General features: G+C 34.8%; 2 protein-coding genes across 2 annotated transcripts; one reads left to right on the top strand and one right to left on the bottom strand.

Moving 5' to 3' along the window:
* Positions 1-1,109: 1,109 nt before the first annotated feature.
* On the top strand, positions 1,110-2,968 carry LOC150109829 (coiled-coil domain-containing protein 63-like). Its single transcript, XM_090396291.1, has 2 exons — positions 1,110-2,442; positions 2,943-2,968. Exons 1-2 carry the CDS (start codon positions 1,110-1,112, stop codon positions 2,966-2,968), a joined length of 1,359 nt encoding a protein of 452 aa, XP_090252417.1.
* Positions 2,969-10,741: 7,773 nt separating this feature from the next.
* On the bottom strand, positions 10,742-79,270 carry Sps1 (inactive selenide, water dikinase). Its single transcript, XM_090396880.1, has 7 exons — positions 78,912-79,270; positions 69,635-69,738; positions 44,351-44,500; positions 41,281-41,393; positions 28,739-28,929; positions 28,404-28,616; positions 10,742-11,355 (listed from the first exon to the last, which is right to left on the bottom strand). Exons 1-7 carry the CDS (start codon positions 79,171-79,173, stop codon positions 11,171-11,173), a joined length of 1,218 nt encoding a protein of 405 aa, XP_090253006.1. The 5' UTR covers positions 79,174-79,270; the 3' UTR covers positions 10,742-11,170.
* Positions 79,271-121,896: the final 42,626 nt, after the last annotated feature.

Raw genomic sequence — 121,896 nt, 5'->3', positions numbered from 1 at the left:
GAGTCCACTACCAGTAATTGCACGCATCATTAAAAGTCTAAGAAACTGCATTCTAACATCGAGCAAGAAGGCAAAGCTAACAACGACAGTCATGAATACAAGTCAATTCTAAACTTTAGAGCAGCAAGTTTGGAGAGTGAGGAAAAAAAAATCCCAATCATCAATACACCGTTTTATTGCTTATAATTTTTACATATTTTCATTAATTTAGATACTAAAAAATAATAGTTGTACGCCCAAAAGACACCTAACATAAAAATAAAATAAATAATTGCAACCCTTTAAATAAACGAAACAATTCTGAATTATTAAAAAGTGAGGGCAATAACAAAATATGATCGATGTTTTGATTTAGGTCTGGCAGCAAATAAAAATGTAATACAGCTGCATGTAATTTCTTTTAGGTGATTTGGAATTACATTGAAACATGTTTACGTGGTGCATCCTGGGTAATGTTAAATGAGATAGAGCGATTGCTAGCAGCCAGACCTATCTTAACGATCTCCTGACTATAGACACATGAAATCACAAGCTATACAATCACCAAACGGTTCTTTTCAGGACCACAAGACAAGAACGTCTTGTCCTGAAAAGATCTTTGCTGATATCAGATTAAAACAAGACAAGATCAAATTAATGAAACTTCCACACTAATAATAATAACAATGATGACAACAATGTATTAGCATGTTGATATAATTTTGGATTGTTACACCTTGTTCTCATTACTTTAGTTCAGGGTAACATAAGCTATTGTCATCTGGCAGTTGTTCTTCATACTGTGGTTGAAGTGGCGCTAAAATATGTGGTGAATGGTAACTGTTACCAGGGTTTAGCTTAAACTTTGTTTACAGCATGTTATTACAGTCTGACCGCCTTTAATCCAATCAATCAGCATTGTGTTAGAGACACGGGATTCTTTCAAACCTAGTGAAAAATATTTGGAGATTAAAAAGAAAGAATTAGCAAACTTGGAATATGTGCTAAAGAATAGTGTTCGAAATCGTGAGCTATTTTGTACGAATACAAAAGAAATTTTGTGGAGGCAGTGGCAAATATTGGACAGCCTGGAGAAGGAAAAAGCAGCAATCTCCCCGACTTTGAGATTAATGAATAACAGGTATGGAAATCAATTTTTAGGGCTTTCAGATACTCGAGAACGTCTTGAAAAAGAAATTGGAGAGGCAGAACAGAAACTTAGACTTCAATATGAACAGATTCGTCAAGCTAGTAAATTGCATCAATCACAAAACAGACAAATGGTTGCAGTTTACCAACATCTGGATAAAAGTTTGAGAAATGAGAATAAAATTAAACTTCTCGAGAGCCGTCGGGATTATGTAACGAAGGAATACAATGACATTTTAACATCAAATGCCAAACTACGGGATGAAATTAACAACTTGTTAAGGATCCGATCCGGATTTAATCGTGTGTATGTCCGAATTAGAAAAACGATTCAGAGTGAGAAGAAAACAGCTGCCGAAACTATCCAGGGAGCCACTATATCACACCGTGAAAGAAATGAGGCACAAGGCAGAATGCGAATATCAAAAGAACGATTTGCTTCCGAGGTGAAGACCGATCTGGAACAGGTGGCCAATCAGCTAAAAGATCTCCATATGTTGGTAGAACGTGACGAGAAATTAATGGAATGTATGGCAAAGAAAGTAAACGAGAGGGAGGAAAGAGGGAAAGTTAGTTTAATTGTTGAAGGCAATGATGAACAAGACCTAGAAGAGAAGACAAGCTTTTGTAGAAATTTATATGCCAAGATCAAAATAGCTGCATCAGCCAAAGATATCAGAAATGTTGTGAAAAACTTTAAAGAAAACGAAAACAAAAATCGTATCCTTTTCAATTGCATTACTAAGATGGCCGACGAAGAAGAAGAATTAAAAAAGTCCATTCAGTCACACCAGAAAGAAATTAGTGTTTTACGCAATGAGCGAAAGGAACAATTTTTTAAAGATTCAGAAACACTAAAGGAATTACAGAATAAATACGATGAAGCTTGGAAGGAAGCATATGACCTTGAAAGGGAATCAGATGACTGTAGCGAGACCTTAGAAAAGTTGAAGAAAGACATTGGCAAACAACTTTGGCTAGATGGAAGTGATTTTCAAGCAGGAAATACTGATGCAAATGTTCGTTATTTAAGAGATCTGGAAGTCAGAATCCTTGAACTTTTGCAGTTGAATTCATTGTCATCGAAATATGAGTCAGAGAGTCAGTTATCTGGTTCTGCATCATTTGTCCAGGCTGTTTCTTCACTCAATATCAGGAATATGATTTTCCCACCTCCAGACAGGAGGGAAGAAAGCAGTGATCATGCAGATTCTTCGTTGTCTGCAGGAAAGAAGCTGCGATCAATGGATTCGAGTTCACTGGAGAAGAATGACAGAATTCATGGTGCTTCCAAGTCAAGATCTCAAGATCATAGTAAAGGGAGTGGTTCGCTTAAGCTTCCACAAAAAATGATTATTTCAATGTTTTGCTTTACGAAAATTGTATTTCAAAGACGACAATGTGCTAATTTTTTCATCTCTGTCCTTTTTTTTAAATCCATAATTATTAAGTTTAAAATGAACAGATCATTGAAATGTGTAATCTGCATCTTTATATATGAAGTCAATAAAAATTATATTTTTGAAAACAATTCGTTTCATATTTGAGGGAAGCAAATAAAAACACGATTAAGGTTCTGTTTATTTTTTACCATTGTCTGAATATTATTTTAAAATTGATTACAAAGAGAGGGTAAGGATGGTTTAAAATAATCCTGCTTCACGTGAAGTGTATTTTAATTATTCAGATTAACTTTTTGTTCATGTAAAAAAAAAGTTGTAGGTACTACTATTTATATCATATTAAACTTTCATAATTTATTCTAATCAAGTAGCTGTTATTTTATGTTTTAAATTTTAAATGCATTGTCGTAGGTTCATATTTTAAAACAACAAGTTGAATGAGTAGACATTTTGCTGCTACTAATGCTTTAAGCTTAGCATCTGCTTATCAGATAGTAATAAATAAATAACGGCCTGGTTATTATGAATTTATAATAATAAATTCATAATAAAATTTAAAAAATAATAAAATTAACAAATGAAAGAAAATATAAACTGAACTGTGCCACACATTTTAAACCCACATTAAAGGCAAATGTGGGTTTAAAATGCATATTTAACAAGCATATTTCTGTATAATAATATATCGTGGGAATTAAAGATTCTACTATATCTTGTCATTTTTTTTTAAATCACCCATAACAATATTTATATAAAATTTTGTGGTTAGTAGATTTAAGTTGTATTTCTGGAGCCCTGCTTAGATATTTTTCTTTTTGCATGTTCTTTGATTCCAATTTAGTCCATCTCCAAAACTTCATTTCTCATTCTTCTGAAGGCATCAGATACTCAATGTCCTTCTGTATCCACATTATTTTCCTGATACCTATCCCATAGTCACAAGACTCATCACTGGAGGTGACCACAAAGGCTGTCACACCATATCTTAAAATCATCCATAGGCTACACGTTTACCTCCCTTTCAGGCAATGCATTTCATGCTACTGCCATTCTTCATGCAAAAAATTACTTCTTTTCCATTTACATCTTCCAGGGATGGCTTCTTGTCCTTGTTTCTTTCCCTTGTTATACCATACGAAAAACTGTGTTAATATCTCTTCAACAGATTAAATGTCTTGCTCATCCCCCCCCCCCCAACCATTTCCTTCTATCCACCAAACTCTGCAGTCTGCATGCCCTCAGTCTATCCTCATAATCACATCATTTTTTGGTCTCTACACCCTCTCCAAGTTACATCATTACCTTCAAATTCTGGTGATCAGATCTAAGGACAGAAATCAAGATGTGGCCTGATCAAAGCTTTATATACAATGGGACCTTTCATGGTCAGTTTCTCCTCAACATTGCTACAATTCTCTGAGATGTCTTCACAACTTTATAATATGCTCCAGAACTTTAAATCTCTATCAACAATCACCTCAAGATTCCTTACTTCCTCCACTATAACTCCAACAAGTCAGTATGAAGCATCCATTCTATGGATCCCAAATTTAAAAACCTTACATTTAGTTGCATTAAACTGACATCACCATATCTTTGCCCACTCTTCCAGCTTATTCAAATCCTCTTGAAGAGCCAAAACATCAGTATGTTACTAATAACCCTCCCTAACTTCACATCATATGCTAACAATTCAACATCTCCCTATAGTCCTGTGACAATCCCATTCACAGAGATCGAAAAGCAATGGTGCTAGGACTGAACCCAGAACTCCACTTGAGTCCTATACTCTTATCTATCTAGAGCCAATCCAACATCTACACCCATATAAAGCAAATTAAAAATCAACTTGTCATGTGGTACCTTGTCAAATGCTTTGGAAAAATTAAAAAACGAGTGTCATCTTGCCATCATCCAATGCTCTCTTGTTACTCTATTGTAAAAATGTAACCAGATTACTAAAACAATACCCTTTAACAAATCCATGCTGACCTGCATAAATAATATTAACCTCATCTGCCCACTTCTGTGAGTTCTTACCAATTTCTTAACTACAACAGTATCAAACAGGTCTATAGTTTCCATTCTACCACCACCCTTATGTACCTTCCACTCTCCAGGCACCTACCCCATTGCAAGTTTTATTAAAACAGCCAAGTTAACAGCACAGTCAGTTCCAATAGTAGTCCCTTAAAACTAGTGGCGAAATTCCATCTAGCTCCCCCCACCCCTTTCCTTATTACAATAGTGTACTCACTATTCAGAATACATCCTCTTTATTCACTAGTAACACTTCGCCATTCATTATCCTTTTGGGAATGAAGCCTGTAGTAAGAGGATAGAACACTAATAAAGTAACCATTAAATAGCTCAACTATGTCATCAGCTTTGGTCACCTGATTCCTATGTCCTGCAAGAAAATCAGTCCACTGTCACTTTTTCTCCTATTCGCCATATAGCAAAAAAAAAAAAAACTTTTATTGCAGTGACTCTCATATTTTAATTTTTCTTTCTTTACATCACTTTTCTAGCCTAAGCCTTATGCTCGCCTATAGCTCCTCATGCAATTTCTCTCCATCCCTCTATTTATATGCCTTCCAAAACCTCTTTTTTTTCTTTCCCCTTTTATTCCTTGTCATCCATTTGACTCAATTGCTTCATTTCTTCACTCAAGGTATCAATCTATCATTGCTCTCAACATTTTTTCCTTCAGTGTCCCATGCACTAACCTCACTTCCTTTAAATTGTTTCATCCATTGCACTGCTGCAAGCTGGTTACCAAGTCTATAATGGTCACCTGCTTTAAATTCCACATAACTTCCTCCTATTTTGATACTTCCCTATATCTATTCATCCTTCAAGCCAGGACTACATGGTCAGTCTCGCCATGGGACAAGTATGTCATTTCAGTTAACAATTAAATCCTTTGATGCCATGACTAAATCTAGAACTAGTGCTTCCGCCACTACTGCTGCCTAAGACAGCCGTTGTTGTCCTCAAGAAATCCAAAAATTCAGTTCCCTTATTACTGCATGGTCTCCTTCCCAGTTTATATATCACTATGATTGAAGTTCCCCAAAATGATCAAAAGCTTTGCACTTGCCAAACTAATTTGCCTAAACATTTCCTGCTCATCATCTATATTAACTGGTTTACAGTTAAGCCACATTTGATACCTTCCATGAACTAAAATTGTAAATAGTACCTTCTAAATGGAATGTAGGTTATTGTAAATCATGTTTCATAGCACAAACAAACAAACAAACAAAAAAAAAAAAAAAAAAAAAAAAAAAAAAAAAAAAATCAGACCCCTTACTATTCTTAGACACTTCAGGAAAATCTTATCAGAATATCCTTGATAAGGATCACTTGTTGAGCCAAGCATAACTATGGATTCAACTGTTATGAGAAACCTTCCTGTTGACAAATCTCGATGTGATTTAATTGGATTTTAGCAGATTGATGGCATTGCTAAGAATGTGCTGACCAAATAGGTATTAATAATTATCCCTTCACAGGGAAGAATTAACAGTTGTTTAGACTGAACTAACTTCTTGGCTCATGGAAGTTGCTTCAACACTTATGCTTGGGTATAGAATTAAAACAAAAATATAATGTCACGTATAGCATATTGTAACAAGCAGAAAAACTTTCCACAATTACCTTTCATTCAGATATTTAATAAAGTGATGCGCCTTTTTGTACTTTAAAGCAGAAAATGATTACATTGATTTAATCTTGGATTTAGAAAGTGATGTAGTGACCCATCATAGCAGATTTAGCATCTGCCATAATATTCTTTAGATATTATGATAAGATTTTCCACAGGAGTCTAAGAATACTAAGGGGTCTGTAAAGTAGTGCTGAGGTCAACCATCTGATTTTATGGTTCAATGTCACTTCCCCCCCCCCCCCATATGATCTGTGTAGATTGATATTTCAACTTGTGCAAAAAGAACTTCCACATTTCAACAAAATTCTGATTTTTGTTATTCTTGAGAAAAATAATTGCAAATTTATTCTTTTGTCATCAAGTTTTGAGTGCTTTGTTTCCTTGCACGAGAATTTTTCTAGTTCTTAAAATCTAACTATTTATCTGCTTCTGAACATACTTAGGATGAATAGGGTTCTATAGAATTATTTAGCACTAGGTGAAAAACAGCTAATCAAATTAATGAGAAAATTTTTGCCAAAATATAGAAAATAAAGAACAAGAGGACAAATGTTCTAGAGACTGTTGAAAAGCTCAAAAATCAAGTAACAATTATTGTAAAAGGAATCGGATGATAAAGGTCAAGTGAAAACTCAAGATAGTAACAGAATGGTAGAATCAAGAGAAATGCAGTTGGAGTACATATCAATACTCAATGTAGAAAAGCCATCAAAAAAACTGAAATATGGAAAACACCAGCTGGAGTAGATGACAGAAATCCTCAGCGAGATCTATCATACAGTTACTGTACACAATTACATGGCGTACAGTAGCTAAAATAAAATTCCAAAGAACAAAGTGGGTGATTTCAGTAGTTCTCATGATGCCCATCTTAAAGAAATACAACTGATAATTAGAGGAATTTCATTTGTAATTATCCCAGATAAGGTTTATGGAAACATTCTTGAAGAGGCAAAGAAAAATTGAAGGGAAATTAAGAGAACAAACTAAGAGCTCGACGGGGGTGGCAATTGCCTTCCACAGTGAAAATTGCCTGAAGAGATAGCGTCGTAAGTTTGATTCTAATCACCGACAAGAGGAACTTTTACTAAGTCTTTTTTCGGCCAGTTCCCAAGTTAGTCGATCTCTGGCATGGAAAGCAGGTTTAATCTCAGGAAAAACTGTTTTTTCCCGTTGCAAACTCAAGAAAATCGACCATAGAACCCATGCTATTTTCGGATAGTAAACATAGATTAGGGACCATGAGATGGCGGCACTTAGTCAAACTCTTCACAGACACCATGTAAATTGGTCTTGAGCACTATCTCTGATTGGCTACTGGTGGAGATTGAACTCAGTCTCCAAAAGTTAAACAGGGCTCAAACGGCCTCACCTAATCTGTACGAGAATAAAAGGCGTTGGCTGAAAGCTAAGTTCAGGCCAGATATAAGAATATGTACTTAAAGTTTGTAAATCTGAAAAATGCATACCCAATGCCAAAAGAAAAGATTTTCAAACTGCTATGTAAAACAAGAACATAGATATGAAATAGCTGAACAATGATAGATGAGTTTCGAGAGAAAAATGGGGGAGGGGTCTTATCTTTTAATCGGGTTAACAGTACCTTCTCCATTCGAAGGTAGAGCTGCAAGTTTCCACAGGATGAATACTAGGCAGTATACAGAAAGAACCCAATGGTAACTCTTCAGGAGGCTTTCTGATCAACTAGCGAATAAACCTGCTGGTGCTTACTCTGCCAGGCTGTTCTTGAGTCTGAATAAGCAGCTTTCGGGGAGCACTGCACAAGATCACACTTGGTCTTGTTACTGTTGCCGCATGCTTTTGACTTGGATTTTCCCATTCTTTGATTCTTTTGTTTTCATTCAAAGATCAGGCTTAAGAGCATATACCATTCACCAAACTCATGATTTAAATGACCTGTTTGACTGAAAGTTGATCAGATACAATCTAACTGCTCCAACAGCAAGATTCTGCAATTTCAACTGTCTTCTCATCTCCCACTTCGCAGTCCATGCTGTTAAAGCAGTCTAATATCAGCAATGTTCTAATTTCGACCAGAAATGCTCTTGCACTGCATATTTCAGAAGACCTGGACAGAGGGACAATTCCAGATGATTATAGTAAAATTCATATAGTATCGATATATAAAATAGGAAAAGGTAAATAAAACTGAATGTGAGAAATACAGAGGTATTTCCTTACTGAGTGTTCCTAATAAGATTTATGCCATTATAGAAACGGTTGAAAACAATGGGGGATGGGAAGCTTGATGAAGAACAAGCTGGATGCAGGCCAAATAGAGGCTGTTGGGATCAGTTTTTCACTTTATGACAAATAGGTGAAAAATCATAGGAATATAACAAAGATCTGTATTTAAGTTTTGTAGACCTGCAAAAGGCATATGACAAAGTGGGGGGGGGGAAGCTATTCAAAATGCTAGTAGTATGGTATAAATGAGGCATTATATCAAGTAACAGTCTTTATTTCAATTGTAAGTTAGCAGTTAGAGCTGAATTCCAGGAAGATCGGCTATGCATCATTAACACATGAAATCATTATATTTCTCAACAAATAGCGCAATTAGAGACAACTGGGATAAAAACAGCAGCAACTAATGAATCACATCTCCCCTCCAACAGAAACTGCTGTATATAGATGCAAGTAAAACCATACGTTGCACTAGCAACATATGGTTTTGCTTGACACCACCCCGCCGTGAACGTGTTAAAACTAAGAAATATATAGTGAATGTGTTTCAGATATTATGGAATTTGATTGAAGAGAATTAGCATTTCAACTCAACTGTTGAAATGCTAATTTGTCTTTGGTTCGCATGATCTTTTGTTAATACCGCACCAATCATATGCACTTCTTCATAGCTGCTCTATGTATCTCAATTCTTGTAAATTACTGGTAATTTTTACTTGAAATAATGGGAAGAAGCTATTTGGATAGACGACTTTGATGATGCACACAAGGAAACTGTTCTCGATGCCTAAAGTAGCGATAGCGAGTAGGAGCTTCTCGGTAAGTCACACCATTTGCAGTTTTTTTTCCTACAAACTTTAGTTTCTGAAAATCCTCGCACCATGATTTTTTAGCTTTAATTTTGGAAGTACGAGTTATATTCGAGTAGATCATTGGTTAAAGATTGGATTTATAAACCACAAAAGAGAGCAATATAGCAAATACAAGTAGGTGTATCTGGATCAAATGAAATTGATAATGTGTCGCCTGACATCTGTAGAGAACCAACTAGGAAGATGAAAATCTTCCTAAGTATGATATGAATTACTTGAAATGTGGGATTTTTCATGGATGGGAAATAAAGAGGAAACTATTCCAAATTTTGTTCTATTAAAAATAAATAATTTTTTGTTTACATGAATATATAAATTCAAATAAAATAGATATTTACAATGACACATACTTTATTTATTATTTGATAAGGGGATACTTGGTAATAATGAAAATTTAAGAAGGAGTATGCAGATATCTGAAGTTTGAGAAACACTGATCTATATGGATCAGATTATGAAGGAAAGCAGTATTAAGCCTGATATGAAATTTGGAGATGTTAATCTCAGCTCTTTACTTTATGCCTTTAAATAAATCCAGTACAAGATTCCATGACTAAATTGAATAACAGATGTAATAAATTTAGTATGAAATCAGCAATAACAAGACAAAGAAAATATCAACTGCATTGTGAATAAACATTTCAGCTACTCAGGCACGATTTTTAGTGAAAATGGTAAATTAAATATGGAAATAGGCACAGAATGAATAAAGTTGGTATGGTAGCTGGTAAGTCAAATGAATAAATATATATGGAATGAGAGAGAAATTAGTGAAAATACTAAATTAGCTGTATACAAGACGGTGTTCAAACCAATTTTAACTTATGGATCTGAGAGCTGGGTTAGAAATAAAACACTTGACCAAGGACTAATGACCGCAGATATGAAAGTTCTGAGAAAGATTAGAGGTGAAAACAGATGGTATCAGTGGCAATGCCATATTAAAAATGAGGCTATTAGGAAAGAACCTAACATTGTTATTATTTCAAGTGTTCTTTCCCAGATTAGCTGGAAAAGGACACCCAGGGGAAACCAAGATATAGGTGGATTGATACAGTAAAAAGTGCCTTAGAATATAGAAATATAAGATCTGATAATGTTGGAGTCTTGACAGGTAACAGATTGATTTGGAGGAAAATTGTAGATAGGAAGTTAGTAATGATGTAAGTTTTTCATGTAGTAATATCATATTTCTAGCTTTATAGTAACCACCGGGGCATAGGGATGACCACCTTATCCTGTGAACGGTTTGAGGTCCGATTATTAACTAACCCTCAACACCGCAAGGTAAAAGAGGGTAAAAGGAAGATGATGATAGTAACCACTTTTTTAGATACTCAAAATACATGGTCAATGGATTTTATCTAATTTTACAGGTTTCTAGTGTAATACTGCTTGTAACATATTAAATTAATTGTGATAATTGATATGCTGAAGTTACACAATCCACACAAACATTTAGTGAACATTACTTTTTATTTTTATCCAACACCAAATGGCAAGAGAAGAAATAAATACCAATTTGATGTACATCATCTTTCTCGAATCTTTGAGAGTTGTTTCAAGAAAGAGTCATGATTCAAAGTTGACTTGATCTCTTCTAACTTGCCTTCATTCTCTATTTCAAATTCCAGAAATGTATGACAAACCCAGTGCTCAAGTAGGCTTGACAGCATGATACTGAAAAATGAAATGTCATTCAATTCCTAAACGCTATGTATGAAAAGCAGATGCTCCAAGACATTGCCAAGTGTAAAACCAACAACAAAATGAATATGCACATATCAGAAGTGGTGTGTGATAATGCCTGGAGTAGATTACATCAGCTTTCTTTTGGAATGGATTCATGGATTCCCTCTATCTGGAATGAGATGCCTTGTGAGTGATTACCATAGCTCGCCATCTTTGTCCTTAGATGGAACCTCAATAACCCTTGGCTTGTCAATAATTCGTGCTGTGCGATTGCCCTTTTCAACAATTCCAATGATCCAAGCTTGATAGCCTTCTTGTTTTTCAATGTCTTTACAGTATGCAGCAGCCTGTTCTCGAGGCAAGCAAATCAATAAACCACCTGGGGGAGAGATGGAAAAGTTATAAACTAACAATTATATTAATATATACATATGTATATATTATATTAATACTAACAATACATCTAAGTTCAAAACCTGGCAATGGAAATTATTGGGTAACTACATTTCTAACAGAATGAAATATATTTAATGTATCAGTAAGGTACAGTATGACAATAATTCTTTATGAAAACTAAATTTCACTTCATTTAAATGAAAGCTCATATTTTATACAGCAGTCTGCTCACTCAAGAGAGGCTAGTTAAAGCAGATGTAAAATCATGGACGTTCATTATTTCCTTTCAGGTCAGCCACCAAAGATAACTAGAGCATTTTTGCTAGCTGTGATAGTCTCTTTGCTAATTGTCCCTTCTGAATTTTTTAAAAGCTTCAAACCCCAATATAGTATCCATTCATTGCTATTTAGGTGATTTCCAAAATGCCACACATTTTCTCATTTTCCATCATTCTTGTGATAATGAATATGATAATAAATCATATTAGCACAAGAACCCAACTACTTTAAAATTTTAGTTGAAAACTATCAAGTATTCTTCAAGTCACCATTTGAGATTTCTTTACCATCAAACTTGTTCAACAGAATTTTATGGGACAACTAGCAGCAGAAACCTTATTAACAAAAGATTTTGAAAATTTAGAGGTAATTATTAAAACAGTATGTAAAAATTTAAAAAAAAAAATGGAACTAGAATAGATGGAAGATGAGAAAGTATGTGCCAGTTTGAAAATCAACTAAATAGTAATGCAAATTCATTCATCAGTAATAAAAATAATATGCACAGAAGATATTTACAGCAAATAGTCAATGGATAAAATTGACAGACCAATTTTTATTCATTCAACATAAGTGAATACTTAGTGATGGGAGTGTACCATGAGGTAGGAATGGAAATCTCTTTATATATATATAGAGAGAGAGAGAGCCTTGAAGCTTATGCATTAATGCTTTAAATCAAAATGTAAGGATTAATCAATTCAGAGATCCAATAAATAATATACCAACTTAGAGGAAAGCTAGTTGCTAAACATTATTGTAGGCTATCACAATATCTGTATAGCAATATTCAGTGTACAACTTTGGGGTATATATACGGTGATAATACCCCCTTTATTTCACTGCTCTGTCCTTTAGCTCCCTCCCTGCCTAAAATGGCCATTTTGTCCTTTATTTTTGTGAATTGAAATAGTAATTTGAATATTGGTGCACAGCACACAGCCCATAGAAACATCAAACTGTCAGTTCACTGGCACTTGCTAGCAGTGCAGGATATATGGCTGAGTTGTTGATGTGCGTGTGGCATGTATTTTATTTAGTGTAGAAGAAATGGTAGGAGCGAGTGGACGTCTTGAAGTTGTGTTGTCAGTGATGTACTAAAAGTGTATTAAATTATGCCACTAGTGAAAGAGTGAAGAATGGCAACAAAATGGCAAGTCCTGCCAACGTAGATGGATTGAAAATTTAAAATATTTCACAGATAAGCACGTATCTTTTAAAAACATTTTAAAAATCGGTGAAATTTGCTTATGTCTCTCTGGATCTAATGCCCCCACTGAACGAGTATTTTCATTAGTGAACAATAAGTGGACTAGTGAAAAACCCAATTAAAAATTAAAACACCGAAAGCATAGATTTAAATTAAATTTTTAAGTAATAATATGATTGTTTAAAATGTTATATATATGCTTATATTTTATAATAAATATCATCAAACTTTTTAATTTTAGTGAAACAAACGCAACCTGCTTTTTTTTTTTTTTTTTTTTAATAAAAAAAAAAAAATTTCTGATGTGTCCTTTATTTTCTTCAAAAAAATACGGTCACTGTAGGTATATACCAAAGTAGTAGCTCACTGAACTGATTAAGAAGAGCATCCAGAAACTAGCCTGATTGTATATATCAACAGTGCATGTAACAAGGATCAAGCGCAAGATGGACATATTGTTAGTTCTTAGTCTGTGTTTACCATCATGTTGTAAAATGAGTAAGAATATCAAATATTCAATCTGTGATATTTTCAAATACCAGAAATATTCACCCAGGAGAAATTTGCTGGTGAGTTGGTGAATTAAATAGCTACCCAATGACCAAGCGAATGAGAATATTCAAAGAAACATTCACCATTTCAGAGTTGAGTACATATACTATAACAAGGTAACAAATACCTTGGACAGGATAATGCTTACACAGTGGTATACTTGGATTTTGCAAAAGGTTTTAATAGACTGCCACACAAGTTGCTAAATAAACTGAAACAGATGGGATTGAATAACAGACTTCTGAGATGGATCAGTGACTGGATATATGATAGGTATCAAAGTTGTATGGTGGGGGGGGGGGGTACAATGAAAGAGCAATGTAGAGTCAAGAATATGTAATGGCATTACAGGAGGACTTTAGATTGCATGAATGGGCAGGTAAGTGGGACTATCAGTTCAATGTTGCAAAGTGTAAGGTTTTAAAATTTGTGAAGATGTCACATTGGATAATGGCAACGATGTGTATGACCATGAAATGCAGAAATAGAGGTTAATGTGCTAATGTTTAAGGCATTCATCAGGCCTCATATGGATTATTGTGCAATTTAGTTAAATCCAATACACATGTATAGGATTTCTTTAAGAGTATATCATCATCTGCAGATTTGGTCACCGGGTTTTCATGGTGATGAGGATATTAGAAAAGGTCCAGAGGAAATTCACAAATGTGGTCAGTGGTCTTTGGAATGTGGAGTTGGGCAGATTGAGAGAACGTAAATTTCAAAGCCTCATGAATAGCAGGAGGAGGGGGGGGATATGACGGACATAAGCAATTTGGAGATTGTTATGTTAACATGAAGAGACTTTTCATAGAATGTGCGAGGGGTAGAACAAGAGGCAGTCACTGAAAACTGTACAAGGAGGATCTGAGCAAAGGAGCAAGTTGCAGGTTCTTTGCATGGAGAGTGGAATACATTGGAGGAGTGTGTTGTGAATGTCCACACATTACTTCAAACATCCAATCAGCAGAGTTGGATGAGCATTGTCTGTACCTCTCATGAGTCTGACTCCATGGAGGTCAGATGTTAATAATATTAATGGTTGCAGCACTGATTTTTTTTTTTTTTTTTTTTTAGATGACAGTGAAGATGGTGAATTTTTGAACAATACTGTGACAGAAGATGAAAACTGGATTTCTCAACTGGCAGAGAATAAGCCATGATTTCATGGCTTATGCTCTTAAAGTTCTTTCCTAATATCCTTGTTATTAATATGATATTGCCATCTGTTCACGCCTAATCTTTCTCAGGATTCCCATATCTGCAGTCTAGTCTTTGGTCAAGTGTTTTATTTCTAACCCAGCTCTCAGATAGGGCTTGAATACTGTCTTATAAACAGATAATTTAGTGTTTTGACTAATTTCTCTCTTATTCCATATAAATTTATTCAGTTGACTTTCTGCCATACCAGCTTTGTTGATTCTGTTGTCTATTTCCATATTTAATTTACAACCTTCACTAAAAATTGTGCCTAACTAGCTGAAATGTTTTACTTGTTCTATAGGTTCTCCATTCACAATGCAGTTGATATTTTCAATGCTTCTGCCTATTTTCATTGTCCTTTGTCTTGTTATTGCTGACCTTCATACCGTATCTATTACAACAGTTATTCAATTTAGTCAGGAAATCTTACTTGTAGTGGATCTATTTAGAAGTACAACATCGTCCGCATAAAGCAAAGAGCTGACATTAACATTTCCAATTTTGATATCATGTTTAATACCACTTTCCTTCATAATGTGATCCATATAGATAATGAATAACAGAGGGGATAATATGCATCCTTGTCTGACACCAAATTTAACAGTAAAACATCTCATGTACTTCCTTCAATTCTAACTGCTGACTTACAACTCAAATAAAGACTAAGTATTGCTCGATATAATGCCCTATTGACACCATACAACTGTAGCATTTTGAATAGCTTCTCTCTTGGCACCTTGTCATATGCCTTTTCCAGATCGACAAAACTTAAATACAGATCTTTGTTATATTCCCATGATTTCTCAACTATTTGTCGCAAAGTGAAGATCTGATCCTGACAGCCTCTATTTGGTCTGAATTCAGCTTGTTCTTCACCAGGCTTCTCTTCCACAATCCTTCTCAACCATTTCTCAAGTATACTGGCATAAATCTTACCAAGGACTTTCAGTAGAGAAATACCACTGCAATTCTCACATTCAGTTTTATTTCCTTTTTATGTGTGGTATTATGAGAGCTCTACTCCAATCACCTGAAATTTATCCCTCTGAATTATACAGCCGTAAGACTTTTATACCACCATAATTGAGCATTTCTGGTTGAATATCATCTACTCCAGCTGCCTTTCCATGTTTCAGGCTTTTGATGGCTTTTTCTACTTCAAGTATGGATGTGTATTCCTGATTGCATGCCTGGTCAGTGCTTTTTATCACTGCTAGTTTCATTTAGCAATTACTCCATATTTCAAGGCTATCTTCTCCAGTTTTCATATCACCTTTATCATCTCTAATTCATTTTATAGCACTCTTTCCTCCATTTGAACTTCTTCAACAACCTCCAGAATATCTGCCACCTTCTTGATATTTATTTTATGTTCTTACCAAAGTCTTCCCATTATTTTTGTTTGGCTAGTTTTACACAGTGCTTAGCTTTCTTACATTTGTCTCTGTATTCTCTAAGAGCACAAGCTGACTTATTTGCCAGGGATTTTTGATATGCTTTCTTAATCTGTTTCAAAAAAATACATGGCCTGGAAACGCTGCACTAAAGACCAAACATGGAACTTTTTCAAGTCACTTCAGGCATCCAATAAGCAGGGCAATGAAATTCATCTCCCAGTAAAAGCAATCACAAACATCCATGTCCACCAGAGCAGGATTCAAACCTGTGACCTGTTGGTTGGAGAGTGTATACGTTAACCACTCAGCCAACTGTGTTTAGGATGAAGAGATTATTGTCGAGCATATGCTCAACAACTCTTCTTGATGTTTCTTCAAGTGCTACCATACAGTTTTGTGTCCATTTAAATCTTCTTTAAAAAATAAATTACAAAAAAAATGTGTGGGGGGTTTTAACTGCAATATGACATCAATGTCAACTCAAGCAATATGGCTGCAACTGTTTTCTACATTTGTATTGAGTGAGACTTTCTGGAAAGAGGATGGTTTCCCACAAGGATGGCAAACCCTCCATTAATTGGTCCATCCTGTCCTGTACTGACAAATGATAATATTTTGTAATGTCAAGTCACCTCAACTTTAGATGTGTTTCCTGCAGGCAGGAGCACATTGCTTTATATTTTTGCAAGAAGACCTTGATGTCACTAATATTTTGATGGAATTCACAATTATATTGTATGAATGTATTCAATATTTCTTTTTAGTGGTATCATCTGGCTTCGTACGTTAAGTAGTTTTGCTTTTTAGCCTTGTTTTTTTTCTTTTTAAAGAATCAAGGACAGCTAGCAACCATAATTTTCTCTTAATCAGGAAAAATGTCCAAGACATCATACTGTACTACTAGTGCACTAAAAGTACATTTATTATTTCATCATCTTCACAGAGAACAGAGCTATCCATGCCACAAAGATAATGGACCGAGGCACGTTCCGTTATTGTTATCGTGTCCTCAGGAGCAAGTCCATACCAAATAGTCCCTGTCATTCACCCCAAGGGATGTTGTAAGTATGAGGAGGCAGGATGGACATACAGGTTATGTTGGTAAAGTCTCTTATACCCAACTACCTTCTGGGCATAAGATACTATCAGATGTCACTTTTATGCATGTTGCCTCTTTTCATCCTGATTAATAATACATTGCTATGTTTTTATATTTTATATCCCTTTCTCATCCTTTCACCTTTGGAAGGTCTCTGAAGTATGCTTGGGGGGGGGGGGGATCTCGTAGAAAGTATTTTGGTTTTGCTCTTACATGCGTTATTCGTATGATTTTTAGTGCCATATTGGACACAGATCAAAAGGCATGACAGGCAGTCTGAGAATGACCAAAATTCCTGCATTTAATGTAAGGGATTTGAGATAGTCTTACTGGACAGTTGAGATAACAGATGGTTTTGGTGGGAACCAGATGCCTATTCCTACATATCGGAACTCTACTTACAGCTATCACTCCTTGGTCCTTGAGTTCAGAGCATATTTTTTCATCAGAAAAACAAGGTCTCAGTCTGATATTACACCTCTTGAAAAATTATCATAACTTTTAGTATTTAGTAATCAGTATTCCTCTGATAGATGATGCATGGAGTTTTGATTCTCCATGAAATTTGAACACAAGTTTCTTTACAGATTTTGGAGATTCTGCCAACCCTTCTGAATGAAGAAAGGCGACACCTTACTAAATGGACATTCAGATTTAAAGTGTAAAATTAAGAAAAGAGTGTATTGTAGCTTCTGATGTTTTGTTTCTTACTTTGGTTTCTGTACCTAGATGGGACTTGAGAGAAAAATTTAGTTCAGTCTCAGAGCTATACACTGACTATGGAGCCACAAGTGGATGCTTTGTTCTGGAAGCAGTAAGTGCACTCAGGAGTGAAATTAGCATTCCAAGAGAGATTTATGCAAACATACTCAGAAAGAAAAAACTTGAGAAGAAATAGCTGAAGGGAAAATTGAGAACATGGCAGAATAAGCCTACAAAGGCCTATATCCACCTAATCAGGGTTACGAAGATTGGTTACTTATTTTAAGACAAACCAAGAAATAATGAAGACATCTATTGCAGTTTTGTAGCTTTCAAGAAGCAGATTAAGATGACCGATATCATTTGTATAACTTAAGTTCAGCAACTAGAACTGAAGATCGTAGAGACAGCTGTATGCTATCTCTACCAATATGTTATCATTTTGGTAGAGATAGCATATTCATATGATCTTCATAGCAGATTCGATAGCCTGCTTTATAGCAGATTCGTATGTCTTGCCATAAATACTGTTACAACTTCTGCACCAATATGTTATCATTTTTGTGGACTGCAACATTAAAGAAAGGTGGATTAAACCTAATCAAATGAATGTGATTGAGCAATTTTGCAGGTGTTAAACATAATTAAAGTACAAAGAAATGTTACATGATGCACTGTAATGGTACAACGTTTATAAGTGAAACAATTACCAATTGTGTAAAACCATGCTACTTGAGTATAAAGCCACTGATTAAGACATAAGGGAAAGATGAGACATATTTTATAACAATTCAAAATAGCTACCATGCTCAGCAGCTGCTGTTCTTGAAGCTGGAATTTCTGCTCTCCCTCCCAGTTAAGTGTACAGTCTTGCCATAAATACTGTTAGAACTAATGCACCCCACCCCCCCATGCTGCCCACAGAATTGTACAAGCCTGGTTCCATTGGTGGCACTATGTGTAGCCAACATTCACATGTTCGTCAGGAAAGAGAGAGAGAGAGTACCATCTAGTTGTATAGGTTAGCATGCAGTGGAGAGATTATGAGAATCATGTAGCTATAATAGCACTTTGCAAGGTTGGAATGCAGCCACCTGTTATTTTCAACATGCTAAAACACTCTGAATCAGTAGGATGTTTATGTATCACAGTATTAACCATTATAACAATACAAAAGACATATCTGACTACCAAAGAGCAGGTTGGCAATACTGTGTTAGGACAACAGCTTGTGAGGGCTGTATAGGTATGCCTCTGCTGTAATTCTGTGAGAACGCAGAAAATGATATCACGAGAGATGAACATTTCACAAACACAATGTCACATGTGTCCAAAGTGATGACCAGGGAGTGAGATTATATCATGGTTCTACTAGACACTTCCTAACATCACAACTAATGCTGCAGATGGTGATAAAATCGAAGACAGTTCTCTGGCAGTAAGCAAAACAGACAGAGATATCCTCTTCACAGGTGAGAAGATTTTGACCACTGAAGGATCAAGTATATGAGCCGTGTATTAAAAAAAAAAAAATTGCTATAAAGACTTTATTACTCATTTTGCAGGCATTTTAAGTACTGCCGCCTTCAAAATAGTCCCCACTACTGGCAATACTCCATTCCAAATATTTTTTCAATTCTTGGAACGTACTTCTGTGATGGCACATGGTTCTCTTATTTGATTTTCCTGAATCTCCTCTATGGTTTGAAAACAATGTCCTTTCAAATTGCTTTTTTTAAGTTTGGGAAAAAGGAAATGTCAGGGCTAAGTCCAGAGAACAGGGTTGATGGGTCATAATGGATGTCTCTCTCTCACACACACACACACACACACACACACACACACACACACACACACACACACACTTCAAGTTCTTTCATTTTCACTAATCCGACAAACAGCTTGTGCACTTTCTCACTTCAGTGGATGTAACTAGACAACTAATGCTCATAGCAGAACTGTGAGAAAGGGGTCATCATCAAATTCCTGACATGTACCCTCAACGGGTGTACAGGATATGATAGTACTACGTGAAAACCTACGTCACCACTAACTTCCTAGCTACAATTTTCCTCAAAATCAATCTGTTACCTGTCAAGACTAACATTATTAGATCTTATATTTCTGTCTTCTAAGGCACTTTGAACTGTACCTGCCAACCTGGTAAAGAACACTTATTTTGCTAATCTTTTCTTTCCCACTCTGTTTAAGTGACAATACCACCTGAGATTAGCTCTGCTGACACATTCCTGAATGCTAACAATTCTCTCCTAATATCCTCGTTTTAAAATGATATTGCCACTGATGCCATCTGTTCATTCCCCTAATCTTTCTCAGAACTCTCATATCTGCAGTGGAAATATGAGATATTCAGTCTTTGGTCAAGGGTTTTACTTCTGACCCAGTTCTCAGATACATAAGTTAAAATTGGTTTGCACACTGTCTTGTATATAGTTAATTCAATGTCTTGACTAATTTCTTTCTTATTCCATATATTTATTCAGTTGAATTGCTACCATACCAGCTTTATTGATCCAGTTGTCTATTTCCATATTTAATTTATAATTTTCAGTAAAAATGATGCCTAAGTAGCTGAAATATTTTACTTTTTCTATAGCAGGGGTCGGAGAACCGAGGTAAATTACCCCAAGTGGTGTAAAAATGAAATTCTTGGGGGGGTAATGATGACTCAATAGACATAAATAAAATTATATACAAAGGGCGTTCCTTGTTACGACAGAAATTTTTTTCCTGGCAACACTGCATCTGGCCAATGTAATATACGTGTTTAGGAGACGTCACGCCATGTTGAACTCCAAACAAAATATCTGTTTAGCCACTTGACAATGCTAAGGCATTGTCAAGTGGCTAAACAGATATTATTTGCCAGTTGTCTATTACCCACCTTAACTTTATTTTCTGACACGTTTTTGCTTTGTTTCAGTCAATTTAAGTAGTTATTTAATTTCAATACTTCCATTTTAAGTGTAAGATTTTCATTTATTAACTATATTTTAGTTTTATGTTGGGTCGATAATTTCATTAATATATATTTTCTCCTTGCTCGATAAATTTTCGATTGTCAATAAAATAATTAAATACTGTCTTCATCTAGAGGACATGTTTTAGTGCCACGTTTACCAATTAAATTATTCATCATCATCAAATTCTTGCCATGTACCCTCGAGGGGGGGGGGGGTGTACAGGATATGACAGTACTACATGAGAAATTTACAACATTACTAACTTCCTATCTACAATTTTCCTCTAACTCAATCTGTTACTTGTCAAGACTCCAACATTACCAGATCTTATATTTCTATCGTCTAAGGCACATTGTACCGTATAAATCCACCCATATCTTGGTCTTCCTCTGGGCTGTTTTCCTGCCAACCTGGCAGAGAAACTTGTTTAGCTAATCTTTCCTCGCCCATTCTGTTTAAGCGACCACCTGACATTAGCTCTGCTAACGCATTCCTGGATGCTGACAATATCAAGTTCTTTCCTAATATCCTCATTTTAATATGATATTGCCATTGATGCCATCTGTTCACACCTATAATCTTTCTCAGGACTCTCATATCCGCAGTCTCTAGTCTTTGGTCAAGTGTTTTACTTCTGACCCAGCTCTCAGATCCATAAGTTAAAATTGGTTTAAACACAGTCTTGAATACAGCTAATTTAGTGTTCTGAATAATTTCTCTCTTATTCCATATGAATTTATTCAATTGACTTCCCACCATACCAACTTTGCTGATTCTGTTGTCTATTTCTATATTTAATTTACCATCTTCAGTAAAAATCGTGCCTAAATAATTGAAATGTTTTACTTGTTCCACAGGTTCTCCATTCACAACACAGTTGACATTTTCAATGATTCTGCCTATTTTCATTGTCTTTGTCTTTTTATTGCTGACCTTCATACCATATCTATTACAACAGTTATTCAATTTAGTCAGGGAATCACTTGTAGCAGATTTATTTAGAAGTATAACATCTTCCACATAAAGCAAAGAGCTGACATTAACATCTCCAATTTTGATATCAGGTTTAATACCACTTTCCTTCACAATGTGATCCATATAGATAATGAATAACAGAGGGGATAATGTACATCCTTGTCTCACACCAGATTTAACATTAAACCATCTTCCTGTACTTTCTTCAATTCTAACTGCTGACTTACAACTCAAATAAAGACTAAGTATTGCTTGATATAATGCCCCATCGACACCATACAACTGTAGCATTTTGAATAGCTTCTCTCTTGGCACCTTGTCACATGCCTTTTCCAGATCAACAAAACTTAAATACAGATCTTTGTTATATTCCCATGATTTCTCCACTATTTGTCTTAAAGCGAAGATCTGATCCTGATAGCCTCTATTTGGTCAGAATCCAGCTTGTTCTTCACCAAGCTTTTTTTCCACAATTCTCCTCAACCGTTTCTCAAGTATACTGGCATAAGTCTCCAGGAACACTCAGTAGGGAAATACCTCTGTAATTCTCATGTTCAGTTTTATTTCCGTGTTTATATATGGGTACTATGAGAGCTCTACTCCAATCATTGGGAATTTGTCCAGGCCTTCTGAATTATGTAGTGCAGTCACTGTAGGACTTTTATACCACCATACTTCATTTCTGGTCAAATATCATCTACTCCTGCTGCCTTTCCACATTTCAAGCCTTTGATGGCTTCTTCTACTTCAAGTATGGATATGTATTCCTGACTGTAGGCCTGTTGAGTGTTTTTATCACTGTATTATCACTGCTTGTTTCATTTAGCAATTTTTCAAAGTAATTACTCCATACTTCAAGGATATCTTTTTCTCCTGTTTTCATATCACCTTTATCATCTCTAACTCCTTTTACAGCACTCTTTCCTCCATTTCTAAGCTTCTTCAACAACCTCCTGAATATTTTGCCACCTTCTTGATATTTATTTTCTATGTTCTTGCAAAGTCCTCCCATCACTTTTGTTTAGCTTTCCTACATTTGTCTCTGTATTCTCTAAGAATACAAGCTGATTTTTTTGCCAGGAACATTTGATATGCTTTCTTCTTTTCCTTCACTGATTCTTTAACTTCCTGTGTCCAACATGGAGTTCTGATTTTTCTATTCTTGCAGACAACCTCACCACATGCCTCGCTGCTGAATCAACCAGGGTTTTCTTCAAGGGTTGCCACTGAATCTTTAAGGTTTGGTTCCTGTTCTCACTCTTTCATTTTTTCTTCAATCATGTTTGTCTATTTTAGTCTGCAGTTCACATTTGAGAGCTGCTCAACTTTTATTCACTTTAAAACTTTCTTACGTGTCATTCTTTTCAATATGAAATTCAATTTTATCCTCCTCAAGACAACCATGTCAGGAATAATTACTTTAATGTAATTGTGATACTTTCGACCCTTGTAAAGCATAATATACACTGTAGCACAAGGGTAAGTTTCTATAAATCTCTCTATACATAATATTTAACAGTAAGGCGAGACATCATTTTACAACCTGTATATATAAAATATGACGGCATCACTTCCAATTTCAAATCCTCTGTACACTCTGGCGTTCTGCACCAGGGAGTAAACATCACTATCAACAATAACACACTCAATGAGACTTTTCTTATTCCTTGCCTCTTCTCCCCATGTGAATTTGTGTGCATTTTTATGTTGGAACATGGTTTTAGTAATAACCAGTCCGTGTCCTGAGCAGAAATCCAACAGATATTTGCCATTATTCTTAGCTTTGCTCTTTTCTTCAAATATTTTTGTATGTCTGACAATCATTTCCTACTCTGCTGTTTAGATCCCCAATAAGGACCAACTTTTCCTTTTTCATTGTTTGAGTTGCTTTCTCTAAGGACTCTCACACCTCTTATGTTGATCTGGAACTTATCTAATTCCCCAGCTACTCCATTTCTTTGCCATTCAGGCATCTTATGTTGATAGTACCGATCTTTAACTCTGGTGATGTTGAGTTGGGGTGTGTTTTCAGATTTGTTCCAGTAGCTGACTTTTCGCTGTTCGCTCTAGTTCCCTGGTGAAAACAACCGGGGCCTTGTTTAATCGGGCGACAGCCCAGCGGGCATGAAATTTTGTCATGTTGTACCATCATTTTGTATTTTGGTTTAAGCCAATAAGAATAGTCTCATCAAGCTGAATAGCAAAGCATTTACTCTTTTATTGAAGAAATAACTTGTTCCCTCATATTTTCTGCTAAAATAGAAATTCTTTCTTTCACAACTTTTGCAGACAAGGGCAATAAATTTAGTTTCATGGCTTCTTTTTGATCACACATAATCTTCGCCAATTTCAAAGCTGCTGGTTTAACCTATTCCTCTCCAATAATATATGGTTTCTTGTTTTGGGCAATCAAAGCTAGCCTTTGATGCTGAATGTTGATCGAATGTACCTCTTAAGTTGCTATCCAGTCTTTGTCTTTTGACAGACATGGGCAGAATTTTTTTGAAAGATTCTGCAGTCAGTACTTTCAAACAGACAACACACTGTGGTTTCATTATTCCTTTGTCTTCTATTTGTGTAAACCCATAATTGAGGAACTCTTCCTGGTATATTCTTTTTCTAGTTGATGTCATCTGAAGGGTAAAAAAAACAGTGATTGAACTTAAGTTTTTTTAAAGTTCATTTAAATTTACAATAACTGTTGGTGTATGTTCGCTACAAAGATTTATATGCAATTGAAGAGGAATTGTTTTGTTCTCCTCAAGTTGCGATCTCATGGAATTGATGCCTTCAATGAAGTTAATGAATACTTTAAGTTATTAAAGTATTAAATTAAAGTGGGAAGACTGCATTGCTGTGTCTGTTGATGTTATCAAGGTTGTCAAAGACATGCACTAAACATGCGACTATTTTGTGAATTATGTAAAGATGGTGAGGCTGAATATACAAGTAGCCACCTACTTTATCATATAGAAGTGAGGTGGCTCTCAAGTGGAAATGTTCAGAACCGAGTGTGGGCTCTCAAAACCAAACTTGGAATTTTTATGGTTGATCAAAAGCATGTTCTCGCAGATAAATTTACAAACTCCTCGTGGGTTGCACATCTCGCATATTTAGCTATATTTTTGAGTATGTGAATGCATTGAACAAAGAATTGCAGGGAAAAACCATCAATATAATTTTAGCCAGAGAAAATATTTCAGCATTTGGATCAGCTTTTATATTGGAGACAGAAAACAGAACAAAACAAGATAGCTGCCTTTTCAAAGTTAGCTTTGTTTTTGGAAGAATATTTGGAAAATATTACTTTTGATTACATCAAGGATACAGTTATAAGGGATCTTACCAAACTCAAAGAGCAGTTCTCCGATTACTTTCCAGATCTTGATTCACACACTGTCAGTTGGGTTGTAGATCCCTTTAAATGTGAAATTGCTGATGTACCAGAAGAGCCTTAAGGGCTGGCAGAGGCACTTCTTGAACTTCAATCCAATAAAGCATGTATTGAATTTGAAAACAAAGCAGATCTGTCATATTTCTGGATGTCAATAGCTGCAAAGGCTTTTAAAATTGCACATGAGGAGGCAGTCAAAAAGTTGCTGCCTTTTGCAACAACCTACCTTTGCGAACAAGGATTTTCCACTCTAATGAACATGAAAACAGAGAATCGATTGGACCCCAGAGACAGTATCCAAATTGCTCTGACATCAAAATGCCCCAATTTTGATGTTATTGTATTATAAATGAAACAACATCATTTCTCCAAAACCTGCAGTGCAAAAGTTTTCAAAGAAATTCTTTTGTTTATAATGAGGATATTAATTTATTTTATACTTTTTATATTTATAATTGTATTCTCTGTATAACTAGATTCAATAAACCTTTTGAATTTAAATAATCTATGATTTTCTCCCTTTCAAATCAAGGGGGTAACATCGGCGTAAATAAATATATTTTGGGGTAATAGGTAAAAAAGTTCCCCAACCCCTATTCTATAGGTCATCCATTCACAATACACTTGATATTTTAAATACTTTTGCCTATTTTCATTGTTTTTGTCTTGTTATTGCTGACCCTCATACCATATCTATTACAACAGTTATTCATTTTAGTCAGGGAATCTTGCAAACATGTACTGGATTTATTTAGAAGTAAAACATCATATGCATAGCGTAAAGAGCTGAGATTAACATCCTCAATTTTGATATCAGGTTTACTACCACTTTCCTTCATGATGTGATCCATATAGATAATAAATAACAGAGGGGATAACGTCATCCTTGTCTGACACCAGATTTAACATAAAATTATCTTCCTGTGCTTCCTTTAATTCTACCCGCTGACTTACAACTCGAGGACTAAGTATTGCTTGTTATAATGCTCCATTAACACCATACAACTGTAGAGTTTTGAATAGCTTGGCACCTCGTCATATGCCTTTTCCAGATCCACAAAACTTAAATACAGATCTTTGTTATATTCCAATGATTTCTCAGCTATTTATCGTAAAGTGAAAATATGATCCTTACAACCTCTGTTTGGCATGAATCCAGCTTGCTCTTCACCAAGCTTCCCTTCTACAATCCTTCAAGTATACTTACATAAATTTTACCAGGAACACTCAGTAGGAAAATATGTCAGTAATCCTCACATTCAGTTTTATTTCCCTTTTATATATGGGTACTATGAGAGCTCTACTCCAATCATCTAGAATTTGTCCTTCTGAACTATGCAGTGCAGCCTTTTATGGAGTATGGAGGTATAAAAGTCTTATACCTATGGAGGTATAAGACTTTTATACCTCCATACTTGAGCATTTCTGGTTGAATATCATCTACTCCAGCTGCCTTTCCACATTTCAGTGGCTTTTTCTACTTCAGGTATTTTTGAATGTATTCCTGATTGCATGCCTGTTGCAGGTTTTTTACCACTGCTTGCTTCATTTAGCAATTTTTCAAAGTAATTACTCCACACTTCAAGAATATCTTTTAGTCTACAGTTCACATCTGAGAGCTGCTCAACTTTTATTTGCTTTAAAACTTTCTTGTATGTTCTTTTCAATATGAAATTCAATTTTAACCTGCTTAAGACTAAATAGTGATCACTTTCAATTTCAAATCCTCTGTACACTCTAGTGACCTACACCAGTAAGAAAACATCACTATCAACAATAACATAGCCAACGAAACTTTTCTTATTCCTTGCCTCTTCTCTCCATGAGAATTTGTGCACCTTTTATGTTGGAACGTTATGTTAGTAAGAGAAAGAGGTCAAAACCTTCAAAGTATCAAGATAATGTGCTAGATACCCATGGTATATAACCCTGAACTACTTGTTTCATGATAGGCACTGAACCTTCCAACAAGACTCAAGAGAACCAGACTACAGTGGTTGGAAGCAAAAGTGTCCGACCACATATCATCATCTGATTGGTCGCCTGGAAGTCCCAATCTGAATCTGTTGGAGCTTGAGAAAGAGCTGCCTGCAAACAACCAAGCATCGCCAACCTGAAGGTGGATTTGGAGCAAGCAATGGAAGTTTTTATTGAGCATGCAGCCATTGATATGACTCACCGACTTCAAGTGTGAGTGAAGGCAAAACAGGAGACATTTCGAACATTAATTGCTGATTAAATGCATTTTCAGCCATTTCTCTCACATTGATGCACCTAGTGCTTCACAGTAGGTGCATCAATATGAGAGAAATGGCTGATACATGTACATCATACATGTGGTTTACCACGTGTAGAAAGCTGTGAATAATTTACTGATAGATTTTATGCACTGTTCAGGATGTAATGGCATTTATGGCTACACTAAATAATGAATTTTTTTTTACTTTAAATTTGGTGTTAAAGTAAAGAGTCCAGTTACACTTAATATTGCTACAGAAAAGAAACAAAGTGTATTTTTATTAAAAAGAATGACTGCTTACAGGTTATCTTTAGAAGTTTGCTTATAACAGCAGGGACATCAATATGAGAGAAATGGCTGATATATCAATTATCAATATTGGGAATTTATGGTAAACAATCTTTGCTCATCTATCATTAAAGCTAATTATACATATTGCTACCTTGAATGTATTTCAGCTGGATGTGAATAGCTAGTTTCAGCTCTAATTATATCATTTATCAATGGAATCTAAATAAAATCTTTACTAAGTCTGTGAGCAGATGTATCCAGTGTAATGTAGTGTAAGCCATTTTATGGAAAATTCATGAAATTAGAGCAAAGAAACATCAAAACATAAAATAACTTTGAATAAACATTTTTAACCTTTTGGATAGAAAAATCTTAGCTAATATAAATATAAATTTCACTAGATCATGTCAACCATGTAGTGACAAGTTCTAAAATCCTAATCATTCCGTACTTATCTCAACTAAATAAGCCACTGTTACTTGGTAGCTAAGGTTGTAGTTCCACCAAAAAAACAACACATTAGTCCCATAATGCAGAGTTCGAATGTGTTCCAAATAACCAAGCACCATTCAGCTTGCAATGCTTCTGAAGTACCTATCCAGTGTAATCCCTTTAAATGCCTGCTATTTCAGAATAAAGGACTCTTCTAATAATTTTATGAACACTATAACACATGCTATATTTAACATTAAATAATACTACAAACCTGATGTTTCAGCAGAATGCCCTTGAAGAAGTTGGAACATAGAACCACATGCTTTTGCTACTGCTGCCATTTTAGCAATGATGGGGAGATTATGAATAACAAAGGATACTTCATTCTTTTGTATGTTTGCAAGATTCTGGGCATGGCCCAGTAGCCCAAATCCAGTAATATCAGTAGCTCCATGGGCATTGTATTTGTGCATTAGCTGAGCAGCTAAAAAAAATAAATAAATAAAAAATTCAATTCGAGCCCATTAGCAACATTATTTGCATTATAGTACACACAAAATAAAGTTCAGATGTAAAAAAAAAAAAAAAAAAAAAAAGATAGTTCACCTGTCCTATTTAATCTTCCCATACTATCCATGGCTCGGTGATAAGCCTTACAAATATCTTCTTCGGTTACAACTAGCTTGATCCTGTTCCACCTGTCTGGCTGGTCCAGCCACTGATGAGCATTGACAGCCACCTGCGTGCCAAGTGGTTTAGTTAAGACAAGGACATCACCAACTACTGCATTGTCAGGCCTAAAAAATAAGATTCAAATTATGCTTACAACCTGAACAAGATGGTTTTAAAATGCATTTCATCTTCCATTATCAAAGTATGTTATGATAAAATAATTTATTATATTCTGTATAATCAGGGCTTCTAAATCTAGAGAAAAAAAAATCAGATATTTAATAAATACTGATGAAATTCAGTAAGGAATGAAAAATTACTAGAATTATTTACACAATCACAAGGTTTGACCACACATCCATTTCTAAACCGTTCCCCTCTTGATGGCTTATTAGCAGGTCATTAGAGTATTTGGTATTGGAATACCCAATTCACTTGATAACAAACAGTTCAAGGCTTAAAACTGAAAACATTAAATTAAACATAAAAGCATATACTACAGTATTCTTACAACTTATTATTCACCACTTGCTAGTATGTGTGCATACCAGTGCCCTTTTATCTAAAAAAAAAAAACTGAATGAGAGAGAGAGAAAACTGGTGTACTTTAGGTTACTTGGGGAGGGGAGCAAGTTCATTAGGCTAAAGGTGTGAGGATTAAGACCAGTCTGGAAAAAACATCTCATGAATTTGGTGGGTACCAAATTTGGTGACTAAGTGGCTATGAGGACAGATACTCTATTTTGTCTTTTAGTATGTCTCCTCAAACTAACTTCTGTGAATTCACTTCTATAATAAATTTCCTTTGGCATATCTGAAACTTTAGTATTGACTATTATTCTGAATCAAAATAACAGGATCAGAGTTGAAATATTAGCATAAATTACAGGCCAAAAGATATGAGCCATGGATGTTTACGATTGTGAAAATACTAGCGGTTGTGGTGGGCAGTAGATAGCATGAAATTCTGTCATGTTGTACTATCATTTAATATTGTGGTTTAAGCTAATTAATACAATTTGGTCAGCTAAATCCCAAATTGCCAGCCCATCCTTGTTCGTTCAGTATCCAGGTAGATACCGAACAGGGTGCACCACGAGAAGGTGAGGATTAGACATTAGGTCAGAAGCTCCAGTCAGTTCTCCGCATTCCTTTAAAGGCTATGTGGAGGTCTTCTTTCAGTTATACAGATTTGACCCTTAAGCGCACCCCCCCCTTTTCATTAGTACAACTTGGCAAAATGCTGGAATTCTCAGAGAAAGATATAAGGATAGAGTATTTTCAAGAAAGGATATAGTAGGTATATTGCGATTCGTTTGTGATTATGCTACCAACAATTGGAAGAAAGACGAAGAATTAGTGCGCAACTGAGGTTATCTTGTGAAGCAAACACGACAAGATATATACTCAGTTGCTGCTGTAGGAAATGGGATGAAAAGGAAGTTTGTGGACATTGCACCGACAAAAACATGAATGCAAGGTGTATGGGGGGAATGGATGGGTAGAAGGTCACATGGATGGGAAAAATTAATTTACACAGTTACTGAAACTTAGAGTGGATGTGTTCTGAGTGGTAGGCTGGTAAGTAACAGAAGATATGTACAAAGCAAAGTAGTTGTACTGATGCAATCCTGTAATCTTCACATGGATGGTTGTAAATGCGAAATTTTCAGTAAAGAGTGGCTCACAGTTGGTAAAACGTTTTTGATCATAAAGGATAAGGGAAAAGGTCCAAAGCCAGAAAACTTGTGACCAATAACCTGCCTACCAACAACTTTTAAGTCACAGGCATACTAGCTGACAAAATATACAGCTATCTTAAATTAAATTATTTTTTTTCAATTGAACAAAAATTCAAGAGGCACAAAAGATCAATTGCTGAATGACAAAATGATTTTGAAAAATTGCAAATGTAGAAAACCCAGCCTTTGTATGGTTTGGATAAATTATAAAAAAGCATTTGATTCAGTGCCTTATTTAGATTTTGAAATGCACAGAACTATTCAGTATTAGCAAAAACGGTACACAAATTCTTGCAAACCAGCATGAAACATTGTAAAACAATGTTGGTTCTGAATAGAGAAGAAATTGCAGAGGTAAACATAAAAAGGAATAATTTTCAAGGAGACTCATTATCTGTATTGTTTATCTTGTCAGTGATCCCCTTAACTATAATTTTATATAAAACTGCTCATGGTTACCAAACTGCACAAAAAAAAGTGCAAAGATATCTTACCTTTTATATGTGGGCGATCTGAAGCAGCTGTATGCAAAATCAGAGAATGAACATTGTTTAATACTGTACACATATTCAATCAAGATATATCAACAGATTTTGGCTTAGCCAAATGCGCAATTGTTGGAATAACAAGAGGAAAGTTTGCTGAACGAAATCAAGCTGCTCGATGGCAAAAAAATCTAGGCAATGAAATTCAAAGATAGCTGCAAATATTTGAGAATTTTAGAAGTATCAGAAATTCTGCACAATAAGATCAAAGAAAAAACTAGAATAGAATACATAAGGTGGTTAAGAAACCTCCTTAAGTCGGTGCTTAACACTGGAAATTTGATAAAAGTAATTAACACCTGTTCTGAGATATTCAGCAGGCATTATTGAATGGACCCAGCTAGTTGGAGAATATAGACCAAAACATCCAAAAATAAATCACAATGCAGCATGCCCTCTATCCTCGCAGTGACATTGATAGGCTCTACCAATCACAAAAAAAGAAGGCAGACGATTACTACAACTAAAGCAAGTTGTGGATTTAAAGTATCTAAAGACTATTGCAAGCATAAAGTTGACCAAAAGTTGATTGAGAATGAAAAAGCTAAAATACTCTGGGATTTTAAAATCCAGATTAACAAAAGCTTGGAATGTAATACACTCGATATAATAGTGGTTGAAAAAAGTGAAAACAAGGGTGTTCACAGTTTATCAAAATATTGGTGCCAGGAGATAGCCGAATCGACGAAAAAGAAATTGAAAAAATTACAAAGTATCGCAAGTTGAAGTTGAACAAATTTGGCAAAAGAAAACGAAAGTTGTTTCCATAATAATAGGTGCTTTAGGCACCATCCCCAAAACACTGAAAAAAAAAAAAAAAAAAAAAAAAAAAAAAAATTTAGAAGCACTCAAGTTAGAAGGATTAAAAACCAGGAAGTTGCAAAAGGCTGCTTTGTATGGCACAGCCTTCATATGCCCTTGGAATTAGTGGAATATAACCAGCTTTTACTTAAGGCTGAAGCATCAAATCAAGCTTGGATGAATATTATATATGTTCCACCATAAATCTTTCTGCTCTTAGAATGAGACCAGAGTGTGCATTATGAAAATTTATAACAGAAATAAAATGAGCGGGAATTATGGAGGAATTTCTCTATTATGTCCATACTCACTTTTAAAAAAGTTCAGGTAATGAATTGTCAGAAAATCAGATCCTAAGAACCAAACAACTGTTTAAGTTTCACATATCTTGAAAAGATCTGCCAAACTTGGATTGCTGGTATATACTGATAACTGGAATATTGTAATACAGGTATCCCTTGCTTAATGTGGATTTGATTATCACGGCAATCCCTTGATATACGTGGCAAGAATTTTGATTAACATGCCTTTAAATTTACCTTGCAAAATCATGCTCATGCCACGAGGCTGCTAGCCTCGTGGTCATCCAAATTCTCTTAATGATCTGTGTGAGAATGTGAAAGTTTTATTTTTCCCACCAAATACAACAACATTGTTACACCTATGGACATGGGAGTTATTGCAACTTTCAAAACCCATTTTCTTAAAAAGACATTCTCAAAGGCAGTTGAAGCAACAACGGGTGAAAATCATGCCACGAGGCTGAGTGCCAGAGTTACTTCGCTGCTAGCATTAAGAGTGGGTGCATTACAAGCTCCAGTTGTTCTGGTGTATGTATTTACAAATTATGTTCTTCGTAAATTTTACATCTTATTCTTAGACATTGATCATGTCTAAGAATAAGAGCAATCCCACAACCGGGTCATTAAGTGAAAAAAAGAAGAGGAAGGTACCTTAGATACAAAACTTGATATAATTAAAAGATTTAAACGTGTTGAAAGTAAAATTAAGATCGGATGCAAATTTGGTTTTAATGAGTCTACAATACGGACTATTTTATCCAAAGCTGATGAGCATTGCGAACAAGGTAAAGTGGCATCTTCATCTGCAAGTATGCAATGCACATGTAACTGGAGTGCTATAATGGTTGAAATGGAAGATCTGTTGATTATTTGGCTGGAAGACTGCAATCAAAAGAGAATTCCAATTAGTTCCTATAATATCACGGCCAAAGCTCTAAGCCTGTTTTCACGACTTAAAGAGACTAAATACAAAGAAGACAATCCAAAATTCATAGCTAGCAAAGGCTGGCTTGAAAATTTTAAATCTAGAGCTGGACTAAAGACCGATGAAGATGCTGCATCCACATTTCCCGCTGAGCTACAGAAAATTATCGAAGAAAATGATTACAATTACCGCCAAATTTTCAACGTAGATGAAACTGGACTCCATTGGAAAAAAATGCCATCTAGAACTTTTATATCAAAAAAAGGAGCAGCACAGCCTGGCTATAAAGTATCAAAAGATCGCTTAACTTATGCTTGGAGGGAATGCTAATGAAGATTTTAAATTGAAGCTGCTGCTTGTCTATTGAACTCAAAACCCAAGGGCTTTAAAAGGATGTAACAAGAACTCTTTACCTGTAATTTGGCGGCACATCAGAAGGCTTGGGTTAACCAAAGTCTATTCGAAGATTGGTTTAAGTCTTATTTTTGCCCAACAATTGAAAATTATTGCAAGAGAAATAGCTTTCAAAGCTCTTTTGCTTTTAGACAACGCACATGGTCATCCAAATTCTCTTAATGATCTGTGTGAGAATGTGAAAGTTTTATTTTTCCCACCAAATACGACATCATTGCAACTTTCAAAACTTATTTTCTTAAAAAGACATTCTCAAAAGGCAGTAGAAACAACAACAGGAGAAAATGCGATTACACTCCACGAATTTTGGAAAAAGTTTAACATTAAACACGCAATGGAGAACATTCGTGACTCGTGGGAGCAAGTGTCTTCTAATTGCATGAAAGCTGTTTGGAAAAACCTGCCAGAATGCGCTAATGACTTAGGTTGTTTTCAAAATCCTGTGAACGTGGTCAAAGAAATTGTTGCAATTGGTGAAGACCTCGGTTTTGATAGTGTTGATGCAGAAGATGTTAAAGAATTATTGGATTCAAATTAAAAGATTTCAGTGACAACAATCTTCTTGAAATTGAACATGCACATATGAACACAACGAACAAATGGAACGTGAAGATGAGGTTCCAAAGGAAATAACAGTCAAAGAACTGGATGGAATATTTCGCAGTTTAGAATCGCTTAAGCAGCAAGTAATGGATATGGATTCAGATGTTAATCGAAGAATGTTTGTTTGCAGAGGTCTGGAGAGTCATTTTGCTTGTTATCATAGAATTTATGCTGATAAGAAAAAAACTAAAACCGTTCAAACGACTCTGTAGAACTTCTTTTGATTAAAAAATATTGCAGTAACTAATGTAGGTACTGCAATTTTTAATCTTTACTTTTTAATTACCATATAAAACGAACTATTAGTACAGTAATCGATCAGGGAGGAATTGTACTTTTTACCATTGATTATTAGATTTAATTACCATGATTTTGATATATGCGGTGACATCGAGGGATTAATTAACCGTGTTATTGTGATTAAATAATTAAGTCAGGTATCCGAGGAATACCTATCTACCTGACTGAATTATTTAATCATACGTTGGAATATGAAATTAGACGATTTTTTACGTTGTAAATTTTTACTAAGACTCTGCATGTTTATGTTCATGCAATTAATGTCACAATCATGTTTCTTTCAACTCGACAATAAATTGCATTTGGAGTTATTCCCACTGCCGTATTTAATAACAAATTATTACAATCGCTTCGAGGTTTTGTTAGCGCTGGTGTTGCTGCGGGAAATTCAAAGTTACATCTCCGTGAAAACTTTATGTCTACGAACGAGAACCAATCGTATTACATAAAGTTGGCCATGCCTTGACTGGCTTTGTGATAATGACTTCATGTCTACGAACGAAAACGAATCATATTACACAAAGTTGGCTGTGCGTTGACTGGCTTTGGCCATTCATCATTAGTTCTTTGTAATTGATATTGTCAATCTCGCCACTGAGCTTAAGTAAAAAGTGTAAAATAGATTCGGAACATTGAGCATTTAACCATGAGTGGACAAAGAAATATTTTTTTACGTTGTTTAAGGACAAAATAGTGTGCATTGCTTGCCAGGAATCTATCGTTGTGCTGAAGGATTACAATCTGAGACGTCATTTTGAATCCAAGCATTTTATTTGCTTTTCACTTGGATGCAAGTGAAAAGCAAATAAAAACAGCAAAGTTATTAAAAGTCCTTAGCAGTGGGCAATAAAACCTTTAAAAAAGTGTCATCTGCAAATGAAAGCTTAAAAATATCACAAGAAATAGTTTGTGCTGGCAAATCATTTACTGAGGGAGAGTTGATAAAAAAAAGTGCCTGAAAATGATTCAAGGTCCGAAGTGTCTAACCTCCGGTGGTCCAAGTTGAGTTTGGCCCTCAAAAGACAATCAAGTTGTGCAGGCATGCTGTAATGGATAGTTTGCCATAGTGAATTTACTTTGGAATAGCAGTTGCTGATGATGCTTAGGTTGGGACTTCAGTAAATTAAGGAAGTTTACCACAATGGTATTTACTAGTGAATTGACTATATATGGAACACCTGTTCATTATATTATTTTTCAGAAATCTAATTTCCAGTCATTGATCAAGTGTTTTATTTCTAACCAAACTCTGATCCATAACTGAAATTAGGTTAGTGTTTGACTAATTTCTTATTCTATATAAATTTAGTTAGCTGACTTTCCACCATACCAAGTTTATAATTTTTTTTTTTTTTTGTTGAGTTCCATATTTAATCTGCCATCTTCACTAAAAATTGTGTCTAAACAGCTGAAAGTTCTCTTCAGAATGCAGTTGATCTTTTAAATGTTTCTACCTATTTTCATATTCTATTTGTCTTTTTACTGCTGCATTTCATACCAATTATTACAGCAGTCATTCAGTTTAGTCAAGGCACCTCCAGACCTATAATGTATTTATTTAGAAATATAACAAATCCAGTTTTGATATATGGGGCAGTCTGATGCACCCAAATTTGTTAAAGTTTTTAGAAGTTTTTCAGAGCTCAGGCTTAACACTACTTTTCTTTATAATGTGATCTATATATCATCTCAGTAGAGACAATGGGCACCTTTGTCTTGCACCTGATTTTACATCATAAACCATCTTATATATTTTTCACTTTAACTGCTGAGTTACAACTCAAATGAAGGCTATGTATTTCTTGTAGATAAGCTTATACGTTGGTTGCACGTAGCTTTTAATTTTTCAGGAAATGACAACTATACTAGAATATTAATTATAAAAAAACTTTAATTAATACCTTCCTATGTTTTGGCAATGTTACATTACCATCATCAGGGATCACAGAAAACAATATGCATGTAGGCACTAACACTGAGCATATGAGGCTGAATGAAGGTAACAGAAGTCGGGCCCAGAGTCCTAAACAGTAACCCCTAGTGAGCTAAATTTGGTTGTCTTGGCCATTGAGCTGATGATTTTAATGTATGTTTCTCAAATTTGGGGCAGTCTCATGCACCCAAATTTGTTGATGTTTGGAAGTTTTTCAGAGCTGAGGCAGATTCGAAGAATAGTCTTTCATAGTTGCATTTGTTGTGATGTAATAGAGTGACCTTCTTCAAGCACATCCTGTGGTGGGTGTCCAAAGCATTGTCAGCAAATCCTGAGTGGCTGTATTGGTGGAACTGGATATAATCCTTGTGTTCAGATATTGGCTGTAGTAGGACAGTTTGTACCTACAAGGCACCTGGTATATTCCTGGCAGGAATAAGGCAGGCCTGCACAACATACGGCATGCAATACTATTTATTTTGGCCCATCTGCCTGATTGAAATTAATTAATCATATGGAAGAATATGAAATTAGACGATTTGAATTAAATTTTTACTAAGACTGCATGTTTACGTTCATGTGATTAATGTCACAATCATGTTTCTTTCAACTCGACAATAAATTGCATTTAAAGTTATCCCACTGCCGTATTTAATAACAAATTATTACAATCGCTTCAAGGTTTTGTTAGCACTAGTGTCGCTGTGGGGAAATTCAAAGTCACATCTCTGTGATAATGACTTTATGTCTACGAATGAGAACGAATCGTATAACACAAAGTTGGCCATGCCTTGACTGTCTTTGGCAGCGTAGTGGATGATTGTAGCTGGAGCAATACATTACATGACTGTCATCATAACCTGCATTATTAAAGGGATAAAACTAGCCGTTTGGCTTTTCATTTTAGTTACAAAACTTGCATTATTGTAAGTTTTTCATCATTAGTTTTTTGTAATTAATATTGTCAATCTCGACACAATGAGCTTAAGTAAAAAGCGTAAAATAGATTCAGAACAGAGCATTTTACCCTGAGCAGACAAACAAATTTTTTTAATGCTGAAGGACAAAATAGTGTGCATTGTTTGCCGGGAATCTATTGCTATGCTGAAAGAGTACAATCTGAGACGTCATTTTGAATCAAAACATCCTAACCTTGGCAAGTTGGATGCAAGTGAAGAGCAAATAAAAGCAGTAAAGTTATTGAAAGTCCTCAGCAGTGAACAACAATCCTTTAAAAAAGTGGCATCTGCAAATGAAGTTGCCAGAAAGGTAAGCTTAAAAAAAATCACAAGAAATAGTTTGTGCTGGCAAATCATTTACTGAGGGAGAGTTGATACAAAAAGTGTCTGATGATTGCCGTTTCCGAATTGTGTCCTGATAAGAAAAATAATTTTGAAAATATCAGCTTGTCCCATATGACTGTTCAGCACTGGGTGGCTGCTATTGCAGAGGATCTTAAAGATAACCTGCAAAAATCAGCTAGTGAATTTGTCTATTATTCACTTGCTATGGATGAAAGTACTGAAGTGAAAGATACTCCACAGCTTTTAATATATATAAGAGGTGGCGTTAATAAGAATTTTGAGGTGACAGAGGAGCTTGCTCTTTTGTGTTCAATGAAAGAAAGAACAACAGGAAAGGAGATCGCAGAAAATGTAAAGATGTGTGTAACCGAAAAACTATCCTTAAATTTCAAGAATTTAGCAGCAGTTTGCACTGATGGTGCCCCATCTATGCATGGAAAAAATGTTGGTGCTGTAACATTTATTGAACAGCATGCAGGTAAACCATTGACAAAATTTCACTACCTAATTCATCAGCAGGTTATGTTATGTTCAAAGGTTTTGCAGTTTGAGTGGTCAACTATATTCGAGCTCAGGGTTTAAAACGCAGAATGTTTCGGGCATTTCTAAAAGAAAATGATGCCGGGTACGGGGATCTACCATACCACACTGATGTACATTGGTTGAGACACGGCAAAGTTTTGTCACGCTTTGTCGCTCTAAAAAATGAACTAGTTGAAATTTTGAATCTCAAGAAGATATGGAAAAATTCCCAGAAATAATGGACGAAGAATGGAATTAAGATTTATTTTTCTTGTGTGACATTTTGGTCACTTGAATGACCTTAACTTACAGCTTCAAGGGAAAAAAATAAATTTGTTTTTCAGTTAATGTCTCTTATAAAAGCATTCAAAAATGAAAATAAGTTTGTTTGAAAATCAACTTGCTAAGGAGGATATGTCATATTTCTTAACTTGTCGACAGAATATTAGATCAGAATATCATTCAATTGTGGGTGTAAAATATAAGAAGCACATATCACTTCTAAGTGAGGAGTTTCAGAAAAGAATGCAATTGAGTAATGAAGACTAAGTCCACATAAAAGTAACTGAGGATCCACTTTCTGTCGAAGCAGGAAATCTACCTATTGAACTCCAGTGTTCTGAAACTATCGGGTCAAGCATAGGGAGAGTACTTTATGAGAGTTTTATTCTATTCTGGATCAGGATAAATTTAAAAGTTTGTTTGCCTACCAGGTATTTTGTATGTTTGGGAGCACATATACTTGTGAACAAACATTTTTGGCCATGAACTTGAACAAAACCAAACAGCGTTCATCTTTAAGTGATATCAATTTAGAGGCCATATTAAGAACGACAACTTCAAACATGACACAAACTTTGATAAAATAGTGGCAACAAAGAAATGCAATGTGTTACATTGCGACATTCTGAATGTCATAATGTGACATTCAGTCACTGATATTTCTCTGAGAATAAGTGCGATATTCTTGAAATTATTAGTAAACTTTATGTTTATGTAGTTTTGAAAAATTTTGCAGCTATATCTGTTTGTAAATAATTTTAATTGTAACTCTCTAAAAAATTTAAATATGCATATTAATTAGTATTTACTGTAGATCTACTAACTTAAGTTTAGCTGCAGTGGACTAGTCGAGAGTCTAGGCCCGAAATGATCTGGCCCTTGGTCAGATGGTCCAAGTTGGGTTTGGCCATCAAAGACAATAAAGTTGTGCAGGTCTGGTCTTTGGTGGAACAGATAAGATATGCCAATTTCTTACATAGTCTGTAACTGGTTGCAAGGTCATATTTCCTGAAGATTTTTGTTAATTTTTCAGATTTGACCTGGATATATGGTATGGTGATAGATTTTGAGTGATCTCTGCTTTGAAAGGGGAGAAGTGTGTTGCAGTCATGTGTTTAATATTTTGGAGGGTTGTAGCCATTGGCTAGGAAAGTGTTAAGGATATAGTCAAGTTTAGTAATTAGGGTACTGTTATTATCTGAATTAATTAATTTTTCCCTATTATATAGGGTTTTTATAATCCCATATTGTTGGGTGTGGGTGACTGTACCTACATGTATGTGTAGGTTTTCTGTAAATAGAGAATGACAGGGATCCATCAGTCTGTCTGGCATGTAATCAAAGTACCAAGGAATGGAAGACTTGTGTTCCTTTTCCAAGGTGAACTGAATCCTGGGTGTTCATTCTTTAGGTGTGTGTGTAAAGAAATTGTGGAAGTATCCAGGCCATGCGGCCAAATGGAGAACACATCCACATAGCATAGCCAAACAGTGGGTTTATGTACGGCAGAGTTTAAGGCTTTTTCTTCAAAGGTCTCCATAAAGATGTTGCCCAGAGGCAGTGCCATGACAGTCCCCTCTATCTGTTTGTAGAATTTTCCTTGCCAAATTTTGGAGATTCAGTGGCAAGCCCTGAAGAAAACATTGATTGATTCAGCCAGAGAGGCATGTGTTAAAGTTGTCTGCAAGGACAGAAAAATCAGAACTCCACAGTGGACACAGGAAGTTAAAGAGGTAGTGAATGTAAAGAAGAAAGCATATCGAAAGTTCCTGGCAAATAAGTCAGCTTGTGCTCTTAGAGAATACAGAGACAAACGTAAGAAAGCTAAACACTAAGACTAGCTCAACAAAAGTCATAGGAAGATTTTGGCAAGAACATAGAAAATAAATATTAGGAAGGTTGCAAAATATTCTAGAGACTGTCGGAAAACCTCAGAAATGGTGGAAAGAAATGCTGTAAAAGGAAACAGAGGTGATAAAGGTGACATGCAAACCGGATAAAAAAAAAAAAAAAAAAAGATATCCAAGTAATTACTTCGAAAATTGCTAAATGAAACGAGCAGTAGCAGCACAGTGGTAAAATACATTAAACAGGCATACATGCAATCAGGAACACATAAATATACCTGAAGTAGAAAAAGCCATCAAAAGCCTGAAATGTAGAAAGGCAGCAGATGTAGATGATGTTTGACCAAAAATGCTAAATATGGAGGTATAAGTCTTGTAGTGGCTGCACTACATAGTTCAGAACTGAACTATGCAGTGCAGCCACTAAGTAATACTAACATTCCTTAATGTTAGCATTAAGGAATGTGTTAGCAGAGCTAATCTCAGGTGGTATGGTCACTTAAACAGAATGGGAAATGAAAGATTAGCAAACCAAGTGTTCTTTGCCAGGAAAAGATCCAGACGAAGACCAAGGTATAGGTGGATTAATACAGTACAAAGTACCTTAGAAAACAGATATAAGATCTGATAATGTTGGAGTCTTGATGATAACAAGATGATTTGGATGAAAATTGTTGATAGGAAGTTAGTAATGATGTAAATTTTTCATGTAGTACTATTATAATACCCTCATCATCGTCAGGAATTTATTGATGATGAATGTTATTTTGTTATGTGGCAAGTAAGAGTGAATATCAATCCAGAGTTGATTAGATAGTCTAGTCATAGATGGAAGAAAACAATTAACAGGAAACCTGTTATACTTCTATATTGTCTGGAAGACCTATTACATAAAAGCACTTACAGAACCCTTCCACATAGATATTTGAAGTGGCATAATTTACCAGGACACTTACACAATAAATTCATTGGGTTGACACACACTTGTTGCTACTCCACCAATAGTCATCCAAGGATTCAATATAGTCTGACCTCCAGTAACTTGAGTTCCAGCTTCATAAGCACAGTCCTAATGGAAGCAAGAATTTTTCCAGTCAAATTAATAATTTGCATATAAATATCTGAATAAAGTTTTTTCAATTTTATTCCTTCCAACTTTATAAGAAACATTTTAACAAGTATATGTATATATAAAATACATCAGTGTCTTCTATAATTGCATGATAGTTGTCATTGTTACCTCTGTTAGTCCTTACTGTTGTCTAATGGTTTATGTGTTTATACCTGAAGAAATCCTTTGTAATTAGGATGAAATGTATTGTCAATTAAAATAAATGTTAACATCTTATCCTGGTGTTCTGCATTAGAAATTCTTAGTCTTTCTCTCTCTCTCTCTCTCACACACACACACATTTAGAAGGTTATATGTTCATACAAAAGGGTAGCATAAAAATAACTCAATCAGGAATCCTCACCTTGTGCCACATCAACCTGGTGTTTTCTGATATTACTTAACAGGAACTTGGCCTTTGCTCCTTCAATACTAACAGTGCTCGTTTGAGCTAACGAATCTTCTGTGAATGCTGCAGTACATCTTATTCTGCTAAACACAGTTTGCATGATAGTAATTTATGATAAATTAGTACTTTTCATGAATGGGATTCACCTGAAATACATTTCCAGATTAACTGTAACTTGTCTCACTCGTAATTGTTATTTGGTTTCTTTACATACATGCATGCATGTTCACTTGATCCTTTATATAATCCCATGTGCATGGAGACTACTGGCATAAAGCAAAGACTACAGAATTAGAATTTTCCATTGTATTCATATTAACCGATGTTTATCCATGCATGTATTTAGTCGAATTGTTTAAAGTCTTGTTGCATATCAATGATATGCAATCATAAGTTATATTGATAATCATAAATATCACCAATTTAAATTAAAAGCCATAAAAACCTAACAAATTGCTGACATCTTAACACCTTACCATTTGAATGGGATGAAGATGATTCCTCTGATAGAAATATAGTAAATTTTATTTCCATCAGGTGCAAATAATGCCTGACTTAAAGTTTCAAGGATAAGTTGCTTTAGTCCAAAAGTACTAATGATGGATTAAAGCAACTTGCTTTGGTGTGTGTGGGGGGGGCTGTTATCAGCTTCACTCTGAAATGAAAATACAAAAATGAAATGAAAAATGCACTTTCAGACATAGGATCCCAACATTTTGGTATAAGGTTTATCAGTTTTCTAATGAAACCCAACCAAACCACTAATGAGATAAAATTTATCCAATAGCTCATATGATGTAAAATACCAAAGTAAACCTTACCTGTTGATTAGGTGAGGTTTGCTTAGTTTTAAATAAAAATACTCTGCTATAAAAGATATATATATATATATTGGACAATTCTTGAATAACTTTTGGCACCACAAGAAGTCTTTTGAGCTTTATTTATATTATTCTTTATATTATACACACACAAGTAACAGGCACTCATCCATGTGTACTGGTTTGCTTGGTGGGCAACAGCTAAGAAGCATCCAGATAAATTAATGCTAGGATTCACATAAACACACACAAGATCTAACAGCATTTCCAATATTCCATGATCCCACCCACACAGTACTGCAGTATGATTTGATTCCACAAATTTACTGAGGAGTCATGTAGAGCAACTGAAGTACATGTGACAATTGCTTCGCATGTTATTCTATCTACAACATGCTGCTCTATGCACTGTTCAACAGATTTCAGATTCTGTCCATAGTATATATCCTGCAGCCACTCCACTATGGAATCAACTGGTTATTTTAGGAGACTGTGTTCGAATTAGGTACTAGTTTAATTCTACTGTTTTGATTTTATATTTTTTTAAGGATTTTTAGTCATGGAAGTAGAACTAATATAGGAAAGCATAATAAAACCTTTGACTTTTATATGAATGGAGATGCATTTCATGTGATAGTAAGTATTGATATGTACTTCATATTCCTCTTGAATAATTTCTACCACTTTTATTATCACTGCTTGTTTCACTTAACAACCTTTCAAATAATCTTTCCTGAATATCATTCTCAAAAAACTTCATTCTCAGTTAAGTTAAGTAATGCGACAGTACTGAAACTAACAGGTTCTTGCTCCCTAGGAATGGGAGTAGAACTAAAATTGTAAAATTTAATTGTAAAAAACTAAAGTGTAAAATTAATGCTCAATTTTGAGATCTATAATGGCAAGAAGAGGCATGTAGATAAGTCGATGTAGGTTGATTTTCTAAAAATAGATGTTTAATTTCAGATTTTTTTTTCTTTTTTTAGTTGTATTTAAATCCAAAAAAGTGGAAACCATTGGACCAATTCATAAGGAAATTTTATGTCGGGTGCTGGTTGTTAGGAAATATCGATGATGGCTGTCTGTAGCTCTTAAAAAAATATTGACATCTCAGCCACTGCACAAATGTTTGATAGTTCGTGAAATGATGATTAAGCCCTCCTCAATGAGTCTAAGGACTCCTTGGAGCTGCACATAATAATAACAACAATAACTGTATTACAAATACATATTTAGTATGAAGAGAGAAATAAAGATACAGGTGGACACTGATGCAATCAGATAAATAACAGATGAAGCAGGAAGTAAGCAACTGACAATAAAAGTCAAATATTATGTTGGACTATCACAATAGTCAGTTGTCCTCTCACTATATCAAATTATTGAAAGTCCTTACTAAATACCTATGGCAAAATATGCTCTTCTAAAGCAAATTACTATAGCTATTTTTCTTATCCTTTTGGTTTAAGTTCAAGATAACTTAAACTTTGAAATGCAAGTCATAAAATAAATTATAAATGTTGTTGCAAAAAGTAAATGTTGCATTTAAAGATTAGCATATGGTATTTTTAGAAAAGTGAGGAAGCCAAAAAAATTCTAGCCTTGAGAATAAGTTCTCTTCTAAAAAAAAGTTACTGTTTATTTGGTTTTAACTGTTTTTAAATGTGAATACTTAAAACACTCACCTTGTAACCAGATATTATAAGAGGTACCACAACATCCCTTTCCTTATCAGATAACTTGTTGCTAATGCCTAGTAACATCAGCATATTGTCACACTCTGTAACTCCCATGGCATAAAGGTCACTCAGTACATTTGCACAAGTAATCCTTCCCTGAAATTATAAAAATATTTGCTGTATGTATGTGTATATGCAAATATTATGTTCAAAATATTTGAACATAATATTAATGTTAAAACATATAACTATAAAAAAAATATGAGGGGTGTTTGAAAAGTGTGGTAAATTTCCAATAGATGGCGACACCATTCATTCATACCAGTGTCAGCATGCATCATCATTTTCATGACCCTGGCAAAATTTTAGCTACGTGCAACGCATAGTTCTCATTTAGCAAACATTTAAAATGATAGTGTTCGCATTTTTCATAAAAATGGAAAAAAGGTTTTGTGAAGTAATAAAACACTTTTATTTTAAGAATTGGACAGCCACGCAGATCAAAGCCGAGTTAGATGAAGTTCATGGGGACTCTGCACCAGCACGAGACTATTTTTGGATAAATAATTTTAAACGAGGTTGTAAATCCATCAAAGATGAAGCGAGCTCTGGACAAACGACTGAGGTCATTACGAAGGAAATTGACAAAACCCATGGTATCATTATGGAAGACCACTGAGTGAAAGTGTGTGAGATTGCAGGCATCTCAACTGAACAGGTGTATAATATCCTGCAAGAAAAATTGCACATGAAAAAGCTGTGTGCACAACAGGTGCTGTGATTGTTGACTGTCGATCAAGAATGCATGCGAAAAGACATTTCAACGCAGTGTTTGGTGATGTTTATTCACAATTTGCAGGATTTTTTGCATTGATTCATGACTGTTGGTGAAACATGGACCCACCACCACTACTACACACCTGAGTCCAAGCAGCAGTCAAAATAGCGCGCAATGCCTAGTGAAAGAGCACCGAAAAAAATGAAGACCATTTTGTCAGCTGGGAAGGCAATGGTCACCATTTTTTTTTTTTTTTTTGGGATTCCCGAGGAATTATCATGATAGATTATGTGGAAAAGGGCAAGACAATAACAGGAGTCCATTATGTGTCATTATAGGGACGTTTAAACGAACTGATGAAAAAACGACCAAGATTGGCACACAAAAAAGTGCTCTTTTATCAAGACAATGAACCGTCCCATACATCGATCATTGTAATGGCAAAATTGCACGAACTGAGGTTCGAATTGATTCTACATCCACCATATTTCTCTGGATTTGGCCCCATGTGACTTCTTGTTCCTCCACTTAAAAATTTTCTTCAAAACGAGGATGTCATGGCTGTAAATGACTATTTTGCACATTTCAACAAATCCTTCATGTTTTCCTCTCATGGAAGAAGCATCATCTGTGTATATACTTAATCTTCCTCTGCGTGTTTTTCCTGCTTCCATCACAGGGTCCACGTGTTACGTAGATTCGACTTTTGTTTACAGCCCCCCCAGCCGGCCTGCCGCTGAGGGAGAAAATGTATTTTTGACTGTAGCAGCATTGCTCACGGGGAAGTTTGTCTGCTTGCAGGATGAAAAACCCCAGATAAACTGGGGGAAAATACCATGATGTCCATGCCCAAGACTGGCTAACTTGGCTATGGCTGAGAAAGATCCTTAAGCTCCTCACGTCGTTGACAGGGAATCGAACCTTGGACACTCCTTCTCCAGGCATGTGGTTGCGAAGCGCATAGCCACTAGGCTAACTGCACATGCATATACTTAATAAATTACACAAATTAAGCTTTACTTCCTGACATACATTTATCCAATGTGTTAAGAACAGCAATTCTGCATGTTTTCCGTTGAGAGTAGCCAAAGTTAGTAGCACCTCATAATATTGAAAATCTGCAGTTACAAAAAGAACCCTAGAAAACATCTCTGGGATAAAATACAGAATTAAGACAACCACAAGATGATTTTCTTTTATTGGCCCACTAAAAACGACCTCCAACTCTTTAAGAATACTTATATGCACTTATGCCAAGTCAGTTAACATCAATGGACTCACCTAGGTGAAAAAAAATAAGTACCTTCATTTTAGTACATTTTTGAAGCTTCAATAACACTGATAGCTAATTTATGTTGTCATTCAGTTATAATTCTTTGTAAGAAAGGAATTGTATTTATTAACTTTATCTGAATCCAGACATGTTACAACTTCAATGCACTGCTTTATGATTTCCACATCACTATATGGCTTACCTCGAATATATATATTTTTTTTAAAAATAGATATTTAATATTTTATCTTGGTTTAAAATCATTAAGTTTTAATGAACATGATACAACTAGTTTCAGCTTTCATCAGGTATCCACTAAAGGTAGAACACAATAATAAAATAGCATACATATATATATGCATATACACATTCTGTCATCACTTGAAATAATTATTGTTGGGTTTTTTTCTAAACTTCACATTTATAAATATAGATTTGAAAAAAAAAAAACCACTTGATTCTTCCAATTTTGCATATTTGTGGTCCTTAACCAAACACAATGTGGATGAGCACTATCTTTTGACTATTAAAAATCGACATATGCCAAAATAAACACACCGTTTTATCTTTGATTGTGAGCATGTAGTACTGCTGTTCCTATTCTTCATTAAAAACTCTATTCTTCTATTTAATTGTTCTTTTCTTCATATTTGGGATATCAAATAAAATTTTAAAAAATAAAGGAATTAAACTTCTACTCACTCAGCTTGTTATAAAAATTAACGACAATGATTGATTACGAAAAATATACTATTTGAAGATCAATGTGAGAGCCAGGATGACCCAAAAAAATTAGCTAAAATACAGGAGAGTTGCTCACTCTAGACAATACTGAAGATCTAAAAAAAAGCTAATTAAGAGAACAAAACACATGGCCCAGGTTTAGTTACAAATGCAATGCTAAAAAATTTAGGACATATTATCCAGTTAATAGAAATGTTTATTTCTATTTCATATCTCCAAGTTTGACCAGGTCTGGCACAAGGACTTACTAATCAAACTACCAATGTTTAGTTTGTTTCAGGACTTCTGTAGTTGGAATGCCAGCTTTCTGTCTGGATGCACACTATGTGTGATGGTAGATGGTTCCCTACAATCAACTAATGCTGGAGTTCCACGAGGTTCTGTACTTCAGCTGATCTTTGACCCGATACAGTTTTGTAGGTGACAGCATGCTGCATTCTTCCCTTTCATTTGACAAACCTTACCCTACACAACTCGCAGAACATCAACTTTCCTTAATTCTGACCTCCAATGGGGCTCCGATAACCTCGTCAACTTCAACACTAGTAAAACCCAGTTCTATCTTTATTTCCCACAAAACCATTTCCCCCCAGTATTATTTTTGATAACACTCAAATTTCTAAACAAGATGAGATTTCTCTTCTTGGAATTACCCTAACATCAAGCCTCTCCTGGCATAAACACATCACAACCATTGCATCCTCACTTTCCAAAAAACTAGGATTTCTCTTTTGCTCAAGACATTACTTCACCTCTAAACAGCTGTTAATCTTATACAAATTCGTGTATTCTATAAATATTTCAATGGCAAATGTTCATCTGAAATAGTATCAATAATTCCCCTCACTCCGTACTAAACCCATTGGAACACATACAGCTGCCACCTAACATCCTTTCACAGTACACCTTGAAACCCACAGAAAGTTTCTTTCCCTCCATCCCTGTACTGTGGAACAGTCTTCCCCCGATATATTTCCTAAGGAATACAATATACAGACCTTAGCCGAATAAGAAACTCAAAGAGTTTCATGCCGAATATAGTAGAAACTATATAAATTTCGCCGATTCCAAGCGTAAGCAAATACCTGGATACTGCAGCAACTGACCCTTAAGGTGGTGCAAACTGAGGCAACTCATGTCAAAGGTGGAGCAAGTTCTGATCACTATTCTTGATATTTACCCATAATGTGAACTTAGCTCCTAGGAGCTGTATTACTGTTCTACATTATGAGAGAAGGTCACTACCCAGACCGGTTTCAACCTTTATTGAGGTCTCATCAGTGAGTAAGTAGACCTAGTTAATACCAATAGTAAGTTCTCTTCGCTAAAAACTTAGTATTAACTAGGTCTACCTACACACTGATGAGATCTCAATAAAGGTTGAAACCAGTCTTGGTAGTGACCTTCTCTCATAATGTAGAACAGTAATATAGCTCCTAGGAGCTAAGTTCACATTATGGGTAAATATCAGGAATAGTGATCGGAGCTTGCTCCACCTTTGACATGAGTTGCCTCAGCTTGCACTACCTTAAGGATCAGTTGCTGCAGTATCCAGGTATTTGCTTATGCTTGGAATCGCCGAACTTTATATAGTTTCTACTATATTCGGCTAAGAAACGATATGGGATGTAATATCCCTCAACTTAAACAAGTCATATGTCGCCGAATTGAAGCCTTTGGCTCTTCATATATCTAACAATATACAGACTTTTAAATCAGATGTAAACAAGTTTCTCCTTTTCCAATCTCTACCCATACACGGTACTAACGTACCATAAGTTGATCAACCTCTCGTGTATGAACCCAACATAAAGTAGAAAATGGCATGCACATGCACACAGTGTGCATATTATTGATGCATATGCTACAATTATGTCTAAGCATAACCAACACCTTCCCTAGGTATCCTGTTAATCATTTGCTAATACATCCTCACTGTTGCTTTATTAGCTAGGGAGGAAATTATTTTGTCGCCTTAACATGAAAATAACTAACACCTGTGCATCCTTATAGGACTTTACACACCACATGCCTCTATTTAAGATGATTATAATAAATAAATAAAAAGCAGGCAGTGAGCCATATTCTTCTAAACACTGCCTGTTAATAGCCAGATTAGAGACATAATTGAACTCGTGTTCATTCACCTTGTTTAGGTCTCTGTTTGATCCCATAGACATGGATATTTAGGACAACAACACTGCCATCTCTTGATGTGAAAAGATCAGGCTCGTATGCCTACCTCACTTCTGATATTTGGCTCCTTTTTCACTACCCATCCTTTCTGTTCTTTGTGATGGTATATTGCATCATGTCTTAACTCTAGTGTTCTAGGTTCTGAAACAACAATGAGATGTGTCAGACTCTCTGAACCCCCATTGAGTCCTATATGAGGTATCTAAATTATGACAACTGCAGACTATATGAGCCTTGATAGGAAGGCCATTTATCGTGGCCCCGACCTGTTACAAGAATGTTACCTGGATGGGAACATTCTTGTTCCCATCCAGGTAACATCTTGTTCCCTTCATGACCTGAAGAATTTAAGATGGAACCCTATCTGAGCCACTGAAGGGCTTCCCATCCACTACATGACATAGAAACTTTTACCATCTCTTCTTTTCAAGAGTAAGAAAGAATTGCATCCCTTCAACAGTTCAATGTAGTGTTTAGTTAATTCTCGTTGAATGAAAGAAGTTCTAAAGGCAACTATGGCAAAAGGCGAAGATGAATGTTATAGTTTATTTAACTTTAGATATTTTAATTGAAGACCATTCATCTCAATGCAGTAATTCCTAATCCACCAGATTTAACAGCTGCATGGAGATAAGCAACTGGAACATCATGTGTGTGTGTGTGTGTCTAAGCCAAGATCTAACCGCTTGATGTACTGTTTCAGGATGGTCAAGGTTGGGTTTCCTAATTAAAGGATGGAGTAATTTAGGTACACAAATTGATTTAATAAAACTGCTGAGGCTTCAACAGAGCTTTATGAAGCTTATCCAAAAATAGTGAAAGTTGACCTGATCAAAATCGTCATCCAGAAACCAAAAACTTGTCCAAAATACTGATATGTTTAAGAGGGTGATTGGAAATTAAAAATTTAATCTTGGACTTACATGACCTGGTAATATCAAGATGGTAAAAGATTTATCTTCATTTATAACAACACATCTGGGAGTAAACTACTGAGCAGCATGGTCTAACAACTCCTGAAGACCATCTTAGTTTCAGCACAGAAGTATCAAATCATATGCAAATACCATTACATTTATTTAGCATCAATTCAATTAAAGCCAAAATATGGCAGCATAGATGGGGAAGAAAAGCCATCAATAACAGCATTAAAGATAAATGATAAAGAATCTCTTTGTCTAATGACAACAGAAGGAATAGATGATGTTTTATCTCCAATACTAACTGTAATATATGACTTACTATATAACTCAGAAATATAATCTTTAAAAAAGAACAGCACAATAAAACTTGAAAGTGCTTCAAGAATAGCAGTATGAAAGACACTGTCAAAAGCCTTAAGAAATTAAAGCAGTTTAATGACATTTTCAGCACATCCATCATCTGGAATGAAGGCGCTTTGCTAACATCATGAGGAAATATCTTGTGATCACTTTAATCATAATTTTGTGGAATAGCTCAAGAAATGCAGGAGCTTTAGTAATAGGTCTGTATTCAGACAAAACATCATTTATATATATGTTAAGGATGATCTTAAGCAATGGAGGAATACGATTTATAAACAACAGAAGATTTATTGTGTCTGTAGGATCTCAAGATCCTACAGACACAATAAATGATACTTTATTATACTGATTGTTCAATCATATAATAAAGACTATCTGAATGAATGCAATGGAGAATGATCAAATCTATTAAGCTGAAATATGGATGGCGATGCAGAGAATATTAGACTTTAAAAGGCAAAAAATCTGAAACTGATTAGAAGATGTTTGATTAATTTCTCCTTCCAATATTATCCTTGTTGAAGCACCTCTATTTTGCCTATACATATCGTGCAAATGAGCATATTCTCTTTTTCAAATATCCACAACATTAACCTGTTGAGTACCTACTGGAAAACATGGTTGTTGACAAAGGACTTGTTTAATATAATTATCGAGCCTCCGTACCTCAGTCAGTATAGACAAAGCACATTGGTAGGAAAGACCTGGGTTCGATTCCAGTCAGTGATGTGAAGAACCTTTATCTGGTCTCTTTTGACTAAAGGTGAGTTAGCTGGTCTCATACAGAGGAAGAGAGTTTTTTCACCTAGAAATTCTGGTTTTTCATCCCTCAGAATACACACAGTTTAGTCAGGAATACTTAAGACACAGCAATAGGCCTGATTCACCAGCTATGCCAGTCCTGAATCTGGATAAATGGGGGGGGGGGGGGAGCATGCTTCCCTGTAAAAAGGGTTTCACGGCTGTCATATCATCATATGACAAATAAATAATGTAATTATTTACAGGGGGAAACAACAAAATTCCAATTAAATAAAGCTTTAGAAATAATATCCTTAATTGGGCAATGATGGTTCTTGTACACACTGAAGCAAATAACATTCTAAAGAAGAATGTTTCATTCAAAGAATATGTATTTATAGAAGGCATAAAGTCCTGATCAGTTTATTCTATTGCAGACTGTTGCTTACAATATGATTATTATTCTTAATTTGAGTGTATAACTGAGAGGAGACCTCCACATAGCCTTTAAAGGAATACGGAGAACCGACCAGGGCTTCTGACCTAATGTCCAATCCTCACCTTCTCATGGTGCACCCTGTTGGGTATCTACTTGGATACTGAACGAATGAGGATGGGCTAGCAATTTGGGATTTAGCCGACCAAAAATTGTATTCTTATTGGTTAAACCGAAATGAAAAATAATGGTACGACATGACAAAATTTCATGACGGCTGGGGCGTCGGCCGGTTAAACAAGGCCCCCGTTTCGTCAGGGAACCAGGGTGAACAGCGAAAAGTCAGCTACTGGAACAAATCTGAAAACAAAAACCAACTTAACATCACCAGAGTTAAAGATCGGTACTATCAACATAAGAAGCCTGAATGGCAAAGAAATGGAGCTAGCTGAGGAATTAGATAAGTACCAGATCAACTTAATAGGGGTGACTGAAACAAAAAAGACAAAAACTGGTGAGATCTTTCTGAGCAATAAATACAAAATGTTATATTCAGGCAATGAAATCAAGGAAAAGAAGGAGTAGCCATAGTATTCAACACAAAATACGAGGCTAATCTTCTTGAATGGCAGTCAGTCTCAAGTAGAGTAATGTGGGCAAATATGAGAATGGGGAACTGGACGATGAGACTTATTTGTGCCTATGGTCCCACAGAAGGTTCTACTAAGGTAGAAGTTGAGGAATTTTTTGAGGCTTTAGAAAAAGCAACTGACACAATGAAAAAGGAAAAGCTGGTCCTGGTTGGGGATCTAAACAGCAGAGTAGGAAATGATTGTGAGACATACAAAAATATTTTGGGAAAATTTGGAGAAAAGAGCAAAGCTAATAATAATGGCAAATATCTGTTGGATTTCTGCTCAGGACATGGACTGGTTATTACTAACACCATGTTCCAACATAAAAATGTGCACAAATTCACATGGAGAGAAGAGGCAAGGAACAAGAAAAGTCTCATTGACTATGTTATTGTTGATAGTGATGTTTTCTCCCTGGTGCAGGACAGAGTGTACAGAGGATTTGAAATTGGAAGCGATCACTATTTAGTCTTGAGCAGGATAAAACTGAATTTCATATTGAAAAGAATGACATGTAAGAAAGTTTTAAAACATATAAAAGTTGAACAGCTCTCAGATGTGAACTGTAGACTAAAATACGGAAAGATTATTGAAGAAAAAATAAGAGTTTGAGAACAGGAATCAAACCTTGGAGATTCAGTGACAAACTCTGAAGAAAACATTGATTGATTCTGCCAGAGAGGCATGTGGCGAGGTTGTCTGCAACGATAAAAAAATCAGAACTCTATGGTGGACACAGGAAGTTAAAGAGGCAGTGAAGGAAAAGAACAAAGCATATCAAAAGTTCCTGTCAAATAAGTCAGCTTGTGCTCTTAGAGAATACAGAGACAAATGCAAGAATGCTAAACACTGTGTAAAACTAGCTAAACAAAAGTCATGGAAGGACTTTGGCAAGAATATAGAAAATAAATATCAAGAAGGTGGCAAAATATTCTGGAGGTTGTTGAAGAAGCTTAGGAATGGAGGAAAGAGTGCTGTAAAAGGAGTTAGAAATGATAAAGGTGACATGAAAACAGAAGAAAAAGATATCCTTGAAGTATGGAGTAATATTACTTTGAAAAACTGCTAAATGAAACAAGCAGTGATGAAGCACAGTGGTAAAAAACACTGACCAGGCATGCATTCAGGAATCCATATCCATACTTGAAGTAGAAAAAGCCATCAAAGGCTTGAAATGTGGAAAAGCAGCAGGAGTAGATGATATTCGACCAGAAATGCTGAAATATGGTGGTATAAGAGTCTTACAGTGGCTGCACTGCATAGTTCAGAAAGCCTGGACAGAGGGACGAATTCCTGATGATTGGAGTAAAGCTCTCATAGTACTCACATATAAAAAGGTAAATAAAATTGAATGTGAGAATTACAGAGGTATTTCCCTACTGAGTGTTCCTGGCAAGATCTATGCAAGTATACTTGAGAAAAGGTTGAGAAGAATTGTGGAAGAAAAGCTTGGTGAAGAATAAGCTGGATTCAGGCCAAATAGAGGCTGTCAGGATCAGATCTTCACTTTACGACAAATAGTCGAGAAAGCATGGGAATATAACAGAGATCTGTATTTAAGTTTTGTCGATTTGGAAAAGGAATATGACAAGGTGCCAAGAGAGAAGCTATTCAATATGCTACAGTTATATGGTGTCAATGGGGCATTATATCAAGCAATATTTAGTCTTTATTTGAGTTGTAAGTCAGCAGTTAGAATTGAAGGAAGTACAGGAAGATGGTTTAATGTTAAATCTGGTGTGAGACAAGGATGTCCCTCTGTTATTCATTATCTATATGGATCACATTATGAAGGAAAGTGGTATTAAACATGATATCAAAATCGGAGATGTTAATATCAGCTCTTTGCTTTATGCGGATGATATTATACTTCTAAATAAATCCGCTACAAGTCTGCAGGATTCTCTGACTAAATTGAGTAGATGTTGTAATAGATATGGTATGAAAGTCAGCAATAAAAAGACAAAGACAATGAAAATAGGCAGAATCATTGAAAATGTAACTGTACTGTGAATGGAGAACCTGTGGAACAAGTAAAACATTTCAGCTACTTAGGCACGATTTTTAGTGAAGATGGTAAATTAAATATAGAAATAGACAACAGAATCAGCAAAGCTGGTACGGTAGGAAGTCAATTGAATAAATTCATATGGAATAAGAGAGAAATTAGTCAGAACACTAAATTAGCTGTATACAAGACAGTGTTCAAACCAGTTTCAACTTATGGATCTGAGAGCTGGGTCAGAAGTAAAACACTTGACCAAAGACTAGAGACCACAGATATGTGTCCTGAGAAAGATTAGGGACGTGAACAGATGGCATCAATGGCAGTATCATATTAAAAAACGAGGATATTAGGAAAGAACTTGACATTGTCAGCATCCAGAAATGTGTTAGCAGAGCTAATCTCAGGTGGTATGGTCACTTAAACAGAATGGGCAAAGAAAGATTAGCAAAACAAGTGTTCTCTGCAGGTTGGCAGGAAAACAGCCCAGAGGAAGACCAAGATATAGGTGGATTGATATGGTATAAAGTGCCTTGGATGATAGAAATATAAGATCTGATAATGTTGGAGTCTTGACAAGTAATAGACTGATTTGGAGGAAAATTGTAGATAGGAAGTTAGTAATGATGTTTCAAAATTTATTAAGTGTAGTAATTGATATTTCACATTTCATTCTGACATCCCAAAGTCTAAAAATATGTACTCTTAATCGAGTAAAATGGGTTAAACTGCTGGGACAAAGTTCACGGGATTAGTGCTTCCCATATTTGGACAATTTCATGCATTTAAATACAAATTAGCCAAATATTTAGCTAAAGGTCAAACTTAAGTTTCTGTGGGAAATTTTCGGTATTGAAACCACATTATTATGTAATTAAAGAGTTTAGTAGAAAGCAACAAAAACTCAACAAGTTTTGTAAGTCTTATGACTTATGTCATCAGGGGTACTGGTGCCTAAAAGTTTTACACAACAAAAGTCTATTAACAATTAATTATGCATATCAGATGTTTCTGATATGCATAATTAATATATGATAACTTCAACTAACATATAACTGATAATCCAGAATACAAATGGCAAATTCGTTACTGTATGGATATGCTTCAGAACATTTAGCCCACTAGGGGGACACCTTTTAGGACCGACTTCAGTTGCTTTCCTTCAGCCTCATTTGCTTAGTGTGAGTGTCTGCATGCACATATCATTGTTTTGCGATTCGTGAAGATGGCAATGTAACATTGCTGAAATACAGGTAGTTATAGTTTTTATAATTAATAATTGAGTTTATGGTGTCATTTCCTAAAAAATTAACAGAAATGTCAATATAAATACAAGAATACAACTGTTTTCTATGTTCATTTCAAAAAAAAAAAAAAACATTGATTTGTGGTTTTATGGCACAAGGAGAGTAGGTTATTTATTTATTTGTATGAGTTCCCATCCTTTCTCCTCCGTCCCTTTGGGAGGGGAACCCTACTGATGAGGGCTTAAGTATATGTATCTTATGATTGTATGTGAACAGGCAAATTGGTATCTTCACACAAATTGTGAACAGATTTTGAGGGACAAAAAAAATCTCACTTTCCAGGTTCCTCATGTCATGGACGCAAATTGAACTCAGATCTTTCTGACCAAAGGAATTCATCTACAATGAATGAGCTATGGAGGTGTAAAAACTCTATGTAGCTTAAAAATACCAAAGCACTTTACATTGATTTTTACATAGGTCAAGTCCCATGAGAACTGAAAATAACCTTGTTTGTTTCTATGTATATTTTGCTAAATATTACTGTAGTTAACCCTATGGGAAGGGAATGTATTTACTCTTTTAACGTCAAAAACAAAAAGGCAAATGCTTTGCCATCAGAACTTTATATATAGCAATGTGTAAGAGCATGTTGCTCTTACACATTGCTATATTCAAGTACCGCTTTCTCATACACCAGTTTTGTGTATGGGAAAGTGCTTACAAGCTCTGTGCATAACACAAGCTGGAGGGATTGTCTTAAGTATTCCTGACTGTATCCATATGTATTCACGGGACCAGTTTGCCTGCTTGCAGGCAAACTGGCTGCGGCCTCCTCATGTCGTTGACGGGAATCGAACCTAGAACACTCCTTTCCCAGGCATATGGTTGCTAAGCACCAGCTACTAGGCTAATCGTGCCGACGTTTTTTTGATGAAATGTTCAATGCGCTTTGCTTATTTCTCTTCTTCTTTTCATCATAAATTTGTTTATAGCAAACAAATGCACCGTGTACTCTCCTTTCTGCATTAAGATCTATTCAGCCATTTTGAGAACATTTCTGCAAGACCCTTCACTGTGAATTGTTTAACTATCTCCTCTCGTGTCCCTTTTTGCTCTTCCTTTTCTGCATTATGTTCCTCCAGTTCAACTAATTCTTTGTTGGTCAACTCTTCGGGGGCACTTTATGAGTAGAACTATGTCGCCATCATTCACTTCAAGATTTAGATTGTTTGCTAGGCACACTATTTCTTCACACAATTTGCAAAAGTCTTCATTTTTTTTTTTCAAAACTTCCAAAATCATGTATAAACCTTTTTAATGTCTTTTTCCATATGCCACTCATCTATTGAGAGGTTACTTCATCACAAGCCACAACATTTTTAATAACATGATAAATATTGAATGCTTTCCAGTCTGGTCATTTCCTTTAGTGACAGAAATGGCTTGTGAAAAAGTTCTCTGTAGATAATTAACCTTAAATACTGAAAGAACTCCCTGATCAATTGGTTGGATTAATGATTAATGTTTGGTGAGAGAACCACATGTCCTTGATCTTGGGGTGAAGATCACCAGTGTAGTGAATGACCTGGAGCATTATCTAGAATTAATAAAATTTTAAACTCTACATTTTCTTTCACAATAGCATAACAGTTGATTAAGGCATCCTCAAACAATTTTTGAGCCATCCATGACTTCTTATTGCTCTGATAATGAACTGGAAGAGTATGCTTCCTACTGTTTTTGAAGTTTTGTGGATTCTCACTGTGCCATGTCACAAATGGTTTCAGTTTTTATCCAGCTACATTACACCCTAACAGAATTTTATTACAATTCTGTTAGGGTGTAATGTGGCTTACTGGTTTTAAAGAGCTTTGAAACCAGACATAGATTTTAGCTTTTTGTGGATGAATGTTTGCAGGAATACTTAAGATAATCCCTCCTGGATGAAAATGGGGGGGGGGGGGAGATTGAGGTGGTGCTATAATCACCATACAAAAAAAGTTACACCAGAAGAGCCACAGCCTGAACCTTTACAGAGGGAAGGTAATGAAGATGTGATTGTGGAGGAAGATTTGGGTGATTATACTCATTTTACAGTGGCAGTAACACACAGTACAGTTTTATAAGGTTTATAAATTAAAATGACAGTACAGTCATACCCCGACTTATGCAAATCCGGAGTTACGCGGTTTCATACATGTACATATTCCAGTCCCGCTTCACCAGTCTTATCTTTCTGGCACAGGCCACATTCACCAGTGTCGCACGTGCTGTGAACAAGCACTGATGTGTTTTGCACGGTCTCCATTCATACACGATTTTTATAGTTTACAAACCTTGCAATTGTTTATTGTTATGTTCTTGATGAAAATTTTATCACATAAAAGATAATAATGTGGTCCAAAGGAAGCAAGTCTGATTCTTCTACAGCTAGCAAGAAAAGAAAAACATTGACTTTGGAAACAAAACACAACATTTAAAGATTTTGAAGGCGGAATGAAAATTTGTGAGCTAGCAAAGAAGTTTGATCTACAGGAATCCACAGTAAGAACAATCATAAAAGAAAGGTTTACAGATTTTGGAGGACATAGATTCTAACGAGAAATGAATTGTAGCCACAAGGTAAGGAATAAAAAAATCATTAGCTTGCTATGAAGAAATTTTGCAGTCAGACAAATCTATTAGATTTTATGAAACCATTGACATCGAAATAACTTTTTTTTTTTTTATGTACGAAAAATCATGATTATATTTCTTTAAAAAGTAGGTGTTTTTGTAAACCTTTGGTCCCAATTAACTAATATTTTGTATGTTTGTATGCAAAGTTATACCCGAGTTATGCGAATTCGACTTGCGCGCTTTTTGTTGGTTCCACCTACCGCATAACTTCGGGGTATGACTAGTCCCTAACCCCTATAACTCTATTGATTTAATGTATCGACTTATGCCCAACCGACTTGCGTCCTGCCTGATGGAATGAAACTCCGATGTAAGTTGAGGGATGACTGCATTAAGCTGGGCATGATGGAAAGGAGTATGATTGTCCATGTGATAGCTATTACACCAGAGCAAGACCATCTCTAGTACTGTCCTTACATACAAGTCATATTCCTGAAGGTAGGATTCTCAATGGGTTTTAAATGTTTCCCGTAGACAGAAACAAAAATGTTTACATTTCTGCAGCAGCTGCTTGTTATCTGACAAAACCCATAACAGCCCCATTGTTTAAATGTTCGTATTGTTTAGGCTTCGCAGACTTGTCCGATTTCTGGGAAGTATGGGTGACCAATGTTCATGCATTCCCCAGGAAAAGTATCCAATACATCTCTGGATGTATCAGGATCATTGGCAAAGTTCAAGTTACTTTCAGTGGATACTGAAGTATCCACTTTATTTTTTGTGACATCTGGTGGTTTGTCTTTAACCTTGCTATAATTCTTTTCACAAATGGGTTCTAATCAAATGGAACCTTTTTTTTTTTTTTTTTTTAAATTTCTGAAATGAGACTGTACATCATGCAATTGATGCACTCAACAGAGAAGCAGTCACAATCCTAAAGTTTGGATATGGTGAAATTATCAGATCAGAAAAATGAACACACATTTGGGATATGTAACTCTTAACACATACATGCATTCAAATATTTTAAACGACTAAAGTGAAAGTCATGAACATCACTTGTGGCATGCAATTTTCTTTGAACTGCTGGTACAATAATTAAAGTAATGACCAAATAAAAATAAATGTTATTCTAGTTTTGTGTCAACTAACATTAAAAACTAGTCAGCAAAATAAAACTGGAACAATTTTTATAGGAGCACTTCAAGACACGCTGATAAAGAAATATACAAACATGTTCTGCAAAACTCCAAGCTACTACAATATGATTGATTATAAGATCTCTCATGCACCACACAAATATCATTCAAATACTATTTTAAATGACTAAAGTGAAAATCATGAACATCACTTGTGGAATGCAATTTTTTTTTTTTTTAACTGCTGGTACACCAATTAAAGTGATGATTAAATAAAAACAAATGTTATTCTAGTTTTGTGTCAACTAACATTAAAAACTAGTCAGCAAAATAAAACTGGAACAATTTTTATAGGAGCACTTCAAGACACGCTGATAAAGAAATATACAAACATGTTCTACAAAACTCCAAGCTACTACAATATGATTGATTATAAGATCTCTCACGCACCACACAAATATCATTCAAATACTATTTTAAATGACTAAAGTGAAAATCATGAACATCACTTGTGGCATGCAATTTTTTTTTTAACTGCTGGTACACCAATTAAAGTGATGATTAAATAAAAACAAAATGTTATTCTAGTTTTGTGTCAACTAACATTAAAAACTAGTCAGCAAAATAAAACTAGAACAATTTTTATAGGAGCTCTTCAAGACATGTTGATAAAGAAATATACAAACATGATCTGCAAAACTCCAAGCTCAATAGTCCTATAATATGAGTGATTACAAGATCTCTCACACACCACACAAATATCATTCAAATCATGAACATCACTTGTGTCATGCAATTAGTTGCACAGAATGACATTTTTTTTTTAAACTGTGGGTACACTACCAATTAAAGTGATAACTAAATAAAAACAAATGTTATTCTAGTTTTGTGTCAACTAACATTAAAAACTAATCAGCAAAATAAAACTGGAACAAATTTTTTATAAGAGCACTTCAAGACATGTTGATAAAGAAATATACAAACATGTTCTGCAAAACTCCATGCTCAATAGCTACAATATGATCGATTACAAGATCTGTCACATACCACACAAATATGCATTTGAATATTTTAAATGACTAAAGTGAAAATGATGATTGATACACCAATTAAAGTAATGGCTAAACAAATTAAACATTGTTCTAGTTTTGTGTCAGCTAACATTAAAAACTAGTCAGAAAAATAAAACTGGAACAATATTTATAGGAGTGCTTGACATTTCATTTATCATGGCAAGAGGAATCTGTATATTATTTTTTCAACTAGGAGTGCTTGACATTTCATTTATCATGGCAAGAGGAATCTGTATATTATTTTTTCAACTGAAGGTGATTTAGCCAATTTCATATGGAGGTAGGATGTTTTCTTCCAGAAACTCTGGTTTTAAATCCTGCATACAAGCAAATCAACCTTGAGAACATACAATTTATAGACAAAAAATAGTAGTGGTGGTCGGCAGAAGATGTTATATATAGATGGTAGTAGCAGTTGTGTAATTTGTGGATTAAATAGAGAGAGTTGGACAGAGTACCTACCACAATGAGTCCTTGGTCTTTGGAGACACCATGTAATAATAATAAAACGAAATATACAACCATGTACTTGAGTACAGGTTGAGTGATTATTATGGGGGACTTCAACTATGGAGATATAAACTGGAAGGAAGAAAGATCACATGGCAGGAAGGAAATGGATTTTATACACTTGCTGAGAGGTAATTACTTAAGGCAGCATGTGATGGAGGGGACAAGGGGTGCGAGAGTATTGGACCTCGTCACAGAATCAGAAAGCTATCTATAACCAAGGTGACCATATTCCCCCGATTGGAGAAAGTTGCCATGCGGTCTTCGCTTGGGAGATTGTAAAACATGAAGAATATTCTGACAAAAAAAGGGGTATAAGTGGAACAAAAAAGGCAGGTGATTATGACAAGCTTTAATCTGTGCAATGATATAATATTCTACAGAGTAAACATGTTAGTAGTCCTTGGAATACAGTTAAGGGTCATCCAGAGGAAGCAATTTTAAATTGTATACCTAAGGTAAGACAGGTTAATCAGATAGGAGTTAGATGGACAAGTAATATAATTAAGCACAACGTGCAGAAAAATAAAATGCTGTGGAGGGTATACAATGAGAAAGGTAACCAGTATTGCAAGGAAGGCAAAATCAGATTATGAGAAGAATCTAGCTGAGCAGGTCAAAAGAAATCCCAAAGAGTTATTTCGTGATAGTGATGTTTACTCCCTGGTGCGGGACACCAGAGCGTATAGAGGATTTGAAATTGGAAGTGATCACCATTTAGTCTTGAGCAGGATAAAATTGAATATCATATTGAAAAGAAGAACATGTAAGAAAGTTTTAAAGCGAATAAAAGTTGAGCAGCTCTTAGATGTGAACTGTAGACTAAAATACACAAACATTATTCAAGAAAAAATGAAAGAATTTGAGAACAGGAACCAAACCTTGGAGATTCAGTGGCAAATCCTGAAGAAAACATTGAGTGATTCAGCTAAAGAGGCATGTGGTAAGCAAGGATAGAAAAATCAGAACTCCATGGTGGACACAAGAAGAGACAGTCAAGGAAAAGAAGAAAGCATATCACTAGTTCCTGGTAAATAAGTAAGCTTGTGCTCTTAGAGCAGCATTTCCCAGATTTTTCCTACGACAGAACACTTCACAAATCCTAAGTTTCACAGAACTTGTTATTTTGTAATGTATTAATAATTAATTATGGCATGATCATAAAGAGTATTAGCACACTTATGTATATGGTGCGACATGTTCATAAATATAAAATTACATTTAAATCGGTTATCAATCAACGGACTAATGAAATCATGTAGCATATTGTAGTTTCCTCAGGTCAACATCATTCAATTAATTTGTGCTGATTTTCACTGACATATCCCATTCTGATCACCAAAAAATTTTAAATTATTTATTTTAAGTACTTACAAGTGAATGCAGACATTTTCACCTGTGTGCTGGTAGTTTTCTCCTCCTGGAGATCGCTTTGTAGTCTAGAGGTGGATGAATCACAAGCACCTGCAATAAGAGCTTTCTTAACACCAAAATTAAACAAAGTCCCTTGTCACTTATTCATATTAAAATGTAAATCTGTAGGCCTATTACTTTTAAAAAATAATGGCACTAAGGTTTCGAAACGAGCACTTTCACTCTACAATACAAACTTGTGAAGAAAGTATTCAGTATTACTCGATTTGAGAACCAGATACAGACTACCTTGATCTTTAATTTCAGTGGAAAAGTTTTCTTTATACTTCCTTGCTGATTGGTCACTAACATTTACAACACAGATGTTATTTTGTTCAGTTTTGAGAACAGAGGATACAGCACCCATTGTTGTAAATCGGCTTGCAGGCAATTTTTATGACTGGTCATAAACAGCGACATTCCCGTTCCTGAATGTTGAAAGATTTCGATGCGTGAAAATTAACGATAATTCATTAATATTTCCATGTTTAAAAATATCCATAGTCATAGGAAGACTTTGGTAAGAACATAGAAAATAAATATCAAGAAGGTTGCAAGATCCTGGAGGTTGTTGAAGCTCAGAAATCGAGGAGAGAGTGCTGTAAAAGGAATTAGAGATGATAAAGGTGACATGAGAACTGGAGAAAAAGATATCCTTGAAGTATGGAATAATTACTAAATGAAACAAACAGTGATAGCACAGTGGAAAACACTGACCAGGCATGCAGTCAGGAATACATCTCCATACTTGAAGTAGAAAAAGTCATCAAGAGCCTGAAATGTGAAAAAGGTAGCAGGAGTAGATAACATTCAACCAGAAATGCTCAAGTATGGAGGTATATGTCTTAAAGTGGCTGCACTGCATAGTTCAGAAGGCCTGGACAGAGGGACAAATTCCAGATGTTCGGAGCAGAGCTCTCACAGTACCCATATATAAAAAAGTAAATAAAACTGAATGCGAGGATTAGAGGTATTTTGCCACTGAGTTCCTGGTAAAATTTATGCAAGTATACTTGAAAAGGATCGTGGAAGAAAAGCTTGTTTTAGGTCAAATAGAGACTGTCAGGATCAGATTTTCACTTTAAACAAATAGTTGATAAATCATGGAAATATAACAAAGATCTGTATTTAAGTTTTGTAGATCTGGAAAAGGCATATGACAAGGTGGAGGGAGGGGAGGGGGGAGAGAGAGAGAGAGAGAGAGAATTGAAGGAATTGTTAAGTCTGGTGTCAGAGAAGGATGTACAGTATCCCCTATGTTATCAATAAAGATAATCCATTATCTATATGGATCACATTATGAAGGAAAGTGTATTAAACCTGATATCAAAATTGGAGATTTTAATGTCAGCGCTTTGATTTAAGCAGACGATGTCAAACTTCTAAATATAAATCTGCTACGAGTCTGCAAGATTCCCAGACTAAATTGAATAACTGCTGTTACTTATGTCTATAACTAACGTAATATCAATTGTATTGAGAATGAAGAACCTATAAAACAAGCAAAACATTTCAGCTACTAATGCACGATTTTTAGTGAAGATGGTAAATTAAATATGGAAATAGACAACAGAATCAAAACTGTTATGGTAGGAAGTCAACTCAATTAATTTATATGGAATAAGAGAGAAATTAGTGAAAACACTAAATTAACTATATACAAGAAAGTGTTCAAACCAATTTTAACTTATGGATCTGAGAGCTGGGTTAGAAATAAAACGCTTGGCCAAAAACTAAAGACTGCAGATGAGATTCCTGAGAGAGTGAGATTAGGGACATGAATAGATGGCATCAATGGCAGTATCATATTAAAAACGATATTAGGAAAGTTCTTTCCTATCCTGCCAATCTGGGCAGAGTTCTGCTCAGATTAGCAGGAAAATGACCGAGAGGAAGACCAAGATATAGGCGGATTGATATGGTAAAAAAGTGCCTTAGATGATAGAAATATAAGATCTGATGTTGGAGTCTTGACAGGTAACAGACTGATTTGGAGGAAAATTGTAGATAGGAAGTTAGTAATGATGTAAATTTTTGATGTAGCATTATCATATCCTGTATACCCCTTGAGGGTACAAGGCAGGAATTTGATGATGATAGTTATTTCATTATGTGGCAAGTAAGAGGAAGAATGACTATGGGAGATTAACCTTAATGAGTGATGATGACACAGAAGTGGATAAAATAGTTGAGTGACCACTTTGCAAGGATATATCATCCTAGTGAGGTTACTGCATTAACCTATATGACAAATACTAATGTGAGAACCGAGATGGGTGAATTGGAGATTCTTGGGATATTGTGGAATCTGAATGTAAATACAGCTGTGGGATTAGATAGGATATCAGGTAGGGTTTTGCAAGAATGTGCAATGCCTTTGACTAATCTGTTTAATTTAAGTCTCAGCTCTGGTAGAGTTCCAAGGGAGTTGAAAAAGAGAAAATAATTCCTTTGCATAACAGAGGTTCTAAGACTACAGCAGCAAATTACAGATCAATCTGTATCATGGTGGTAAAAGTATTAGAAAAATTGGTAAAAAAGAGAATTCAAGAATGGGTAGATAAAATTATGATACTGTTTGAGGGTCAACATGGCTTTGTGAAGGGTAGGTCATGCCTTAGTAATTTACTAACTTTTTATAATAGAGTAACATCTGAGCTGAATAAAAGAAATGGCTACATTATGATTTTGTAAAGGAATTTGACAGAATATCACATGGAACCCTCTTATGCAAATTAGAACAGTGGGGATGAATATGACACTGGTTAAGACAGTGGCTGATATCAAAAGTGCTATATGGTGGGACAGAATCAAGGTGAAAACAGATGACTAGTGGTTTGCTACAAGGTTTATTTATGTACAAATTAAACCATTGCTGTTTAATTTGTGCATAAATAATATAGGGAAAAAAATGAAAGAAAATGTTCAGCTGTTTGCTGATGAAGTGAAATTAAGTAGAATAATAGTTAATCAAGGTGATGTGGAGAGCTTGCAGAAAATTTAAATAGGCATCAGTGTGGACAAAAGATAATGGACGTCAGTTTAATGTGGAGAAATCTAAAGTTATGCATTTTGGGATAAAGAGATTACAAGCCATGTATCATTGATGCAGATCTAGTGGCTGAGAATGGAAGGGATCCAACAGATCCTGTGAAGAATACTAATAACTAGTTTTGATATATCTAATTCTTACCTTCAATACATCCATACCTTACCAACAATACGTCTGTATCTACTTTATACTCAGTATCAGCAAAAACTATTATAATTCAGTCAGAAATGTCCAAAGACAAGTTAAAGCTGTTCAATTCTCATCTCTTCAATGGATGCGCAACATACAAATCATTAACAAAAAATGTAAGTATATCAACATAATTTGTGCTATTGAGACCTCTCAAGCAATATTCCCTTTATTTTTTGTTGGCTCATGTGAACATCAAAAATGTATGAAGTAGTGTGTGCTCACAACAGCAAGAAACACAAGCCACAAATTTGGTACACTTAAAATTGATGACCATCTTTGTTAAATGATGTATTATGTTAAATATTTCAACAGATCATTCTAAATCAGCATTTCTCAACCTTTCTAAGCCTAAGGACCAGTAAAATACCTAAAACAATTCTATGGACCACTAAGTTACAGAGGTGTTGGTGGGGAAAGGGGAGTTGCACTTTTTTGGCATTTAAGAAATCTTACCATACTGTCTATAAAACAGCAACTGAGTGATGAAAGACTTCGACAATGTCATCAATGATTTTGCAAACAGAAAAGCAAGAAAAATAACATTTCAGAATGCTGGAATTAAGTTTTACTTCAAAAATAAACAGTGCTTTTAATTTATTTCCCTATAGGTCATTTTGACTATTTCGGAAAAACTATGCCACTTATAACATAATAAATCTAAAAGCATGTTTTGAATACATATGGACACACAATTAAAAGCGTATCATCATTGAACAAACATTTAATTTTTATTATACAAATAAATAATATGATATAATTATGTTGTGAGAAGCTCAACCATCTTTTAATGAGATGGTTGAGCTTCTCAGCCCTTGCAGAGTTGCTAGATATCCGACTCAATATTGGTCAACTTCAGTTGAAGATCAGCACACACACACACACACACAGACTATTTCTGTAATTTGTTTTTACTTGAATGATCAATGAAAATCATTTCTCAGAAAGATAGGTTGTAGAAAACTGCATGACGATTTTCAATGCTTCTTCAGATAATTTGGGAAATTCACTTCTCACTGATGGCGAGATCCACGATCGAGCAAAACCAAGATCACGGAATTGCATTTTAAGTCCACTGTCACTTGAAAGCTCAATTAATTGTTTCGATAACGAAAGGTCATTCTCGTGACTAAAAGCCCAAAATGGATCACGACACAGAAATCTCTTATAAAAGTTATTTGGAAAATGTTTCAAAATTCCATTTCAGATTTTTGAAGTGGTCATAAACCCTTTCCAGAAACTCAGAATCAACAAAAATATCATTTTCCACTAAAAAGGATTCCAATATTGGAAAAAGTGCAAATTGTCTGTCTTTTACATTATTAATCCATAAAACCAGTTTTTTTTCAAATGTCTTTATTTTGTCATAGGCATCAAGAACAGTTAAAGAATTTCCCTGAAAGGAGAGATTTAGTTCATTTAATTTAGAAAAAATGTCTCTGAAAGATGGGATAGTGTTGATAACCATGCTTCATCAACAAGGTGTGATGTGATGCAAAATCAGAATTACATTCATTTACAAATAATAACACTTCGTACCTTAATTGAAATAACCTTGTTAGTACTTTGCCCCTGGAAAGCCAGCGAATTTCAGAATGAAGCAAAAATTGTATATATTCACTGCCCATTTCATCGTAGAGTACTGAAAATAACCTGTTATTTAACGGTCGAGCTTTAATAAAATTAACTGCTTTACGTTGTATAGCACAATTTTAAATTCTGGTGGCATTCCTTTGGAGGTTAACGCTTCCCTATGCATGAAACAATATACCCAATTCATATCCGGAGCTACTTCCTTGACTATAGAAACAACCCCACTATGTCTGCCTGTAAGAGCACAAGTCCCATCCAAACAGAAGCCTATACATTTTCCCTGGATCCCTTTGTGTATTATGTAATTATTGAGAGTGTGAAATATTTCTTCTCCAGTTGTTCAGAATGGCAAAGTTCTACAAAACAGAATATCATCATGAATGCTATTATCATGCACATATCTTACGTAGCATATTAACTGCACATCATTTGTAACATCAGTAGTCTCGTCTATTTGTAACGCATAATAAAGGCTCTTTTTAACTCTTTCAATTAACTGAGATTCTATGTCACCTGCCATATTAATTCTGTGACCAACAGCGTCATTTGAAAGAGGAATCAAATTAACATATATTTTAGTAACTTTCTGCCAAACAGTTTTCACCGCATCTTTTATAGCTGGAAGTTTTCACTATGTGCAAACTTAAGAGATAGACTGCTTCCAGTGCCTTACTATTAATGGAACCCATGGCCGAAACAATATCTTTCCCATGATTTAATGTCCCTAAGTGTCGCTGAAAAAATTCAATTGGCTTATTTTTAACATCACAATGTTTAGTTTCTAAATGTCAGATTTTTGCAGGTTTCATGCACTCGTTCAACAACACTTCACAACACAAAACACATTGTTCTGTTCACTTTTATCTCCACACCAAGTAAACCCAAATTCTAAATATGAACTGTTATATTTCCTACTGTATTTTTTCTTTGAACTGCTTGTTTCCTCTACTTTAATAGTATCAGATTTACTCGCTGTTACAACACATATATCACGATTAGGGTTAGCATCACCTGTTTCATTTGCTCTTCTTTTCAAAGTCCTAGTTTCAAGCCACTTTTCCATTATTAAAAAACATTTCCAAAAAATATATAAATACTGGGGTTAACTCACGACACACATTTCCCAAGTATCACTTAGCACTTCTGAAGATATACTGAGCCTTGGTTGAAAGAAGGAAACCTTCAAAGGCAGAAGCAATAAAACTATATTGTTGTTCACTTCACTCCTCTTTTATTATTCGTCGTTCTGCCATTACAAATTTAGCAGTAGAGTGACGAATAATAAGAGGGGCGAAGTGAACAACAATATAGTTTTATTGCTTTTGCCTTTCCTTGCTGAGATTTGAAGTGAACATGTGTTATCCACATTTCAATCAGTTGATTTTTATTATTGAGCATTCTGATGCTATTTGTTGTTGTTTTTTTTAAGTCTCCATTTGATTTCAATAATTTTTACTTACTTACTCAATTTTAACTGGTTTGTTTGAATAATTAAAAATATATATTTAATTAATTTGTCTGCCTGCGGACCACCTATCCCATCGTCGCAGATCACAAGTTGAGAAACACTGCTCTAAATGCATACTTCTTCAATATTGCACATACATGCAGTGTATAAACAAATGTCAATCTGTCCAGCCACTCAAATTTAAACAAAGTTGGAGTTCTTTTCTGCTTTAATTTTGGTAGTGACAGTGAGTTTAATGCAATAAACCACTAATATTTCTCGTATTAATATTGCCCTTTCTTCATCTAGCTATAGTGACTGTCTAGAACAGTAGACTAAACAAATATTCCTCTGCTGACAGTGTTAATTCACCAACAAGGCTAAAAGTAACTAATTAGTGGTTGGAATGGGTTACAGTAATATTGGAGTGGAAGCAATTGAGAAATTACTAAGTGAAAACAAGTATGATTTATCATATACCTTGTTTTTAGAGTATGTTAAAAATTTTAACTATAAATTAGAAATTTTGCTTAGAGGGAATATTGCTCTTAAGACATTCTGGAGATGAAGGAAAGTGACTAATACATATGAGACCTCACAGGATACAGAGCAATTATAGCTCATGTTTGTTGCAAATTAAGTTCAGTTGGTAAGCTGAATTTAATTTGCACCATTTACTTGATAAAAATGTATATTTCAGAATAGGAAAAAAGGTTTAAAGGGAGGATTTATACGGAAGGTTTAAAGAAAACTGTGATATAATTTACAGCTCCATGAACAGATATACATGTGAATCCATCCCCACCTCCACAAAAAATAGAAGTGTGAATGTCAGTTGTCAATAACATTATTAGACCGAGTTCAAGGTTCCTGAAAAAGAAAACAGTTCTATTTATAAAATAAATTCTTACCATTATATAAGGATCTTCTACAAGGGGATAGAAAAAGTCTGTTGTCTGAACCAAGGAGAGCCCACCATGTCTCAGGGGTGTAACACTACAATCCATACCAATACCTGAAAATAACATTTAAGTAATTTATTATTCATAAAGGTTTACCCAAATTTATGTGTATTATTTCTGAAATATTAATATTACTAACCATATAAAAAAAATAATAAAAAGAATAGTATGTAAATGATAAGGCACAGTTCACAGTATTTTTACTGTGGCATCATCACAGCATATGGAGCTTTTTTCTGGTTGATAATCATTTGAAATTTTTTTTTCATTTTGAACTTTTACCCTAAAAATGGTCCAACTGCAGGTATTTCCAAGAATCCAGAAAATAACTGTTACAGGTGTATGTAGAAATAAAAACATCTGAAAAAGGGATGTTCACTATGGCCACATTACTCACCATGACAAAAAAGAAAATCTGCACCTTTATAGGAGTTGAAAAATGCTTGTTCATTCAAAAATTGTGTTTCATGTTATAAATGTTTTTTGGTCTGTTTACCATTACTTATCTATTGGAGAATGCTGGTCACTGCAAATACCTGTTCATCGATTATTGCTTATTTTGCCATAATGAATATGGCAATCTAAAATAGATGCAGCCAGCAATAATTAATTCATTTCTTACTTGTAATGGAATGAGCAGAATTTGACTATTAACCACCCAACCAGCCACGACATATATACACGTCAGTTACCATTCATGTAAAGTGCATATTAAAATTGTAATACCATTGATGTTACATTGAAATATATGATGAATATGAAGGTTTAGAAGCAGAATATTAAATGCAAGGAGGATGTATGGAACCCGTGTCAGAAAGATTAATAAAAGCTTGAAGAAATCAGTCAAAGCCAAATATAAGTGGGAAAAAAAAAAAAAAATGATAGCCAATTTACTGATGGTGTTAATGATGCCTGGAAAACTCTTAAGAATGTCATAGCAATAACAGCAGATATATTAGGAAAAGTAGGTAGAGATTAATATTACTGATTCGACTTGGAATGTGCGACTCCAACAAAAAATGAGGCATATGGATGAATGCAGCAAAAGAATCACACTCGCAAAGTGTAAAGGAATATCATGTGAATACCAGAGTGCACCAGAATACAAAGAAGAAACATTGAGTACAAACTAACTAGAACATCTCCAAATTTGATATAACTGAAAGTAGTGCCTACTATCAGAAGTTAAATAGAAGCTGGAAAAACTTCTAGTCTAGAACAACATTATGTAGGGATAAGAGTGGCATGGCATGAGTGGGAATGAAAGTATATTAGAAAGATGAGTAGAGCATTTTGATGAATCATTGAATTATATATATATATCTGATCAGCTGAATGACATGGATAAAACAGTCAAATAGAAGATCTAGAAGCAGTTGAACTAATACAAATAATTGATGAGGTGAAAGCAGATATTACAAAACTTACAAGGCTCCAAAAATAAATACAAGCAGAATTAATAAAAAATGCAGATACACAATATTTCACGCAGTGTCAACTTATAGCCAAAATTTGGATTAATAAAAACAATCCGAGATGAGTAGAACCAGAGTATAATATGTCCTATACATAAGGTGATGTTAATGATCTGCTCTTGAGTATAGAGCAGTGTTTATTAAATACCATATAAAATTTTCTCCAACATTCTATTCAAGAGACTTTATGTAGAGAATGCTACTGGTGATTATCAGTGTGGATTCCATTGAGGAAGACCTACAAATGATGAGATTTTTATCATATGCCAAATACATGAAAATTGCAATGAATTTGGAACTGAATAATACCATCTCTTCATAGACTTTAGGGCTGCATATCATATCATACACAGATCTAATTTATTTATTGCAATGATGGAAAAAATAGATAACTCAGAAACTTATTACTTTAGTTAAAGCTACAATGAGAAACACTCAATGTCAGATTAAAATTCAAAACATAATGTCTGATCCAATACATATAAAAAAATGGTGTTCAACAAGGGGATGCATTAGCTTGCTTATTGTTTAATATAATGTTTGAAAAGGTTTTCAGAGATGCTGGTATTAATACAAGAGGAAATCCTACAAATCAATACAAGTTCTGGCATATGCATATGACATATTATAGGAAGGACATAAAAAAGCAACAAAAGGTATCTATAGAATAACTAAGAAAAAACAAAATATATGCCAATAACAAGAAAAACTTGATGATGATCCTTCTCAAATCTAAATTGATTCCTATAAATCTGAAACCATATGTAGCATTATATTCCTGGGATCAGAAGTTAAATTATAAAAATGACAGTACTGAGATTTAAAAATGCATTCTTTCTGCAAAGCAATGCCTAAAAGCAAAAATAACTATGTAGAAAGTGCATATAAAACAAGTATTAATTTATTCCTCCGAAAACTGGGTATTATCAATGGCAGATGAAACACTGTTAGGTCTATTTGAATGAAGGGTCTCCGACATTTTTGGAGCAGTACAAGAGAAGGGGATGCATAAAAAATGGATACAATTATAAAACTTGGTACCCACACAGTTATGTGCTGATGTAAAACTGGTGTGCAAAGTCAAAATTTTCCTTATCTCACATTTTAGCTTTACATCAGCATATAATTCTGTGTGGGTGGGTGCACCTGCAAGCAGTACAAGATTCCTTATCATATTGGTTCTAAAGTCAAATGACAAGCGCAAATGCTTCTAAGTGCAAAGTTATACATTTTGGTTTGAGACCAGAGATGATGTTAATGGTGATTTGCTATACGTGGTCAACAAAACCTGGTGATCTGGAAATGATAGCATAGAATTAAAGTTAGAGTACATTATTCAGTTGATTAAGTCATCCTAGTGGAATACCTGCACTGCTGAAAAGGACAATAACTCAAAGGAGTAAAGCAGTCGTTTGTCCACTATGTAAAGGTTTTCAGGTGATCACATCCTGACTGCTAGGTTCAGATATGGAACTGTTTTGGCAAGCATTGGTAAAATCATACCAAGCCTATGGAATTATGCATTTGAAAACAGCTTGAAGAATGTGGACCTCAAAGGGGATAGAAAGATGCAAGAAAGGTTTACATATGAAGTGAGGAGATCTCACAGTAAGATTTTACAGTTATCACATGAGAAAGGAAAAAGAACTACGAGTCCTTCCTGAGAAGTGAGTAAGTGTGATTATGATACATGTGATCTACACTTCTCATGGCATGTGAAATAGGTGTGGAATGGACCAGCAGTGGATAATTGCATCTTCAGTGAATGTTTTAAAAGATACAATAGGTATTTAGGTACTGTGTAATGTGGAAGATGCCATCTCTCAATTATTACTTGATCCTGAAGAAGCTTTTAGTTAATATTCAAATGAGCATGAGATTTGCATTTTATTTAAAATAAAAAGTATTCCATGTTTACAAATAAACTGGAGAATCTATTTGTAATTTGAATTTGTTTCTGCAATTCATCTGAATTGCAGAAACAAATTGAATGAGTGAAGAAATTTCATTTTTTTGAACCGTTTATTAGCATTATCAACTGTAAAAGACAATTTTTTAAATCTAAATAGCAGAAAGCTATTTCAGAAATTTTAGCGAAGAAAACTGCAAAAAATTTGGGGCAACGTAGACATACAAAGAATAAATAATTCTGAAATTTATGCTAAGGTAAAGAAAGATAAGTTAGCAAATTTTAATACTAACAAAAACACAATCCTACCTTATTTTCCATAAGAAAGGCCATATCTCACTCTCCACTTCTGAGGAAATTCTATTCATCAAACAAGGATCAGTTCTTTCTGGGGTTGATTCACATTTGCTGACTTAAGACAGCATGTCCACAACCTCTTCTGCTCAACTCCTAACATTAACTGTATTCAGAAAAGAACTATTCATTAATACCTAAGTTGTTCCATAGTGAGCCTACTTCCCCAAATCACTTTCCCATAATGTTCTGTTTCTACAGGTTGGTTGGTAGCCAAGACATTGTGTGCCAAGGGTTTGACATGGAAGATTTTGTGCAATGTAATGTGCGCTGTGTATTTGTCATGACCAAGAGAAAATGGACTGTGGTATGAGAGTAGCAGCAGAAAGATGTTTTACGAATGAGAAATGAGAGACTTCTTGGAAGTGAGAGTATGAAAAAAACAGAAATTCAGTTAGTACTGAATGCTATGAAACTGAAAGTACTGGAGTTCAAGGTTTAAATGATAGTGAAAGAAATGTGAAAGAGTATAATGAGGTGACTGAAAGTATCAGTAAGATGGAATATGTGGCAGAAATCCTACCACCAGAAGTTCAGGAGAGCACAGAATTCCTGAATAAAGAAATAGTGCAAAGTCAAAAAGAAAACAAAAGAAAGAATAATTTCCATGGAGCAGCATCCATGGAAATTATTCTTGCATGGATGCTTCCATGGACTGGTCACCACTATTTCTCCACTTCCACCTAACCATGAACGAACAAAAGCAAGTGATGGTCAACATCCATATACTGTTCAGCTCCTAATCAACTTATCTTAATTCATTTCATATACTTCTGTCCTTTGGAAGTCTTCCCAGTACTGTTTTTTCATCAACAAGTATAACTTTTCAAAACATTAAACAGATATCTCTTCTCTCTAATCACTTGTCCACATGCAGTAGTATCCGGTTACTGCTGGATCTTGAAACCTCTATGTGGAGATGACAAACTTCTTTGGATACCCTAAGTCTTATTATTTTACATTAGTATCAAAAGAAAACCCAGTTTGTTAATCTTAAGAGTTTTCAAAAGACTACTGCTATTATTACCATAGAGGTATCTTCATGGAGTCAGAAGGCTCTGTGGAAATAGCTATATGATGAAATAAGGAAAAATTTTCCTTATTAAACCTATAAAATACCTTAACAGCATTGACACAGCCTATATAACAAACTACAAAATTTTATGATGGCTTTCCCAAAATGGCCTTACATCATCCCATAAATTAATTTCATCATTCATCACATATGTTTTACTTTCAAGGCCTTCACATTCCTTAATTCTTTACAGTTTTGACATTCTAGTTTTTAATTTTTTTAATATTTTTCATTTTTAAATTTTACCAGGTTTTATTTACAAATAATATCACATCATTCCATATACTGGATTTATTCAAATCTTTTAATACTATCCTATTATTTTTATGCTTAATTCTCCTTTATTTGTATCTCCACTTTCACACAGATTTGGTTTCTGCAAATATTTCCATGAGAAATAATCATCTGAAATAGCATCAATAATTCCCCCATTTAGTACTAAGCTCGTTGGAACACGTGCAGTCGGTGCTCAACATCTCTTCACAGTGCACCTCAAAACCCACAGAAAAAGTTTCTTTTCCTCCTCCACCATCCCTGCAAAAGCTGTACTGTGGAAGTCTTTCCCAAGAAATACAATATACAGTCATTTAAATCAAATGCAAACAAGTTCCTCCATTCCCAACCCATACATGGTATTTATGTAATGTGGGTTGATCAACCAAATTCTTGTGTATGGGCTCAACATAAAATATAAATAAATAAAAAACATCCCTTCACAGTATCTCAGTTTTAAATTTTAATGGAGCTCTATCTTACTATTTTGACTATTATTAAAATTTCAAAAAAACAGCTAATGCCTTTTTGTTCTTGTAGAGGGAGTAGGCGAAGCCATTTTAGCCCTAACTTTTGGTGACTGAATGGGCAGTTCAATCTCCACTGGTAGCCAATCAGAGATAGCTAGCCCAAGATAACACTAATTAACCAGTATGTATTCTGTCCTCTCACCAACTCTGTTCCTGCTATAATTGACCTCCAACCCAATACAGTTTTGCAGATGACAGCACACTACACTCCTTGCTTGCATTCAACCACCACCACCACCCTCAACTCCGATCTTCAAGCCATCCTACAATGTGGTTCGGATAACCTCATAAATTTCAACGCCAACAAAACCTAGTTCTGTGCTATTTCCCATAAAAAAGAACAACTTTTTCCCAGTATCATTTTCAATGATACCCAAATTTCCAGACAGCCTGAGATCTCGCTCCTCGGAATCACCCTCACATCAAACCTGTCCTGGCACAAACATATCTCAAACATTGCATCCTCAGCCTCAAAAAAAAACTAGGATTTCTCTTCTGCTCAAGATGTTACTTCACCCCTGAACAGCTACTAACATTATACAAGTCACAAATCTGCCCAACTATTGAATACTGCACTCCCACATATGGGAGTGCAGTATTCAGTATTCAATTGGGGTGAGGCCCCTAAAAGCTCTCTCAAAATGCTAGACTCAATACAAAGGAGGGCAATTAGACTTATCAATGATCCATCCCTTACCAACTCCCCCCCCCCCCCCCCCCACTTTCACACAGACGTTTGATCTGCAGCATGAGATATTCTACAAATATTTCCATGGGAAATGCTCATCCGAAATAACATCAATAATTCCCCCACTCAGTACTAAGCTCGTTGGAACACGTGCAGCTGCTGCACAACATCCCTTCACAGTACACCTAGAAACAAACAGAACAAATTTCTCTTCCTCTTCCTTCATTCCTACAGCTTCTGCACTGTGGAACAGTCTCCCACCTGCTGTGTTTCCTAACAAATACAATTCAGTCATTCAAATCAAAATGTAAACAAATTCTTCCTTTCTCATCCCACCACCCATACATGGTACTAATGTACTATAGGTTGACCAATCAACCCCCTGTGTATTCAAAACATATGGGAAAAATATAACAAACTTAAAATTTGCAGACAACATTGCATTACTTACAAGCACGGAAGATCTAGATCAAATTTATAATAAAATAAAAAGAGAATGTATGAAATTTGGAAGGGAAAAAAAATCAGCTAACGCCTTTTTGTTCCCGTATAGAATAAGTAAGGCCTTTTTAGCCCTACCTAACTTTTGGAGACTGAGTGGGCAGTTCAATCTCTATTGGTAGTCAATCAGAGATGGCTGACCCAAGGCTATCACTAATTAATTGGCATGCAGTGAAGAAAGCGACTAACTAGTACTGTCATCTCGTGGTCCCTAACCCTAACAAAATATTTTTAATGTCTGAAAATAGCGTGGATTTGATGGCCGATTTTCTTGAGTTTACGGGACGAAAAACCCATTTGCTTGTGCCAGAGACTGACTAATTCAGGAATTGATCGAAAAAAGGCTTTGAAAATATGCCTCTAGTTGGTGACTAGATTTGAACCCGTCTTTCTTCTTGCAGTCAAGACTGCAGAGTGCAAGCAAACACTTCTACTGAGCTACATAGGCTCTCATTTTTTAAATTATTCATTAAAATTTCAATGATGGGGGGGAGGGGGTAGAGAGGATCCAGAGACGAGTAACCAAGGTGATAGCTGGTCTATGGAATGAACCTTACGAGAACAGGTTGAAGATCTGTGGGTTACAGAAATTGGTTGATAGGCAGAAAAGGGGTGATATGATCGAGACATTCAAATTACTGAAGGGTTTTTACAAGATTAATTCAGAGGAAATTTTTCAGAACATGTCTGGTGATGAGAGAACTAAGGACCATCCATTGAAACTGAGCAAGAATGTAGTTAGCAAGGGTGTTGAACTAGGTTATTTACTTGGAGCAGTGAATGAGTAGAATAAGCTGCCAGAGTTTGTTATGGGTACCGTGATAAATGAGTTCAAAGCAAAGTATGATAGATACTGTGCGAATGTCGAATAGTTGTTCTTGATATGATGTTTAGGGCCTCCCTCGATGAGTCTAAGGACTCCTTGGAGTTGCCCATAAGAATAATAATAATTTATTGATAACTATCTAACAAATCTATAAACATGTGATAGCACACATCATTTTTGATCCTGTTACTACAGGTTATTATTCCTTTTCATAAAGCTTCATCTGTGCACAATCTGGTCACCTGGGTTTGTCGGTGATGTGAAGTGGATTTAGAGGCGAGTGACCAAGATGTAGCAGTTCTGTATGATGGTCTAATATGAGTAGAGATTAAAGATTTGTGGGTTACAGAGGTTGATTAATTTACTCCTGATACCCTTGCTTGCTTGTCTTCACACCAGCAAGGATGCGAGGGCAAAATTCTTTGCTTGAAGAGTGAATGAGTGGAATGGATTGCCAGAGTCAGTTGTTTATGTGCTTTGAGATGGCTCCGAGTACCCTCACAGTGATCGTTTGATCAAAAAAGCAGAAAATTCAAAAATATATAAATGCAAGTCATGTGTTTGCATCATGCAAAAGTGGTTGGATTTTTAATTAAAACTATTTTTTTTTTAATCAGGAAAACATGCAGGTGAACCAGATAACATTTGTCATTATGGTGAACTGCATACTGCAGTATGTAAATAGACAATGGTGTTGTGTATAGCATAGAAATGGAACAAGTACTCTTCCAAGAAGAGTTTTTGGGCTCCATGAAGGTACGGACAAGCACATAAAGTGGGAAAAATAGGAAATAATGTTTGCTCTCAATGCATTTATGAAAATAAGACAAATAATGAAAGCAACTGAAATTGCAAACTTTAATTGTGCAGAAATATTTAAATTATTTCAGGCATAATATAAATATCCATTACGCGATATCTTATGTCAAAGTTACCACAAACTAAAAAATCTAATTGGTAAGCCATGGAATTTTATCGGAATTTATTATTCATTTTGATAATGTATATGTTCCCGATGTATTAAAAACATGCAAAATTTCCCTCTCCAGTCTCACTAGATATACGATATAAAGAGGCGGAGAAAAAAAATAAATTGCCTACGTCAGCCGCCATTATAGAAAAATGGGATTTTTTTTTTTGACATTTAAAAAGTAATGGACTTTTTCTGGTCTGTTGCAATCATTCCACAATATGTAACTACAGACATCCCTGCATGCTGAGAATTTTCTCTGAAATATCACGTTTCGTAAATTACAAAGAACAAAAAACGCCTAGCGCGCCAAATTACAGCCCTCCGTCGAGAGCAGAGGCTGAAACGTCTACAGCGGCTTGCGATAAAAAGCAGAAAATAATACCATACTAATAAATAAAATAAAATATCCCATTAAAGGACTCATTTAAATTTTCAACTTTTCACATTATGATTTTCTATAATCGCAACAAACTAATTATATAAAACACCAATAATATCACATACACGCTGACGCCGGTATCAAAGACCTTTTTAGTTCCAACGACAGTCGCCATTTTTGTAACTATTATACTTGTTAAGCCTAAAACTAAAATTACACATAATTGCATTTTAAAAACATTACCTATTCTTGTAATCGCCATTTGCATGAAATGAGCTTGTTCAGGATCCTGACCATTACCATCTTGAGTTAGTCCCTCCAGGAGTTTGAGCAAAACTTCCTGGGGGACTTTACACCCTCATCCTTTCAGATCGGCATATTTAGTCAGCCTGAAACTAGCATCCAATTCATGCTGTGTTGGATCAAACTGTCTTCTCATTGCTAAAGCCGCATTACATCCGACTTCTAACTGTACAGTTGCCGCTGTAACTTGCGAAGCTTCCATCGTTACTACTTGTTACTTCCCAATAAAGACTCCGTAGAGAAATTCTAGCAGATCGGAATCAAGGTACACACAGCCCTTCAACCTCTCCTTTCAACAAAATGGCTCCTGGCCTTTGTAAGAATATAGTTGAAGACCCGGATAATGTAAGAGACGTGATTGGTCGAGACCATACTTCTGCGAGCCACGTGATACAATATGTCGTAGTATGCGGCGCTGTGAAGTGGCAATAGCGCCTGCAAGGAAAAGTGGGAATGATGCAATAAAAAGTAAGGAAATGCACCGAGTACAACTTGTCAGCTACCAGTTTCGGTTTCCTGTGAAAATAAATTCTCTCTTTATTTCTGCAGTAAATCCATGTAAGCATTAAAATAGTAATATATAACGATTCTGCTTCAGTTATGTTTTTCCAAAAGAAGGAATAAAGAGTTAATAACAGCATAATGTCCAAGCATTTTAAAGCACTTCAACTGATCGAGAAATATTATCGCAAATTACTGTGTTCCAGCACAAACTCTTACTAAACTCTTAAGCTTACCCTTAAAACAGAATTGAAGAATATAACACGACCATTCTAACTACGAGGACAGTAGAAATCCATATTTAAGAAACAGTATTAAATATCATCATGTTAAATATGGGGGAAAAGTGATTGATATTAGTTTTCGCCTATTTTGGCACTTATTTTACACTTGTGAAATTTTTAAAATTCAGAAAATAACCACAAAAAAAAAAGATATGGGAATCCATATAAATATATTGAATAAACTTTTATTTCAAATTAAAAAGTTTTAATTAAATTTAAATTAAAAGTTTTACTTATTTCTAACAGTATCGCCCTTTTAATCATAAAAATAATCTTCATTTTCATGATATCAGTGAATGCAAAAGTAACTGTTAAATCGATTTTTTTTCAATTAACAGTTACTGTTCATTAACTTAACTAACACATAGACTTCATAATGTATTATTGCACTTTAGTAATGCGAAAAAGTCTCGATGACCAGAAATTCAATCTGAATGCATTTTTATGTATGGCTTGAATTAGTAGAAGATAACTAATATCACCATGATATTGTTCTGAATTAGTGCCGGAATTCACACTATTTCAGACAAGAATAATGTAGCATTATGGTTTGAGACAACGAGATGGCAGAACTTGTCTGCTGTAGTCTTGTTTGCAGAGGCCAGTTGAATCACTTGAGCCAAAAATAATTTTCCAAGCCAGTGTAACGTGTAAGCAGGCTCGTTCCGTACAAGATGCAATGAACCCGGGCGGCAAAATTTAGGAGCGATATAATCGAACACGTTCATAAAACATAGGGAATAAATAATACACTGAAGGGGGCACAAAAATTTTGCGCCCAGGTGGTGCAAACCCACAGAAACGCCCTGCAGGTAGGTCAATTGTATTCGCTAATCAATATCTCTTTTAAGTCAACACCAGAGCATCTCTTCAGATAGGAAGAAAATGTTATCTCTGCTTTAGAGTTAACTTCCACTAGATGTTTAAGAAACTCATAATTTGTCTGAATATCAGGAACTTTTTCAAGTCAATCTGCAGAAGAAAAAAAAAATCCAGATTTCTTGACAGAAAATCATTCACCCTCAGTAAACAGAATTCGAATCATGTCTTAACAGGTTGTACTGCTGTTTGGAATTACGAACCAAGCAAGTAGGGCTCTCAGTTTAGTGCCTTGTGTTTATTAACTGAGTGTATTCTTTTGGGGCAGTTTGATTATCTTGCAGAATGAAAAATCGTGGTTTCTGAAAGGGGAAATTCTGCAATAACCATATGACACACACTAACCTACGCCTTAATTTAAAAAAAAAAAACTTATAAAAGTTCTCGTCCTAGACGGGATTCGAATCCATTTTCTTCAACCAATAAACATTATCAATACTGAATAATCTACAGATGTTCATCTTTTCACAAGTCAGAGGAGAAGTGCACTCTTATCAGAAAATGCAGTCATTATAAGAGATAAATCTAAAGTCTGAAATTTATATGATTTTCAGATCAAGGTTATATAAATCTCAATAAAAATACATGATTATCGCTGTAAACTCGTAAGGAAGCTCAAGTGATCAGAAAAAGCAAAATAAAGCATTTAAATTTATTAAAAATGACCAAGATGATAGCAGGTCTATGGAAGGAACCTTATGAAAATAGGTTGAAGATTTGTGGGTTGCAGAAATTGGTTGATAGGTAAAGGGGAGATATGATTGAGACATTCAAATTGCTGAAGGGTTTCAATAGGATTAATTCAGAGGATATTTTTGAGAACAGGACTGGTAGTAGTGGTGGTGGGAGGACTAGGGGACATCCATCGAAGCTGGGCACGAGTGTGGTTTGTAAGGGTGTTAGAGCTGGGTTTTTTACTTTTAAAGTGGTGAATGAGTGGAATAAGCTGCCAGAGTCTGTTGTGGGTGATATGACGGTGAATGAGTTCAAGGCAAAGTATGATAGATACTCTGTGAACGTCGAATAGTTGTGATGGACATGGTGTTTAGAGCTTCCCTCGATGAGTCTAAGGACTCCTTGGAGTTGCCAATAATTTTTTTTTGTTATGTAATAATTTTTTTTATAGTTTATTATCTCTCAAATAATTACATGAATATACTAATATTTAGGCAACAATGCATCTTTTTCTTGCAAAATGGTTCAGTAAGAATTATAATTACTCTTAATATCATTATCATTTGCAGAATTTCTCATTGACACAAGAGTAAAAAGTGTGTATTATTACCATTAATAATAATCTTAGTAATCGTGTTTATTTTTAATGACTCACAAGTTAAACAATATTACTTATGTTGCAGTTTACATAATAATATTTTTTTAAAATTTAAATTGTAAATTAAATATATAATTTTAAACTTAAATATATAACTGAAGTATTACTATCACATTTTCTGTTTACTACTAGAATTCATTACAGAATGTTAAGTGAATAATGTTAGATAAATACTACTACTAGGATGTAACTCAACTGCACCCTCGAAGCTTTGTAATTAGCTTATCTGAGGGTGATACTGATTATATATACATATATTTGTTATTGATTTGGTTGCTGTGTTGGAAGTAGGCAGATCTTTGGGAAGTCAAATGAATGATCTGAAAGGTCGGATCAAAGTGAAATTGCCGATATATCCTGTGTTATTGCATCTGTCTTGATGGTTCGCGTTCTTTTTTTTTTATTGTAGGCTTCTTTTTGAACTATTTAGGAGGCTTTTTTCTTCACAGTGGCAGCCTTTCTATGTCTTCTGTGCTTTTAATTTGTATCGGCTTTGAAGTTTGTGACTTCCTTATGAATATCTTGGCATCTCTGGTCCACAAAAATTGGTATTTTTTTCTTCCATTTTTGCTTTTCTTGTTTGGTACAACAGATTCTGGTTGAATGGTGTTAAATATTCGGATAGGAAGATTGGTGTATTGTCTTGCTGTGCATTCAAGTCCTTGGCAACTGTTTTTTCTGCCTGCTGGCTTTTATGAGATTGTCTCTTGTGGACTTGCTCTTAAGATGAATTATGACTGGTGCAGGTCGTGGGAAGCCTTGGTTTTTGCTCTTCCTAGGAATCCGATTTAGGGTCTGAATGTCGTTAAGCTGTAGGGTGATATCAAATCCATGGCCTAATTTTAAAACCACGTCTCTGAGGTTTTCTGTAGGTGCAGTTTCAGGAAGACCGTTTATGACAAGATCTTTTTTATGTTGTTGCTGATTTAAACGTTCGTATTGTAGTTTTAGAGAATGAAGTTCTTGACGGAGTTCGGATGTCTCTTTCATCAAATTGTGTTGCCTGTCTTTTAGTGCGTTAATGCTCATTTTAATGTCTTTTACCGTTTGCAACACTTCTATAACTGCTAAATTATTATGTTTTACCAAATCTTCATATTCGCTAGATTTTTTTGTTATTTGTTCGTTCTGTTTCTTAAAGAGTTCTTGCACAAGATCTACTAAGCTGGCTTTTATAGTCACTAGACCGTTTTCTATTAGTATACTTAAAGAATTTAAATTATAGGACTCACCTGCGTTTTTTTGTCTGTTCAGTTCGTCATCTGATTTTGCTTCCGGTATAATCGGCTGCATCGTAGGTGCCTCGCCTTAGTGCGTTTCTTTGTTCCTCATGCAGATTACACACTTCCATTCCTCACGTGTTACATCGGGTTCATATTTATGTTGCCCGGTTGTTTCTGAAAAGCCGGCACATTTTAAGTGTAGAATCCTACTGCATTTCGTACAAGTTATATTATTTCCGTTGGACGATAAATCCTCCAGGCATTTGATACACTTCATGACTCACCTTTCTTCCCTTAGGCAGTGAGGCGTGATTATAAAGATGACGACGTCCTTTGTTCTTCGTTGGTTGTTGACCACGGTCCTCTCTGTTCCCTTCTCAACACTTCAAAATTTGGTTTCTTCTTAGCCGATCTCGTTGAATTTTATATCACTGTCTTCGGCGTGATAAGTAGGGTTACTTGGGAGCACTTTCAACTTAAAACAGGAGTTGGAACCACTTTAAAACTATAAAAAACTGGAGCAGCAATATCACCGTGCGACCGCTCGTATGCCTACACAGCGCCCTCTATAATAATAATAATAATAATAATAATAATAATAATAAAACTTTTTCTGCGTTACATACCAATACTGTACTTACAGCATTCAGCATAACTTCTTTTTCGTAAAGGAAAGTTCACCAGCCGTAATATCATTCGAAACATCAATTCTTGCTAAAAAAAAAAAAACTTGTTACATTTGTACAGTTTTCTTTTCTTTTGTCAAAACTAGATTCAAATGTTATCAGAGAGTAAACAATTATAAGGGTTATAATTAAAAGAAGGCAAGTAAAACAGTCTCATAGGGTTGGTAGATGTTTAATCAAAATCAAGATTTTTCATCCCATAAAGCAAACTAGTAGAGCTGTGAAGCTACATTACACCTCTTCATTAGCGTCTTCAACCATAGTTTAAAACTAATAGTAATCATAAGAACCACAGTAATTATGCTTACAGTCGTAAAACAAGCCACAGAGATATTTAATTTTTATTACGCTAAAACAAATTAATTCAGTGTAAAGACTTTGTGCCATGTTATTGTTATCACAAAAGAATATGCAAGCAGAAGCAGAACGTTACTGGTTAAATGGGTGAAGCATATACGTGTTCACATCCTCCTTTGTCTGAGAGGGAAGTTTTTGAGTGGAGAGTTATTGAGCTTTTTAAGCTCGCCCTGGAAGGGAAATGAGATTAGTTGTGTTCAACTGAGCGAAGAATTGACTTGGGTCTTTTGCATTTGTAGAATTCTACGTCATCGTAGTCTGAAGCTTGCTTGCTTGCTTTGGTAAAGAACTTTTCTGCTAGATCATGAAGGAGGGACGTGATGTAGGGAATGTTGATTTCTCGCTGAATCTGGGAGTTTCTAATGAACTATGGGGCATCCAGAATCATTTTCAGGCATTTATTCTCTATCCTCTGCAGTTTTGGAATGTTTGTATCCGAGGTATGGCTTCATGCAGGAGATGCATAAGTGATGATTAAGCAAATTACCATCCTGTATATGAGTAGTTTGTTCTGAGTATCCAGTTTGCTTGTTGATCATGGAGTAGAGTTGCGCGATTACTTTGGATATCTTCGAGCTTATGTGTTTTATATAACTGTGAATTGGAGTTTTTTTTGTCAAACATCACGCGCAGATATTTGACTTCAGTCTGCCATGGAATCTTGACTCCTAGTAGGAGTATGTCTTCCTTGGTCTGGACCTTCTTTTTCAGAGAACAGTATGGCTAGACTCTTCTGGGAGTTTGATTGGATCCTCCAGTCCATCAGCCACTTCTCCAGTGTATGAATACTGCTTTGGAGTCTTCTGATAGCCAGTTTTGGGCTGAGACATCTGCATATAATGCAGTGATTGCTGAACTTGGGTTTTGAGGGATATCAGCTATGTATAGTAGGGGGACAGAAGTGGGTCCTGTGGCACACCTGCTAGGATCTTGCGTCTGGTTGATACAGTTTCATTTATTTTGACCTGCATGTATCTGTCTTTGAGATATGTGTCAATTAATTTTATTAGATTAATTGGTATATTGAATGATGAGTTTGTAGAGAGACCCTGATGCCACACCTTATCAAAAGCCTTCTCAGCATCTATAAAGACCAGAGCTCCGTGGAGATTCCAGTTGAAACCTTTCGTGATGTATTCGACCAGTCGGTGTATTTGTTGTACAGTGCTATGGTTGTTTTCAGAATCCGAACTGCTCGTTTGTAATAATACCTAATTTATCCGTTGTTGATTGAAACTTTGTAAGGACGACTTTTTTCGCAACCTTTCCAAGACTGGATAGAAGGCTGATAGGTCTATAGCTGTTGGGGAGTTGAGAGTTCTTTCCAATCTTTTTGATTGGCGTGATATCCGCCGTCTTTCAAGTTATGGGAAAATGCTTGAATCTGAGAATGGCATTGATTATGTTCACTAGATGAGCAATGATTTTTCTGGGGAGAAGTTTAATTATTCTGTTTGTGATTCCATCTGGTCCTGGAGCCTTCTTGTTGTTCAGATGGGTTATGATATTTGTAACTTCTGCTGGAGAAGTGGGTGTGATAGGTTCTGAGTTATCCTATTGTTGTCTTAAGACCTGCTTGACTCGGTGAATCTTGTAGATAAGATTGATGTTCAGATTTTCATAAGAGTTACATTGAGTTTTCAAGCTGTCAATTAGAGCTTCGGCTTTTTCTTTATCTGTGCGAACAATTTCTTTTATTGGTCTGTATTAGAAGTGTAGATTGTCATTTAATGCTGAGGATTCTCGAGAATTTCCAGGTGGAGTTGTCCTCTGGATTTAGATTAGTTAGTTTTGTTTCCCGATGTTGATTTCGATGCTTTTGTAGAGCTTCAAGAACTTGTATAATTAAATTATTCAGAGTTGTTTTTATCTTGTAGGGCTCTTGTATTATGGTACCTCCTTCTGGCTTTGTTTTTTTTTTAATCTGATTAGGTCCATGATTTCCTCGGGGATCTGACCGCTAAGGTGAAAATTTGTGGTTTGTGTAACTGATGCTATTGCTTTTTTGATTTGGCTTGTAAGGTTGTTTACAGCTATGTCTATTTCCTCCTTTTTGTGGGTAACAGGTACTGGGCCGATGTGATCTGAGAGAGTTCTGGAGAGCTTGTCCCAAAATATAAAGGAGTGTGGAGGAATGAATTGCTCATGTAAAGCAGAATGGGGTTGTGATTGGAAGTTTAACGTTTCCAGTCGATATTGGTATCTGATATTTCTGAGAATGGCGATGTCGAGTACATCTGAGCTGCCATCTGGGCTGTAATGGGTGGGCTCTGTGGGTCCGGCTATAACAATAGAGTTTCACGTTGAGTAATGATTAAGATTATGACCTTTGTCATTGATTGTGGAGCTGAACCAAGCTGTATGCTTGGCATTAAAAGCTCCAGTCATGATGAATGATGGAGTCTGTGGAGCAAAGAATGGAGTCCGAGTCAGATACCAGTAATGGAATGCAGAGTGGATTGTATACAGCATAGATTTTGATACTCCTAGCATTGTTTGTATGAACTTCAATACCTGTTATCTTTAGGTTCTTGGTTTGAGGATTGGTCAGGACGTTGTAGCTTAGATAGTTTTTAATGTATACGGCTGTACCTCCTCCACTGGTGGTGAGCCTGTCTGTTTTGTACAATATGCAGCTCCGTAATTTAGGGTTATTAGCTGGTCTGAGATGTGATTGATTTATTAAAATTATATCAAGATTGTATCTGTGTGTAAACTCTTGCAGTTCCAGAATTTTATTGCTCAGTCCATTGGCGTTCCATGTAGTTATGATAAGGGAGTTAGGGTTATATTTCATTTTATTCATGATTGAGGGCTGTCAGAATTGAATGGGTAGAATGATGTAGAATTTGTTTTGTTGAACTCCTCAAGCATAGTAGCTGGTGAGGCAGTTAGTACTGATGGTAGATTGGAGCTTGTGAATTCATTGGAGGAAGTATCCTTGGCTCGTGTGCAGCCTTCGCGTTTGTTTTAGTCCTGATTTCAGGTTGTTTTCCTTCCTGAGTTGTCAAAGTGAAGGTTGTTTGGACTGGCAGGCGATCTGCACGGTTTCCCGAAGTGTCACTGCTGGGCGGTGGATGGGCAGCTTTTGCTGACCTGCGATTCTACGCACCTTTTATAGTTAGCGGGATGGGGACCTCCGTAATTTGCACAATTAGCAGGCGTAGATTTTGGCTTGGTGTATGTGATGGTCTGGTGGCCTTCGCCACATTTTAAGCACCTGAAGTTGGCCCGCATAGTTTTTGGGCATGCCCAAACCGCTGATATCTGTGGCACTGTCTTCCTGACGCTCTCTTTCATAGAGGTTCCATAGTAATTCTGAGGCTACAAATAGTAGTCAGTTCATATATCTTCTTCTGAGTGTTATCAATCTCTACAACTACTAAAAACATTGGCCTATTCAGACCTGAGCATCCTGCTCACTTTGATTGGGGTCAGGCTCTGGTTGCTTAGATCAACGGAGATTTCTTCGGGAGTTATTCCTTCTGTGACACCGCATATCACCACCTTTACTTTTTAGCTTAGCAAAGTAACGGTAGGGTAGCAAAGATTTTTGTTGTCCATCAGCATTGTTATGTCTGTAGTCAGCGACAGCAGCGGGCTGGATTTTGAAATACTTTTGAGATCAGAAGTGCATTTCTCATCATCCCGTAATATGACTGGGAAGACCTTCTTCGAATTTTAGGGAGCGTCCTGTGTGGGCGAGTCCTCCCCCATAAGATCTTCTGTTGTTCTTTGCCGTTTATTTGAATGCTCCCCTTGTGAGTTGTTATGGTGGATGGTTTTAGGTGGCTGAACAGTAATGAATTCCCCTCAAGATTCCTCAACCTCCCCTTCAGGATCGTTTGTTTGGGCAGACAGGTTTAAATAACCCAGCCAGTCAGTCTCAAACTTTGTTATGATGAACTTTAGCACTTCTAATGACTCCTCCTTGTTTAGAGTCCGGATCTGTTCCTTGAGGCCCTCCATTCCAATGGGGCGTCTCCTGCAGTTATTTGAGGACTGTGAAAGACTTGGTAATAAAGTGGGACGGTGAGCCTACAATTATATTCCAGCAGGCCTAAGGACCTGACAGCACATAAAGATCGAGAAGCAGTGTTGTGCTGTAGTGTTGTGGGAAGAGACCGTGAAACTGCTTGGCTCTGCTCAGATTTCCTACCTCCCTAAAACCATACATCCACCACTGGTCATCAATTTCGGGTGGGGTCTACGAGGCCATTGACCTCATACACATTTCGTGTATAGGGGGAGATAGTAGGAATTCGGGCAGGAGTAGAGCCAGTGCAATGCAAGATTCACGGAATTCCTCCGTAAATAGTGCAGTACAGCCTAAAAGATTGCGGTTTTCAAGCGCAGTAAGTAAAACACATCAAGATTCAATCATTCATTGAAGAATATGCAACTACTGACCCCAGAGTTAAGTTCTACAAAAATGTTAGCAGACCACATACAAACACACAGCAAAACATACTAGCCTTGGCTGTTTCAGCAATAATTCCAAAGTGCCAAAGAGTGAGGAGCAAGTTTTTTGCATGGAGAGTGGTGAGTTATTGGAATGCATTGCCAGAGAGTGTGGTGAGCGCAGAGACAGTAAATATATTTATGGCGCGGTATGATAAACTGTGTGTATAACAGTGGCCCTCCCACATGAGTCCTTGACTCCGTGGAGTTTTTTATAATAATAATAATAATAATAATAATAATAATAATAATAATAATAATAATAATAATAATAATAATGATTAAACTCACAAAATCATCACAACTGTACCTATTTTACCATGACTTCAGAAATGTTCTTTTCATTAAATAAATACTTTTTAGATCATTGTCACTAATAAATCATAGATGAGAAAGACATGAGATTGTCTCGATGTGTGAGTGGGGAAGAGGGTTTTTTAGTCCTGAGGAAAACAGTTGGATCAATGGTGACGGAAAGGAATGGGCCATGAGCAGGCCATATCTAACACTGATACGAAGCGGTTTAATGTAGAGGAAAATGAGAATGAATATTTCGAGATCTTAAGAGACCACCACATTACGCGATATGCAAAAGAGAGGAGGACATAATAGAATAAAGACTTCTTAATCTTCATAAACCCTAAAAGTTCTTAGCTGCAAGCACCACAGTTCTTCATTTATTTTCTATTCTTAGTCAATTCCATCCAGTTTTGCAGGATCAGCTCTTTCATGTACATTTCGATGTTATGCATCCTTCTGCGGGGTCTTCCACTAGGACTTCTTTGGGTGATGTAAAAAAGGTTCTCCTCACTAGCCTGTTATCCTAACCATTTGATGCTACTAGCACTGATTTTGTTTGTTATTGGTGGCTTTTTTTATAAAGTTCATAGAGTTCTTTATTTGTTCGCCTTTTCCATTCATCTGTCACTTTAATCGGAGGAAATATTTTTCTTAAGATTTTGTTTTCGAAGCGTTGTCTCCGCTCCATATAATACAACTGGTCTAATTAGCATTCTGTAGATCTTATTTTTCTCTCTTCCATCATCTATGTGGATGTGATGAGATCAAACGAACTCTTTTCACTTCTGTCTGTCCCTGGAGAGTCCGAACAATTCTGTCCAGTTTGGTGTCACTTGTTGTGATTTGGTTTTCAGGTCCTCTTTTATTTTGTCTATCTATATAATTATGGGCGGTCCTTTGGATCTTTTACTTTCCATCATTGTACTCACTTAAGTTGGTAATCTTTCTGTTCCCATTCTAGTCACATGGCCAAATCATCGTAGTCTTCTTTCTTGGATTTTGTCTATTATTGTTATTTCTTGTTTTAGTCGTTTCCTTGTATCTTCGTTTCTTAAGTTATCCAGCAACGATATTCCAAGTAATCTTCTTAGCCAACCCATTTCAATAGTTAATATTTTTTTCTCTTCAGCTTTTTTTGAGATTCCAGAATTTACTTCCATAGAGAAGTATTAGGAAGACTTTAGGAAGTCTTCCTAATACTAGGAAGAATTAGAAAGTGTGATCGATTCTTACTTTTGTTTCTTGTTCGATGTCTCTTGACTTCCATATTTTGTTTAGTATTCCAGAAGTTTAGGATACTTAGATAATTCGACTGTTTATATCTTTTATAATTTAACTGTTGTACTCAATTACTCCGCCCAGATAGTTGAAATTTTCTACCTGCTCTAGATTCTTACTATCAATTTCAATTTTCAGATTAGCGTTACTTTTTCCTATTTGCATAATTTTTTTGTCTATATTTAGGTTTGAGCCTGTGTAGCCATTGTAAGTATATAATGACTGAGTCATTATATACTTATACACAAAGAATAATGCCAGACAAAATAATCTGTTCCCTTCCGCAGTCGCATGGCAAAACACCAAAGATGTTCTATGAGATTGTGAAAGGATACAGATTCATTAACAATCACATAACAATAAATGAATTCGTAAACATGAAACCCAAAACAGCACAAATCAATCTCACGAGAGCTGTAATACCACCACCACCACCACAGCACCGTGAGATTGAAAGAGGACACCTAAAACAATCCCATGTACCAAAAAAAGTATTCACATTACCCATAAACCCTAAACTTAAAACATTCTTTTACAAAGTACACCACGCCTGTTTACCCACAAAACTATGGTGCATAGGGAAAGGTATTCCACTGCACCGCCCAGTCAAATGCCATTTTTGCGCCCAACCAGAAACACTATACCACATAATGCTCTACTGCCCTCATACCTCTAAAATATGGAACACCGTACAGCCTCATATACAACACAAACTACCCATCACAGAACACACACTCTTCTGGCTACACGAAGGACATAAACAACACTACTGCAATAATCATCATTATCAGCGATGTATGCTATCTGGACCTGCAGATGCGACAAAGTTTATGGCAGAGAAGCAGGCCCAGATATAATTACAAAGGTGAACACCTACTTAAAAGAAATCATTACAGACACCATACACAGAAAAAAGATTACAAGAAACCAATGGCGAGAAACAGGACTCATATCGGAAGATGTGGATGAAAAGATATTAATACAAGAAATCAAAGACCCACCATAAAACACGAAATCAAGCCCATCCACCACAATCAGTGGATATAATGACAAAATATTTTAAAGCTACAAACTACGTAAACTTATATATAAGGGTATAAGTATACTACATACAGGTATACCTAAATGTATATATGTAATAAAAATATTGTGAATGTGTAAATAGCAACTTATCCCTTAAGATGAATCATAAGATAAACTAGATAAATATGAAAAAGATATTGCATTAAAATATATATATAGATTAAGACATATTACCAAGATATATGTATGTATTCTTGTACATAGACAGAAAGCACGTATATATGTCAATTGCAAGCTATTCATTTAAAATAAGTTCATACCATGATATAAACCAAAATAGAAACTATCATATGATATCGATGTATAGACGTATTCCTAGTTGTGCATACGTGGCAAAACCTCTGTATATAAAACCAAAGAATGCCCTCTTTCAAGAATTAAACAATATAATGTCAAACCAAAATGGAATCTAATATGTACCAGAAAAATTAAAGCATGTATTACATCAATCTGTGTGTAGCAAAAGCAGTGAGGCGTCGTGGGTAGGAGACGCCCTTGTGCAAAACTTTTTCAGTGCTCCCATAAAATAAGTTTCCATGAAAACGTTTTGCGAAAAAATTTACTTTGTTAAAAGCACAAAACAGTTTATACGCATACATAAAAATAAATTTTATTTAACAATAGTAGAACATTGTAATCACTAAAATTCATTAATAAGGAATTTTTAATAATAAATTTTTTTTAAAATGTTTATTTCGTTAATATATAAATACAAATATATATATATATATATATATATATACAGGGTGTTCGGGATAAATTTGACATATTTATAATTAATTATATTTTTCCGTAAGTTACATGTATTAACACACACTTCTCTTCATTTAAAAGTTTGGACCCTTCTTCATTCACATACAAGATGTCAGAAAGGATGGATAGCTGGAACCCACCTGAATCATGGAAGAGAATAACTTGTATCATGATGATTCGTGCCCGCCATCAAAATAAGGATATTACGACTGCTGCCCAATGCTCCCTGAATACAGTAAAAACAATCAGGCATGAACTAGAGACTTGCAATGGTGACTACGAGGATGTAGCAAGAAGAAAGATCCCTAGCAGACGATCTGATTGCGTTCGTACAGCAGAATTCCTCGCAAATCTGCAGGAACAGGTGTTGAAGAACCCTGGCATTGGAATTCGGGCTTTGTTCGTGGAGTTGCTAACTGTAGTCAAGCCCTGGATAACAAGGGTAGCCAATGGTAGGCCGTATGTATGGCAGCAGGATTCGGCCCCTTGCCACACCTCTGGGAAAAATCAAAAATGGTTGTCTGAAAATTTCTACGACTTCACCAGTCCAAATGTTTGGCCTCCAAATTCCCCAGACCTTAACCCCATGGATTATTTTGTATGGGGCGCAGTTGAGAAAGACACCAATCGCACTTCCAGTAATACAAAAGCCCAGTTAATGGATAAAATTAAAACAGTTTTTGTGGCCCTTCCCAGGGAGACTGTAGCATCAGCTTGTTCGAGGTTCCGAAGCAGAATTGAAGCTGTGATCGATGCTAATGGTGGTTATTTTGAGTAAATCTTGTTGATAGTATTGTAATTAACTCTGCCTGTAATTTTTTTTGTCAATTCATTAAATTTAATAGATACAAAGAAGATTTTCTTTTTCCTTACGAAACTGTCAAATTTATCCCGAACACCCTGTATATATATATATATATATAAACAAAAATTACTTTTATTTTATGTAATATTATGCATGTAATTATGTAATTTTATGTTATGTTACAGTTTCTTACCTTCCAAATTTGCAGAAAAATGTCACTGTTTCAGTCACAATCACACATCCACAAAGGGCAAAGCACAGCGTAAGAATGAATTCACTGTCTGTCTTAAACTAATAATTTCCACTAAAAATATAATAAACAATCGAAAATATGTATATAATTTTCGCTGAGTCGATGCTTACTCTGTGAAATAAAATCTGTGGTAATATTGATAACGTTTCACTTCAAACAAATTATAATAAACCTCTGGTGATGTATTAAGTTAAAAATATTGTTAGATTATTAAGAATTCATAATAATTTGACTGATTTTAAATTTCATTTTTATTGCATTAACTATAATTTTTTATTGTGTAATTTATATAGTACGATATAATTCATGAATAAGAAAATATGTATATATATTTTTTATTATTTCCCGTGGTGAAATGGCACCCCTCATCTTCAAATGCCCTTGTGCAGGGCACAATTTGCACAACCTCACGGCGCGGCCCTGAGCAAAAGAGATGCTAACAAAATGTATGTAATTCGAAATTTATATATAGACACAAGCATTGTGTCCATTGTAAGATGTGCATTTGAATTAAGCTGAATTAATAATATATTCACCCAAAGTGTAAATTATGATATAGTGTGAAAACATTTGTATAAATATTTGTATATATAGACAAAATCAATCTACATATGTAAATATAGACTGATCTGTTAACAGAATTTGACAGTATATTGTAAAATCAGCATGACAAAATTAAGTAGGAAAAAGTTTTACATCTTTATGGTTTGATGCATCAGAAAACACAGATATAAAGTTTATATTTTGTAATTCCTTACCAAGCTCTTTCAATGTATGGTGATGCTAATACATTCTTGATGATAGCTTCTGCTTTTGTCCTTGCACATGTGAATTTACTCTCGAATAATTTGCGGATCAGTTTGAATGTACAGTCCATAGATGATGATGATGATGATGATAATAATAATAATAATAATAATAATAATAATAATAATAATAATAATAATTTATTAAGGCATTATCCGAGTTACAATTTGTTGCAGATGGTTGTGAATTGCACAGTAAAAATAGGTAATAGTTTTAAAGAACAGAATACAAATTACTAGTAAAAACAAAACATAAAACGTTGATATTACAAACATTTAGATTACATTGATTGACGATGATAATTTTGTCGAACTTTAAAAGTTTGGCATATAATCAAAAAATAATTTTATATGAAAAAGTTTCTCAGAATAAACAACTAATGTATGTTCGTAGTTTACTCTTTCTGTTGTTAAGGTGAATAAAATATTTCAAATGGTGTAGGTCAGTGGTGTTCAACCTTTTTTTGCTACGCGAGCTACTTTTCTATAAAAAGTTATTCGGCGATCTACTCTCTTATATAGATCACGTTCCCCCAACCTGATATCTGATTACGCAGTAATAAACAACTAAAAATAAACAACTAAAAAAAATACACAACTAAAAACTTTATTTGCGTGTTTAAAAATTTATTTATCATTCTTTATTTAAAAATTTTTATTTAAAAATTATTTTAATACAACAACAACAACAAAATATATTTGAATAAAATATTTATTTCTCTATTTTGGAAAAGCAAAGATAGAAAAAACAACGGATTGATTACAAACTCACAAATTACAGGAAATGCTAGTTGATTTTAAAAAAAAAAATAGTTAATGTGAAATTTGGCATTGTTTGGACCTCGCAAAATTTTCATAGTCAAGTTGATATGAAGAAGTGGCCAATCGCAGACAATCATCCAAATGATCATTTGTAATTTGGTTTCTTAATTGATTTTTATGACGGTCATATTTGAAAAAGCGGGTTCTGACATACTTGTCAGAATCCGAAACACGACAGAATTTTTCGCGCAATATCAGTTAGTATTGGGAATTTTTCATGTGCATACTTCCAAATGACTTCATTGTTTATTGAATTTAAATGTAAACTATTCTGAATGTTTATTATCTCAAGTTCTACTTCAGCTTGGTTTATATCAAACAGCCCACTAATTTTATTTGAAATTTCTGTGATGTTCAAGTTTTCTTGAAATGGATTATTGATAAAAGATACAGTCATTTCAGTTTTATTAAAATCTTTAAATCTTAAATTTATTTATTTCTCAACTAATTCTATTTCACGAATAAATTCTTTTAAATCATAGCGAAGCATTTCTTGATTTAGTTTTCAAAAAAAATTTAATAAATAAATATAAAAAAATCTAAATTCGCGGTCATTTATATTTTTCTTTAATAAAAGTAAGTATTGTTGGAAAGTTTTTATTGAATTTAAAATGTCAATTAAATTTTTATCTCTGCCTTGTAACTCTAAATTTAAATTGCTTAATTTCGTACAGAAATCTACTAAAAATGATGTGTAACAACTATCTTTTATCACTCAATTGTGGATAAAAATATCCTTTTTCATCAAGGATATATTTTATATCGTCAATTAATACAAGTTGAACATTATTGTACAACAGAAGTTCCCTACCATCATCTGCCTGTAATTTAAATAACCGCCGTTGCAGGGCTTTTCCTCGAACAGAATTTACAATTTTAAACGTAATATTCAAAACATCTTTTGTGTTTAATCTTTTACTGCACAGTACTTGTTGGTGAATAATACAGTGGTACGTTAAAAAATCTGAATATTTGTCATCGTTTTTACATAATGAAATGAAGACTGATTTATTACCTATCATTGCAGGAGCTCCATCAGTAGTAATAGACACAAAATTTAAAAGCGGAAGTTTGTGTTATTTCACAAATTCATCAAATGCCGAAAAAATGTCTTCTCCCCTAATCCTTTCCAATGATGGTATAATTTTTAAAAGTTCTTCTTTACTTGAATAATCTTGAAATACCATTATCTGAGCAATATCAGTAAAGTCGTTTGATTCATCAAATTGTAATGAAAACGCAACACACTGGTGAATTTCTGACATTAACCTGGCCTGGAAACTTTTCTCCGGCAATTGGAACTTTTCCTTTCGGCAATCTGAAACCTTGTCTGCGGCCTAGAGGTAATCTCTCTCTCTCTCTCTCTCTCTCTCTCTCTCTCTCTCTCTCTCTCTCTCTCTCTCTCTCTCTATCGACGTCTCGAACCGAGAAGCTCCTTTCTGGAAGCGGGAAACACCTCTCTCAAGCAACATGGATCCGGGCAGTCTCTCTCTGATGGTGACTCTGAACCCAGCGGCCTGCTCTCTGACAGCAATTCTGGAACCGGGACCCCTTCTGCTTGCTTCAGTCCCTTTTTATTAGGCCTCCTCTGAGACCTCGCATGAAATTTGGCAACCCCCAAAGAATCGGTATGAGTCTTTCATCTTAAGTTTCAAGTACGGCACGCCTTTTGTTCTCCTCCGCTTTCTTTTGATAATAAGTTGCCGGCCATCGGAAAGTTGTTTGAACTCTTTCTGACTGACTTCGGAGATGTTTACACTTAGAGCCTGCAAGCTTTTCTCATACATACAAGTTTCAATAACAATCTTTCTAATGCCGCCATGTACAGCTTCGGCGACAAAAACATAGCTTTTTTTAACACTAACATATTCTTATTAAAGCAGTATATACAGTTAGCTTCAAAAGAGTTATTTACAAAAACATCTAATACAAACTATACCGAGACAAACAAAGTTTATTTTTTTACAATATTCACATGGGACTTAACCTAAGTAAAAAATCGATGTAATGTGCTTTGGAATATTTAATATTTAAGCTACAATCGAGTTTTTACACTTTGCTTATAATCGTATTCACTCAGCTCGCCGTTTGACTTCCACTGATCCAAATTAATTCATTTACCCGGACTTATAAGAAAATTACTGATTTGACAATTTTATCGAAAAATAAATAAACAATAGCAACACACTTAAAGCGAATTAAAAATAATACATAATAATGATAAATAAAATATTATGTTTTCAGTTTTAATTAAATTTGTAAGGAGGAATACACAAGAGATCGACCAAAAATCGCTCCGCAATCGACGGGTTGAACACCCCTGGTGTACGTTAAAAAATCTGTTTTGCTGTACACATACTAATGCTGTACAATACAGCATAATGCTGTGCGTCTGGTCACATAATCGTAGAGTGCACTTCTAACTATGTTTTATTTACACCAAAGCATCTATGTACAATCAGAATAAATATATATACAACTATTTACAATATATACATTTGTACATAGAATGCTTATTCTAATTGACAATTTTGTTTTTTTACATGCTATCTCTTTCTACTATCCTTTAAGTTGCTGAGCTGTTTTATGTGACCAGATGTACAGCATTTACCGGTCCGTACAGCATTAGTACAGGACCCCCAGACGATTGCTTAGGTTCTCCTAATAATAAAACCGGCCTTACATTTACACTGTCAGAGTAGAATCTTTGAAAGAACTCTGTGAAGAAGCAGAAGTTGAATATCACAAAATACAAGGCTACAGTAAAACTAGATGGCTAGCTTTAAGGCCTATGATTGAGAGGATTCTGAAATTATATGGTCCATTGAAGTCATATTTCTTATCCCTTGATAAATGTCCAAGAATAATTGAACTCTTTTTCGATGATAATACTGTACCTCTCAATTGTGGTTAATATTTCTTCATAGTCTGGCATCAGTATTTGAGGCAGTAGTCAGAAACATTGAAGGAAATTATTGTACAATAATGGAAGTCTCAGAGGAACTTGATATGCTAAAAGCCAAATACAGAGAACGTCTTGAATCAAACTACGTTCCTATTGGCATAAGAAGAGATTTAATAATTTTAGAAAATTAGGGAGGCATAATAAAAAATTGTTTATTTCTCATGTTAAAACTTTTTACAGTAACTGTTTGGAATATTTCGACATGTGGTCATCCAGTTCCTGGAAATTAAGATATTTAAATGGCTGAACCTTAAAAGTATGATATCATGGCATTTACAACTTCTGATCACTTGCCTTAGTATCTTCCATAATTGATTTAAAAATTGAAAAATGGAAGGAGAAAAAAACTCCTACAGGAGATAGATGGGTTGAGATATTTGCGTTTTTTGAGAAACAAAAAGTGCCTTATGGTAATATAAAAAAAAACAGGGGAATTTTCCCTCTGCTTACCTGGGACAAATGCTGTTACAGAAAGAGTATTTTCAGTTGTGAATAAATTATTGACGGCAGAGAAAACACAATTAAAACTTGAGACAGTAAAGGCCGTTCTTATTTTGAAATATAATATGGTTGATTCCTGTGAAGATTTTATGAGTGAAATATCAGAGGATGATGAATTATTGAAAAGAATTCATTCTTCCGAAAAATATGCTTAAATTGTTCATTTGGAGAGTTTTAATAGATATTCATTATATAAGATAAATGAGTTATACGTGATATTTACTTTTGCATATATTATTAAAAATTTAAATAAAAATGGCTTTTAATAAACATCTATTCATTATATAAAAAAATAAATAAGTTTTAGGGGATATTTACTTTTGCATCCATTATTAAGAATGTTTGGACTCCCTGGAGGTGAAAAAATAAAAAAAATAAATAAAAATCTCTTGTTAGTTCAGCAGTAACAATATTATTAATTAGTAATAATAACAAGAATAAAAGCAGAATATTTTATTGAAAAGGTTTGATTATGTTTCTGTTGGGATAAAAAGAAATACAACAATTTTAGAATATACGCCTGGAGTGAAGGCAAACCTGTAAAGCAGGAAACAAAAGTTATGCAACCAGTGGGACTTGTCCAGCATTGGTCCTTGGATAATCTGGTCACTATACTCTACGACGCTTGACCGCACGAAGAAAGACATGAGTTCGAGTCCAGTCGCCGACTGGAGGAACATTTTCTAAATCTTTCTTCGCCTGGTTCCTGAGGTAGTCGATCTCTGTCATGGCCAAGCGGGATTTTTCTCCTGGTTCGTCCCATAAACTCAAGAAAATCGGCCGTCGAACCCATACTATTTTCAGATATTATAAAATATTGTGTTAGGGTTATGAACCACGAGATGGCGGCACAGGTTAGTCATTAGGCATTATGTTTTTTTTTTTTTTTCGCTCCTGGTATTAATTTCATAGTAGTGATAAATTTTTTTAAACTCATTTCTTATGTTATGTATTTTTTCCAAGACAAATAAATTATTTATTCTTATTTCAACTGAATATTAGGTCTAGTACTATAATTTTCAACTTAATTCCTCTGTTACAACTTCCAAAGATTATACTTTAGACTCCCATATTTTTCTTTTGCTTTAGTAAGTGTTGACTAAAAAGGAAATGAGACAAACAAGGATTGGAAGTAAAGTCACCGCTATCCTCTTCTGTTAATTTTCACACTGTAGTGTGACAGATTGCACTAAGACTTGGTAATTTGCACTCGTAATTTTTTTTCACATTCATAACTAAACAGAAATTAAGACTTTCAGACACTTAAGAGGTGTCTGAAAGTAGGGTTACCATGTTTCTTGAAAACAATATGATATCAATGTCGACCATAAAAAAAAATTGTAAAGAAAAATAAAATGTTTATCTTCAAATAAATATTTTTATGATCATGGTAAGCAAGAAATTCATCAACTTTTCAAAGCTTTTATATTCACACCCATATTGTTTTCATCATTTGGAATACCGTAACCCGAACATTCGCACCACTCGATACAGGCTTTTGATAAGCTTGTATATATATATATATATATATATATATATATATATATATATATATATATATATATATATATATATATATATATATATATATATATATACTTGTATATATATATATATATATTTCCAATCCGCTTGGTTGTTTTCCTCTATTTTACTTAAAAAAAAAAATTCAAAATATGTTTTCAAAATCTACTTTTTATGTCTCCTTCGTTGACATGCAGAAACTGATTTTGCTTGCAAAACTGTGGGGATGAACTTGTCGTCCCTTCTGGCTATTAATTTTACCTTCGATTCCTTGTACTTCAAAGCTACTTCTGTAGCTGAAATTTTGTTATTTATTTTTTTTTTTTCAAAATGTTGTATTTTTCTATAGCATTAGTAAGTTTAACTAAAGAATATGAGACAAAGAAGTTTTGGACTCTGTGTTAGGGTTTTCTTATTAGAAACTTCTTTTGCCAGCACAAATAAATAGTGATTTCTTATTTTTTCAAATGAATATTTGCTCAGTAGTATACCTTGTTAATTTCTATGTTACAAGGTTCCAAACATTTAGAACTTTAGACTGTAGTGTTGTTTATGTGAATGTAAAACTCAATGGTGTCTAATTATAACACATATCCTCCCTTTTGATGTTTATGCATGGTCCTTCTGTGATGATAATGAATTCTAATTGAGATTATCAGTTCTGGTTTTCGAGTATATGGACGAAATGTTTACGTATAACTCAAACAATGTCAATAGGTAGCATTAGATATTTTTCTAAAATAATTAATTAGAGGATACCAGTTTTCCCACCTTTTTCCCCATTCCCAGCATTAATTTCATAATAGTGATATATATATAGTCATACCCCGACTTACGCGAATTCGGACTTATGCGGTTTCTTATATTCCTGTCCCTCTTCATGCCTCACCACTGGTCCTATCTTTCAGGTGCCGGCTTTCGCCAGTGTCACACATGCTGTGAACAAGCACTGACGTGTTTCGCGTGGTCTCCATTCATACACGATTTTTATAGTCTACAAACCTTGCGATTGTTTAATGTTATGTTCTTAATAAAAATTTTATCACATAAAAAATAATGTCGTTTAAAGGAAGCAAGTCCGATTCTTCTACAGCTAGCAAGAAAAGAAAACCATTGACTTTGGAAACAAAACTCAACAAGGATTTTGAAGGCGAAATGAAAATTTGTGAGATAGCAAAGAAGTTCAATCTACAGGAATCCACAGTAAGAACAATCATAAAAGAAAGGTTAACAGATTTTGGAGGATATAGATTCTAACGAGGAACGAATTGTAGCCACAAGGCAAGGAATAAAAAAATCACTGGCTTGCTATGAAGAAATTTTGCATGACAAGAAAAAGACATTATACCATCAGACGAATCTATTGGGGTGCTTAAGGGTCAAACCTGTATAACTGAGAGGAGACCTCCAAATAGCCTTTAAAGGAATGCAGAGAACCGACCAGGGCTTCTGACCTAATGTCTAATCCTCACCTTCTCGTGGTGCACACTGTTGGGTATCTACTTTGATACTGAACGAACGAGGATGGGCTGGCAATTTGGGATTTAGCCGACCAAATTGTATTCTTATTGGTTAAACCAAAATAAAAAATAAAAAATGATGGTACAACATGACAAAATTTCATGCCGGCTGGGGCGTTGCCCGGTTAAACAAGGCCCCCGTTGTTTTTGCCAGGGAACCAGGGCGAACAGCGAAAAGTCAGCTACTGGAACAAATCTGAAAACAAACCCCAACTCAACATCACCAGAGTTAAAGATCGGTACTATCAACGTAAGAAGCCTGAATGGCAAAGAAATGGAGCTAGCTGAGGAATTAGATAAGTACCAGATCGATATAATAGGGGTGACTGAAACAAAAAAAAAAAGACCAAAACTGGTGAGATCTTTCTGAGCAATAAATACAAAATGTTATATTCAGGCAATGACAATCAAGGAAAAGAAGGAGTAGCCATAGTATTCAACACAAAATACGAGGCTAATCTTCTTGAATGGCAGTCAGTCTCAAGTAGAGTAATGTGGGCAAATATGAGAATGGGGAACTGGACAATGAGACTTATTTGTGCCTATGGTCCCACAGAAGGTTCTACTAAGGTAGAAGTGGAGGAATTTTTTGAGGCTTTAGAAAAAGCAACTGACACAATGAAAAAGGAAAAGTTGGTCCTTGTTGGGGATCTAAATAGTAGAGTAGGAAATGATTGTGAGACATACAAAAATATTTTGGGAAAATTTGGAGAAAAGAGCAAAGCTAATAATAACGGCAAATATCTGTTGGATTTCTGCTCAGGACATGGACTGGTTATTACTAACACCATGTTCCAACATAAAAATGTGCACAAATTCACATGGAGAGAAGAGGCTAGGAATAAGAAAAGTCTCATTGACTATGTTATTGTTGATAGTGATGTTTTCTCCCTGGTGCAGGACACCAGAGTGTACAGAGGATTTGAAATTGGAAGTGATCACTATTTAGTCTTGAGTAGGATAAAATTGAATTTCATATTGAAAAGAATAACACGTAAGAAAGTTTTAAAGCGAATAAAATTTGAGCAGTTCTCAGATGTGAACTGTAGACTAAAATACAGAAATATTATTGAAAAGAAAATGAAAGAGTTTGTGAACAGGAATCAAACCTTGGAGATTCATTGGCAAACTCTGAAGGAAACATTGATTGATTCTGCCAGAGAGGCATGTGGTGAGGTTGTGTGCAAGGATAAAAAAATCAGAACTCCCTGGTGGACACAGGAAGTTAAAGAGGCAGTGAAGGAAAAGAAGAAAGCATATCAAAAGTTCCTGGCAAATAAGTCAGCTTTTACTCTTACAGAATACAGAGACAAATGTACGAAAGCTAAACAGTGTGTAAAACTAGCTAAACAAAAGTCATGGGAGGACTTTGGCAAGAATATAGAAAATAAATATAAAGAAGGTGGCAAAATATTCTGGAGGTTGTTGAAGAAGCTTAGAAATGGAGGAAAGAGTGCTGTAAAAGGAATTAGAGATGATAAAGGTGAAATGAAAACAGGAGAAAAATATATCCTTGAAGTTTGGAGTAATTACTTTGAAAAACTGCTAAATGAAACAAGCAGTGATGACAGCACAGTGATAAAAAACACTGACCAGGCATGCAGTCAGGAATACATATCCATAGTTGAAGTAGAAAAAGCCATCAAAGGCTTGAAAAGTGGAAAGGCAGCAGGAGTAGATGATATTCGACCAGAAATGCTGAAGTATGGTGGTATAAAGGTCTTACAGTGGCTGCACTGCATAGTTCAGAAAGCCTGGACAGAGGGACGAATTCCCGATGATTGGAGTAGAACTCTCATAGTACCCATATATAAAAAGGGAAATAAAACTGAATGTGAGAATTACAGAGGTATTTCCTACTGAGTGTTCCTGGCAAGATCTATGCAAGTATACTTGAGAAACGGTTGAGAAGAATTGTGGAAGAAAAGCTTGGTGAAGAACAAGTTGGATTCAGGTCAAATAGAGGCTGTCAGGATCAGATCTTCACTTTACGACAAATAGTCGAGAAAGCATGGGAATATAACAAAGATCTGTATTTGAGTTTTGTCGATTTGGAAAAGGCATATGACAAGGTGCCAAGAGAGCAGCTATTTAATACGCTGCAGTTATATGGTGTCAATGGGGCATTATATCAAGCAATACTTAGTCTTTAATTGAGTTGTGAGTCAGCAGTTAGAATTGAAGGAAGTACAGGAAGATGGTTTAATGTTAAATCTGGTGTGAGACAAGGATGTACATTATCCCCTCTGTTATTCATTATCTATATGGATCACATTATGAAGGAATGTGGTATTAAACCTGATATCAAAATTGGAGATGTTAATGTCAGCTCTTTGCTTTATGCGGATGATGTTATACTTCTAAATAAATCCGCTAAAAGTCTGCAAGATTCTCTGACTAAGTTGAATAGCTGTTGTAATAGATATGGTATGAAGGTCAGCAATAAAAAGACAAAGACAATGAAAATAGGCAGAATCATTGAAAATATCAACTGTGTTGTGAATGGAGAACCAGTGGAACAAGTAAAACATTTCAACTACTTAGGCACAATTTTTACTGAAGATGGTAAACTAAATATAGAAATAGACAACAGAATCAGCAAAGCTGGTATCGTGGGAAGTCAATTGAATAAATTCATATGGAATAAGAAAGAAATTAGTCAGAACACTAAATTAGCTGTATACAAGGCTGTGTTCAAACCAATTTTATCTTATGGATCTGAGAGCTGGTTTAGAAGTAAAACACTTGACCAAAGACTGGAGATTGCAGATATGAGAGTCCTGAGAAAGATTAGAGGCGTGAACAGATGGCATCAATGGCAATATCATATTAAAAATGAGGATATTAGGAAAGAACTTGACATTGTCCGCATCCAGGAATGCGTTAGCAGAGCTAATCTGAGATGGTATGGTCACTTAAATAGAATGGGAGAGGAAAGATTAGCAAAACAAGTGTTCTCTGCCAGGTTGGCAGGAAAACGACCCAGAGGAAGACCAAGATATAGGTGGATTGATACGGTACAAAGTGCCTTAGACGATAGAAATATAAGATCTGATAATGTTGGAGTCTTGACAAGTAACAGACTGATTTGGAGGAAAATTGTAGATAGGAAGTTAGTAATGATGTAATTTTTTCATGTAGTACTGTCATATCCTGTACACCCCTTGAGGGTACATGGCAGGAATTTGATGATGATGACGAATCTATTAGATTTTATGAAACCATTGACATCGAAATAACTTTCTTTTTTTATGTTCGAAAAACTACAATTATGATTATATTTCTTAAAAAATATAGGTTTTTTTTGTAAACCTTTGGTCCCAATTGTATGTTTGTATATATAAATTACATGCAAAATTATACTCCGAGTTATGCGAATTTGACTTGCGCGGTTTTTGTTGGTCCCACCTATCGTGTAACTTCGGGGTTTTACTGTATATATATATATATATATATATATATATGGGAATAAATTTTTAACTTGGGTATATTGTATATTAGGATAACCAAGCAATTTTATATATGCTTGGTTATTTTAGCTCCTAATCCCAAGTGTGCAAACAATTAAGTTTGCGCCTGAAACAAAGTTCAAGTCTAAAGATGGTACAACACCAGGGCAGCTCATTGTAAAGGTGGTTAAAGCTTTGATCACTATTCTTAGTATTTTCCCATAATGTAAAGCACATCTCACTAGAAGATGTATACTGCAATGCATTATGGGTGGGGTCACTACCCAGACCGGTTTCGACCTTTTTTGAGGTCTCCTCAGTGAGTAGCTAGACCCTAAATACCAAGGTTTTAGTAATACAAAGCCTTATCAACTTTAATTATATAAGTTGCAACAAGGTGTATTAAGTTTTAATAAAAATCTCTGGAGGAGATATTGATGGGAATAAATTTTTAACTTGGGTATATTGTATATTAGGATAACCAAGCAATTTTATATGCTTGGTTATTTTAGCTCCTAATCCCAAGTGTGCAAACAATTAAGTTTGCGCCTGAAACAAAGTTCAAGTCTAAAGATGGTACAACACCAGGGCAGCTCATTGTAAAGGTGGTTAAAGCTTTGATCACTATTCTTAGTATTAAGTCAAGGTGTATTAAAACTTAATACACCTTGTTGCAACTTATATAATTAAAGTTGATAAGGCTTTGTATTACTAAAACCTTGGTATTTAGGGTCTAGCTACTCACTGAGGAGACCTCAAAAAAGGTCGAAACCGGTCTGGGTAGTGACCCCACCCATAATGCATTGCAGTATACATCTTCTAGTGAGATGTGCTTTACATTATGGGAAAATACTAAGAATAGTGATCAAAGCTTTAACCACCTTTACAATGAGCTGCCCTGGTGTTGTACCATCTTTAGACTTGAACTTTGTTTCAGGCGCAAACTTAATTGTTTGCACACTTGGGATTAGGAGCTAAAATAACCAAGCATATAAAATTGCTTGGTTATCCTAATATACAATATACCCAAGTTAAAAATTTATTCCCATCAATATCTCCTCCAGAGATTTTTATTAAAACTTAATACACCTTGTTGCAACTTATATAATTAAAGTTGATAAGGCTTTGTATTACTAAAACCTTGGTATTTAGGGTCTAGCTACTCACTGAGGAGACCTCAAAAAAGGTCGAAACCGGTCTGGGTAGTGACCCCACCCATAATGCATTGCAGTATACATCTTCTAGTGAGATGTGCTTTACATTATGGGAAAATACTAAGAATAGTGATCAAAGCTTTAACCACCTTTACAATGAGCTGCCCTGGTGTTGTACCATCTTTAGACTTGAACTTTGTTTCAGGCGCAAACTTAATTGTTTGCACACTTGGGATTAGGAGCTAAAATAACCAAGCATATAAAATTGCTTGGTTATCCTAATATACAATATACCCAAGTTAAAAATTTATTCCCATCAATATCTCCTCCAGAGATTTTTATTAAAACTTAATACACCTTGTTGCAACTTATATAATTAAAGTTGATAAGGCTTTGTATTACTAAAACCTTGGTATTTAGGGTCTAGCTACTCACTGAGGAGACCTCAAAAAAGGTCGAAACCGGTCTGGGTAGTGACCCCACCCATAATGCATTGCAGTATACATCTTCTAGTGAGATGTGCTTTACATTATGGGAAAATACTAAGAATAGTGATCAAAGCTTTAACCACCTTTACAATGAGCTGCCCTGGTGTTGTACCATCTTTAGACTTGAACTTTGTTTCAGGCGCAAACTTAATTGTTTGCACACTTGGGATTAGGAGCTAAAATAACCAAGCATATAAAATTGCTTGGTTATCCTAATATACAATATACCCAAGTTAAAAATTTATTCCCATCAATATCTCCTCCAGAGATTTTTATTAAAACTTAATACACCTTGTTGCAACTTATATAATTAAAGTTGATAAGGCTTTGTATTACTAAAACCTTGGTATTTAGGGTCTAGCTACTCACTGAGGAGACCTCAAAAAAGGTCGAAACCGGTCTGGGTAGTGACCCCACCCATAATGCATTGCAGTATACATCTTCTAGTGAGATGTGCTTTACATTATGGGAAAATACTAAGAATAGTGATCAAAGCTTTAACCACCTTTACAATGAGCTGCCCTGGTGTTGTACCATCTTTAGACTTGAACTTTGTTTCAGGCGCAAACTTAATTGTTTGCACACTTGGGATTAGGAGCTAAAATAACCAAGCATATAAAATTGCTTGGTTATCCTAATATACAATATACCCAAGTTAAAAATTTATTCCCATCAATATCTCCTCCAGAGATTTTTATTAAAACTTAATACACCTTGTTGCAACTTATATAATTAAAGTTGATAAGGCTTTGTATTACTAAAACCTTGGTATTTAGGGTCTAGCTACTCACTGAGGAGACCTCAAAAAAGGTCGAAACCGGTCTGGGTAGTGACCCCACCCATAATGCATTGCAGTATACATCTTCTAGTGAGATGTGCTTTACATTATGGGAAAATACTAAGAATAGTGATCAAAGCTTTAACCACCTTTACAATGAGCTGCCCTGGTGTTGTACCATCTTTAGACTTGAACTTTGTTTCAGGCGCAAACTTAATTGTTTGCACACTTGGGATTAGGAGCTAAAATAACCAAGCATATAAAATTGCTTGGTTATCCTAATATACAATATACCCAAGTTAAAAATTTATTCCCATCAATATCTCCTCCAGAGATTTTTATTAAAACTTAATACACCTTGTTGCAACTTATATAATTAAAGTTGATAAGGCTTTGTATTACTAAAACCTTGGTATTTAGGGTCTAGCTACTCACTGAGGAGACCTCAAAAAAGGTCGAAACCGGTCTGGGTAGTGACCCCACCCATAATGCATTGCAGTATACATCTTCTAGTGAGATGTGCTTTACATTATGGGAAAATACTAAGAATAGTGATCAAAGCTTTAACCACCTTTACAATGAGCTGCCCTGGTGTTGTACCATCTTTAGACTTGAACTTTGTTTCAGGCGCAAACTTAATTGTTTGCACACTTGGGATTAGGAGCTAAAATAACCAAGCATATAAAATTGCTTGGTTATCCTAATATATATATATATATATATATATTTTTTTTTTTTTTTACATTTAGGTTTTCTTGTATTATGATGTATTATGATCTGTGTTAATGATTCTGTTTAAAGATTTCTTCGTCACCAATTTTTTACACATATGGTCTTCGTATAGATGTAATTTTCTAGATCTTAAAAGTTCATTACTTTTTCTAAAGAAATGTTAACTTTTTTTTTACAATAATTAAACAGAATTGCATTAAGGTATAAAGTTATGGATTGATATAACTTCTAAACAGAATAACTGAGTAAAACTTTCACTGTGAAAAACACAGCAACACAAAACTTATGTTCATTTAAGTTTACAAATGCATATTTTATTTTGCTGAAATATTATTTACAAGTATATTCACAGAGAAAAATTCGAACATATAATTACCTAGAAATATTTCACAAGATTTAGTTTACACTATTAACAGTTTCCAATGAGTTCAATAAAGAAAATGTTCGTTACTCACTGTTTCTTGATTACATCACATCAAAATAACTGGTCGCACAAAAGAGTCAAGATCGCTCACCATAGGAAGCACAGCTCCATACATCTGATAAGGTGTTAGCCTGGATATGATATCATGCCTTCCTAAACGTTCCATGTTTTCTTATGTCACCAGATATACATACACAAGCAGTCTATGTATAATGTTCGTAAATGTCCCAAAATAAAGAATCATTATCGAATTGAATAAAGTCTTGAATAATTTAATCATCAATGAATTTAAATGGGTTACGATAATTCTTCCCTTGATACGAATAGGTGGTAATTCAGTTTCCAAAAATAGTAAATGATTATCAATGTCGTACATTTTTGATGAAAATCGTTCAGCATCTTTCCAGGTAATAAAGAAAAGTTTACTTCTACCCTTTCCTCTATCATTAGTTCACCATCTTGGCATTTGATAATGTAATAGTCTAGAATGTGCACTTAGTACTCGACTCTTTTTTTGCAAGTATCCTAGGATATCTCTCCACTAGCAGAGAGCAACCTCTCCCATGTGCTTTTTGATAACCACAACACAACATATGTATTATTATATCATACCTCCAGGGAGTCCACAGACTCATCGAGGGAGGATATCAACTCTACACCTCTTCGTTTCACTACTCCACCACCCTTCATCATCTAACACCAACGCCATCTACCGCTGACTTCCACCACTAGTGCTTTCACAGACAATCACAAACATCCATGTCCACAGTGGGATTCGAACCCACAGCCTTTTCGCTGGAGAGCGGATACGCTAAGCACTCAGCCAACCAGGCTGGCTGTGTACCTTTTTCATGTAGTACTATTATGATATACTGTACATTCCATGAGGGGTACATGTCAGGAATTTGATGATATTTCTACATAGTTCATAGGGCAGATTGCTTCCTATAAGAGTTTCTTCCCTCTATGATGATGAGCTACTCTTCAGAGTTATTGTATTTCAAATTAAATTAAGTTCATAAGACTCTAGATGTGATACATGTTTTAAAAAGAAGTTGCTTATATTTAAGAGAGAAGAAACATTATTACATGGAATTTTTTTATTATTATTTGCCATTAACTCAGAATTAATGTGACAATTAAAAATTACCAGTGATTTCATTAATAACAGAGCAGTATAATTTTGAATAAGTCTGAGAACTTTAGTAATAATTAATAAATAAATCAACTACAACTGAAAAATATGATGTAAATATCTTAATTGACATAAGACATTGGTTTCTTCCTATGTAGACGATGCTAAATGGCTTACTCGTTACCTAAATATTTCATTGATAACTACTTAAATAGTTTTGGATCGCTTTCTCATGACAGTGAACAAGTGCTTTCATTAATCGAGAGATATTTCAGATCATACTATTTTCTTTCAGCAGTATGATAATCTTCTGGGATGAAAATAAAAATTTCATCCCAGAAGTATTCCTAAAATCTTCAGAAATGCTCATAAAAATAAATTTAGTTGGGATTGGTAATATTAACTTTGGTTTAATTAGCTCTTTTCTCTCTCTCTTTTTTTACAGTAAATTAGCATGGATGTCTAAAGTTAAAACAAAAAAAAAAGGGATAATAAATACTATTTGAAACATACAATCAATTAAAATGGATGCTTATTTCGTGCCATTTTAAATTTTCTAAAAATTGACTATTTTATTAGCATCTTTCTTAGCTGTTTTATATATAAAATCAAACCACGGCGAATCCAAATAATGCGTCCGAAGACTGATTGTTATGTCTACTAAAATCTCATTCTCGAAGGCCGAAAACTATCCAGGAAGTATTTGGTGTCACTCGGATATGCACGATCTCGTTATCTTCAAGTGTTAAACGTTATCAACAGATGATATACAGAAACATAAACTCTCGATTGAATTTACAAACAAGGGTCTACACAAACACTTGAAGTTACTTATACAATAATAACGGGGGAGGGGGGATTTTAAGCATTTTCTTGCGTGCTTACTAAAATTATTTTAACCTTCAAAGCTTAAATCGGCTTTCGGATAACATGGCAAAGGGAGAATAGTATTAATTAACTCAAAACCCTAGAGAGAGAGAGAGAGAGAGAGAGAACAAAAAAAGTGAGTTGCCCACAGGTTAAGATCATTATTTTTTGCAAGGTTATGATAAACAAAATCTTTCAAGGTGGAAATTCTTTTTATTGCAATCAATTCATGCAGTACAAATTTGAGCGCAAGTTTACCTTAGGCCTACTTACTACTTATACACGGAATGATCTTTTCATATTACCTGTGGTAATTAATTATCATGTTTCATTATATGTTTCTCCAAAACTCATATGCTCTCGGTATTATATTAGTTTAGGATAGGATCCGAAATCAATACTGACAGAAATAATCCGAGCAACAGACGTCTACCACACACGATCCTCATACGAGTCCGTGTTTGTAAACAGGTAGTAGCAATAGCAGAATAAACACGCTGTATCTTCTAAAATAATAATCGGTTTCCATCCTTTTAGAGCCATGTGAAGAGTTTTTTCTCATGCTATTTTCCTGAAGAAAGAAAATTTCAAAGACTTTTGTGGCTTACCCATTATTTTACTTTACCAGACACAAAACACCACAACACAATACGATAGCTGCACTGCATGAACGAATGCAGTAACTGAAAAGCCACTCGACTCGATTGTTATTCCTTATAGTACTGACCGTTTCTTCAAAAATGTAACATCGCGCAGATGACTCATGGACATGTTTTCGCATGCTGGTGGATATGATGTTGTTGTGATTTTATCTTACTTTGTGACATCATTAGGGCAAAGCTTATATCTGTGACTGGAATTTATATTATTTATCCTTATGTTAAGTATTTTTTAACACAAATAAAGTAATTATTTATTATTGTTATTATTTTTTCAACTGAACATTAGGTCTGATACTACACTTTTAATGTTAAATCTTCTCCACTAAAAATTCTGGCTATTAATTTAACATCCGATTCCTTGTGCTTCCAAGCTACTTCTGTAGCTGATTTTTTTTTTTTTTCTTCAAAAAAGTTGATACAGTTTCTTGAAATATTTGAAGGTTGGCATAAACAAATAAGACTAATAATTCACTGAGTGGATTTTCAAAAAAGTCTGATTAGTTTGTGGCAAGAAATTTCACAAGATTTGTCTGCAAACTCACAAATTTCTTTCAGTTTTTCTATTCTAATCTGTTGGATACATCTAATACAGTACCAAAATTCTCACTATTTTATTCATTTTGTACTTTATCCATTAAAAATCCCAGAATTACTTTATTTGCTAGCTCTGTCTTTTTTGTTCTACTTGTAGAATATTAAGGTTGTAAAGTTTTGAAATAAGTTTCAACTGTCAGTCACATGATTTTAAACTTTTATCATGTACAACTGTGTGAAAAGAAAAGAAAATATACCTTCTCTTTATTTTTGAAAACATCATCGAGAGTTACTAATATTACTTGCTCAAACAACGTTTTTGATGTAAGAGCATGTGAGTAGTTCTAATGTCATGTCCTAATGCTTTCGCCAATTAGGACATGAGGCGCGCACACATGTACCTGTCTTAAATATCTATTACGAAGTGACATTTAGTCATTGCTTACAAATCCTCGAACTGTTGATTGCTAAACACACAGTGAATGTGTAATTAATTCACACTGGTGTAAGTAGATTCAAAATTTATCCTTTATAAATTAAAGAAAAATGTATGCATTTCTTTAAGTATTTATTTTTATTTACATTTATTTTTTATGTCATGCCAAATTTTTTGTTCAACAGATTTTTTTAATTTCAGAATGAAACTGCTGGAACTGAATTATAAATCAAATTTTCTACTGGTTTGAAGGTTTTCACAGACAGTATTCATCATCTATTACTTCATTTACCGCTTGATAAAAGAAGTAAGCCAATAATATTGTCGTATCCTCTTAAGCAGATATTTCTAATTCAGAACTATTTCTTTTCAATCTACAATCATTTCTTCAACTGTCTATTGACATATTTAAGTTAAGGGATATTACATCCCATATTGTTTCATAGCCGAATAAGAAACTCAAAGAGTTTCATGCCGAATATAGTAAATATATAAAGTTCGGCGACTCCAAGCGTAAGCAAATACCTGGATAGTGTTACAGCTGACCCTTTAGGGAGTGCAACACTGAGGCAACTCATGGTAAGGGTGGAGCAAGCTCCGATCACTATTCTTGATATTTCCCCATAATGTGAAACCCAGCTCCTAGGAGCTGTATTACTGTTCTACATTAAGTGAGAGAAGGTCACTACCCAGACCGGTTTCAACCTTTATTGAGGTCTCATCAGTGAGTAGGTAGACCTAGAAATACCAAGTTTGTAGCAAACAGAACTTACATATACCCTACTATGAGAATGGCCAAGAAGGTGTCCTAATAAATACAGCTGGGTTTCGCATTATGGGGAAATATCAAGAATAGTGATCGGATCTTGCTCCACCCTTACCATGAGTTGCCGCGGTGTTGCACTCCCTAAAGTGCAACACCGAGGCAACTGGATAGTATTACAACTGACCCCTAAAGGGTCAGTTGTAACACTATCCAGGTATTTGCTTACGCTTGGACTCGCCGAACTTTATATATTTACTATAATACTATATATTTACTCGCTGAACTTTATATTTGCATGAAACTCTTTGAGTTTCTTATTCGGCTATGAAACAATATGGGATGTAATATGTAATATGTAATGTCGCCAAATCGAAACCTTTGGCTCTTCATATAATTAATAATAGTCTATTGACATTATTCTAAGTTTTAGAAATTCGATTTTATTTCACCATATAAAAACCGTTTATATATATGTATGCAACAAAAAAGAAAGTTCCGCAGTGTTATTATTATTTTTTCCCTGAAAAATTTCCAAATATGAAAGCATTTACTGCTGCTCGAAATAACTCGAAATGTCTTAGAAATACTAGACAATAATCTTCTCAGCTGGAGGTAAAGGCTAAAAGCTTAGATTATTTTGAATGCTATTTAGAAAGAAAGAGCACTTGTTCAGAAGTTACACCAACGAACTACAAGCAGTAGTGCATAATACACCAGTATCTTGTTTTGATTTCAATTATATCGAAATTATATCGAAAATTAATCGAAATACCGATATATCTTTTACACTCTAATATAATATTTATGTCAAAATAATTTCTTAATTTATAATAATCACAATTTCACTTATATTTTCGAAAACTTATAAATTATTTGATGCAGTTATTTAAGAAAGAAAGCAATAAACGAATTAAAAAGTTGCATAAGTGTTCAGGGTTTTTTTTTTGGCGGGGGGATAAGAGGATCTCCCTATTCATCCTGCTGATGTTTGAAATGATTTATTTTCAAAACCGTTTACAAGACAATTGTTACAAACGTAAATCACTTAAGGAGCATACTCATTGTAACACTGCAGTAAAAGTATAGCTACTTCAAAGCAGCAGCACTCAGGAGTTAATCTTGGCGGGGGGGGGGGGGAGAACGAGTTGAGTAGACGATTTGAGAATACACACTACGCATCGCATAGGACCTATGACTGAGCATCTGCAATGATCGCTAATTCATAAGTAGCGTAGAAATATAGAAGACACGACAGAACATAAATAAAAACAAAAATGAACATTAATTAGGAAAAGATTTTTGGAAAATTTTCTAGTGTTTTTTTCCTTTTTCTTTGGGAGGCCTGGGTCCTTTTTCCACCACTGGGTGCGCCACTGCTTCAACGTATAGCTATTTTGCCACCTATCTAAACTGGCGGTAAATGGCTTTTCCAAATATGCGGTGATTCCTTCTTTGTACTAAAAGAAAATACCAGATAATGACAATGATAATGATAATAAGAAGAAGAAGAAGAAGAAAATTCGTAGTATTTCTTTTTCATTGAGTGGAGATTTCAGAATGAAGTGTGATTTATAATGTACCTCCTTTGTGTGTTTTTTTGAAAAGAAAGTGTACAGGGTTATTTTCTTGATATATATATATATATATATATATACATACAGGGCCGGCGGATGCGGGCACCGCTACGAAGGGGGCGCCGCCACCGGGACACGATTCATAAGTTCATTTTTAAGAAACAAAATTTTTATCATAAAAACAAAAACTTCTTATAATGATCAATATTAAAATAAAAAAGGCCGGATACACCAAATTAAAATTTAAAAAAAATTGTATATTGCCGCCTCTTTGATCAGCCGGCTGTTTACAATTTTGCAGCGAGAGCAGGAAAATTGTAAAAAACCATTTCGCCTTGCCATTCTGCAGGCAAGGTTAAATGCTTGCCTGCAGAATGTTGTCTACTGCAGTCTATCTAAAGTGAAACGGTGAACGGTTTTTATGCGTACCAGTCATATGGTACGCATCTCAGTAGGCTACTGACAGTAGCGAAGTGCGGACTATTATTTCGTCTCTGTGTCGTTTTGTATAATAATTTCTTGTGGGTATAAAATAGAAATGGAATCAAAAATTTAAAAAAAAGTTATCCGGTGCACAAAATCGCAAGCGTCATGCTGCGAAAGAAGCAGATATTAAGAAACAAACTGGGGCTCTTAATAAATTTGTTAAAATATTAAAATATTGTGATGCAGATTGTAACCAACTCGATACATCAAAAATCAGAGTTGGTTACAAACCGTGCACATCATCCAGTTTGCATGAAAGTATTGTTGCAACTATTGAACAAGATAACAAGACGCAGGATTTAAGTGAAAAACACTTAGGAGAAGATTTAGTTGTAGTTGACTACGAAACTAACACATTGTTAGTCTCTGTAAATTTAGAAGATCCAGGTGAATGGGGAAATATTGATGAAAATTTACCAGTTGTTTTAATTGAAATGGGGCCTATTCGAAAGAAAAATATAATATATCCCAGAGATACATATGGTCGTAAATTTGGCGACACGTATTATAATAGAAAAATGGAAAACGGGGAGCTTGTGCCAAGAACATGGCTAATTTATTCCGAAACTTTAAATTCTGTTTTTTGCTTTTGTTGCAAACTTTTCGCACCTACTGAATCAAGTAGGCTTGTAGAAGGTTATAACGATTGGAGAAATGGAAGTAAGTACAACTTTGTATAGACATGAGACTAGTTTACGTCACATGAAAAATTTCTTAAAATGGAAGGAACTTGATAAAAATTTAAAACACAAAACTACTATTGATTGCAGACTCAAAGCGTGTATGAAATGGAAAAGAAACATTAGACGAGTGTTTTAGAACGCTTGATTGAAATTATAAAATTCCTTGGTAGGCAAAATTTAGCGTTTCGCGGATCATCTGATAAATTATATGAAAGGAATAACGGCAATTTTTTTAAAATTAGTAAAACTGTTTGCGAAGTTTGATCCCGTTATGGAAAATCATATTGAAAGAGCCCTACAACGAAATAATAGAGTACACTATTTTAGTAAAGACAGTCAAAATGAAATATTCGAAACTTGAAGTAACGCAATCAGGGATACAATTTTATTATCAATTCGCAAATCTAAATATTATTCCATAATTTTAGACTGCTTACCTGATGCAAGTAAAATAGAACAAATGTCCATTATTATTCGCTTTGTTTCCTGTGACAATGGGATTGTCAAGATCAGGGAGACCTTTTCGGTTTTGCAGATATATTAGATTCCACAGGATGTGGTTTATGTGCAACAATAATGGAACAACTGGAAAAATGGAACATTCCCATTGAAGACATGCGAGGTCAAGGGTATGACAATGGGGAAAATATGAAAGGGAAAAAATATGGGCTGCAAAATTTGTTTGAATAAAAATCCTCTGGCTTTTTACGTGCCATGTGCTGCTCATACTCTAAATTTAATCATTAACGATGCAGCCAAAGTGAATGCAGATACAATTAGTTTCTTTGCAATTATTCAAGAAATATACAATTTCTTTTCATTCTCTTACAGACGTTGGGCAATCCTTTTAAAGTTCGTAAAAAAATTAATATTTAAACAGCCTTCAGAAACGCGATGGGAAAGTAAAATTAACGCAATCTGCCCTCTACGATATCAATTAGGAGAAATTTACGATGCACGTTTTGAAATTTTAAATAATGAAAATTTTAATTAAGAAACTCAGTATGAAGCACAAACATTATGTGATAAAATAAAGGACTACAAATTTATTTGCTCTCTTATAACTTTGCATGATTTACTTAACAGAATAAACCCTGTGAGTATTGCTTTAGAATCTGTCGAAAACTTAATAATATTCTTACAAGAGTATCGATCAGATACAAATTTTAAAGAAGTTCTAAAAACGGCAAAAGAACTGAGCGAAGAGGTGGAATGGAGAACAAGAATTTCAAACTGGTACGGAAGTCCGACGACGAAAGAAGACACAATTTGACTACGAGCTTCATGACGAAACGCCACAATCGCCAGAAGATAAATTTAGAGTGAATGTGTTTTATACACTGCTAGATGTTGCAATGTGTTCGTTAATAGAACGTTTTGAACAACTAAAAACATATTATGATAATTTCAATTTTTTGTATAAATTATTACAAATTAATAACGAAGATTTACTAAAAAAATTGCGACGATTTAGAGATTCCCTTGAGAGACGGCGACAATAAAGATGTAAATGCAATAGAATTATATGACAAGTTATGTGCTTTTCGGGATATTTTTCGGAAGGATAATTTAAATATTCAAAATCCTTTCGATATTCTTAATTTTATTGTGTCTAATAATTTATCTTTCCCTAACTTTTCAATTTCTGTAAGAATACTATTAACCTTACTTGTTAGTGTAGCGAGTGGTTTCTAAGTTGAAAATGATTAAAACCTACTTAAGAACAAGTATGTCACAAAAAAGGCTTGTTAGTTTGGTGTTAATGGCTATTGAAAATGATATATGTGAGGAATTAGAAGTTAAGACCTTTATTTCTAATTTTGTGAATATGAAATCAAAAACATTAAATTTTAATAAAAATAAATCTCAAGTATATTTATGTAATTTAATTTATTTTCTGTTATTCTCTAAAGATGTTATTTTTTGAATAATTATATTAAATGTTCTAATTATTTCTGAATTCTTTTCTTATTTTCTCATCTATCTTGTGTTTCTTTTATTTTCCTAAACGATGTAAATGATATCTGGAGGGGTCTGAATGGTGATGTGCAGTTGTTTGCAGATGATGCAAAGTTGGGCAGATCTATCAGGAGTAGTGTGGATGCTGTAGCTTTGCAAGAGGACTTGAATACACTGTCTGAATGGATAAATAAGTGGGGATGTCAATTCAATGTCTCAAAGTGTAAGGTTTTGAAATTTGGGAAGCAGAGATGGGATGTAAAGTACACAATCGGTGCGAATATCTTGGAAGAGGTAGAGGAAATGAGAGATCTGGGAGTGATTGTAGACAAGGACCTAAAATTTCGGGGACATGTTACTAAAATAGTGAAGACAACACAGCGGATAATGGGAATGATGCGGAGGACATTGACTTGTAGAAGTAAGGATGTTATGGTTCCTTTGTATAAGGCTTGGATCAGGCCACATATGGATTACTGTGCACAGATCTGGTCACCTGGTTTTCAAAAAGATGAAATTGCGTTGGAAAAAGTTCAGAGGCGATTGACTAAGGTGGTTTCTGGTCTCTGGAATGGAGTATGAAGACAGATTGACAAAATGCAATTTGCAGAAATTGGTGGATAGAAGGAGGAGGGGGGGATATGATTGAGACATATAAGTTGTTGAATGGTTATTACCAGATTAACGTCGGGGAAGTTTTGCACAGAATGGGTGAGGATAGCAGGAGAACAAGAGGTCATTCCTGGAAGTTGTATAAGGAGGGTGTGAGCAAGGGAGTGAGGAGCAGGTTTTTTGCATGGAGAGTGGTGAGTGATTGGAATGCTTTACCCGAGAGTGTGGTGTGTGCAGAGACAGTGAATATATTTAAGGCACAGTATGATAAACTGTGTGTATAACAGTGGACCTCCCTCGATGAGTCTTTGACTCAATGGAGGTTTTTATAATAATAATAATAATAATAATAATAATAATAATAATAATAATAATAATAGTTCCACTTATAAAAATTATTAAAATTCTTAGTAACATTTTACAAGTTACTAAGAATTTAGTAACTTGTAAAATGCAAGAATTTTTTAAACTTTAGTTCAAATAAATTTTAACTTTAATTAAAATTCATTTTAATTTTGTTAGCTATTCGGGTCGGTGAGAAGGCTATAATCCCTGTATCATTATATTCAACGATTAAAGTGAATTGGCTTTATCAAAATTTGCTTTAACTTTTGAGAATTTTTTGAATATTCGGGTTTTTAAAGATTATCCTGCCTAGTCAACGCCCCCGATTCGTTACATTTAACGAACCAACGTGTGGCTGTTCTGTCAAAATTTAAGAAATTTCAAATAATTTAAATTTTTGTTATCGTAAAAGAACCACACACGCCCAGATCGTTGCAGGGGTTCTTAGATAGAAATTGCATGTGGGCGGCAAAGACCCTAGCGCCGGTTCTGTATATATATATATATATATTAACCCCACCAAATATACGAAGAAGGCAAGGTTCACTGAGAGAAGTGGCATAAATCACGAATAACTCCCTGCTGCCTTGCTGCTTCTCCACTCAACCCTTATAAATCCTCCTAGAACTGGGCTGAAGTCCAAGCACCCATTTTTGGACTTAATCAGAGCCTCTTCTCGGCCAGCACCTTCAACTCCCGACATGTGGAACCAACCACAACATATGGTGCATTGTTGTCGTTTGGCTATGTATTACAGATTGTATGGTCGAAGTCACGATTTTCGAGGTCACATGATTTGGCTTCAGGATTTCGTTTCCAAGACACTTTTTATGAAGGGGTATTGTTCCTCTTATCAAAAATTAATTTCTATCGCACTTTATATGGAAGTCTTGTATGCGACGTGGCTATCGGTTAACTATTCATTCCCTCAAGGTGTTGTGTATGTTTTGAGGTTGGGAGTTAGTTCCTTAATTGTTTGTTATGTCAGCTGTTGGTCAGGGAACCACCGCTCAAAGAATTTTCCTCTAGATGGTTATCTCTCAAGGAAGCTAGGGACATAGGTCACTTCGAAGATATTTTAGAATGATATTTTTCCTTAAAAGAAATATGAGCTAGCTTGCATGGTGAACCTGACCTCTTTTGAGTACCGGAGAGAGTCCGTTGTGACTGCTTTTTACATGGATTCAAAGAGAGGTATGATAGATTGTGTGGATAGATTGAGTCACCTGCATTGAGTCTTCCTACTCCATGGAGTTGCTCGTATAATAATAATAATAATAATAATAATAATAATAATAATAATAATAATAATACATTTCTATCAGAGCTAAATAATGTCCTAAAGACCTTAAAACTCGATAATGTCATACTAGCTAGGGAGGGATATAAATTTGGAATTATATAAGAATACTAGCAAAACTGAAGAATATAAAAATATATTATTTTACATGGATTTCTTGCTTACATTGATGGCAATACGAGAGAAGCAAGCTATTCTGTAAGTTGCATTGATCTTATATTCATAAGAAACAAACTGGCCTATGAGGTATCTCTGCAATCTATTTTAGCAAAATAACAGATCATCACTCTATACTATTAAATCTATCATTACTTAATAATTTTGATATGAAATGTGCATGTAGTCATGATAAATTTGAAATTGGCACCAGTTATAATAAATATGAGAATTACATAAAAATTATCAACTGCCTCAAAATGATCTATTATATTGAAATATGGGTTATATGAGGGATTTATCAAAATGATTAAATACGAAAACAGAAAATAGCAATATCACAAAAGAGTTACAGTACTGTGAAAAAGGATCTTCACGCACCTCTGGATAACAGACGAACGAGAAAAAAATATGATAAGGATGAAAGAAAAACTATATTATAAGTATAGGAAGAATCCCTACAGTTTATTGTTTGAACATGAATTTCGCTAAACACTTAAAGGAAACAATAAAGCACGCAAAAGAACATTATCTCTTAACGAAATTTCTTTCTCGTATGAATAACAAAAGTAAAGAATAGGGGTTGGTTAACATGATAATTTGCAATACAAAGCAGGAGGCATGCGAATTCCCAAAGGACAATGACGTCACCATTGTACTTTACGAAATGAACAACCACTTGATAAACTATGGTAGTTGTGAATTTGATCCTACACAGAGGATAAAGCTTATGAGTCACCTTCACTGGATTAAGAATTCCATAGTGAAGAATGTAGCAGACGGTTTAAAAAAAAAAGGGGGGGGGGAGAATGGGATGCGACCATATAAATGTCGAAAAACCAAAAATTATTACTAAACATAAGTTAAAGTTCTTTACATATATTATAAATCTTTTGAACACGGAAAATCTATAGAACACTTGAAGATTGTTCAGTTATTCCGCTATTTAAAGAAGGTAACAGAAATTAAATCAGAAATCACAGACCAATATAGTTCAATCCTTTATCCAAGTATAAGCAAACAACTTTTGCACCTGAAGTATCTTCTGGACTGTGGCAATGTGTGGTAAACGTGGACCAAGCTCTCATCATTTAATCCCATAATGCAAAGCACATATCCTTGCAGACATGTATAATGCTATGCATTAAGGAAAGGGCCACTACCCAGACCCTTCCCTTAATGCATAGCATTATACATGTCTGTAAGGATATATGCTTTGCATTATGGGAGATACTAAGACAAGTAATGATGAGAGCTTGGGCTACCTTTACCACGAGCTGCCTTAGTCCTGAAGATACGTCAGGCGCAAACTTTGTTTGCTTACACTTGGATAAAGGATTAAACGAAATTTATTATAGTCTAACCAAGTGGGGAAAAAAAAAACTTCCAACATCATCATCTTCTCCAGACTGTCATTTGCTCATATAATATGTCCAAAGTATGACAATTTTTGCTTGATGATCATAGTTTCGAGGGAGCAATGTGGCTTTATTCTGTCTATCACTGATTTATTGGTTTGATTTGCAGTCCATGGTATTCTATATTTAGTAAGTGTATTTTATATTTAGTAAGCGTCTCCAAAGCCATAATTCAAATGCATCTATCTTCCTTCTGTTAGATCCTGAATGGAGAGCTTTACAAGTAAATTCTTTATTCAGGATTTAACATGATAAATACTACTAATTAAGGAGATATCTGCACATCAGCTAATAATTATGAAGTATTATTTTATGTTATGTAATAATGTGTAGTCCATGTGTGCCATATAGTGAGAGTTATTCCTGCATAACTGAAATGAGAAGCAGAGAATTTTGTGTCAAAATAGTAGGAATTCTGTAAGGGAATTGTTAGATCCTGAATGGAGAGCTTTACAAGTAAATTCTTTATTCAGGATTTAACATGATAAATACTACTAATTAAGGAGATATCTGCACATCAGCTAATAATTATGAAGTATTATTTTATGTTATGTAATAATGTGTAGTCCATGTGTGCCATATAGTGAGAGTTATTCCTGCATAACTGAAATGAGAAGCAGAGAATTTTGTGTC

This window comes from Typopeltis vanoorti, chromosome 1 (genome assembly GCF_054136105.1).
Source record: "Typopeltis vanoorti isolate ZY-2024b chromosome 1, IOZ_Tvanoo_1.0, whole genome shotgun sequence".
Taxonomy (NCBI): domain Eukaryota; kingdom Metazoa; phylum Arthropoda; class Arachnida; order Uropygi; family Thelyphonidae; genus Typopeltis; species Typopeltis vanoorti.
This window is presented reverse-complemented; position numbering and strand designations above follow the sequence as displayed.

Excerpts from the sequence above, each read along its gene's own strand:
- LOC150109829 (XM_090396291.1), top strand. The coding sequence starts at position 1,110 with ATGAATAACAGGTATGGAAATCAATTTTTAGGGCTTTCAGATACTCGA. Across the intron at positions 2,443-2,942 it reads GTCAAGATCTCAAGATCATA|GTTCATATTTTAAAACAACA; the intron begins GTAAAGGGAGTG and ends GCATTGTCGTAG.